Source organism: Microcebus murinus, chromosome 23, assembly GCF_040939455.1.
Source record: "Microcebus murinus isolate Inina chromosome 23, M.murinus_Inina_mat1.0, whole genome shotgun sequence".
Taxonomy (NCBI): domain Eukaryota; kingdom Metazoa; phylum Chordata; class Mammalia; order Primates; family Cheirogaleidae; genus Microcebus; species Microcebus murinus.
The window spans coordinates 18,353,146-18,465,141 of NC_134126.1; the positions used below are offsets into that span (position 1 = coordinate 18,353,146).

At 41.3% G+C, this 111,996-nt stretch overlaps 1 protein-coding gene and 1 non-coding gene across 4 annotated transcripts; one reads left to right on the forward strand and one right to left on the reverse strand.

Moving 5' to 3' along the window:
• Positions 1-9,513: 9,513 nt before the first annotated feature.
• On the reverse strand, positions 9,514-96,306 carry TGFB2 (transforming growth factor beta 2). 3 transcript variants are annotated; one of them, XM_012759871.2, is made up of 8 exons: positions 95,242-96,296; positions 80,646-80,729; positions 43,240-43,403; positions 21,329-21,461; positions 21,095-21,205; positions 19,017-19,197; positions 17,669-17,822; positions 9,514-14,102 (listed from the first exon to the last, which is right to left on the reverse strand). In XM_012759871.2, the coding sequence occupies exons 1-8, from the start codon at positions 95,585-95,587 to the stop codon at positions 13,944-13,946; spliced, it is 1,332 nt and encodes a 443-aa protein (XP_012615325.1). In that variant the 5' UTR covers positions 95,588-96,296; the 3' UTR covers positions 9,514-13,943. The 3 variants fall into 3 exon arrangements, with proteins under 3 accessions (XP_012615325.1, XP_012615326.1, XP_012615327.1); XM_012759873.2 differs by having other exon boundaries at positions 13,955-14,102; positions 19,017-19,082; positions 95,242-96,306; XM_012759872.2 differs by lacking the exon at positions 80,646-80,729 and having other exon boundaries at positions 95,242-96,245.
• Positions 67,764-67,887, forward strand: LOC142864039 (U4atac minor spliceosomal RNA). Its single transcript, XR_012914635.1, has one exon. It is a non-coding gene; the product is annotated as a U4atac minor spliceosomal RNA (small nuclear RNA).
• Positions 96,307-111,996: the final 15,690 nt, after the last annotated feature.

The following is a 111,996-nucleotide window of genomic DNA, read 5'->3' on the forward strand; positions in this document are numbered from 1 at the left end:
ACTAATAAAGTTTTATATTCATTACACGTTGGAATGACAGTATTTTGGTTGTACTCTGTGAAAATATATTGTTAACATTAATTTCATTTCTTTCTTCTTACTTTTTTAAATATGAATTTGTCCTAGTTCATTTTGCATTGCTATAATGGAATGCCATTGACTGGGTAATGTGTAATGAAAAGAAATTTATTTCTTATAATTCTGGAGACTGAGAAATCCAATATCACCATGCCAGCATCTCTGGAGGGCCTTCTCGCTACATCATAATATGATAGAGGACATCGCATGGCAAGAGAGCAAGAGTGTGTCAGCTCAGGTCTCTCTTCCTCTTCTTGAAGTCACTTGTCCCATCATGGGGACATCACCCTGATAAGCTTATTGAATCCTAATTACCTGCCAGAGGCCCCACCTCCCAATATTCAACATATAAGTTTGGAAATCAAGTTGCCAATACCCGAAATTTTGGGGACACATTCAAACCATAGCAGGCCTCTGGAATATTTAAACTATATATGCAACTTGCCTCCCACTTCTAGTGGACAGCAATTGCTCTAGAGATTAAGTGGTCTATCCATGGTGCTCATACATCTGGTAAACAGCAAAACTGGGGACAAAACTAATAATGCCTTACAGTTTTGAGTCCAAAACGTTTCCTACCATGTCACTTGAACAAAATATAATCTAAGTTACAGCACTTTCCTTCTCTAAAAGCTACGATTTATTGAGACTCTTTTCTACCATGTGCCAGGGACTATGCTATTTTACAGACATAATCTGTAATTTTCAAAGGTATATTTTCTTTTCCTTCTTTTTCAGCTGAAGAACAAGAAATTCAGTGTTGTCTTTCTCCATAAGGCCCTTGAACTGCCGCTCATGGCTGTGATTGTGTTACTCACTGGACTATGATCGCAGGGAAAAATACTGCCAGCTAAATTGCGAGGAGAGGAGATACAGGTAAAATACAAGAAAAGAATGCAAATAAGTAAAAATAAAGCAACACTCTCTTGATAAGAACACATTCATTTGGAAATTGTGATTATTCATAAGGAGACGGAGCTTTGTGCTGCCTTCTTTTTCATTCATGTTAATTTTTCCTTTTATTGATGTGTTATCCATGTCTTCTCTATCTCTAGAAAGAATGAGTTGCAGCAAAGAGAGGGATAACAGAATAGAGGTTAAGTAACAGAAAGCAGAGGAGGGGAAAGAGGAGAAAACTCTACCTGGCAACCTAAGCTAAGCAAACGCCTGTAGTAGACTATAAAATTTAGCTCTGAGCTCACTGGCAGCCAAGGTAAAAAATAGATCATCCGTGCATTGTATTCCCATAATTTCATTAAAGGAACTTTCTATTACATCAGGAAAGATTTATATTTTATTAGCAGCTGACTATAGGAGGAATTATTACACAGCCTTTTTTATATGTGGGACCACAAGGAACATAGTAGAGGCTATATTTTAAATTTTTACCTAAAACACAGATGTTTCTCTGGCAATCATTTCTCATCATTTCTCAATGCTGTCCAAGTACATAATAATTTGCTTTTAAGACTGAATAATATTTGTAAAAACACAAACTTAAATTACTCTTTCTACAAAGGATTGTCCTTGATTTAGTAAACTTTAGTTGCTTTATCATAAGTCTATGTGGTTTAGTGTAGTATTTTATTTTGCTGCCATACATAATTCCTACATACACTCTTTCTTGTTAGGAAAAATGTATGAGTTCATTCCCCTTGAGGAGTGAACATGAATAAAAGAAAGAGTGCCAACATAGTATGTTGACTATGGTATCAGAAATGATTTTTTTTAACAAAGCTTGAGATATTTAATAGGAAAGACAAAGATTGCATTGAGCTTATTAAACATCCTCAAGAATAATTTCAAACTCTTTATAAGCTGGTTTGCATACCAAAAACTGACAATCAAAAAACAGCTCTTCTATGTCTTATCTATATCATTTTGATTTTGTATTTATTTTCCAAAATATCTATTATCATATAACACTAGAATCACTGTACTTCGAATATTGGAAAACATTAACATTACATTCTTAAAATATATCTCACATTTAGACTTTATATTAATTCAAATAGTTCAATGAATACATTCCCATCATGATAGCTACATAGATACTAAAGAGATAAAAATAGATCAGTGATCAGAATCAGGGCCCCCAGAACTGTGGAAATTTCCACAACCATCCATGAAAACAGGCTTTCTTTTGGAACTGTTGGTTGATCTTGCCAAAGATCATAGAAACCTTAAAATAGCATTTTCTTTGTGTGTGAGACTTGGGTAAGAGTTAACGGTATTTGTAGTTAGGAAGGGCCATACATTACAACTTCTCCCAAAGTGATTTTGGTTTACTGTGTAATTTGTACACTTATCAATGCATTAACACCCGATGGTCATTAGATGATCTTGGAGGTGAGATTCTTTTCACACCACCTGCATTGCACTTCCACCATGTGAGGGCTGCTCTTGGGTAGACTATGATGTCACTGGAGGTGACTTGAAGTGTTAAACTGCTCTATTCTTCAGAAACAGTCACTGAGCTTTGCAGGTTTAGCCTGAGGTGGGCCATATCCAAGTATTGCCCCACCATGGTCAGCCACATTCAGCCACTCTCCATAGTATCCACCGCCATTTCCCACCGAGACTTTTGGGGGCTTTTGGCAGGAGAAATTGTAACACAGAAGGGCCCAGCAAGACAAGTTGAGGAAGAAACGTTCACTCTAAGGCTCCATGCACAACTCCCAATTGGTTCCCTTTATTGGTAAAGTTTTCCTTTGTGGGTTTTCTTTCTGGTCTATTGAGAACTTGACCATTAGCCCATGGAATGTGTCAGCTCTAATTGCCTGTGTGGATTGGCACAAGTCATGCCTCCAAATTGGAATGTTGTCACATATAACATAGTCCTGCAGAGAGATAAATGTGGCCTGGAAAATGCTTTAGCCAAACATTCTTTAAAAGCAATTGTGTTCTGCCATGGTACGGGGCAGACGACCTTTGTAGAACTGGCTGACTGAATTCCCAGGATGCCAAAGTCTCAACAGGTGTCAGGACACTGCTCCCTCCCCCTGCTTCTAAAAATGTAGATTGCCTCCTCCCTCTAAGGACATCAGACAATGGCCAATGGCCCCCTGGGGCCCTCTGGCACAGTTGTAGCAGGGCAGCTTTCCAAAAGAACTGGGTAATTGGTGAGTTGTGAGAACAGATGAGGGGGTCTAGGAACCTGGGCTAATTGATGAGCAACTTACACAGGTGTTACCTGATGACCAGGTAATAGCTGTCAAACAAGTCTTGTTGGAACCGGTTTGAAGAAAGCATGTAGGCTGTCTCTAAGGGGAGATTCGCCACTGAGAAAGATACCAGCAAGCAAGGATATATTAATAACATGATGAGGGAGAAGAAAAAAGGACACCTGCATTTGTTGAGCACTTATTATGTGCTAGGCACAATGAATTGACTTTTCACACATTTTATCTCAGGACTGCACAGGTCAAGCACTCACATTCTGACACAGAGTCTATTTTCTTTAGAAATAAATCGTAGCAACCTGGTCCCCAGAAACTAATTAAGCAGTAAATACTGGGCCATGCAGACAAATCAGTTCTTTGGGTATGCATTGTACTTCCCTTTGCACCAGGCAGACAAGGGCTGGGGAAGGAAAACAGATGCTTAAAACAAACACTACAACATAGTACGGAGAACATTCATTGCATACGTCATAAGATAATGTCCCTCTTACTTCTGGAACATTCCTCATTAAAGTGCATATGCACACACCAAAACAGTTGTTGAACATAAAAAATTATTATTATTTTTTTGGCTACCTAAGACTAATCAACTCATTTATTTAATCTTTGAAAGAAATTCATAAAATTGAATTACTTTATTTTTGTTTGCTTTCATCATGAGCAATTGAGTTGATTGGGGACTACTACCAAAGACAAACTCTATCAGTTGGGAAGAGACAATCAAGAACTGTCACTAGTGGAGGACTCTCTGCAAGAGAAATTTTCAAGAAAGTTCCCATAGAAAAAATCAGGCCCACAGGAAATGTCTAGTTGAGATGATGGATCACAGACCATCCCACTTGACAAACTTCCATGACAACCTCCTTCAGGCCCCATCATGTGAAGAAACAATTCTCATTTTTGTCCTAGGATCCATCTTTTGGGGGGGGGGAATGACAAACTATGATCCTCTAAACATTTCATGTTTGATACTTGACATTTTCCCAAGAGATCCAACCTTGCCCTCACCATGAAATGGAATGAGGATAAAGACGCTTCTTTTTTGGGAGAATGGGCGCCAGAGGTTCTAGAGAGCTAGACAGATACACAAGCATCTCCTACCAGGGGATGGAGCTGAGATGACTGAAATTCCTGGAGAAATGAGTATGTTTATTGCCACATGACATTATAGATACTCATCTTCTGACTGACAGTCTTTCAAATATTCGCAGTCAACAGGAAAATATCTCTCATTGCAATGGTCCCATTTTTTTTTTTTTGAACATTTGCTCGTAAATTGATATCCCACCTGGTTGGACAGTAATTGACAAATACTGCCATTAGACTGTATTAGATTTACCTAGAATAGATTTTATTTTCTACTATTTTTATAAAATAAAATATCCTATCCCCCCAGATGATCGGATTCACTAGGTCTGGGATGGACCTAACAATCTATAACTGTAGAAGCTGTCCAGGTGACTATTGTGTACCCTGATTTGGGATCAGTGAAGACAGATGAGGGCTTCCACCATACAGGGGTATGAGAGTTTTGCTTTATGACACAACTACAGACTTTTTCAAAGTGCCTTACAAAGAAGACTGGGTAATAGAGTTTGGTCTAATTGGCCCAAGTCTTTCCCTATTACTAGCAGAAATATCTGGCCATTAGCAGATTGGTAAAGCCCATTTTAGGTACAGTCTATTATTCCTTGAAATTCCCCAGGAATAATTAGTCACTCTCCTCAGTGGTCCTGAGTTAAATCATTATGGGTTGAATTGTGGGTCCCCCTCCAAAAAAGATTTGTTGAGGTCCTAATCCCCAGCACATCAAAGTGTGACCTTATTTGAACAAAGAGACTTTATAGAGGTGATTAAATTAAACTGAGGTCATTTGCATGAGCCCTAATCCAATACGACTGGCTCCTTATAAAAAGGGGACGTTTTGACACAGCGATACACATGCATGGAGGAAAGGCAATGTGAACAGACACAGGGAGAAGATGGCCACCTACAAACCAAGTGAAGAGGCCTCAAACAGGTCCTCCCTCACAGCCTTCAGAAGGAACCAACCATAACAACACCTTAATTTTAGACTTTTGCTCTAAATTAATCTAATTTAGATTTCTGGTCTCCAGAACGGAGACAACACAATTGCATTGTTCAAGCCACCCAGTTTGTGGTGCTTTGTTAAGGCAGTCTCAGCAAATTAATGCATAAGCATGAGTCTGTATTTGGTGGCCCCTCCATCTACCTTCCTAACACACCTAACTTTTCTCCCGTGTAGCTGTGCTTCCCTTGTGTAAGCCGTCTTTGTTGGGAGAGTAACTTCTTATTGCAATCCCTGCCACAGCAGCCAAGAGGCCTGGATTCTTCCTCCAAAATCTCACATTCTAGCAAAGGAACTGACACATGACCTAAGCCCAGACAGTTGGATGCTTTCTCCCGGGACTTTCCATCTTGAGTGCAGGCATATGGGAAGCAATGAGAGAAGAAGCCTTAGGAGCCATGCCCACGGCCCCCACAGGGCAGCAATGGCTGGCTCTGCCACGCCTCTTCTGCTACTGTGGTCTGAATGCTTGTGTGCCCACAAAATTCACATGTTGAGAGCCTAAACCTTAAGGTGATGATATTAGGAGGTGGGGCCTTTGGGAAATGATTAGTTCATGGAAGTGGAATGAATGGAATTCATTGTATGAATGAACTTAATGCCCTTATAAATGAGGCCTGAGAAAGACTCCTTGCCCCTTCCACCATGTGAGGACACAGTGAAAGGATGGCCATCCAAGAACCAGAAAGCAGAATCTGACCACTGGCTCTGCTGTTACCTTGACCTTAGACTTCCCAGCCTTCAGAACTGTGAGAAATAAATTTCTATTGTTTCTTGGCCCCCAGTCTATGTCATAGCAGCCTGAATGAACTAATACAACCAGGTATTCCCACAGTAGTTAATTGGGTTGCCTCTTTCCCGCCTTTCATCCTTCCAGTGCCTCCTCCATCCCCACTAATCCCCAAGTCTGGTTTCCCCAAGTCCTAAACATTCTGTGGGCCTCGTGTGAAATGATCAGTAGTCAGTCTTTGTGTGTGTCTGAGACTACAAAACAGCCAACTCATGGTTCAGCCTAATGATCTAGCCAGAGCCATTTTCTCTTGTTTGTTACTAATAACCTTAATACACTTCCAATGCATCTCACATGTACATTATAACCCAATAGTGTAATTTACCTGAGTCTGTCTTGCCAACACCACTGTATTTCCAATACTTCTAAAGTCCTTTGTAATGTTATTTTTATGATTCTTGGGTTGCCCTCATGTGTTTTTCTCTTATTGTGCCAGGGAGCAGGAAGCATCTATTCATGAATTAATTTATGCAACAATCATTAATAATCACTGAACATAATCTATGTGTCAGATTTGGTTTCAGGTTCTAGGTTTACAACGTGAACAAAACAGGACTCTATAGGTGGCCTATATCCAATGCTTTATGGACCGAGAAGGCCCTGAGAAAGTAAGGTGATTTCACTGGGTCCCCTAGTGGGCCAGTGGCAGAGTTGGGGCTGTGGTCCCATCCATGCCTTTTCTCAAACATCTATTCAATTGCCATGTGCTAAATTGTGTAGTAGATGCTGGAAACACAAGATAAATAAGGAGTGACCTCGAATGAGAATCATAGAATTGGGAATGTTCACTGTTGTGGGGATGGGATGTGACCATTCCCAAAACCCAGCATTACAGGACAGAAGCCAACAGGCCACTTTTCCCAGTCACATCATTCACGCCACTAGCACTTTGGCTTTTGAAGACTCCTATTGAAAAACAGTGGCACAGTGAGCTTCCTCAATGGAATATTTTTGCTTGAAGTTATACCTTAAACCCGGTTGACCAGTTGGTTCTGTTTTTCTCTATATACTTGTTTTGTTGCTTTGATGTTATATACGGACATCAAACTCTTGACTAAATGTGCAGTACACATGATATCAGTGCTCAGTGTCCCCACCTCACTTCCTTGGCCACCGCCCTCTGTCCTCTCTGCCCTTGAACTTCCACCCTGCTCTCACTGATCTCGCTCTTCCAGGTCCCTCATGGGGATTAAATAAATCAGAATCGATCCTGGCACCTTTCTGTTGAAATTGGTTCCTGTGCTTCACCCATTGGGAATGTTTACATTTAAAACTATATATAACCTTGGGGGAAGATGCTACAGGAATAATTCCTTTTGTTGGACTCTCACAGCCTGGAACAAGTAGGCAATACACAGGGGATTGCTACACCTTCCTGGGGCTCCTCGTGCTTGTCACACAAGTGTCTCTCTGTCTTCCACCTTTGAAGGGGTCTGGATGCAGACAGTGGCTTCTTGGAACACCAGGATAGGAACAAAGGGAAGATGCACACATGGGTGATGTGAAATTTTATTCTTCACTAAATGAACCACCACCCCTTGATTTAAAGATTTCCTCTGTTTTCTGTAGTCTAATTTTATTTCAAATGAAGAAATTAGTGTTACACCCATGCTTGAGGACCAGCCAAACTGCATGACTTCACATTGCCTTTAGAGCAGGATTGAATTACATAACTTCTTAGCTTGTTTGCTCCCAACTTCCTGAGATTTGGGATTTTTATATATGATTCAGAATGGAGATTTGGGCCTGAGAGGGTTTCCAACGTTAGGGCTGGCCAGACCTTGGTGATGCCAGCTGAGTAACACATCTGTGTTCTTTCAGTGGGGCTGGCATCTATAGGGGAGAAAAATCCCATGTGGGAGAGAAAGCCTGAGAGATTATATTGGGCCTTTTTCTTTACTCTAATTTTTTGCCTTTCTGTTTAATTATATCTGTTCTCTTAGGCCGAATGATTTTCCTAGTTTTGATCACACAGCACAAAATCTCTCTCAGTACATTCTGTTCCTTTTACAAGGTCTCTGCCCTATTACAGGAACACACTCATGTCTTCTCCAAACAGCCATTACTTGCTGAAATAAAGAAACCAACTACAAAATATTTCAGGGAAACAAAGATTCAATCAGGGGAAAACCTTTAAGTAATCCTTTCATTTAAAAAAGGTAACTAAAAAGCATTCCTTGCAGATAAAACAAGGAGGTATTAAAAAAAAATAAAAGAAGAGCATTGTCTTTGCAATTTTTAGGTAAAGTTGTTCATATATGTTGATACAATTCCCTACTATGTATATTAATGATTTCTCCAATCTCATAGGATCTAGTTATTATGTTCCAGAAAATGTATAAAAATAACATTTCCACTATTGTCTCCCACTAGGAATGTTAGTAAAACCAGGGTCTTATTTTTCTTTGTTCAGCACAAAGGATGTGGTTGCAGAGATAAGGAGAGGGCTAGAGAAAAAAAACGGAGATTTAGTAGACAAAAAAGAGATGGGATCTAGCTTTTGCTAGAATCACAAGGTAATAGTCTTTTATGTAAACAAAAGCACATAATGTTCATAGCTAAAGCCCAGAGACAGGTTTGCCATGATGCTCTTGAAGCTCATATACCCCAACTTTTCACTTTTATGGGTCCCCTTTAAGGGTCTGAATCTAATTTTGTATTTGCAACTTTGATTCTTTTTTTTTTAAGCCATGTCCGCCTCCCTGACACACACCTTATATAAGTTTCAGAAGCACAAAGCGTACCTCCATTCTAAGGCCTGATTTTGAAAGGAGCTCTGCTCAGTTGGTTCCCAGATAGAAAAGCAAAGTCATCTCAAACCAGTGACTCAAATGAGCATAGTGAGTGTTTGGCTTTTTCTTTTTTTCTCCCCTAAAAATGGGAGAAAAGATTGTCAGAGGTACATTAATGAAGATTCCTATGGGCTGAAAACCTTTAATACAATAGTCCAACTTTCCTAGAAGTAGGTAGTGCTTTCCCTCTTAGTAGGGTATTGCTCATATGTAACTATCAATTTCATCAAGGGCTTTGCCAATGGGGCTTATGTAATATTTGTATTTTCATTACTACATTGGTCAGTCTGTGCCAAATGTAGGGTTGAACCTTATAGAATTGCCAATAGTCAACAAATTTTGCCCTATAAACATAGCAGTTTTATAGGGTACTAATATTATTCAGTCATGTGTTCATTACAAAAACAAAAGCTGGTAACATAGTTTATGGGAATATCTTAACTGTTGTTTCTAAACAGAGCTGCTTGCAAATTCTACACCAGAGCTGTCTAATAAAAATGTGAGCCCACATTTATAATTTTCAAATTTCTAGTAACCATATTAAATAAATGAAACAAACAGGTAAAATTAATTTTAATGATATACTTTATTTAATCCCATATATCCAAAATAGTATTATTTAGACAATCAATATAAAAATCATTACTGAGACAGTTTACATTTTACATTCTTTTTTTTTTTTTTATGGTACTAAGTCTTCGAAATCTGGTGTGTATTTTACTTATCCGGCATAGCTCAACTCAGAATAGCCATATTTCAGTTGCTCAATAGCCACATGTGGCTAGTAGCTAATGTAATGAACAATGAAGTTCTAGAACTTCCACTTACAAACTCAGTGATCTTGGACAAGTCGTTTACCCATTCTCACTTCTCTATAAAATGGAATTATATAAAAAAACTGGCATCATAGGATTAAATGTGAGATTAAATAGATTCACAGAGAACAGTGTCTGGTGGATGCTTAGCATTCTGCAGTTATGGTTATCATGTTAGGGTTATCATATTATCATGTTAGGGAGTGGGTCATTCAATTAGCCACTGTGTCTCTTTTATGTTGAATTTTAGTTGATGGACTTAAGGCTTAAAATGCATATCTCCCCTGTAGTTTAAACAATTTCTGGTCAGTCCTGTAACCACAAGGTTAACTTGTAGAGTTACAGAATATTCTCAGGAATAACTGATGGCTCGATCAATTTGCAAGATAAAGGTCTGGAGGTTCCACATATTTAGGATCAAGATGGAGAAGTATGGGCCCAGGTTATGGTCTAGAAGTAGAAAGCTCATTACAATAGGATTGCCAAGAAACTAAAAACAGAACAAGCTGGGAAACAGTGAAGTGAAGACTATCATTTACTATCACTGACCACAACCAAACACTAAGCAAAGTACTTTTCACTTAACAACAAGGGCACATAATGAACAGGCAGAACTCTGGAGGGCAGGTATTCTCAACTTTGAATCTCTATGATCCTGTGATACTCTCCTATGCCCACTCATCAGTGAAACGCGATGTGGGCTGGGGTGATAGGCTCGGGACTGGCCACGCTGCACAGGAGCATGAACTGAGTGGTTCAGAGTGAAACATGTCCTCTCCCTGTCAGTTGACGATAAAAGATCAAACACAAATGAGATCTTAGAAAAGGAAACCATTTTTCTATTCTGCCTCAACACTTGCATTGATGGCTTATTTCTATGTGATGTTTAGACAACACAACAGGCACACACTAGTTCTTGCTTTAGATAAAGCAAGACACCCAGATTGAGTCACGACTACTCTTTTTATTAGTTCTATTTATTAAGAGACTGGCAGTACACTTGAGTCTGTTCTTGTAGGTAACAGCCAAGGAAATTGGAGGGAGTAAGGTTCTTTTTTTCCCCCTTCTTTTTGGTGCACTGGTAAGGGTAAAACTGAGAGAGGAGTAGCTGCTCCCAAAACAACCATCCCCAAAGAGCACGTGACTCTTGTTATATCTGGCAGGCTCAGCAACTATCCAAGTTATAGGGCTACAGGGGATACTGTCTAGACCAGTTCTTTTGGCCTTAGGGTTGGCAGAACATAGAACCAGAAAGCCAAAGCATGGTGCAAACAGCTCTCTGCATTTTTTTCTGGTAGACAATCAAGCTGGATGGAAACTCAACCTCAAACAATTACCAAATAGCAATAAACAAGAGAATGAAAAGACTGCACAGGACTTTCTTCAGCCCTTGATAGACATGCCCTGGCTCTTGGGCTATGAAGCATGACCTTTCTGAAGTGACTATCCTTAAGAGAAAAGTGCAAAGGGGGCAATTTGAAAGGTGGTGTGACTTTTCCACCTTGAGAATATTCTGGTTGCCTCACAGGTGTTTTCTAGGCTCAGTGATGGCACTGATAGGAAAAAGACATCAACATATAATTGAAATAATTTATTTACCACTAGAGCACCACAAAAACAGACATACATTGTGTTAAAATACAGCGTAATTGGTCATCAAAATACAAACAACTATTCTTATATTCCATTTTTTTAAAACCATGCCAACCATAAAATTGTACTGCTGCTTAACACATAAAAACTGCTACCCCACACCCATTCTAACCCCAATTACCCCACCACCACCCTCCCCTACCATGGCAATATTTACTTATGGGAAATAAAGACCTTAGAGAACCCCCAAATTTAAAAAAAAAAGATTCAAGAAATCTTAAAATAGAGAATTTAAAATATAATCAGTGCATTCATGAGGAAAGACAAAATAATACAAAACAAAATGTCATCCTATCTGAGAGGAAAATACCTGCAGAAATAAAAGTGATTTAAACAGAATTAATAGAAACGTGGAAGACAAAAAAAAATAATAATAATCAACACGCACTCAAATCTGGGATTGGGTTACATCCAACACAAGGGTTGTTTAGCTGGCTTTTCCAGTTTTCAAACTTGTGAATCCAATCCTTCACTTTAATTAATGGTCAGGAAATTCCAAAAAAGAAGTACACCATATCAAACAACTTCACTTTGGATTCACACCTCACTATGTGGCTGTTTAGGTGAAACTGCAAATATTCCATTGTTTTACTTATTAATTTTTATCTTGAAGCTAAATAAGTGACAAGTGACAAATTGACATATCCTACAAACCCCAATGTGAGGATCCTCCCCTGCAATGGTGTGCAAATTATTTATGAAAGCAAGGTAAACTCTAGCCTCAGACAGAGATAACTCTCACCCAGAAGAAAGAAATAATTTTTTGATCATAGGAGAACTTGGCTTGTGCCTTTTCAAAACCTTCAAAAAACATTTCTAAAAACCTTAACCTCAGTGAAATAAACAAAATGACTTGTGCTGACCTGGACTTTTTCCCCCTTTGAAAAATCAACTAAAATGTGTATTTTTCAATTTTCCCCTGAACACTAAAAACCTGATTAAAGGAATAGATGTTTCCTATGAACTGTCTACTTTTTTTACCAACAATAGAATGATGTGAAAAAACTCATTAAACCAAGGTAGAGAAATTTTTCTTAACTCAGTTACCAAGATTCTGAGTTTTCATCAGATCCTTAAGCTCTTGCTAAAACTAAAACAATTCTATGTATCGATAACATTTCCCATTTTCCTAACGTAGCAGTTTTTTAACGTCTGACTTGATCAATGATGATGAATGAAAGAAGACCACTGAACTCGAATCTATCCTTTTTGTAAAAGAAAAAAAAAAAGAGGACAAGTTGGCCCAGGTAGCTTATGTCATTGTAATGGACAATACACAAAGCACAAGTAGAGAAAATACTATAAAAAATGTATTTGTAGTGCAAGTCAAAATATAGGGGCTTTATTCAAAAGTACTGGCCAGCTAAAGCAAACATACAATTGTGAGTGATCATTAAAAAGAGCCCAAATTTAAGTCCAATCTAAATCATAGTTGACATTATTACAGAATATAAAAAATATGGTAAAAATTTACACATTACACATAAAGTAGTTAATGTTTTCATTTAATAGTTTGCAAAGGAGATCTGCAGATGTGTTTTCAATTATGCTGGCTTCTATACCCATCGATTTTAATAATATAGGTATGGTTACATATACCAAAACAAAGAAAAAAACCTATAGCACAGCCATATAGCAATACTTTAAGGTCCAAAGTTTGATCAGTACATATCAAAACATTTCAACATTTCACTGGTTTACTACACTGACAAAGAACCACTTATAATTAAAAAGGAAAAAAAAAAATCTTACAGACTTATTCTGACTGAAAGTTTCTTTTATTAACAGGCTTTTTTAGTTTTGGGACCTTACAAGAAGCTTCCTTAGGCAGTTGGTACATAACATGTGTTTTCAGGGTCTTTATCTTAATGCAGATTTACTTGGTCATATAATAACTCACTTGGGTTTTCATCCCATTAATATGACCTCTTTTTTTCTGGCTCGTTTGAGTTCAAGTTCCTTAAGCCATCCATGAGTTTCTGGCAAAGTATTTGGTCTCCACTTTGTACACCTGTTTTATTTTCCAAGGGCAATGAAACGTTCATTATATAGTAACACACAATAAATAACTCACTGGTAGCTCAAAGAGTAAGACTGGGAAGGATGCCTATGGCATAGCAATTCAGAAAAATCAAGTGAGGCGTGGGATAGGAACGGTACGTACAGCAACTCCACTTACTGGGATTTTCCTGTTTTTTTTTGTTTGTTTGTTTGTTGTTTGTTTGTTCACATAATTAACACTAACAAATTCTTCCAGTGTTTATTTTTTCCTTAAAAAAAAAAAAAAAGATTTTGCTTCTTGTCTCTCTCTCACTTACAAAGTAGGTGAAATGTAGAATAAGGCCTTCGACTTTTTTTGTTTCAGATGCCAGTTTTAACAAACAGAACACAGACCTCCGAAGTGTTTGAACTTAGTACCGCTTTTTCGAAAATTTTTGAACACCGATGAACCAAGGCTCTCTCATGTTTTCCTGTCACAAACATCATCATTGTTGTCATTGTCATCATCACTGTGATTTTCATCTTGCCAGTTGCCCAAGAATCTTAGCTGCATTTGCAAGACTTCACGATCATATTAGAAAGATGTTCAATCTTGGGGGTTTTGCCAATGTAGTAGAGAATGGTTAGCGGGTCTAAATCTTGGGGCACGCAGCATGGAGCAGCAGATGCTTCTGGATTTATGCTATTATATATACTAAGGATCTGAAAGAACACAGGACAGGGGAGATGGCATAGGAAAAGAGCAAAAAAAAAAATATGCAATTATTTTTTTTTTAAAGAACCATTCCATACTGATATCAGTCACAGTACTAAGTGAGCAATTTAAATCATTTTTGGTTTGTAATTCCCTTTTCTTAACTCTAAATTATGGTCAAATTGGGACATTGGGATGTGTCTTTAGCAATCACCAAATTCAAATTCACCCTTTTTCCACACAGAATGCTTTTTTGTTTTTTTCATACATCTCAAACAAATGATTTTATAAAAATCAGATTGGGGCAGGGGCAATATTTGTAACCCTAACAATATCTGTACCTCCATAATATGATGAAATAAAAGGGAAAAAAAAAATCAGATTGGACAAAATTGCTCATTCAACAGATTTTCCCCATTTTTCCAATTAGTCTTTACTCTGATCACAACTTCCCAGGCCCTTGCAAAACTCGATCCTCTTAGTATTTAGTCTTGTTTATATTCTGCTCTGTAAATGAAGTTGTTTCATGAGTATATATTTTCAATTCCCATCTAGATGAAGAATTCCCTCAAGGTCAGGGATTCTATAGTGTTTGTTTTGTTTTGACCTTATAGCCCTAGTAAGTCTTCGCTGGAAAAAATAAGATTCGTGTGCTATGTGAAGAAATGAATATCTGGATATATAGAAGAATGAAATATTTTATTGAAGCTCTCATCAGAGCTTTCATTTACCCCTAGGTATAGAAAAAGACACCTGTCTGCAGTGTGAAATCTTCCTATATTAAGTGTCATCTCAGGCCAATTTAATGTCACCTAAATTTGTATTAGAAAAAGTCTTGTCTTTTACCATGACTTCATAAACCCAACAATGCTAAGAATGACATAAAAAGCAATTTCTATTCTTAATTATTCACTTTCTTACATTTTGCTTAAAACAACAATAATAATCACCGTCATCAACCCTCCTTTAATCAATCTTCCATGGGATAAATGGGAGTAGCTGAGTTGGAGGAGTGAATAGCAAACCCTAAACCAGAATGAAGAGAAAGTTCTAGAGTTAATCCTGTACCTTTCACCCCATTCTCTACCAGAGGGGTGTGTGACTTTGACTAATGGAAATATGTAGGTTCCCTGCTGATGATACAGGGACATTTCCAAGGATGCCATTAATGTGTTAGTCAAACAGCAAGTGACCTTTTCCTCGAGATTCACTGGGATTTTTTCAGCCGAAGACAGAAGATCTGTTCAGCACAGCAACACTGACTACTTTATTAAGCTACCTCTGGCTTTTTGGGTAACTGTCCAAACCACATATTTGTGACCATGACAGTTATTCTTCCTCTCTCCTTGAAAAACAAGCATGGTCTCAGCCTTCACACACTCCCTCTGTGTATCAGAGGGGAGAATTATGTTTCTTCTTGGCAACAGGGCCTTGCCCACATTACAGCTACTGCTGCCGTGGCCCAGATGAGGCAGCCTGGCCAGAGAGCTCAGACAAAGGGACAGGCATGAGCAAGCTTCCCTCACATGGCCAAGCACATGGTCACCCCAGAGTGCCAAAGTCTACAGGGGAGTCAGGAAAACAGTTGAAGGAAGGGGAGCCATATTTGTCCATTTAAATTCCAGCATACGCAGGCATTTATAAATAAAAGCACTTCATATTCCACTAACACGTGATTTTTCACATGAGCTACAGAGGAACTGTTTTAATACAGATTGTCCAAAATAATTGATAACCCTGAAACTCTTGAATCCAGCTGAATGCATTATGTGATCTTTTTGGCAGCAGATTCATTTTCCTACCCTGCAGTGAGGGCAATTTTTCTAATGCCTCTTTAATAGGGAGATTTACAGAGGCATAAATAGCAGAATAGAAACCCCAATGCGTAGCCACATTTTAGGAATTAAACCCACTAAGACAGAGCAAATGGAGACCTGGTTATAAAACAAGGAGGCCTGCATTCCAAGCATTGTTTTGCCACTAATTTTCTGTTTCATCTTGGGCATCATGTACATGATCTATGCCCCCATTTATTTCAAAAAAATGAAAGATTTGGACAAGATAACTTATGAAGTCCTTTCCATCTCTAAAATCCTGCATTATGAGCCATCCGGATGAAGCATATGAACAAATATCATTATTACATAGAAAAAATCTTCACTAATTGGGGCTGGGAGCTCGTAACACGCAGTCTAGGACCTGCCTTCTGAGCTAGCCCTCTACTCTTATTGAAGGAACTTGATAAAATTGTCAAATTCTTATTTACTTCTGGTTACTGTTCATAACTTAGACATCCTAAATTTCAAGTCATTTTCACGTATACCATCTTTTTGTATTTCATATCAACCCTTGAGTTCGGCGTTATTATTTTAACGATAATTTAAAATACAGATGTTCCTTTTTTACCGATAAGAAATTGAGGTTCAGAGAAGTTGAATTACTTTCTAATTGTCATACGCTAGTAAATCACTTTGCCAAAACATCAACTGAAGTCCCAATGTCCTTTCTAATGCGACAGTAGCTGATGGAGGGGATAACAGACACTTTTATTAGATGGAGACCTGGGTGCCTTCACCCTTCAGTTGTATATGACAGTGTGTGACATATTGATTCAAAAGGTTTTGTTTTGTTTTTTGCTACCTAGTTATGATTATAGCTTTGAAGAATGGAGACAGAAGCTCAGCAAGGTGGCTTATGCCTGTAGTCTTAGCACTCTGGGAGGCCAAGATGGGAGGACCCCTTGAGGCCAGGAGTTTGAAACCAATCTGAGCAAGAGCGAGACCCCATCACTACAAAAAGTAGAAAAATTAGCCAGTCATGTTGGCAAATGCTTATAATCCCAGCTATTCCGAAGGCTAAGGCAGTAGGATCACTTGAGCCCAGGAGTTTAAGGTTGTAGTGAGCTATGAAGACACCACTGCACTCTAGCCCAAGCAACAGAAAGAGACCTTGTTTCAAAAAACAAACAAAAAGAATGGAGACAAAGAGCAGGCTGGGACTGGAGGAGATGAAGAGAGGTTGGTCAATGGGTCCAAAAATACAGTTAGATAGAAGAATTAAGTTCTAGAATTTAATAGCATAGTAGGGTGACTATAGCTAACAATAACTTATTGTGTATGTCAAAGTAGTTAGAACAGAAGCTGTAAAATGCTGTCAACACAAAGAAATGACAAATGTTTGAGGTGATGAATATTCTAATTACCCTGATTTAACTGTTACATGTTGCACGGCTATATCAAAATATCACATGCACCCCATAAATTATTCTGTTTCAAAAATTATTTTTTTTTACAAAAGAACAGGAAATAAAGAAAAAAATTAAACAAAACTTCCCTCAAGCTGCCTATAATCTAATCGGGAAGGCAAGACCTATTGTTGCAAATTGATCACTGTTACCTTCTGATTTCACCAGCAGCCTAAATTATTCTTCCCCATCTAAAAGGATTTCTCCAGCACCCATACATGTGTGATGGTAAAAGGGCAACGGGCTTAACTGCAATTCATTTGGAAATACGATCGGCAGGTGTACATTGGTAACCTGAGAATAAAAGCAGCAAATGAACCCAGCACGTACCTTACTGTGCTGAGTGTCTGAGCTCCATAAATAGGGGCATGCTCCCGCACAGAAGTTAGCATGGTACCCCCTAGGTTCATGTATCCATTTCCAGCCAAGATCTTTCTTGAAATCAATGTATAGTGGACGTAGGCAGCAATTTTCCTGCACATTTCTGTTAAAAATAAATAAAGAGCAGTGGAGATTTTAAAGCTGATTTACCACGCCACCCCACCCCCGCCTCACCCCACACCAGAAAAATGACTCATTCATTTATTCAACAAATATCTAATGAGCAAATATCATGAACCAGATCTTAATGGTTTTACTGTCATCTCAAGTGGCTTTCATGATGGGGTGTTGGGGTGATTTGCTGGGCTTCCTTCCCTTATCAGTCCTCTGCCCTGACTCCCTTGTCTGTGATCTAGAAAGCCAAACCTCTGCCCTGAAATGACTAGATACAAGCAGAGAACGGCTGGGAGGGACCAAAGCCTTTTCCAGTCAACGCTGGGCAGGGCTGCCATCCAGCCCCACTTGCCCTTTCAAAGATAAGATGAATAAAGGACAATGGCAATTTTCAAAGAATCATTTTCCTTTGAGACTAGATCCTTTCTTTCACTGCATGTTCCTTTCTTTGGAATGAGCCAGAGATTAGGATGCGTGGAGTCTTGCTGAGTGCAACCACTGGCTCTGGCCACCAAAACCTGCCACTTTGCTCGTGACCTCTGACACTTTGAGCACTTTATCAGTGAGGACCCTGTGCTGCCCTACGACTCTCAAAATAAAGAAAAAGAGGAACCACAGAAGAACATTCACACTGTCCCTCTATGAACTCCAGTGGCAATGGGAAATAAAGTCTTCCTGCCCTGTTCTCTTGCTTCTCTCCCATTCTGTAGCTAAAGACACGGTAGATGGCATTCTTCTGCTGTCTCATCTCTGCTACTGTGGAAAAGGTACACCCGTGGGCCTCTGTAGTGGGGGAGGAAGCCTTCATATAGCTGCTGGGTCTTCCTTAGTTAAAGAGTTGCCATCAGGCACCTCAAATAAACATATTTGTTCTGGGGAGCAGAGAGCTCATTTTCTTCTCTTGCACCAAAGCACTTTAGAGGGATTTGGGGGGAAAAAAATCAGGGGACTAGTTTTCTCCCTTCACTGTTGGTTCATTGCTAAAGAGCTGATGAACACAGCACAACAATCACTGCTTTAAGCCTCTGGGAAGAATGACATTATGAGACACAAGAGCTATCCTGTACCATACCTGGCCTTAAACAATGAGTTCCATTCATTCAGGTCATTATGTGGTAGAAGAAAAGGAAAAAGGCAGTACAAGAGTTAACAGATGCAATGGCTTTATTTTTACTTCCTTTACCTAAAGCAATAGGCTGCATCCAAAGCACGCTTCTTCCGCCGGTTGTGACTCTGATGTGACTCAAGTCTGTAGGAGGGCAATAACATTAGCAGGAGATGTGGGGTCTTCCCACTGTTTTTTTTCCTAGTGGACTTTATAGTTTTCTGATCACCACTGGTATATGTGGAGGTGCCATCAATACCTTGAAAAAATGCATTTGGGTAATAAACATTTAGCTTTACCTTCATCAAATATCATCAGCCATATTTTCTTTTCTTTTGTATATTTTGTCACAAATAGCAGTGATGACCACCACAGCGGCATCAGCTAGCTCTGGTTGTTCGCCGGGGAAATACACATGGCACAGCGGGACTACCGCAGGGGACAGCCAACGCTTCTAAATGGGGCTCTTGTCAGAAGGCAGTTCGGTGTCAAAGGCAGGGCTGTGGGTTATGAAAGTCACTACAGAAGAAGTCCGTGACCTATAGTCCAAGGGCAACCTAGGTAGTTTATTTTAGTCACTGCTCAGTTTAGGCTGTGCTCAGACCCTCAACAACCGAACACATGGCAATAGATCATGCCTTGTTACCCACTGGTTCACACTCTTCCTAAGACGTCTAAACTCAAAAGACTTTCCTAACGAACATAAACTGAGACTTAGCTAAATGGCAGTGCATTAGGTTCAAGTGAAACAGAAGTCACCCTTACCTAATGCTATTTTGGGAAGCTGGGAAGAAAGGGGTTTTTCATGTATTTTATGGCATCCTTGACACTTTCCTGATTTCATCTGAGATTCAGAAACTTGAGCTCCCCTAAGCATGCTCAAGAGACTGCCAGTTTAAGCATTTAATCTCCACACTCCAGAGAATTCCCGACTAGGTTAGAGACTTAAATAAATCTCTAGGCCTTGGGGAGTATTTTTCCATGAGTGAGGGCCACTGTAGCCTTCTCAAAGTAGATGGAGGTCCCTGGTGATGTTAGCAGGGCAGGGAAATCAGCTCCCTGACCGGGCATTGCAGGCCCATGAGGCACCAGCATATGGGCACAGACTTTCCTCTTGCCTCTTGTCACCCAACGAGTCCGTATCTCACACCTGAAGTGACCTGTAGTACCCTTGGCATCTCCTCATTCTCCATGCCTTTTGGTTAATTCACTTAAAGGTGTGCATGGGGAAAATTAAAACTTTTTAAATGTGTTTATAGAAAAGCATAAAAGTCTGATACGGAAGCCACCATTGGGTACAGGCTAGAAAAGGTGGAATGTTCCCATACAAGGAAGGTTAGTTATGGAAGCCATGGAACAAGGGGATTCCTTTCCTCTGTGAAATATGGTTGTCAGTTCCTGCCATCTGGTTTGGGGAATTTTCAATGGATTTCCTTGAATGCATGCTATCTTCTTCTATAATTCAGTATAGATGGAAAGTTGGTTTGCTAAAATGAACAATAAAGGTCTCAATTGACTATTTAATAGTTTGGAGGGTTAATGAGTCAGTCAGTTAGTATTGACAGAGTCATCACTGGGTACCTTGCAGTATAAACTGGGAATCCATTCCTTTCTTCCAATCCTTTTTCCCTTCATATATATATATATATATATATATATATATTTTTTTTTTTTTTTTCTGAGACACAGTCTCGCATTGTTGCCCAGGCTAGAGTGAGTGCTGTGGTGTCAGCCTAGCTCACAGCCACCTCAAACTCCTGGGCTCAAGCAATCCTACTGCCTCAGCCTCCAGAGTAGCTGGGAATACAGGCATACGCCACCATGCCCAGCTAATTTTTTCTATATATACTAGTTGGCCAATTAATTTCTTTCTATTTATAGTAGAGACGGGGTCTCGCTCTTGCTCAGGATGCTTTCGAACTCCTGACCTCGAGCAATCCACCCGCCTTGGCCTCCCAGAGTGCTAGGATTACAGGCGTGAGCCACCGCACCCGGCCTCCCTTCATATATCTTTACCCTGTCATATCACCGTCCAAACAACTGTCCTCAGGCCTCATCAAACAATCCCATTTTCACAAGCAAACTGGTTTGATCCCCCATGACATTATCAATACAGGCCCTTCCCTTCCCCGTCTCATCCGACCAAGTTCAGTTACCTGCAAATCTTGCTTCTAGTTCTTCGCTTTTATTTGGGATGATGTAATTATTTGATGGTACAAAAGTGCAGCAGGGACAGTGTAAACTTATTTTAAATCCCAGGTTCCTGTCTGGAAAACATTAAGTCAAGGAGGTCATTGGTATGTGTGTCTGTACCTTTAAATCTGCAATCAATTTACAGTCACTTAAGGCTACTGAACATCTACGGAGGAAAAAAGAGAGTGATTTGTAACCTTTATGGTGAAGCCATTCGTGAACAGCATCAGTCACATCAAAGGAGAGCCACTCGCCCTCTGCTCTCGTTTTCACGACTTTGCTGTCGATGTAGCGCTGGGTTGGAGATGTTAAATCTTTGGATTTGAGAATCTAGAGGGGGAAAGAGCAAGAGGATAAAGCTCAGTTGGCACACTCACGGCATGACTAAGCCAAAACCTTTAACAGTATTCCTATTCATTATCTAAATTTAGCTCCACTGTAGTATATCCATGCATTGTTGTCTCAATAGCATGGCCACATGCATAAAAACATAACACCAGGCCATTTGCCATGAAAAATAGAGCTAGTAAATCAGCGGCAGGTTATGATAAAGGTGACAGGAACCATAAAGCCAAGTGTCTGAAAGAAAGCGACAGTAATTATTTTGCTTTGCTGACATAAGCTTTGCAAGATTTGCAGCCATAAATTCTATGCTATCAAGTTAATGGTCTTGTTGTTCTGCTTCTCTCCTTATTTAATTTGGGGAGCTGGGGTACAGGGAGGGACAGGAAGAGAGGTCCAGTTCAGAGGACCCTGCTCACCCTCCAAGGCTCTGAATTATGAATCTCTTTTTGATAAAAAGAGAACGATCCTAACCTTGGTTCCTTAATCCACTGGCTTTAAAATATGTGCCACTCCTCAGCTTTTGAGATAAGCTGGGATTTTTTACTCTCGATGTGACTTGTCGTGATTTATAAAGATGTCCATATCCTGCAGACTAAGAATGAATTTGGGCAGGAGCAGTCTGGCATGGTGTAAAGAAAAGTGTCTCAAAGCAAAGCACCCTACACACTGAGACTTCAGAAAGAAACATTTATTTCAAGTAAGTAAAGAGCAACTGTATTATGTTCTTGTGTTTCTATAAGAAGTGAACATTTTAGGTGGCTTTTTAAAAATTCTATATTGAGACAATAGTGTTTTATGAACCAAACCACAAACCTAAATCTCCAAATCCCTATCCAAACCCAATCCTGCCTTTCCTCTGTATTTGGGGGCTCAAGTCCTGTCATTTTATACTGCCCTTCCTGATATTAAGTCTAACTGTTTTGTGGTCATTTTATACATATGAGTTTGGTCTCTCCAACAAATTCATAAACTTCCCCAGGTCAGAGATCATGTCTTCGATTTGATATCATTTCAAAGCACAGCATTGACTTGAATGCATGTCTAATTAAATGATTATTTGAATATCTAGAAGATTTATTAACTCTCCTTCAAAGCTTGTAAAACAAAAATGCATAATCTTCTCATTGATTTTAACATGTACTTTCCTTCTGTGTGCACATGATTTGTTTCAGGTAATTTGGCAATAAACACTTCTTGAAATATTTGGCATGATAGTAGATTTTTTTTTCTGGATTAAGTACAGAAAAGGAAAGAGATTCATACAACCGGATTCTTGAGGGCCCTCCTGAATTTTAGACAGAGGCTATTTTACAGACCCACTCCTATGATTCAAAGTATGGCACCTTTTAGTTCTTGCGAGAATGTAGAAGTAATCATGATTCTATGATAGGTAAGAAATGCTCTTTGTGAATTAAAGAAAGCAAATAGACATGACTTGGGGGCTGGGCACTCTGGGTTCTGGGCTTGCCACACACTATTTCCTTTAATGTAATGCTTAAAACATTCCTGTAGGGCAGATTAAGGAAATTGAAACTCAGGGAAGTTAAGTAACTTTTCCTAGGCCTCCTAGTGAACAAGGATGGAGAGGGTATTCACAGCCACCCCAAGTCATCTTCCCACTTCAGTGTTGGATTTTTGAAAGCCAAAAAAGTTGTGGGAGTCAGAATTGGATCATGAGTCACCCTTCACCCTTTCCAGATGGAATTAAGAAAATATTCAATGATAGAGGCAAAGATTTTTAAATAAGATGAAAACAAATATCAGTACAAGATGAAACTATGACATGGTAGAATGCATACACAATGAGTGCTGACATAGAGCTATAACTTTAAAGATATAGCTTCACAGCAGTCAGTCCTCTGGGAATCAAACCTTGCCTTGAAGATACTCCTAGTTGGGCAAATAAGACACCACTTATCCAATTCAGAATAAATGGTACCATTAACCTAATATGGGATAACAATGATAAAAAATAATGGTTGAGAAGTTTTCAGGCATTTCCATCTGCCTCATTGGCTAAAAATTAATAACAATGACAGTACTCATTTTTCTGTCCTCCAATTCTTCCCCTAGCTGATGTTCTGTAATGATGCTATATTACGTAATGCTCTGCATATCTGCCATGCTGCCAATCAACACAGTGTCTACCCTATTCATCTTCATATAGCTAACCCCTAGACACACCACCTAGAACAAAACATTGCTTTCATTGTTGAATTAACTATATATGCTATAGATGGCGTATATCAAATGTCTATGGCATCTCTATACACACACATATGTATGTATATTCAGTCTCCCTGAACATACAGAATCTTTAAAAAAAAAAAAAATCATGACTGTATTAACCAAATGGCCAGGAAAAACACAGACTGTCAAATCTATGGAAATTCTTTGCCTTATAGAAAAGGAGTAAATCTAGATTATCTTGCTTTAAAAGGAGACCAAAGGGAAGCAAAGAGACTTTGAGGCTTTTTCTCTTTTATTAATAAATCTTACTTCAGCGGTCCCCAAACTTTTTGGCACCAGGGACCGGTTTCACAGAAGACCATTTTTCCAGGGATGGGGAGGGAGTGGGGTGAGATGGAATTCATGGGGTGCTGCGAGACCCAGTTCCTAACAGGACCAGGCTGAGCCCAGGCAGGGAAGTTGGGGGGACTACAGCACTACAGGACTTAGAGATAAGAGTTTTCTCATCCACAGAGCACTGGTGAGCTCAGACAATGGACAACTTTATTCTCTCACTTGGGTAAAAGGTCCTTTATATCTTTTTACTAGTTTAACACATTGACTGCCACACTAGAAAAAAATTTTTTTTCTTGGAACAACAGTGTTTTATTACAAAAATAGGAAAAAAAAAAACTTCTAAAACAAAACAATCCTTTCTAATTTAATGAAAAATTTGTTATTTTTTATTGTTTTCTGTGAGTGAGTTATATGTAATTTGAAAAATGGTTCACGTGACTCCCAAGGTGAAGAGACGTATGAGTTACATATGCTTCACAAGGCCCCCGGCTCAACGCTAGCGTGAGTTAAATATAACTCACACGGCAGTTAATGTGTTAAGATTGAAGAATAGGGCGCCCATAGCCACCCAAGAAAGATAGTTAGCTACATAATTCTGAAACGGAGAAGTGACTTGGTCTTGTGGTGTTGTTGTCTCAAACTTTATGGTCAAGGAGTTCTTAAACCCACTTGTTACGATTTAACTCCATTCTTCTTATCCAATCCTTACTGGAAACAGGAAACAGCTGCTTTCCATCGTTCAGAGAACATCCTTCATATTCTTGGAGACTATTATTAAGTCCCTCTCAGTGTGCCTCCTTGTTCTCTCTAAGCTAAACAAACTTGGTTCCTTAGGCCATGTTTAGAGGGGCAATCTCCCTAACCTTTAATCACCTGGATCACTAACAAGGATGATGCTATATAAAAGTAGTCCTCCTACCACTTCATGATTTCACTTCAGAACCATCTAGAAAACCTTCTAATCACATCTTAAAGTTTTGACTCTTCACTCGAAATGTAGCTTCTTCCTATGAATAGACACAACTTCCCTGCTCCCTGTTTATCTCCCGTTTCTCACCCACACTAATTTGAGCTGTAAGAGAAGGCCAGTGAAATTGACCTGCTGCTGGTGTTCTTAGTATTTTCTTAAATTGAAGAGTCTGCATAAAAAGTTTGATCAGATTAGTCCACTTCCCATTCTATTTCAGCCTTTGCTGTCTGCCATTCTCCAACCTCTGAACAATATGTGTATTGAATGTTAACAGTTGGGGCTATGCAGCTGTTGTGTTTTTTTCTAGATCCACCAGTCATTTCCTTCTAGATTTCTTTATGAATCTTATTACGGCAAAGATAATTTTGTTGAATAGTAGAAGCTCTCTTAACAGGGCTCCACCTAACTGGCCAGGTTAGCCAGTATTCAAGATTCATTCTGTGTTCTGTAATATGTATGAGCCGATGCCCACAGCACACTGAGGATTCTTGCTGGAAAGTTACTCTCCAAGCACTTCTGATCTTACCAGTTGAGCTGTATGTTTAGAAAACATCAACTGTATACATTTTAAAACCTGTTTATGACACTTGGACTTGCTACTGCAATTATACAAATTATTTAAACAGTTAAGAAACTGATGGAATACAGGACTCAAAGAGGATGTTTCTTCTGCTTCTTCTGTAAGAACCAAGTTGAATGTCTTGCAAAGTCTTCATAAAGATGAGTTGCTACAAGAAGGAAAGATTTGGGGAAAACAGTTTGGAAGTTCCTCAAAAAGGTAAACATAAAATTACCATGTGATCAAGAAATTCTAATCCTAGGTATATACCCCAAAGAACTGAAAGTAGGGACTCCAACAGATACTTGTACATCAACGCTCATAGCAAGATTATTCACAATAGCCAAAAGGTGGCAGAAACCTGTGTCCGCCAACAGATGAATGCATAAACAAAATGTAATATATTCATACTGTGGAATATTTCTCAGCCATAAAAAGAATAAAATTCAGAGGCACATGCTACAACATGGATGAACCTTGAAGCCAGTCACAAAAAGGCAAATCTTGTATGAGTCCACTGACATGAGGTACCTCGAATAGGCAAATTCATAGAGATAGAAAACAGAATAGAGGTGACCTGAGACTGCATGCAGAGAGTAATGGGGAGTTATAGTTAAATGGGTACAGAGTTTCTGTATGGGATTTAAAAAAATGTCCTGAAAATAAATAATAGCGATAGCTGTACAATATTGTGAATGTATTTAATGCCACTGAATTGTATACTTAAAGAATGGTTAAAAGGTAATTTTTATGTTCTGTATATTTTACCACAATAAATTTTTTTTCTAATTTTAGATGTGAGAGAGATAGCTATAAAAAATAATATAAAAATCTAGAAGAATCTTGCACTCAAGTTGCTCAGCCATTGTTCTTAAACTCTCACTACTTCAAAGAAAGTAAAAGTTAGAAATCATAGATGATGTTTAGATGTGGTTTATGTAAAAAAATATGACATGGATTGGCAACTGGCAAAGTCATGTGAAAGAAAAGTTCTTGGCCATTCCTAAAGAACTCAGCCTCTGCATGTGAATTTGTGTGTATGTGTTTGTGTGTGTACAGACACGCATACACATACATTTGTTGTAAGTTAAAAAAATGTAAGCTTTGCATCTTTCTCTCTCTTATGTTTTTACAATCCCCTGCCTTAACTGATTTTTTTTCTTTAAATAACTGATCAACAATTGAATTAAAAAGGAGGGCTTCTAATGTATTGAACATGAGATTTAGCTGTCTCTAGCTTAACAACCACCCACAGTGATGTTTGAATACCACCTTCATTACATTACTGGTGTATATACATTATACATAATATGTCCAAAATACCCACATATCGCCTTTAGCAAGACTCTAAGCTCTCTACTGAATTACAAAACTCCCTACACAAAAGCATCCATTCATTTCTCTGCCATTGGAAAGCAGCCAACCAGGGAGTGGATAAAGGTGAAAGTCAATGATGTTACCCAATAGTTTGAGGGGGAAAAAAACAAGTGGAAGTCTAGATGCAAAATTATAGCCAGAGAAAATCTTATTCTTTAAAGAATAAGGCTGTAAATCAACTCAGGATTTGGCTTAGACACTAAGAGTGACATCTCTTACACTCCTATGAGACACTGCAAAGAGTTATAAGAAAGTATTGAGAATCCAATGTTACTTTCCATATTCAGACATCAACAGACCTACAGGAAAACCAATGGACCGATTCAATCAGAGTTCTTCCAGAGGAAAGGGAATTTAACTATAGGGCTATAGAGAAAAACTGACACCAGGTTAACTAGTGTGGACCCATCTTAATTTTCAAATGCATTCAATGCTTTTACTACTCTAATTGCATTTTATGTTGAAATGTATTTAAATGTGTTAAATGTTTGCAGTGACTCTCAAGGAGTGATTAACAAATGCATCAAACATTCACTCTGCTGGCTCTGAGCATGATTCTCTCAGCTCTGCTTGACCCCATGTCATTAACTTAAGTATTTTGAAACACTAGCATTGGAAAGGCACTTAGAACCATCTGCTTCAACCCAATACAATTCATTCTCTAACATCTCTCTGTCTAAAGACATCTCATGACAGTGACACTAATACTTTATGAGAAAGGTCATCCCACTTTGGTACAATTCATATTGTTGGGATTCATCTTTATCTTGGACTTAAAATTTCCATCAATAATCTTTGTTAGTAGTACCACTGTCTCATATTTGTACAGTCATTGGAGATTTTCAAATATTTAAACATTTTTCCTTCCATGTTCTTTAGTCTTCACAAAATGTCTATGGAGTGAATATCATAGCCTTCATGATCTACATTCTATAGCTAAATGAAAAGAAGCCTGAAGCACTTAGTTGTGTTACCAAAGCCTTCTAGGAAGATCCTGGACTGCTGTCTTGCCTTCCTTATACCACCGGAGAAGGCTTTCCAATATTGTATTTTGCTGTCTTGGAGCAAGATGTAAAATTCTTTCTTCTCCATGTCAGACCCCACTCACAAGAGGTGGCTTCTCTCGAATGCTCCTTTCAGGACAAGGTTCAAGGTGCTTCATCATCCTTGTCAAGCCCTTTTTCAATGTCACTCTTAAAATTAGTTCCCCAACAAACTCCAGATATGGTCTAGCAAAATATGGAGAATGAGTTGAATATGGAGAGGGGAGTAGCTACTGCTTCCCTGTTCTGGTCACTACTTTTAATGCAAACTACTTTGGGCAGCAGCCACATCGTATATTGAGTCATAGTAAATTTTTTGTAAAATAAAACCTTTGTTCTTATACGCAAACTATTGTTAAGTCAGATTTTCCATGCCAAATCCTTTCTGGAATAAGGTGGAATAAAAAGAAAGAAAGAAAGGAAAGTAAGAAGGGAGGGCGGGTTGGTCTTTCTAGCCCAAGTGGTCTCCAGCGTTTGCCTGCATCAGAAACATCTGGAAGGCTCATTAACACAGACTGCTGAGCCCTCTCCCCAGAGTTTCTGATTTAATAGGATGAGGTTGAGGCCCAAGAATTTGCATTTCTAACATGTTCTCGGGTGATGCAGAAGCCCCTAACCAGGGACAATGCTGACAACCATTGCTGTAGTCTATGTTTATATAATTCATTTTTTGAACATAAATGCAAATAATTGCACATGCATATATCTGTTAATTAAGAACTTTATTATTTGATCCAGGTTTTAGCCTTTTGGAATCTCTCTGAGTCTTAAGTTTGCTCTTCCAAGTAGAAGCTATTTTTCCAAGCCATATAGTACCAGTAACAGTGCATCCAATGTCTTCATCAAGCTGGTGATAACAATGTCATATATCACAGGGCCAAACCCAGAACTTGTTGCTGGATTCTTAGTTACTTCCTTCCTGGTTGGCCATTTGTTTAATTAACACTCTGTGGTATGCTGTATATGGCAGAAAAAAAAGTGGAATCTCACTAGTTCAAGTGAGCTACGAGGCCCAGGTTAGGCCAGGAGTCCTGCCCATCTGGGCCAACAAGTACCCATGCCCTTTCTTCAGTGGTCACTTAGGGTTCTTTGAAGAAGCCATAAGGCTGTGCCAAGTAACTCTGAAAATCGTCAATGTAGTGAAAATATCCAGAGGCTTTGGAGACAGATAAACTATCGCTCACTGGATCTATGATTTTCTCATTTGTGAAAGGGGATAATAAAACCCATCTTGTATGCTTGTTGAGAGCCTTAAGTGTCACTGAGTAGAAAAAGCACCAATCACATCACCTGGTATTCAATAAATATGAATTATTAGTATAATTATGTTCCTCACCTGGTCAAAAACTTTTAGAGGCTTCTAATGCCTAGTGAATAAACTCTCGATGCCTTAGTTTGGCATTTAAGACACAACGTCCTACCAGCCTATCATCCTAGACTCCTCTTTCATCCCTGGAAGCCTCATCTAAATTTAGATATTTCTATAAAACATAGACATGCATTCCAAACTCTGTCTTTAGATGAGTAACTCTGTCAGAATGCCTGCCCCTTATCTAATTTTTACCTTAAATAAATAAAACAAACAAACAAAAAAAAACCCTTCCATTCTTCAAATCCAGCTTTTCAACAAAATGCTTCCTTTCATGCTAAAGTCAGACTTCTTTCCCCAGTTCCCATGTGGTAACTGGGTAGGCTGAGCACATGGCCCCTTGCACACAGCAGATGCAAGGGGAACCCTGGAGGCATGGAAATATCCATATCCTCCAATAGGATATTAAGCTTCTAAAACATAGAGGGAAACATACATTTATTTAAATCTCCATAAACTCCAGTATTCTAGTTTGATGACACTCCTCGTTGAAGGGATACACACAGTCATTGATTAATACTGGAGGAATCAGACTCTCTGAGTTGAAATCCTGATAGTATCAATATTTTGTCTCAAGCAGACAGGCACATGGAGCACACTCCTGAGAGCGTTTCTTGGCTTGTCCACTGATTCTCCAACACACCATCCAACAATCACACTCTGGAAGGCTTTCCTGGACCACGGAGGAGCCTTTTCCCCTTCATGCCAAAAAAATAATAATACTAATAACTAGTGGCATTGAAATCCTTAATATGATCAGTTAACTTGTCTAGTCTTTCATGCATTCATTGAATAATTGCTGAGCATCTTGTAAGCAGCTGAGTCCTCATGTATCCATTTGTTTGAACTTGTTTTATAGCTCTCTTCCTCTAGTTTAGTTCAACAAACATGAGCACTGGCTGTGAGCACAGCATTACACTTACATCCCAGGATGGTAAGATGGTCCCTGTTCTTAAAGGAGTTCTTTGCATAGTAAGGGAACACAGACATCAAGAAAAAAAAACGTCAAAAGATGTGTTCATGGGACACAATGAGGTGACAGAGGCAGGACATCTGTTCTAGTCCAGTGAGGTCAGGAAAGGTTTCCTGGAGAAAGGAGAGGGTAAAAAGATAACTACCAACATCTGAAAAACCAGCAAGGACACTGGGCATTAAGAGAACACAGGCCAGGTCATAGGGATGTGCTGGCTTGCCGGAAAGGAGAACAAATAAATGCACCCTCCTTTCTAAACTCTATATACTTGGATTTATGGAGAGTTGATAGGCGTGTTGGTTTCCTAGAACTCCAGCAACAAAGCACCATGAATTGGATGGCTTAAAACAATACAAATTTATTCTCTCACTGATCTGATTTCAGGCTAGAAGTCTGAAATCAAAGTGTTGGCCAGACCACGTTCTCCCTGAAGAGACCCTATTTCCAAATAAGACATCAGTCTGAGGAACTGGGGATTAGAATTTCAACATATCTTTTATAGGTGGGAGGAACAAGATTCAACTTATCACAGTAGGCATTCATTAATTACACTGTGTCGAGCATCTTCTTAATGCTGAATCTAACTATGAGGTCCTTCAGAGCAAAGAATGTTCTTTCTCTTTCTTTTTGTACCCTCCCGCCCCCCTCAAGTCTTCTCCACGGCAGTTTACACAATCCCTACTTGGTAAATCCATATCAACCAACAGACTTCATCAGAAAGACACACTTGATTGATCAAGTGACAAATAAGCCCCTGAATAATAAATCTTTTATAGTGATCGACTAAACTCACTTCTTGGAATTTTATACACACCCACAAACCCACCATAGAGATTATATATATCAAAAAGGACAGAAAATTCACCAGTGTAAACAATTTTATACCGCACTTTCTACTTTACACTTTCTACTTTACACTTTCTACGTACTATATTTCATTCTGGGGTGAAAACAAGGGAGAGAAAGCAAGAAAGAGGATTTCCAAGTCATAGCAAATCGAGCATTCTAGAGAATCCGAACTGGGTAAAATGGCTTTCATGTCACCGAGGCACAAATGGAGTCCTCTGTCCTGTTTAACTGCAGCCTCCTCATGCTGGGTCACTTCAGGGGTGCCTAACACGCCGACACACTGCATGATTATCCTTCAGAAGTGGCTCAACAGACCCAGTACTTATCTTGTTTCTGCCATCGCCATGGCCTGTAATTGCCATGGCTCCTTTGTAATTGCATCTTTCTGAGAGGCTGTGAGTCATGTAGAGCTGGCAAGAGCCTCAAGTGGAATACACATCAGCTTCAGGAGAAAGAAGCGCATGAAAATGCATGCTCTTTGGCGCTCAGATGGCTACATTAGTAGGTCCCTGCATTAACCCTTTCTTTCTTTCTACAGTGCATAGTGGTGTGCATTGATATGTGCCTATGTAACACATACGCATGTGCAATTATGATCAAGTATGGCATACGTAGATCTTTGGTGACCTTTATGGAAATGTCACTGGATATGCCTTCAGCTACACACACACACACACACAGACACACACACATGCACACAAAGTCTCCCTTCTGCCATGAAAACACCTTATAAGTCTCTATTGTTTCCTTCATTTTTTTATCCTCTACAGATGGACCTTTGTGCTGGCTGCACATGTGCATAATAAACAAGTAAATTCATTTCTGCAGGTCGAAGGGATGAAGGAGCCCTTTGTATGAACAGGAAGCCTTTCGGATGCTGCAGCTCAGCAGCATTCATGAGACCATCAGGCATAAATCACACAACAGACAAGAGGATTCAACCGGACTAAAGTCACATCAGTACGGGCCAGGAAAGAGAGGTAGGTGCAGTGTGACATTTAATGGCAGAATTTGAAGGGAAATGAAGTCAAGACCATAATATCTTTTTCTGGGCTGAATTCCTTCAGTCCTTGAGGCTGCACCATGCAGCCTGCTACTATGGATCTTGACAATTGTCCAGTTGTTTCCTTCCATGGAAAAGGGAGGAAAGAGTTTCCACAACAGGCTGTGAACTCTCTGGGGGCTGTAAATTCTGATTTTCATATTTGATCTCCCTTTTCCAATTCCACTCGGACCTGACACACATGTATATTTGGGGAATGCACCTCTAACACTCATTTCCTACCTCCTGGCATCTGTAATGCATAGAGCCTATACTATAATTTAAGTCCCTACTTATATTCGGCTGAGCACTTTAATTTAGGACATATGACTATAGCAATGAGCCTACATCAATAAAGTAATGAGCCTGGTTTTCCTACAAACAAAAAGTTTATGGGTTACCCAAGAATATCAGTTCCATTAATTTATATATAGCTTTATATTTTTTAACCTACATGGTTATTATCTGTTTCACCAGAATGAGCTCCGAATAAATCACAGAAAATGGGTAGACACATACATTTCTTCCTTCATAAATATTTAGATAGGCGTGTTTAAAACCAATGTAGCAGAATTTCCAAATCCAAATAAATGGGTGATGTTTCTGAAAAGAATCCCTCGTGAAGTCACATACTTATTTTAGCAGCGTTCCTTGCACTTGGATCTTCTTTTGACATTTTTCTTCAATTCATTCAGAAGCATTTATTGAGCACCTACTGTGCACCAGGCAGTGTCCCAGGAGTTCACCTCTGGAGGTGGAGAGAAGATGACAAACAGCAACGACGGAGCAGGCCAGGTGTGGCAGATGACCGAGAGTCTCAAGGAGAAAAGTGCTATGGATATTGGGACAAGGACGTGCTGGGACAAAGGACCCTGAGATGTTAGACAGGGTGGCCAGGGAAGGCCTCCCTGAGCAGGTGATATCTGAGGAAAGACCCAAAGGAATGAAGGGAGTCGAGCCTTGTGGATCGCTAGGAACAGCACTGTGGGTGGAGGGAACAGCAGCCATAGGAGGGAGAGTGCAGAATGTTCGAGAAACAGCACAGAGGTCAGCATGCGGGAGCCACACACATGGCGGGCAAGTTTCGGCTGAGGGACGGGCACGAGAGGCACAGGTCAGAGCCAGCATCACAAGGCATGGTAAAGACTTTAGCTTCTCCCAGAATGAGGTAAGAAGCCACTGTAGGGCTTCAAACAGGTGATTCTGAGCTAACCAACATCTTACCAGGAACCACTCTGACTGCTCTGTTGCCAACAGCCTCTAAGGGGACCAGGGTGGGACAGGGAGGCCAGCGAAGAAGCCACCGCCAGGGCCAGAGCCAGAGCTAAGAACTGCTTGGACCAGGACAGGAGCAGCCGAGATGCGGGTGGTTGGCTTTTGGATGGTTCATAAAAACTAGGACGCCAACTGAGGACTTACTTTTCGCTAGCACTTTGGCAGTTTCTAAAAATCAACGCTACCATTTGCAAATCCAGATCTGTCCCCACTGAAGGAATTCTCAAGTACATGTGATAGGCTCTAAACTCAGTTCTAGAACAGGAGTTCCAAAGAGTACTCTCAGCCCTGCTGCTGGCATCGGGAAATAAACACACATCCCCCCTTGAAAGAGTTTTGCCCCAGTGGAGGTTACCGAGGAGTTGGCATACTGAACATTGACAACACGATAAAAGTGGAATCTTATTAAAGATCAATTCAGGGCCAGGTGCAGTGGCTCACATCTATAATCCTAGCACTCTGGGAGGCTAAGGAGGGAGGCTCGCTTGAGGCTAAAACTTCGAGACTAACCTAAGAAAGAACGAGATCCCAGTATCAACAAAAAAAATAGAAAAATTAGCCGGGCATGGTGGCGCATGCCTGTAGTCCCAGCTACTTGAGAGGCTGAGGCAGGAGGATCGCTTGAGCCCAGGAGTTTGAGGTTGCTGTGAGCTAGGCTGATGCCACGGCACTCTAGCCCGGGCAACAGAGCGAGACTCGGTCTCAAAAACAAAAACAAAACAACACAACAACAACAACAAAAATCAATAACCAGGAAGCCTAAGTCAAGACTACTTGTATGGTGATAGAGAGAGAGAGGGAGTAATGAGACAGGGATGAGATAGAGAGACACCCTCATTGGGGTCAGTCACTCTATAATCATTCTCCAAAAAGAGAAGCAGGGCACACTGTAGACCCCAGCCCACCGCTGCTGCCTTAGTGTTTTGAGAAGGTAAACACAGCTGTAAAACGATGACTGCCCCATCGCTCTGCTTTCTGTCCCACTGATAACAGGAAACGGGTCAGACCTCGTGCAACCAGAGAGGACTGACACCATCGTGGAGTGGTTTTACAATCACAAGCCAACTCTAGGAGCAATATGAGCCATGCCCCAGATGACAAGAAAAACCCTGATAATAATCCGCTCCTTCTGAATCTAACATGCCAGACACTTAACAGATGTGATCACCCCCCAGTAACTCATTAGACAAGAGCTGTGACCCCATTTTATGATGAAAAACTGAGGCTCAGAGGGAGGAGTGATTTGTAAGACCAGAAAGCTAATAAGTAAGAAAGGTGGGAGGTGAACCCAGGGCTGGCTGGCTGGGTGCACCTCTTTCTCTCTGATGTGCTCATCAGCAAGCGATTGAGACCGCTGCAAGTGGGGTGGGAGGAAAATATTCTCGAAGGATATTGTGAAGGAAACTCCTGGAACAGCAACCAAGAACCCAGACCCCGGGGCAATAAGAGGAAGGAAGGGAGAGCTTTCATTTCAAAGAGATTTTAGGTGCATCGTCAATTGAAGAGAGCGTTCCTTTGAAAAGTTCAAACTCAATACTTTGGAAACCATAATGATAATGATAATATTAACTGTTAATAAGACAGATAGTGTGCTAGGAATTTGCATGCATTATCTCTGCGTCTTACAAAATCTTTTCCAAGTAGGTGCTTTTATTTGTATTTTATTAATGTAGAAGCAGCCTCAGTGACATGACTTCCTCAGATTCCCCAAAGAGACAAAGCCTTGCCTTGAACTCAACTCCAAAGTCTGTGTTCTTTCTGCTAGTATGGTAACGTGGTCATGGGCACAGCCCCTGGGGCGAGGCTGCCTGGGTTCCAATCCTGGCTCTGCCTCTTCCTCGCTTCATTGTCTGGTCACTGTGTTCCAGTTTTCCCATTTGCAAAAATAAGGATAATAATAGTACCTACTCATAGTGTTGTTAGAAGGATTAAATGAATCAATATATAAAGCACTTCAAATAGTGCCAGGGAACACTGCATGTTGTAGCAATAATTATCAATATTGTTACTGAGTCACATTACAAAAGAAAAGAACAATAGGGTTATTAGTTGCTATTGCATAATCATTAACATTTCTTTGCATGGCGGGGAGGATTGCTATTCACACTATTTTGGGGGGTAGTCCTGTCTGCTCTCATGGTTAACAGACTCTGGGTAATGATACAACCTAATGTAAATGATAACAATACACTTTGCTTGTGAGGCAAGCATGCCATTCGATCGGTTTGAAAAAAAAACCTGAGATATTAATAGCCTTGTGCAAACAAAGTGTTTATTATACCTCATGGCTTTTTTTTTTTTTTTTTAGGTGGGTTACTATGCCGTGTATGTCTCCAACGTGGCGCCGGGGCTAGGATCAGTATTAAGGAGATCGTATGCTGTAAAATTCCGTACAACAGGAGCTCAGTATAACTCTTTTTTTTTTTCAGTAGCACTTTTTGCAAGTCTAATTTAACAGACAGTCAGTTTTTTTGGCTGACCTCTTTTTATTTTACACCCCCTTGGGCAATATGAGAAATGAAAGCTGAACTCTTGTGTGTATGTGTGTGTGTGTGTGTGTATGAGAGTGAGAGAGAGTGTGTGTGCATAAAATGCAACATGCACATGTGTTTAGGGTTAGGAAAAGGGGACAATTTTCATTAACCCCATTAGTGCTGTGTTCCCTGCTATGATAGGAATCCCACCTTTCAGTTTTGCAGCATTAGAATCCTTTAAAAAGTAGGCCTATGCTGTCTACCTTGCACTTTCACTATAAAGCCCCTGGGATGTATGTTTTAAGGCCTTTTGCAGAAAAGCAAAATGCCCATTAAAGGTAGCTGATGATTCACTCTTCCTTACCAAAATCTTTGCTTACTTATTTTGTTCCATAAACATCAATTCACCCTGCCATCCTCAAATCGGAAAAATCATTTAATATTTACTGTACAGCTTGAAGCCAAAAATAAATGGATATAAATGACTTAGGATTTAACCACTAGTTTACACACACACACATATATATTCTTGCAACTGATCCCCTCTAGAAATGAGATTTCACCACATTTAACAAGCTGGTTACTGTTTAAATACAAATTCAACTAGGCATTAAAACCCAAGTATTAAAGAAAGATGTTAGAGAAAGCAAGAGGACAGACTTTATTTTACAGATGCTCTTCCACTTATGATGGGATTCTGTCCTGATACTGTGCATATGACATAACCCCACGGTAAGTCAAGGAGCATATTGAATGCTGTCACTTTTGCATGATTGTAGTGGAAAAATCATTAAGTCAGGACCATCTGTACACTAATCTGTCAAAGTTCTGATAGAGTATTCTATAAAGAGGGGAGTTCCCTTGCCCAGCTAGTGGTGGCTTCCCTGAAGCTGGAAGCCCTAACTCTTTACAAAGAATATGGACAGTGCCAGTGCCTTCTAAGGCCACAGTTAAGAAATCCAAGGTTCCCTTTAAATCCACTGAGCTTATTCTATCTCAGGGCATTGATTTTCCACTGATTAGCAAGGACCCACCAGCGAATCATACTCTACCAAGCCAGCCAGCACCAACATTTGCGGCCTCAAACTTACATAAGCTCCAAAGGAGAAGTCAAGATTTTAGTGTCCTCTTCCATCTGTCTCTATCTCTTTCATTTTTTCAGAGACAGGGTCTCACTCTGTCTCCCTAGGCTGCTCCCAAACTCCTGACCTCAAGTGATCCTCCTGCCTCAGCTTCCCAAAGTGCTGGGATTACAGGTGTGAGCCACCGCGCCTGGCTTGGTGGCTTTTTCTCCTGATAATGTATAAACCTAGTACGTCACTCAGCTTCCTCGGGGAGTTGTTTTTGTATGATTTTATTCAGTAGCCTAAAGCTAATGATTTAATCTTAAAAATAACCTGGCAATTGACTTTCGCAGTAACTCAGTGGAGGGCTCTTCCCACTGGGGGAATCAAAGACATGGAAGGAAGGGAACTAAAATATGTCAAATACCCACTCTCCACCTGGCACTTACATAGACTGTTTCATTTTACCATCACAATAAACACCAAGTGAATCAGGAAATATTAAGAAAACTTAAGTCACAATGGCCATACCCTTGAACCTACACCCTGTAGCCTCATAAAGGTGAATAGGGAATACAGACATAGTCACCAAATCCCAGGATATTAGCACACATATTAAAACACAGTGCAGGTAGTTCTAACATGATACTAACATGATACATGATAGTTGGTATACTATGTATATCAACTAATCAAATTCACCCTATCTCAATCTCCTCTATCCAGATATTCCTGCAACAAATATTACTGGGCTCGAAGGAATCTCTTGATTCAGGCAGATGCCTCAGACCCTTGGAATTATGTGTCTGTCCTCTAAAAGAGACCAATTAAGATGGCAGGTTGTCCCCAAATTCTCACTCCTTTTTTGGCAGGAGTGAGTTCTGAGGCATTTCTCTGGATTTTCCAGATTTTGCTGTAAGACTACCTTGGGTATATCTCTATTAGTGGAAAGAAATTATTTATACATATGGTTCCTCCACCAGACCCTGAGTAACTGCACGGCAGAGGCTGTTTCTCTTCCCCTCTAGATGGTTGGCACCATGCACGGTGCCAACACTAGGAGGTGCTCACCCAGAGTTTGCTGACTGTCACTCTACTTTACATGGTGGGTTAGTGTGGCACATGGCTGCAACTTTTTTGACACATCTCTTATTGAAATACAGGGTCTGCTTTCTTTGCCTTTAAAGCTGGGTTGCCCTATAGTTCCATTTGATCAATAGAGTCACATGGAAGTGATGCTATGTCAGTCTGGGCTTAGGTTTTAAAAGAACTCGAAGCTTCTACCTTGGACCCTTGGACTCCTGAGTCTTCGTGTAAGAAGTCTGGCTACTTTTCTGGGAAGACCCAGTGTAGACATCTGCAACTATCTGGAGAGAGAGAGAGAGGCCCAGTGGAGCCCACCCTTCTAGTCATCCTGCTAAAGCTCTGAGCATATGAGCAAATTCATCACAAGTCCTCCAGACCAGCCCAACTGCCATGTGAATCCCACCAAATGACCCCAGCCAAAGCCACAAGGGAGCAAGAAAACATCCCAGCCAAGCCCTAATCAAATTTCTGACCCACAAAAAAAATCATGAAATGTAATAAAATGGTTATTATTTGAGGCCACAAAATTTTGGTGTCATCTGTCATACAGCAAATATATAACAAAAATAGTAATAGAAACCTTATTATCCTGGAGGTGGTAAGGTTTTAGATAAGAAATAAATATGGAAAAGTATGAGGAAGCTAGAGAGTTCCAAGTCCCCTGAGGTCAGCATATCTAAATGTAAGTATTCTTTAGTGGTGCCTAAGAATTCTTAAAAGCTGTGAAGTATGGGTACCCTTAGATAAGTCATTAACTTCTCCAGGTCTCCCTTGTAAAATGTGGGATTTATCTCACTCCAAGATGGCGGGCGTCCTTACTCCTATAGGAGATGTCCAACTGGAAGATGGTTCCCTTCCTATCTTCTCTCTCTCTACCTCGTAATTCTGGTCATGATTTTAATCATAAATACAGGGCAACTTAAACAAAGAAAGATGTATTCAAATTTCTCAATGGGCTAAGGCCTAGAACAACTATATGGGTTTAAAGGCATTGCTAGAGCACTAGAGTTTTATCTGAGCATATTGCAATAAAGGCTGTCTTTGGCATAAAGCTTTAAAAACATCACAAGGATCATTTCTTTCTGGAAAAAGTTCTTGTCTTTTTTTTTTTTTTCTTCTTCCTCTTTCCCTTCATCTGTCAAGGAGTTTTTCCCTTTCGTGTGTCCTCTATGATTGGTGTACATGTCTGGGTCATACCAGTAAGATACTCTTTAGAGTTTGCTAACATGACAGAGGTTAGAGAAAGCAAGACAGTAACACTTTATTTTACTACATTCATTAAAGTTCTGACAGACTATTCTGTAGGAAGAATAGGGTAGTGAGAATCTTGAGTTCCCAAGCATTTCAGTTTTAGCCAAAAGTGACTTCAACAGAAGCTTAGGTGACAAAACGCGTCTAGGCAGAGACAATCAATAGACCTTCACAGCCCAGGACAAGACAAACCCTGAACTCTCAGGATTTCTATCATAAGTCCACCCAACCTTGTATTCTAACTTTAGAGACAGTACCTGCATACATTTTTATGGAACAGGATGATCCCAAAAAAGCTTGGGTAATGCCTTAAGTTTGTGATTCCCAATCAAGAATGGGAAGATCCAAATCCAAAGAGGAGAATGATCACATCTGAGTCACCAGGAGAGCTTTTTAAAGCCACATCTGTCCAGAGGTAACTCTCCATTTCCTTTCCAAGGAAGATCAGAATATCCTCGAAGGTAACCAGGTTAGTCTTTATAAAAGCTCACCCCGGGATTCCACACTTGGGGGAGTACCTGCACCCACACAGGCATGTACGCACGCACGCATGTATGTGCTTAAAATCAATGTCCTAAGGAATCCTAATGAATCATCCACATGACCATCTAAATACCCTGAGAACCTACTCATAGTCACCCTAATTCCTCTAGGGAGTGGGATATGAAACTCTCTAAAATGTATCGAATGTGTTCAGTTTCCTGAAAATTAGTTAGCCTCACCTTCATAATCCAAGACTGCTACCATAAGCATCAATTTCTATACTGGGACTAGAGAAGGAAGTGTATCACTGAAGACTATTGAGACCTCCAAATGGCAGCTGAAGGCAAATGGAATGCTGGAGAACAAATCAAAAACGGGACTGGAGATAAAGAGGCCAGAAGCAGAAGTCAGAAGCCAGGTAGGGAGCCAAGGAGATAAAGAGTGGGGTCAACTATGAACAGGGGAAGACTTAGGAAAAATGTCCACAACAGGCATGGCTTCCATGACTTGATTTTTCTGGGTTGACATCACTGTGGTGCACTGGCAAAAATCTCCGGCCTAAAGGACCATCTGCTGCCATCAGGATGTGTTCCCCTAGGCTTCCCCTTCTAATTCGGTGCTTCTAACTTTTCGTGGTCCAACTCAGAGGAACAAAGGGCTAAAGGCTGCCTTTCTGATAAGAGTGTGCTTTGCCTTCTTTCAATGTGTTCAGGGATCTCTTTGACTTGCTTCCTGCTCCTTGGCTGCATTTCAGGAAGTGAAATTGTTGCATAGCTGAGCTCCAGATAGATAAGGAGGTGCTATTCTTCCTCATTTTTCTGCTAGAACTTTCCAGATAGTGAACATACCCACACCTCTCCAACCTAAAAGCTTCCATCCTGGGCTGTACCTTTGCCAACTAAGGGACCAATCCATGCGGATCTTATGGCTTGTGACATGGACCAGCCAGTGCTGCAGAAACCTCTAACAGGGACATACACACCAAGAACTCACTAAGATCCTCTGAGTTACCAGCCCCATGGGGCACATCCCTTTCCTGGAGATGAGATTGCCTCTGGGAAGAAGAGAAGTTATCAGCACATCTGCCAGCAGAGGCCAGGCCTCAGAGAACAAGGTCAAGGAGACACACAATAGCAGTGACTTAGCAGCTCAAGTTACAGGCAGCAAGACTTAGGAGACCCTGCCTTTGATTTATTGAAGCTGTGTAACTAAAACAGGGCCTAAGAGAACAACCCATGATGCTATTATCAGCACAGAAAGAAATGCGATTTAATTGGAAAAACAAAAGAAAGAAGGGGGAAAAAAAGGAGATGTAGGAGATGCAATCATGTTTGTTTGTTTGTTTGTTTAAATCACCTTGCAATTTAGTTGGCTACTCTTTTATCTGGCTTCTTTTTATAGGGACCAGTCATTGCTCTCCCTCCAAATCACTCCACCCTCTGGCCTAGTTTTTCTTATTTCTCTTCTCTTCTGGCTGATCCAGAGGGACGGAGAAGGGAAAGCTTGCTGTGAACAGCATGGCACATGGCGAGGAACAGGAGGGACTTGGGAGTCAGAGCTGGATTCCCATCTCAGCCCCGCCACTGCCTAGCTGTGTGACCCTGGCCACGTTACTTAACTTCTCTGGGATCTGGGATCGTTTTCTGTAAAATAGAGAGAGAATATAGCAGTAGAAAGAATACCTCCCAGTGCAGATTTCATAGCATCACTGCAGCACCTCAAGCAATATTTCTGAAGTGCTCAGGACCGTGTGGTCTACATACATAAGCGTGATCTCTCTCTGACACCGCAGAGTGACAGAAGTCATAAAGGATCCCATTGTTGCTACCCTCTCAGTGCTTCCAGAACACGAGTTACAACTTAAAGCTTCCTGTATATGGCCCTTGATGGCTAAATTTGACTGGCTTTTTAAAAAAAAGATTGAAAACGTTCTAAGTAGCAGTTTTGAGAACTCATTTGAATAAGTAAGAATTATTCTGCATGAACATGCATAAACTAGTACATTAAAACTACTCTAAAAATGTTAAATTTATTCTTGAGATCTCAAATACAGCACCGATTTGTATGGTAATTTCTCCATTTTCATAATGAATACAAGGAAAATGCTTATCCCAATTATCAAAATTTCCAAATAATTCAAATCTCAAACTAGAGGTCTCTTCATATCTACGCCAATGTCTATTTTTGTCCTCAAGTAATCCACTTTTTAATCATACATACCTACTGCTTAACATTGGGGTTCCCAGGGGTCTGTCCTCAATCCTCTTTAGTCTCCCTCTACACCCTCTCCCTGGACAGCCACCTTCTCCCAAGTCTCTCTTTACCTCCAGGCACCGAGCACCACGTCCCATGTGCCCCCAACAAGCCGGTTCAAGACTCTGTCTTTCAACGGTTTGCTCTTTCTGCCAAGAATGACCACCCGTCATCTTGTTTTAACAGATACTTCTTGAGGCCTTGCTCAAATGTCAGGTCTCTGGTGAAATCTCACCAACTGTACCCTACACGCTGGCACGCACGGTCCCTATGACACGATGAGGCATTTCAGTTGTGTGTTTACACGGCTACCCCTTGCACTAGACTCAAGGCTTTTGGAGCAGTGCTTTCTTGTGAGTAAGTATGACCTAGGGATCTCGTTCAAATGTAGATTCTGATCCAGTAAGTCTGGGATGGGGCCTGAGATTGTGCACTTCTCACAGCTCTTAGATGATGCCAATGCTCTTGTCTTGTAGACTCCACTTGAATAATAAGCTTTTAAGAACATCTCTGAAATATCAGTTATTTGGCGCTTCATCATCATCATCATCACCTTGTGACACAGCTGCCCACCAACTCTACTAAAAAATGAGCAAGAGGAGATGTCAAGGCTGCCCGAGTCATGGAGGACAGAGGTAGACAGCAGAAGTGTGTGTGTGTGTTGGGGAGGGGGTGGATTGGAGAGACTGGGTAGAATTAAAAAGGAAAAGGAAACAGGATGAGGTTAATGCAAAGAGAGGAAGTAGTAAAAAGTGAGAAAGACAGGGAGAGAGAACACAATAGGAAGGAAGAGAAGAGGAAAGAAAAGGAGGAAAGGACAGCCATAGGGTGAGAACAGGAAGGTGAGCTCAGGATGGAATCAGACCTACAGTATCTGACTTTCCAGATTAGGGACTTGACTTCTGGACTAACCCCCTCCTAAGGCTGGATACTCCAACCATTCATGCCACTCAAGAAATGTGCTCAGAGCATCAATACTTCATTCAAAAGGGTTCTTCCTTCCCGAGTGATTAGGAACAAGCTATTACTGTAACAGTAGTAACACATTGGGAACTAGATCTCGATTGTGAATATATAGATTGGCTGATACCAGCTAAGAAATCGAAGACAGTAGAACCCTTTTATCTATGACCTCAACAGCCCATTAAAACAATCCAGGTGGAAATTACCTGATACAGCTCAATCCGTTGTTCGTGCACTCTGGCTTTCGGGTTCTGCAAACGAAAGACTCTGAACTCTGCTTTCACCAAATTGGAAGCATTCTTCTCCATGGCTGAGACGTCAAATCGGACAATTCTGAAGTAGGGTCTGTAGAAAGTGGGCGGGATGGCATCTGTAACAAGTTAAGGCAATCATTGAAAATGATAAAATCCATTGTGCTCTCAGAAAAGACTGTGAGATAATCCTAAGAAACCATAAGGGAATTATCTACAGAATGACTTAGTTTCCAATGGCCAATTTAATACCATTAACAATTTAACCAGGAAAAAAAAAATAAAATAAAATAGCCATGTGCATTTGGTTATAGGAGTAGCAGAAAACAGAGATTAACAAACCACTTTCAACTCCATTTGAGGGCAGGCAGTTAACCCTGTCCTTTGAAGGTTGACGGAGTGGTGGAAAATTCTAGATGGTTATGAATTGGAACAAGTCATGACAGTTGATGCCTGGAGAGAGCTGTTGGGCTCGCATACACTTTAATCAGATGTGCCAAGAAAATGGTTCCTAATGGCAAGCAGTTTGCCCATGTATTTTTTTTTTTTTCTTGAAAGTCTGGCATCTGAATAATCTTCTTTTATCCAGACTCATGTATTGCATCTTTTTTGGCTTCAATATTTTTGTTTTTTCACACACATATGACCAAATACACTCCCTAGGCAAGTTATGGTGAGGAAATCTGAATAAACAAAACTATATGTGCATACTGGCTATACTACTTTCAGTCTTAAAGTTCTTTATTCAGGATAATGTCTGTTGGTGGGAGGTAATCCTAGCTAAAGGAGAGAAAGAATCAGCACAAATTCCTTCGGTTCTGAACCCTGTAAAATACAGAGTTGCTGACTGTACACAATAATTTAACACATTGGCTGTCACACTAGAAAATTTTTTTTTCCTTGGGGCTCCAGTGTTTAATTATGAAGATAAAATAAAAACTACAGAAACAAAATGATCCTTTCTAATTTAATGAAGAAATCCGTTATTTTTTATTGTTTTTCTGTGCATGAGTTATATGCAACTAAATTGTCAATATTAATTGTAACCATAAGAATTTCACGAACCAACTGCAGGGTTTTTCCCGGGGGGCACCCGTCACGTATCATGCGTGCTATAACATGGCAGCATGAGTTGCCTGTGCAAGACACGGCTCCCAAGGTAAAGACATGTGTGAGTTACATATGTTTCATGAGGCTCCGAGCTCAAATCCAGCTTGAGTTCACTCCAACTCACATGACAGTTAGTGTGTTTAAAGCTCATGGGTTGCTTAGGGTTTTGCTGTTATTGTTTAATAATCTGCCTTTGAATACTCAACTGACGCAACACCAAGACCAAAGCAGGTCCTATTCTACCCGCTGTGCTTTGAAACACAACATTTGCAACTGAGCACCTCTACCGGGCACATCACTGGTTATAGGTATGTTTCTACAATCTTCCAAAACCCCTTGCAAACTTTCTTCCCCCATTCCAGAATGCTCCGCCCACCTCTGGTAGCTGCCTCTCTTGCTACCGTCTCTTCAATTATCTAACTTCATTCCAACATAATCATTCACAGTTGTTGGTGTGTCCTTACAAATGCTTTTATTACTTCTGCATTGTGTTTGTTTATTTTGTTTTCCCCCGTGAAATTTTAAGAACCTTGAGGGCAGAGACTGCATTTGCCAGGCCTTTCTTCTTTCTCACATCTCCAGGATGAGGCTCTGTCCCCATGGAACTCACCAAGTCCCCACTGTTTGCATAGCTGGTCATCAGCGAGCATCTTGAAAGACACAGGCATCTGGTTATTGGCAACACTAACTTCTTATTAAATAAACGAGCCATCTTGCCGATCTTAAAATAGAAATAAATACCTTTCGTGATTTCTTGGGAAATCCATGCCCTGACGCTTATACTGGAAAGAAAAAAAAAAATCCCAGGAACACACCAGTATTTTCTCATCTTAAGAGCCCTGAATTTTTTCCCTCATAGGGACTGTCCCCTCCCATTCCTTTCCCCGTCCCTGCGTACTGGTGACTCTCAGAAAGCAGGCTCATGGAGAAGCTGTGAATTCTAAGCCACGCTTTGCTCCCTGCTGGTTCACGAAACGACTGTGTGAATTGAGGCTTTGTAGCCCATGAACCAGAAGTCTCAGAAACAAACAAACAAACAAACAAACAAAAAAACCCCAAAAATCCAAAGCATCCAGGTTTCAGAGAAAAGGAAGTATTCATGCAGAAGTAGTGCTGACCTGCTACACCCCCGCTGCGAAAAATAGTCGGGGGGGACAGCTTTCAGGCCAGCAAACACTGGTACACGCAGGAAGGTGTTTGGAGCCCTCTAGCACAGCAATTTGAAAATATAGCTGCTGAGAAGAAAAACGGATCTTTTTCTCCTCTGGAATATGCCCACCCCAAGTGATCGGAAAAGGCTGGTACCATCCTGACCAGCTCAGTTGAAAACAGGCCAGATGCCCAGACAGAGAAGCCCGAGCAGGGCTGGGGGCCAGGTGCTCTGGCCTTTTGCACACCCCTTTGGCCAGAACCTTCCAGGAGCTGGTGGCTGCATGCATCTTCACATAAGCCACCACATTAGGCAGCGAAAGCTTCAAACATCCTTTGAAAAAGCACCCTGGAAGCGCGAAGCTCATTTAGTGCGTTTGCAGTCATTACGACGACGAGTAAACATCTTGTTCATTTTCCCTCTTCTTCGGTGGAGCCTCCACGAGCGTCTTTCCACGTCCGCAAACACGCGTCTTTCACACCCACTCGCCTCAATCTTATCCTTCCATCGAGTTTGTAAATAAGTGCTCTTGAGATTTATTTTTATTCTCTTTTGTGTTTATTAAACTTTGAGCAATTTTTTTTTCCCCCTTTCTGGTCCTCTGCCCATCCAAGCTCTTCCTTTTTATGGCTGCCTTGGACCACGAGGTTAATTTTGTTTCTTCTTCTTCTAAGCAAATCATCCAATGATCCTGTCCCAGGCTTTTGAGCTCTGAAGGGGCATTTGCAAATATTTACAGGAGCAGCTTGCTAGTTCGGCACAGTTGTTCTGCTCTGCGGCCTATACACTGGCAAACAGCCCCCTCTGACTCTTATAACCATTTAGGGCTGTTTATATTTCAACCGCCTGATAACACGAACGTGCGTTTGGGGTTCCTGTCTCATGAGCAGAAGCAGCTCATGCACGAGGTGAAAGGACTGGTGAGCAGCTGCCACCAGCCACTCTGCCCTGGTCTCGTGACCACAGCAAAGCCACCAGGCCAGGGGCAACCAGCAGGCGTCCCTGTACTTCTGCTCCGGCACTCAAGAGCATGTAAAAACTGTTGACCGAAGAACCGACTGCTGCTTCCAAGGGTCGGTGCCAGCTGTCCCCTGCTGTCATCCGCTATGGGTCACAAGCCCCCTGCCTGGCTGAGGAACTTGAGCCATTTGCCAAACGTCTCCTCATTTGGAAAAACAAAAATCGCTGTCCATCGCTCTGGCCTAGTCTGTGATCCTGGCCTTCCTTCCTAAATGCCTCTGGACGCACAAGGCAGGGGGACCAAAAGAGGGGACACGGCGGCGGCTCGTTCCCTTAGCTCAGGGAGCGCAGGGTAGGTGTTTAATGGCTTGAGCAGCCCTGATCCACCCACTGAGTCTTGGAGGGACGGAGCTTTTTCCTCTGCTTCCTCCAAGAACTCATTTCCCCCTCTGGAATGGGAATTCTCTCTAAAGTCCTCTGTAATTCCCATCCCAGTTCCTATCCCGTTGCCAGGTGGTCAGGTACTCGCACTTGACCTCTGCCAACTTACCCACACTCGCATCCTGGCCCGCTCCCTCCTCTCGATTTCTGACCTACTTTTTCGGTTCAATCAAATCGATTTTCCTTCAGCCCCGTGGATCTCACACTAGCCAGCTGGTTCGGCTCCTCCCCCGGGCTTTCTCATGGGCCTTCTTTGCAGGGAAAATCTTGCACACAGAAGATTCCAGTATGTCATCGAGTGAGGGGTGTTCCCCTCACCAGAACCCTGGCCACACAGCCCTGCTAAATCAAATTTGGGGGAAGAGAGGGTGGGGGGAAACCGAGGAAATCTAACTAGTCATTAATTTCCATCAACGTAGAGAAAGCCTACACACAGCACTTAGTCCCATACTACTTTATAAACTTGTATCTGTTCTATGGTGATTTGTATCTGTTCCAAATCACTTATTAACTTGTTTCATTTTTTTTTTCTGTCTATGTAAGCACCTTGAGCTCAGAAATCTTTCTTTATAAATTTTTCTCTGCAGCCCAGGCCTGGCTTCATGGCTGTGTGACCAGAGCAGGTGCACAGGGTCCCCATGCTGAGAAAGGCCTCCCACTCGAGTTTAATGCTGCATGATAATTATCCTGGAATCCTTAATAATTTTATCTTTGAATTTGTGTTTTGCAAGTGAAGTCTTACAGGACAACAGAGCATGCACAGAGGGCCGTCCCACCTCCTGTTACCTGTCCACTTCCCCAGGATGCTCCAATGTCCCCAGTCTCACCCAGCCTTCCCTGGCCCCTGCGAGCACTGTTGTCCTCTGCCCCTGGGAGGGCTGGGGTCAGGCACATAACCTGGGCCATTTTTTTTGGGGGGGGGGCTGGTGGCAGCTGTTCCCACCCCAAGCTGGGAGAGCCATAGCACATTCAGTGAGCAACACAGGAGGAGCGTGGCTCTCGTCCATTCTTAACCCAGGTGCCAAGCACACCCCAGTTTGCAATCCTACTGGTTGGAGTGGCAGTCCCACAGGAAGGGAAATACCTGCCTCAATGTGGCATCGCTCTGGGGGCTGGTGGCAGGGGACCCCCAGCAGCAGGTGGGCTACACGCTCCAAGTTGCAGGGCAGGGTCCCAGGTGCCTGAGAGAGTCTGTTCTCACTGGTACGGATAGTACACCCGCGCCCAAGCAAGCACAATATCAAATAGCACATTTATTACAAAAACACCATGACAGTTGGAGAAAGAAAAAGAGCCATGGAACAAAGGAACAAAGCTTTATATTTCAGACTTTTCAACAGTAATTTTTTCTTGCTTTTTGAACAAGAGGCCCCACATTTTCATTTTGAAAAAGAGTTCTGCAAATTCTGTAGCTTGTCCTACCAGAGGCCCATCTAGTTATAAGATCTTTTTTTTTTTTTGAGACAGAGTCTCCTTTTGTTGCCCAGGCTAGAGTGAGTGCCGTGGCGTCAGCCTAGCTCACAGCAACCTCAATCTCCTGGGCTCAAGCAATCCTGCTGCCTCAGCCTCCCGAGTAGCTGGGACTACAGGCATGTGCCACCATCCCTGGCTAATGTTTTCTATATATTAGTTGGCCAATTAATTTCTATTTATAGTAGAGACGAGGTCTTGCTCTTACTCAGGCTGGTTTCGAACTCCTGACCTCGAGCAATCCGCCCGCCTCGGCCTCCCAGAGTGCTAGGATTACAAGCATGAGCCACCCCGCCCAGCCTAGTTATAGGATCTTAATGCACTAAAGGACCTTCAAGGCTCTCAGAATTCTAAACCCAAATCAACCGGTTCCTAGCTGTGTGACAGGAACATTACCTGTCTTTTCTGAGCCTGTGTCTTCATCTATATAATGATGTAAATAGTTTCCTACCTCATATGTATTGGACTGTGCTGTTAGGATCACATAAGGAAGGAGATGGAAAGTTGGAGCCCTGGGTCTAGCGCAAATTTCCACTCAGTTCCCTCCCTGCCTCTCTTCTCATCTTGCAACAAGGCTGCCAAGTGGTCACTGGGTCTTCCACGAATGCCCCCAGAGCACTCTTCCTGCCAGACAGACTTGATGAGAACAGGAGAGAAAGAACAGGAGTAGCTGAGTGTCCTGGGGCAGTTTATAAACGACTCTAAATACTCTAATTCCTCTCCCCTGCAAAGGGAGGAATTATAGTCACCAAAGTTCCCACGGAATCCTCAACACCATCCTTTACTATTTCACCTGTTTTATGATAATCCCTGACCATCAGAAAACGGGACAAGAGAATTTTACCTTCCCCTGAACATCTCTGCATCAAGCAATTACACCTCCCACTACGATGCTCATAGTAGGGTTACTTAAGAAAAAAAAAAAATGTTAGTGAAAAAAACAAAATTGAAGCAAGGACTTGTGACATCACCCACACGTGCTGAGCTTAGACACAGAGTGTAGATTTGGGGCCTGCAAGAAATACCCTAAGGATGTCCAGAGCTCAGCTCGTAGGGAAGGCAATGCTTCAAACATCTATCGCTTATTCTCTGTTCAGTTGGTTACACCACAAAATTGGCAGAAAAAAAGTGGTGGCACGTTGAAATGCTTGGGCTGAGGACATACAGGTATTTGGTGCATTTGCTAAAGCAGTGGTTCTCAAAGTGGGGTTCCAGACCTACAGCATCAGCCTCACCTGAGAAGCTGTGATAAATATTAATACAAATTATCTTAAGGGAGTCTGATGCACCATCTCATCAGTTTGAGAACCAGTGTGAGAAAGATACTGGTTGACTTCTAGCTGGTGAAACTTGTGCTAGTTAACAACAAGCAGATTAGTAGAGTCAAGGTGGTTAAGAAGAGACCTTAATGTATAACAATAGCTTTCTTGTTTTCAGCACTGACCGGAACCCCCAAGAGAAACCTGGCACTTGGGGTTTCCAAGATAAGCGAGAAAGATCAGTAGTTCAAAGTGAAACACGGAAGGTGTGGGTATGAAAGGAATGGTTAGTGGCCTGGCGGTTTTCTTTGTTCCCTTCCTGGGGTAGTCACCACTTACCTGAACTTCCAATCCTAGCTAGTCCCCCTCCTAGGGGATAAATTGCAAAAGGCTTGCAAAGCAGTGCCATTTCCTATGGACTGCGGCTGGCATAAGGATCCCACAAAGCAATGCTTCTCAAAGAGTGGAGGTGCTGGCCTGCACTTTAGCAAACTCCTTGAGTGATGCTTATGGACCCTATTGTTTGAGAACTACTGAAATAAAGGACAGAAGAAAAGAAATCCACAAAGAAGAACAGAAAGATCAGGCCTTACACCTAGAAAGAAAGAGTAAGACAGAGAAAAGAGGAAATTGCAGCAACACAAGAGCTCTGAAGCTCTGAAAATAGAAAAATAGAACTCTGTGATTTGCAGTGCCTGGACTGCACACTCCATCGACCGGGGAACTTGGAGAATACCGATGCCTCAGTCAGACCCCTGAAGAGTCTGGTTCATTGGACTGGGGTGGACTTAGTTCTAAGTGCCTCGGATGATTTTAATGCACAGCCAGGACTGAGAACCTCCCAGTGAAAGAAACTGGTAACACTTAGCCCGGAGAAGAGAAGACTTAAGGATACCAAATCCTTTAAGGGATTTCAAATATTTCAGGGGCTTGCATATAGAAAGTTCTTACTTTCTGTGGAGCCAGAGAGTCATATTTGGGCTCCATATATATAAAGAGCTTTCTAATAATTTTGAAGAGTGAAGGAAAATAAAGAAAGTGATAGTCAAGGTTGTGAGCCTCATGGGAAGAAATCACGTATTCACAAGATTCACCTTGTCCCAAAAGAATCAGGGGCTTCCTGAATCTGGGGGCGGGACGGGCTAGATGGCCTCCCAGCTCGATTCTAGTTCCACCATTACATCATTTTCTCCCCTAAATCCCATTACATTTTCACTCCCCACCTGCATCAGAATCACCTGGGGGGCTTGGCGATGTGTTTGTTACTTCGCTTCATCCTAGACCTAGCAGGTGAATATCAGTGATTCTTTTTCACACTCAAGTTTAAGAATTTCTGCCCTAGACTATGATGGTTTAATCACAATGAATTTGGTCAGGCTCTTGTTGAGGTTACCCGGTGTCATGAACCAGCCAGGGATAAATAAAATATGCCCACCTCACCATCCCCACCCTAAAAAGAATGGCCTGATCTCAACTGCAGACTCCGAATTCTATTTCATGACCTCTTTTCCCCTTTTATAATAGTTTTACATACTTCATCTCTTCCAAGAAGATGTTTTTAATCCCCATTTCACAGATAAAGAAATTAGGAACAAGGAAAGTGAAATAACATTTGGCTAAGGTCAAGGGGAGGTTGGCTTTTAAATCAAAAGCCCGTGGCTTTTCGCTACAATATCCTGCCTTCTCTGCAAAGGAGCCCCCTGAGTCGAAGGCATGAATATCACCCCGGGCAGAAATACCAACACATGCATCAGAGCAAGGTTGCAATAAAAGACACACACACACACACACACACACACACACACACACACACACACACACGATGTGGATCCTCTTGTATTAGAGATCAGCTTGACCTTGCAATAAAGCTTGAAAATCTTTAATGCAAGACCCACTATTTTCATTACTCCTTAACAAAATGGCCCTGATTTGGAGACCCGGGACTCACCCAGTGTGCGAGTTTTCCCATAGAAGGCCCTTTGCGAATATCAGTGTTGCCCAAGGTCTTTCAGACCCCATATATTTGTGCCTAGTGCCCCTGTCCCTGCCAGTGCCATCCCCTGGCCCTTATCCCCAAGCTCCTCAAACAAACAGAACAAACTCCCCACTTCCCTTTCCAGAAATGACTCCCCTTTCCCTGCAGCTCCGCAGCGATCGGTGTGGACTTGTGACATGCTGAATGAGTGTGCCGTGGCCCCTCATTCCTGACACCCCCCGCTTTGAGGGAAGTCGTTTGGGGTTCATTAGACGTCCCCCAGGGTGCGGCAGGCGGCAAGCCACCGAATGGTCGGAGGGTAATAAATAAACCAGCTACCACTGGTGTGTGCGTAGACACGGCCAGCGAGAAACCAAGACAATTGTGTTTTCGGGTTTCCTGAAATTTGTCTTGGCACACGGGCGACGGATTTGATTTCACTACCACATCCCAAACGCTGCTGACATTAGAGTCACAGCAATTTCACTCCAAATGACTGAGACATAAACAGCGCATCCGCGGCGGTTTCTGAGATTCTCTCCGGCCACCCTACCTATTAAATGTAACGCAGCACCCGAGCATCTGCGACATAAAGCGGGCGTCTCTGAGACCAGGCTGGTGTCAGACTTGACAAGCTGCTGGCAACCGTGAGTCTCATTGTGTCAGCGTCAGCTTATGTGACTTGGCCTTCATCTCACTGCTACTTGAGACCTCGCGTACTGTCAGCACGAGTGTCTGGGCCCCCTTCTTACACGGTACAAAAAAAAAAAAGTAAAATAACAGTGGTGCCGGCCCACGGTGTTTGGTTTTATTGAACAGTGTCAGACACGGGGCTTCTAGTTTCTATTCCAAAGTTTCCAGCATCCCCGTAAAACCCCATCTACACGGAGACACCTACTTCGCTTCAGTTCTTCTACATTTCTCATCAAGCTCAGGGCTGTGTAGACAAGTGCTGAAGGGGTGTACTGGGTTTGGGCAGTAAAAGCCCTGGGTAGGCTAACTGCTGTTGGTGAGAGGCCGATGGCTAACTTAGAGAAGTCGCAGAGACAAAGAGCATGGGAAGTGTATGCCCAAACCCACTTTTGTGGGCAGCTGAGCTGTGAATGTGACCACGTCGCTTGTCCTATTCCTCTGTAACCCTGACTCAAGGAATTGGAAAAAGAAGAGCAAACCAATTCCAATCCTAGCAGAAGAAAAGAAATAACTAAGATCAAAGCAGAACTAAATGAAATTGAGAACACGAGAATTACGCAGAAAATCAACAAAGCCAGAAGCTGGTTTTTCAAAAAGATAAACAAAACTGATATCCCTCTTGCTTGATTGACAAGATACCCCTTCCCAGTGACCTCACAGTGGCAGGCTGTCCTCGCGGTTGGAATAGGCCATTGAAGGAGCTCTTCTCTGCCACAATCTCATTTCCAAAAGCACATAAAGATCTCTCTTTTTTTTTTTTCTCTCTCCCATCTAACCCTCTTTCCCTCCCTTGCTCCATTTTCTTTCTCTCCTCTTTGTCCTACTTCCCTTCAATCTGTGCTTTTGTTCTCTAGGATATCCAGGGTCAAAGCAGTCATGCTTTTGCTCTACCGATGGCTTGTAAAGAGGCCAACAAGCCCATGACACTGGTATCCATACACTATTCTAGATTTCAGCAATAGCTCCAAACAAGGTCAACAGAAGGAAGCCAGTCTGTGTTGATCCCTTTAATGTATCAAACTTGGAAATTTTGGAAATCTCCTTAATCTCTTAGTAGATTAGAAACACACTTTATTTTTATCCCCTTTTATAGACTGGGGAACCAAAAAGTAAAATCTGAGCAAGATTACACCAAGCATTCGCAAAAATAGGGCTTAAAAAACACACGGCGCTGGACATTCTTGCTCAGCGTTGGACATTCTTGCTCATCCCTGCAAAGAAAGCGTTCTTATCCCAGAACAAACGCCAACATTCCCTTTTGCAGAAACTAATGCACTTTCCCAGCAGCTCTGCGATGACTGGTGTGGACTTTTGACGTGCTTAATGGGTGTAGTGGCTCCTTATTAGCCTGAAAATCTTTCTCTAATCTTCCCCAAATTATAGCAGTGATGCATATAATGGCCAATGTGTGTCTTGTACGTGAGCTTTTCTTTGTGTTTTCTGTAAGCTTCTTGCTTGTGGCCTAATTTTTTTTGTAAGGCAATCACCTAATTACTTTGAGGCACTGTGCTGATTTGTTGCTCTGCCCTGAAGCTTAAGCTAATAAGTGGCAGGGCACACCCTGCTAGGATTGCAAGCTGTTTACCAACTTAACCAAGTGGCATGGGCTGTTATTAACTAATGTATTAAATTCATGGCTTGGGAGTGAGTAAATATGAAGAGAAATGGATGGTCTGAATTATCCAGCTTGAGAGAAGTAAGCAAATACAGCTGACATTCAGTCTCTCTGCAATGTTTCATTGCAATTAGAAATGATAGCACATGAAGGAATTGCCTGGCACCCATTAAGTACTCTCTGAATGTTATTGGCATCTAACTCCTCTTACTGCAATTTTCTCTACAAGACAAGACAAGACAGTCTCTACCAGAACTCTTTCAGTGACAGAGAACTCAGGACTCAGACAGATGACCCACTCCAGCCTCTGACAGTTCCAACTGTCCAGGAGTTCTTCCCTATCTCGGGCTGAGAGCTGCTTTTTACAAGAGCTACACAACGGGTCCAGTTCTGCCACACCACATGATCGACTCCCTTTCCACTCCACCCTACTTAGAAATTTTGAAGCCGGTTTTCATGTTTTCTCTGCTTCATCTCTTTACTCTATTTCGTTTCATTGTTTGTCATGAAAGCCATTCACCTGTTCTGGCTGTTCTCTACTTTGCTCCAATGTGAAAATTGGAACCTTAAATCTGCAGATAATTCTCAAGGCAGAATAGGGTAGAACTATCACCTTCCTTATTGTGGAACTTACGCTTTTATTAATGCATCCCAATAGCGAATTATTCTCTCTCTCTCTCTCTCTTTTTGACCTCTGCACTCAAGTCATATTTTCTATATGCTTTGAATGCCTAATAAATTGCAAGTGTTTGGTCTTTTCCACACAAACCATTTTACACATATCATCTTATGCTTTACCCTGAAGCTTTTTTGTGTGAGATTTACAACATACCCCTGTTCAATGTGTATTCATTTGATTTGATTCCTCATTCCAAATATGCTAAGAAGGATTTGAAGTCTGATATGGTGAACCTGCACATTCACTTTTTAAATGATACTGTAGGGGACAGACTCACAAAATCAGAAGGACTCTACTATCTATTCTCATCCCTTAAATTCACAGATAAGGAACAACGTTTCCAGAATTTGCTTAAGTGGATATAGACTTGGATCCCCACTAGAACTTTTTTTTTTTTTTTGAGACAGAGTCTCACTCTGCTGCCCGGGCTACAGTGCCATGGCGTCAGCCTAGCTCACAGCAACCTCAAACTCCTAGGCTCAGGCAATCCTCCTGCCTCAGCCTCCCAAGTAGCTGGGAGTACAGGCCTGTGCCACCATGCCTGGCTAATTTTTTCTATGTATTTTTAGATGTCCAGATAATTTCTTTCTAGTAGAGACAGGGTCTCACTCTTGCTCAGGCTGGTTTTGAACTCCTGACCTTGAGCGATTCGCCTGCCTCGGCCTCCTAGAGTGCTAGGATTACAGGCGTGAGCCACCGCACCTGGCCTAGAACTTCTTTTTTCTGAAGTGTTTTTCACTGCACCAGGCACTGCCCAAGGTGCTGGCCAACTCCAGGGGGACACAGCCAAGTCTACGGCAGGGGGCCCTGGAGCTGTGCAGGCACATGCTACCACCACGACGAGGTTCCTGCCCAGTGGCACACCTTCCTTACGGCAGATCCGCAGGCCAGCTGTGCCCTCATGCGAATCATCAAGGAAAAGGGCCAATGGGACAGGGCTGAGGAAGGTTCCAGAAACCACCTCACCCCAGAATGCCCATCCTCTCCTAATCAGCACCCCAAGGGATTGGCTTCAAAACAGGCTTCCCTGAAAAGCTGAATGGAAACTCTGAATGTTTCTTTATGCCAAATGGTAGCCCTCTATCTTGAATATAAAGACAGCAGGGAGTAAGAATTGCTTGGAAGAAATGTTTAGTTACCAGATATTCCGTCTTGGCGTGTCAGTGGATGGCCGTTCAGTGCCTTACGAAGAATATTAGCGTTTCAATTGATGGTGCTTTCTTAGGGTTGGTAGATGTATTCATTAAGGGCGTGCACTCTTCCCTCATCCTGTTTGTACTGGCAACACAGCTATGGGCAATTAAGATATGGGAACATACAGGAATTGTAGGAATCCAGATGAACTGTGGCATGAACGATTCTGGAAGGGAGCCAGGGGTGCTATGCTTGTTTGAAGTAATCGCGTTCATTTGGGTGCTAAGCGGGTTTCTGTTAAGGGTGGGCCACCATTTCTGAGAGAAGGAAAAACAGTCTTTAAATTAAGAATCTCCACTGCAGAACCAGACCATGGCTAAAGCACTTTAAAATGCTTAAGTGTGTGTTATTTTTATTCAGTTGAACTAGCGGAGAGGAAGCCCTACAATTTCACTTCAACGTCATTATTTTCGTGTATCGGGGCTATAAGATGTCCACATTTAAATCTGCTTTCAGGACACTGGCAGAGAAAACTGACTGAAAAATAGCACCAATGGTGTCTAAAGAGTTAATCCAATCAGTCCCAATTGAACAGAAGGCACTATAATTTTGAGAATTCTTTTTAAAAAATTAGTTTTTTTCTCTTTGGGGAAGTTAATATCTGTCATACAGCACTCTCCATTTTCTTTAGGATCTTTCAAGAAGTCTTTGTGTGGCTGGGTGCGGTGGCTCACACCTGTAATCCTAGCATTCTAGGAGGCTAAGGTGGGTGGATCTTTTGAGCTCAGGAGTTCGAGACCAGCCCGAGCAAGAGCGAGACCCCGTCTCTACTAAAAAAATAGAAAGAAATTAGCTGGACAACTAAAAATATATAGAAAAAAATTAGCTGGGCACGGTGGTGCATGCCTGTAGTCCCAGCTACTCTGGAGGCTGAGGCAGGAGGATCGTCTGAGACCAGGAGTTTGAGGTTGCTGCGAGCTAGGCTGACGCCACGGCACTCTAGCCCAGGCAACAGCGTGAGACTCTGTCTCAAAATAAATAAGTAAATAAATAAATAAATAAATAAGTCCTTTGTGACGGGTGTCAAAACTCAGGTGGTTTCTGAAGACTTCCCTATTCTCTCTTCTCCTGGGAAGTTGTATAGACGGAACTTGACAAATGCCTTTACGTAGTCCCAAGACAATGGCTCCCTGATACTTCTTAAAACATTTACTAAGTCCTTAAAAAAGAGTTCTTTGTTTTTTTGGCTATTTTTTATTTTATTTTTTCCAGCATACTTTGGGGGTACAATGTTAAGGTTACATATATTGCCCATGTACCCCCTCCCACCTTGAGTCAGAGCCTCAAGTGTGTCCATCCCCCAGTTAAGAAGAGTTCTTTGAATAAAGCCAGTGCTTCATAAATGTGTGAGGGCAAAAGCCATAGTGGAGAATAAAATCAATAGCAAACAAAGGTATGGAGATGGAACACTTACGCAAAGCTAGCATAGGGTTTATCTACGTAAACCCAGGACTACCTTGAAGTCAGTGGAGTAACTTCTAGAATGTCAGGGTATGTGAGTGATGTCACTGCAGATGCTCATTTCTCGAGTATTACATTGGTTTCATTAGACTATTTTTAAAGGCTAGGAAACGCATCTGAAAGATTCCCTTGTGTCAGAAAAGTGAGAAAATACCCTGTTGTATAATCTCATCTGAATAGATTTAGCTGTTCTGTGTGCAGTGCATGAAAGGTTACCAATAAAGGACATATCTGGGCCGGGCGTGGTGGCTCACGCCTGTAATCCTAGCTCTCTGGGAGGCCGAGGCGGGCAGATTGCTTGAGGTCAGGAGTTCGAAACCAGCCTGAGCAAGAGCGAAACCCTGTTTCTACTATAAATAGAAATAAATTAACTGGCCAACTAATATATATAGAAAAAATTAGCCAGGCATGGTGGCACATGCCTGTATTCCCAGCTACTCGGGAGGCTGAGGCAGGAGGATTGCTTGAGCCCAGGAGTTTGAGGTTGCTGTGAGCTAGGCTGATGCCACAGCACTCACTCTAGCCTGGGCAACAAAGTGAGACTGTCTCAAAAAAAAAAAAAAAAGAACATATCTGCCTCAAATGGTTGATCAGCCCCCATATACACTGCACAGCAAATCACCCATAAGATACTGTCCTGCATACACTTACTAGCCAGAGGAGTCATGACCAGGGAAACTTGATAGCGCCTCTCAATTCTTTTCTGGTGCTCTTAAACACTCGAGAATCCTCTCTAGCCTGAATCGAGTTGTGCTGCTACTTGGCTGTGGCCCTGGATTAGAGATCGCTGAATCTGCCATCCTCCCACTCCTAAGTCCTACCTCGCTCCAGGCCCAGGACGAGGCCTCTTAGTACACAATAGGTGCTCAATAAATACCCCAAAGCAAACGGAAATTATCCCTTCTTCTCAAACAGCTAAGTCACAGGACAATGATGGACGTTAATCATAATCGCTCAGGTCTGCACAGGACACTACGCTTCACGAAGCTCTTCCGCATATGCTCTTTCATCCTCTGCTGATGAGCCTATGAGCCAGGGCGTAGGATGCCCATTTTGTTGTTTGTGAAACCACAGTTCATAGGCCAAATGGATGGATTTAAGTGATTCCCTGGCTTGCTCAGTGCTGACCCAAAGCTCATCTTCTGACAACAGGCTCGGGAATAGGCTCCCCTGTAAGATATAAGCAGCCGGAGCAACAGCACAGCCCTTAGGGCATCCTAAAAGGTGACACGCAGTAGGCTGAGAAGGCTAATGTTGAAACCATTGTTGTAGCCCAACTTGAAGAGCTACAGCAACACCAAAACAAACAAGCTGCCTTTCTGACCGGTTCTGACACTCTGGTCAAGCGGTTTTCTCTTCCTTAGGATCGCGAATAGTTATTTCTAGTGCCAAGAGCAGCAGCATCTTCCTCTGTGGGTGACAGTGCCTGGAAGGGACCAGGATGGAGAAAGTGATCTATCTTCAGGCGCCACCTCTGGGCTCAGCTACTCGGCGGCTACCGTGTGACATACGGTGGTGACCTTCTCTGTAAATGGCACTTTGGGAATGACCTGGACATGAGAATCAGAGAGGGAGCAGCAGTGACAGTGGCGGGTCCCCCACATGTCAGCAGGGATAAAGATGCTGCAGAACAGCCTGTTCTTGGGGGACACGGTGGCACAGGCAGGTGCAGCCGCGACATAGCAGAGACTCAGAAGAGCGATCGATCACCCTCAATGACAAAATCGCTCTTCAGTGTTCAAAGCCATCCGTAATTGCCCAGCAATTTGCTGTACTTTTTAAACCTCCCTCTTGGATGCAGGGGACCAGCTGTGACCTCTCTTCCTTCAAAATGGACTCACACATGTCAGTCTGCCTTGGACAGGCCATCAGTGCGACCCAAACACAAACAGACTTGCAAAAACTCCACGTGATCCCTTTGCTTCCTTTTATTGAAACCAACTGACCGTACATTTTCCTTTTTTACTGTAGGAAGGAAGCCAGGGAGCTCTAAGAGCTGAATGTGGCTTCCCCGTAGCTGTGCTATAATTACACACCCTGTCCCATTCCACGTCCATTCCTCCGTGGGTGCACACACAGGTCCTCTAACTACAGCTTCTGTTCTTGCAGAGGACACAGATGTGTGGTCTCGCTCTCCGTGGGCCCTCAAGGTTGCATTCGTCTCCACGTGGAATAACATCGGGGCCGGGGGGTGGGGGTGGGGTGACACAGACAGAGCCATGAACTTCATGGCGTGTTTAGCACCTTAAAATATCTCATAGAAGGATCCCAGGATCCTAAAAGCATTTTATGAGTCTAATATATTAATATAAAAACAGTCAACACTGAATCAATTGTATTTCCCTAGCCTTCAATCAGACCACCTTTTCTTCCAAGTCTAGCGTGGCTAGAGGGAGTGAGAGGTCAGGTGAGAACGGGACTTGTACAGTGACAGGTTGAGTGTTAGGAGGATGGGGCAGTACGATTGGTTTCTCTGCAGATCCTCTGTGAGGCACCATCAGCTCCCCCAGGTCTCAGTATCCTCAGGCTAAAATAATGACGGGCTTGGACATGACTCGTCCATCCGAGACTAGGAGAGACACTGCCTGCCCTTGAGGTTACTCGGGTTCAAGGTGAGAACGCACAGCCCTGCTGGAGCTTGGCTCGCCCTTTCTGGTAATACAGACGTCATGGCACTAAGTAAGCAAGCCCACGTCCGCCCTTAGCCATCATTTCCTCTCTCTTAACCTCTACCAAGTGAAACAGTCTCGACACATGTCAAATACCCCAAAGAGAAAACTTCATGACTCGTCTGGCTTTGAACCCTGTGACCCCAAATTCCCCTTCCAGCTTCACGGGCACTCTGTTGTCTCCCTCTGTCCCCCTCCCACCCTGCCACACTGGACTCTGTCCCTCGCCCTAAGCCTACCACCACCCACTTCCCATCTCCAAATGTGCCAGGTGCTGACGCGCCCGTGCCGTGTCAGTCCTTTACCTAGAAACCCTTTACATTTGGCAAATTCTATTCATCCCAACGGTCCAGCACAGTGTCACCCCTTTTTAGAATTTTCCAGCTCTTCCAGAGCAGAAGCAATTTCTCCGTTGTTCATGTCCTGACACCCCCTATTGAGTTATGGCGACCTTCTTAGGTGTTTACCCTGACAAGTGTGAGCAGCAAAAGAGCAGGATTCAACTCCTTTTTGTATAATTTAAAATGGGATAATACTAGCACTGGCCTCTAAGAATTGCTATAACTATTAACTAAGGTAATGAATATGAACAAAGCAGCTACTCGAAAAATGTAAGCGTATGTTATTAACAGAATGCCGGGAGCCCAAGAGGAAAGGCTGCACCTACTTTCAGAGTCTGATGCCCGTAAGACTTTCCTAAACAGGAATACAGAAATGCTCACAAATCTCAAGACAACATCAGAAACTTTTTGGATGGAAGCCATCCCTTTCTCTGCCTTCCAGAATCAAACAAACCAGGATGGTCCTCGGGTCTGCCTCTGCTTCTCAGTTTGTAACTATTTGTATCAAGAACGGTGGGCAGGTATGAGCTTGACTCAGTGGCCTTATCTTAGAAAAACACTCTTGGAGCCACTAGATTTGTTGACCCATTGGATTGCCTGATAAACCAGGTATACAAGGAAACTTCCAGTGACTTTACTACGAGCAGTATCCATATTTGAAAACAGTTTACAAAGTGCTTTCTTGTACATAATCTCATTTTTAACCCTAGTGACTTCTGGCTATCTCAAATAAATGCTATCCTCTTGACAGTGTCTGCTAGGTGTGCCAGATGATTTCTAACCCCCACCAGTCCCATTGTATGAATAAAGACACTGAGGTTTCCAGCAGTTAGTCACTTGTGCAACAGCATAAAAGAAAAGGGGCTGGAAATTGCAAGCCAAGTCTATCTGACCCCAAGTCCACACTCTTTCCACCGTGCCATGTCCCCTCCGCTCCTCACAAAGGTTTGTTCCGCAGTACTTCAAGGACCAGGGGGTGGAAAATCCCAGAATGGACCAAGCTCAGTACAATGAAAAGCCTTCTTGCAGAGCTACTCACAAAAGCAGCTAGCATGACATCCCTGGGAGTCACCATGGTCTTATGACAAGATTCACGGAGAAACGACAGAACTAGATGGCCTTTGACATGCAACCACCATGACAACCTGCGACACTGTACTGAGGCTTCTTAGACAAGTCTCGTTCTAATAATTTGCACCTTCAATTTTCCACTAAGAGGAAGGATGGGGAAGGAGCCAGACAGCATTCAGAATTCTGAGACTGAGCTTATGAAAAGCCTAATTTACGTTTTGAAGGAGCCCATTACCACCCCTTCTCATCGGCCCCACCCCAGCCAATGACAAACTTTGAGATTCTCTGGCTCCTGATCCAGCACTGTCTCGTGCAGCTAAGTGAGGAGACTTTCATCTTAGTCTTGCCATGTGATCACGTTAAAACCCTTCAGGAAAAATCTCCCCAGTCTCATCGTTAAAGGAATAAAGGGTTTATGCAAAGGGCTGACACTTCAGAGTAAAAGTTCCCATTTGCCTCTTGTCACATTACTCTGGGAAAGGCCCATAACCTCTTTGTGCTTTGTGAACTGGTGATCACTTCACAGGGCTCCAGTCAGGCTCAGATACGATGATGCCACAGTGCTTTTGTTAATGCAAAATGATAAGTAAGTGCAAGGTAGCACTGGTGTATTAAACCTACTCCTAACTGTTACTGAATATAAATATGCCGTCCACACATTCCCACAGCACATTCGAAGATAACAAGCATCTGCTTACATTACCTTATTTAATTCTATCCCACCCCCAAAACACATTTTGAGGTAGAACTCCCACTTTACAGATAAGGAAACTGAGGCTTGGAGCCAATAACCAGGAAGTACTAGTAAGTAAGGGAAAAAAATAAAATCAAGCCCAGATTCTAACTCCTAACAGGTGTTCTTCCCGCCACCACATCCACCCCAAACATGGGAAAGGCCCATTTGGATTTCAGTGCATATAACCCAAGTCACTCTCAGGACGGCCACTTGAGATCACTGTGACGTCAGCACTGTGAATGACAATTGCACACATCTGCAATGGGGCTGCAACGTGCTCTCGGGCAGCCTCTGATGCACCTGCAGCAGATTTGTTCTCAATCGTCAGATATGTCCTGTCTGTCCTGCTTTGCAGCCGACTCGTCCCAGGCCCACAGTGCGCATGTGTGGAATGTGCGCCGCACTCTCCAACGGGCTGAGGGACAATGAACTAGGCCCCTGTTTAAAAAGTTTGAGGACCCCTGCTTTAGGTTTCATATAAACCATCCATTCTTAGCAGATTTGAGTTTTGCCTTCTGTCCCTTTTTGGCCAGACCCGAAGATGTAAATGAACTGTCCACAGCCCCTGAGCTCAAGGAAAAAATGACACAAACCAAATGCATGTTAAATCCACTGCCTGCAAAGCCAGGCTTTCAATATACGAGAGGCCAATAATATGATAAAAACAGCAGCCAATAATAATTATAATCTGGCTTACCCAGATGATCTTGTTTAAGCCTCATAAGAACTGTACAAGGTAGATGCTATTTCACTTCCATTTTACAGATGAGGAGACTAAGGTTTAGGAGGATCAAACAATTTATTTACCTAAGGTCACAGTTAATAAGTGATAGACCCAGAAGGGAAGTAATTTATAATAGACTATTTTTAATACATTACTTCAAAAGGTCATATATACCCTTATTATATTAAAACATAATCTTCTTTATAACACATAATAGTATAGAGAGTATTTGATGTACTTGCTTTTCTAAGCCTTTCAAATATCCCACATACCTACTAATGCTTATTCCACCATGATATTCCCAAATTATTCTAATTCTATTCCAATATACATAGCTACTTTGATTATCTACCTGAAAAACACTGTAACTACTAATCCCATAATATAATGAGGGACAAGAAAGATAGAGTCATTAAAAAGAAGACACATACCAAATGCGTTAAAAATATTTATGCTATTTAGTTACTTTTTTCTTTTTCTTTTCAATGAATCTAGCTGTTCTGGAAGAGGAGGGGAGAAAATATACTATTTATTATTTTATATTATTTAAATACACTTTTTCTATATCTCATTTTTACAGAACTGTTGCAACCACCATAAGTCCATCATAAATGACAAACCATGACGTGGAAAGGAAGGAAAGGGAGGAAGAACAGCATTCTTGTGTCATTTCACAATTATTTTCGGGATCTAGAATGTGGTACTTTTTTTGTCGGTACGTGTTTATTCTCTACCTTTCTAGATGGGGAAATCCAAAGCCAATGTTTCTTGCTCGAAAATGCCTCTCATGGAAAGTTCTTTGGAAGCCCGCAGTTGATTTTGTTGCAACTTCTAACCCTTTGAAACCTGACTCATGGGCTATATCACCAAATCTTGCAAGTCCTCTGACCCATGGCTGTGTGCAAAGTCTTCACTAAAACACTCCCAAACATCGTGGCTGAAGGGATGAAGGGCTTATGCAAGGACTGCCACTTCTTGGTAAGAATTCCTATTTGCCTGGGAAGCCAACAGGGGCCTGTGTGACACTGAAAGTCACTTGTAAATCCCATGGGATTACGCATTGACAAAGGAGAGGCTTCAGATTCTGTCTAAATGTGAGTCTATTTGTGCTCACAGCCTTCTAACGAAACCTCTGATTACAGCATGAATCCAGTCCTAGGGTTTATCCTATAATATCCAACAGGCAGAAGCCAAAATTTAAGACTCTGTGTCAAAATTTTCTTTCCTCTTGGTTGGAAATTGCCTTTTATCTCTCTTGAAACCTTTCTTCATCACCTAATGTTTACTTAAAAAACCCAATTATTTTCAAAAAGACTCTAAAAACAATTTGTAGCAGGTTGGTGTCCTATAATAACCTCCTCACCCCCACAAACATTTATTTTCAACAATTGAGATGAATGGCCACACAGCACCAGTGCCTGGAAAGGTACGTCCATTCCAGACTAGAGCTCTGAAGGAAACTAGAGGTGGCATTTGAAGATGACCTTAGCATCGTGTAGGGAACAGGACTTGGCGACTTTGATCCTCATTTCCTAATCCTGACTCCTTTACTCAGACACTGGCTAGCTCTTTACAAGCAAGTTACTTCTCCTGTCTTCCACTTTACGATTTCAGGTGATAAAAAATCACCCTGTGGATTCAGTTCCTGTCCCCAAATGTCCAACATGACACAGTGCCACTGTGAAGCCAGCAGAGAAGAATCTGAGTTTCCACAGAGAAAGAACCTGACTACCCACTTTAATGGGGATGTATGACGCCTTGCTGCCCACTCGTCACTTTGTCACTCTCCCATCAGCAAGCACCTTGAGGAACGGGTGGCCCTGCTCAAGGGTGAACATGTGTCTCGTAGCACGGACGCTCAGTGCTGGGGGTGACTGTTCGCCCACTGACATTAACCCAAGAGCTTCACTTCACACCTTTGCTTTTATAATTTTCCACCTTTCAGCCAAAGGTGGAAAATTGAGACTCAACCAAAGCATAGTCACCCGAAGCCAAGGGACCAGTAGCTAAATAAGGGCTCTTACGATGAGGGGGCTTGGGGACAAGAAGGTTCATCTGTTTATATCTCCAGCTTCTTTGGAACACAGCCTTGAGCCCTGTGGGGCGGGGGATGAAGAGAGGGGCCTTTAAAAGGTGTGGGAGAGCTGTTCCCAAAGCTATGGCTTAATTTGCACACAGACACTTCAACAAAACCTTTTTTTTTTCCAGATGAGTTGAGGGGGTTTGACTGGCCACCCCCATCTGGTGCGTGCAGGAAAGAACCAGAGCCAAACCTCACTGTGTATGTTTGCTGACCTGTGGGAATCCCTCTAACATTCACCCATCAGATGAGGTGACGGTGAAAGTAAAACATGGGACGTGGCCCATGTGTTTCTCTGGCAACTGCTAATTTCTTCAATTTGAAAATAATTCATCCCTGCTCCAGACCGAGATTGCCCCACTACGTGCATGTGTACACACACACACACACACACACACACACACACACACACGCTCCTAGTAACATTATCTCATTTACTAGCTCTGTTTATTGACGTACAACATTCAATACTGTCTGGAACTCTCCCTCCTTCCCCCTCTCCTTTAGGAACAAGATGGAGAGTTGAGCTTTTGCACAGTTACGGTTTGGTTTGTGATCTTGTCACTGGCACCTAATGAAGACACCATGTTTTAACACAAAGAGACTTGAGATTTAGGATCCAGCGGACTCAGATGCTACCCCTGGCTCTACCACGTAAAAGGGTGGCCCTTAACAAGTGTCTTAAGCTCTTAGGCCCCAGTTTCCTCATCTGTACAATGTTAACAACACCCGACGCGTAGGGAGCTTGGGAAGATTAGAGAAAGTGAGAAGCAGCAGAAGCCATGGGAAGTGCCTTGGATCATTTGGGCTTTGCTTGAGGCACTATCATTCTTTGCTCTATGACAGTTTTACTAAAGCAATCATCAAGAGAGACCCTGCAACAGAACAGAACTGCGATTAGACCATCCACCAAACTCTCTAAACTGTGCTTCCCCCACCTATAAAGTGGGGATAATAATAGCATCTACCGCACAGAATGGTGAGGATAAAACAGGATGGGGAAAGTAAATCATTCAGCACTGTGCCTGGCCCCTGGTAAGCACCTCAACATGTCAGCCTCCAGTGCTTTTTCCTAGATTCCACTTTGCCAGCCAAAGAGCTGTTCCTGGCAAATCTTTGTTCCCCGTCCCAGCTCCCCACTCATTCAGGGATTCCTCCAAACGCTGAGCTCCTTTCCCAGCAGCCTAGCCTGCCCCCACTCTATTCAGCTCTGCTCTTCATCTCTAGATGAAGCAAAAATCTGGTAAATATTACACTTACAAGGTAACAGGTCTGGAATGCTTGGCATCCCAGGCGGAGTGCAGTTGCTTCTTGGCACCCGGATACATATATCTGCAGCCTGGGGCCAAACTACATTTGGCCGCTTTGTGCAATTCAAATAAAGATATTAAAAATCCTCCAACTCTATAAACATTTGTACTGTTTGCTAATCAAAGGGGTTAGCTTTAAAAAAAAAAAAGCCATCTGAAAATAAGTTAGCACGCTGAATACTCTCCCCAGTTTCAGATCTTAAGGAACACGACCTATGTGTGTACCACGTAAGTGTCTAACTTGGTATGATAGCACAGTGATTTATATGTTTTAGGCCAGGTGGAATCTACTTGTGGAGTGGAATGCCTGGCCCCAAACATACAGACCTAGGTCATTTTCATTCTGGAATTTGTGCCCTGAACCATTAAAACTATCACAGCACTGCTTTGGGGTCACGTGATTGGTAATGGACTTGAACTTCCAGTTAATGGAAGCGGTGATGACAGTGGCAGCTTTGGTGGGTGGGTGTCTCAGCTCTACCACTTAATAGCTTGGGCAAGTTATTTAAGCTCTCTCTGCCTTGGTTTCCTCATGTGTGAAATGGGGAAGATAATTATATTATTGCCAGGATCAAATGATTCAGTATCTCTAAAAACGCTTAGAACAGAACCTGCAGTATATGAAGCATTGCAAGAGTATTGTTATTAATGTTGTTCTTGTTGTCATTGGCCAAATAACAAGTATAGATGAAAGGAACTAAGACATGGGTACTTACCAAAGGATAACTAGCTCCTTAAGTAAAAGAAGTTAAAATGCAATGGGACATTTTTAGACCCATCTTTCTCCATTAACTAAAAGCATGTAAAGAAAAATGGTAAAATGAGATTATATCACAGCCAGTGGACTTAAACTTGATCTTCCCTGATTCAGACGTCAGGACTCACTCACTGAATTCCTCTCGGACATAAGAACGGCAAAAAGATACCATGTTTAACTGGCTTCATCTTACCTTCCAGGTATTTAACCCAGAACTTTTAAATAAAACCTCTCTCTAAATGGCAACCTTGAGAAAAAAAAAACCATGAAAGCTGAGTTTGAGCATTAGCTACAACATCTTCATAAGGCTAAAGAAAAGATACCACAATCTCTTGGTCTGGTTTTACAACTAAGGTACCAACGAGACCAGATTTCCCTGTGGGTGGCAGAAGGTTGTTTTTCCAGGACTGCTGGGATGGCACTTACAATCTGCTGGCAGGCACCCTCTGAGACTTAGCTGGCCTGTTTGCTAATCAAAGGGGTTAGCTTTTTAAAAAAAATAAAAAAGCCATCTGCAAAGAACTTAGCACGCTGAATACTCTACCCAGTCTCAGATCTGCTCAGGAGGGTGACAGCCACAGATCCAAAGGGGAGACAGGCAAAGGCTACCTTCACACCATCTCCACACCTCTTTCTATTAGCTTCCTTTCCTCTCCTTCCTCCTCTGCCTTCCCTCCCACTCCCTCTGCATGCGCTCACAGCTCCTGCTGTGGCCTCAGCTCCCTTTTATGTAAGAAAAAGAGAAAAGAAAACGCTACTAAATAATGAATTAAAACTAAGGAGGAACCATCTTTCCTTGGGGTAGCGCTACTGTCCAATGAACAAGTAGAGAGGGCAGTACTGCTAACGCCTACACAATGCCCGCATCAACTAGAGCTTTGCTTTACTTTGGTGCAATTTTTGGAAAAAAGAAAAACTTCTTTAAAAGAAAAAAAAAGAAAAAAACCTAAGGCAGGATGGCCAATGGGCGGTCTCATCTCAGGATCTTCCATATTTTAAAGAAGATACAAGAGGCCAGAGTTATATTAGTAATAGATAAGAATAGTTTCCGGGCCTCAGATGGCATTCCTTGGAAGCATCTATCCTGCCTGCAGCGTGAAACTGGGCAGAGTTTCTCTCCAGCTACAGCCCCCCAAGGTGCAGACAGGATTGGGCTTCCCCAGGATCCGGGCTGGGGCAAGGCTGAGCAGCAGAGGGACAGGTGACCGGCACAAGAGCAGGACTTCCCCTCTTTGTACTTAACGAAGCACAAGTATTTCCCAGTGTAAAGTACATGGTGGGAGGAGCATTAAGTTGAATGAATCACAGCGCTGATTTGGGGGTGGGGTTGGTGGGGAGGGATGTCCTTGTGGTTAACCACATTTTTACTGGGGGTTTTTATTGATTGCAGTTGTATTGAAAGAGACATGACTCACACATACTATATTCAAAGCCACGTAAAGCACTAGGTTCTAATGGAATTTCAATGTAGGAAAATGTCATGAACTATACTGTGAAATGTGAAAAGTTTTTGCTACCAACATAGATATCATTTGCTTCTCCCCTCTAACAACTGAAGAAGAGGCTGGTTTTTTTGTTTTTTTTTTTGTTGTTTTTTTTTTTGAGATAGAGTTTCACTTTGTGCCCAGGCTAGAGTGAGTGCTGTGGCGTCAGCCTAGCTCATAGCAACCTCAAACTACTGGACGCAAGCGATCCTCCTGCCTCAGCCTCCCGAGTAGCTGGGACTACAGGCATGCCCCACCATGCCCGGCTAATTTTTTCTATATATATTAGTTGGCCAATTAATTTCTTTCTATTTATAGTAGAGACAGGGTCTCGCTTTTGCTCAGGCTGGTTTTGAACTCCTGACCTCGAGCAATCCGCCTGCCTCGGCCTCCCAGAGGCTGATTTTTCTAGTTCCCCTTTTCAGTGTAAGCCTGTGGCTATTCACTGCTCAGGATCCACATTGTTCTGCGCATGTTGAGGATAACATCTCTTAAAAGCTGGTTTCATTAGCCAACCACCTTCCTATGTGTTCTGATTGCACTTAGCTTGTAAATGCCATTCAGTGATTTTTTTTTGTTTGTTTTTCTGCTTTGTGGAGGGTAGTTTACAAAATCTGTCTCCACAAATGGGCTATAAGCTACTTGAGGGCCTGGATAATATAATAAAAACAATAAGAATAACAACAACAAGAGCAATGCTACCGTTGCTGGGAGCATACCATCTGTCAGGAACCCACTTGGATCATCCCATTTAGATAGGGGATAAGAAACTGAGACTTAAAGAGCGAACTTGCCCAGTGCTATGTAACCAGAAAGAGTAACACCTCTACCTAAGCCTAGTCATGTGATCTGAGTTCCTTCCCTCTGGGGAGCTGGTACCCACCCTTCCAGAATGAATCCATCCCTTCTATATCTCCTTTTTTAATCCACCTGTGTAATTCAGGCACCAAGCCCTGGAGGCAATATATGCTCAGTGAATATTAACTGAATTAAATGGAATAAAACAAAATTTTCCAGGTCATTGTCTTCAGGAAGCATCCAGGCAGAGCTTAAAGTGAAATGACAAGGAATCGAGATGATGTACCTACCACCCCTTTGTAGAAATAGTTACTAACACACATAGTCCTTTTAGGCAAGTTCTGAGGGGGTTTCTGGCTCTCCTAATAAGACAAAGAATGCCATACTGTCTTGTTTACTTCTTCTACCATTTTTTTAAAACATTTTATTGTGATAAGACACTTCACATGAGACCTATCCCCTTAACAAATTTTTAAGTGTCTGATATATTATTGTTGACTATAGGCACAACGAACATTGTAGAATAGATCTCTAGAGTTTATTCATCTTACTTAACTGAAACTTAAGCCCATTTATTAGTAACACCCCATTTCCCTCTCCCCGCAGCCCTGGCAACCACCATTCCTCTCTTTGGTTCTCGGAATTTGACTACTATTATAGATATCTCATATTTTTAAAAAACTATCTCCATCTTTTTTTTTTTTTTTTTTTTTTTGAGACAGAGTCTCGCTTTGTTGTCCAGGCTAGAGTGAGTGCCGTGGCATCAGCCTAGCTCACAGCAACCTCAATCTCCTGGGCTCAAGCAATCCTCCTGCCTCAGCCTCCCGAGTAGCTGGGACTACAGGCATGCGCCACCATGCCCGGCTAATTTTTTCTATATATATGTTAGTTGGCCAATTAATTTCTTTCTATTTATAGCAGAGACAGGGTTTCGCTCTTGCTCGGGCTAGTTTCGAACTCCTGACCTCAAGCAATCCACCCGCCTCAGCCTCCCAGAATGCTGGGACTACAGGCAGTATTATTTGCCTCTTACAGAAATTGGTATTACTTTATACTTTTTCTATACTTTGGAAAAAAAAATCACTCCCCATTCTCAATGTATGCCAACATGACATTAACAACATGGGCTGGAATTTCTAGTTTTTCTATGGTTCTCAGAATAGAAAAGCAAAAAATTTAACAGCTTCAAAGATCACCTTAAAATGAATGAATTGAATGAATAACAATTTATTCAGCCCCTACCATGTGAAAAACATTTTTTATGCTTAGATAATTCTCTCTTTAAAGAACCATTACGAAGTAGGGTTGGGTGTTTTTGTTTCTTTTTTTTTTTTTTTAACTAATTCTCATTTTTCAGAAAGAAAAAAATGAGATTCAGAAAAGGTAAAACGACTTGCCCAATATTATACAGTCAGCATTTTACCCAGGTCTGTTTCATGCAAAGCCTGTATTTTCTTTCTACTACATCATAGACTAATTGTCACACTCAAAAGTCATTGTTGGCTCACACGTGAGTCACTTTCTTGGCTTATCAACAGCAGGTTGGGATCAAAAAACCCAAAGGTTGACATCGTCACAAAGTTTAAAGGAAGGGACCACCGTCTGTTACACAAAGCAAAAGGAACAGAAAAAAGGCCCATTATATGAACTCGTCTGTCTAGACAGATGACTAAACAAGGGTCCCTCCAGGGTTAGACTTGAATTTCCTCCATTCAGCCTGTTGGATATTTAGCAATAAAAAAAAAAAAAAAAAAAAAAAACTGTTTAAAGGCTGTAGTACTAATCCAACCCCTCCTACACTACCCAGAGAGTAGTTTAAAAGTATTGCAGGGAAACCTATGTGTGTTAAAGTTTTAAGCAGAAATCAGCATGGAGACAAGAAGAGCCTTAAAAATACTTGTGCTGTCTGGCTACAGACCCAGGAGCACAGGCCTAAATGTCCCTTTATGACTCCAGTGACAGCAGTTTGAACTCACAGAGGGAACAGGGTCTCATCCAGGTGTCCCTGTCGCAGGGGACAAGAGTGCCTCCAAGTTGGGCTTCTCATCTTTCACATGGGCTGGCAATCAGCTTCTCTCCCCTTCCTTACCTGCCCTGGGCATGCTGAACTCTTTCTAACTTATAAAGAATGCTACTTAGCATGAAGACAAAGTCAGCAGCCTTTCACCAAGGCTGAGAGATATAAATGGAGGCCAGTGATGATACGATTTCTTTTACAAGCCTACTAATATTGCTATGCTGAGTATACAAAAAGCTCCTCCAGGTAGGCAATTAGGACTTGGCTAGCAGACCACAGGGCGCCCTGGAGAAACTGGGAGCACACCAATTGCTAAGACGGCTCTCATTTCTCAAGAAGGCCTTAGCAATATGCAGGGCATTATTTCTATTAGGGTCCATATTTGCAAAATGCATTCACTCCCTCATGTAACAAATACTTATTAGATGCCTTAATAGGCAAGATTCCTTCATGAGTATAAAGATTGCCAGGGGCTGCCAGGAACTGGCTATGGAATTTCTAGGGTCCTGCCCATTGATAGATGCTGGTAATATTCTAATCTTTTAATGGGCATTAGAGAATTAACATGGTCATTTAAGTAAGAAGTAAGTACTCAGATTTACCAACCTGCAAACAACAACAACATTCAGAGGACACAATTAAAAGACACAAGGGCTTTATATTGCACACTCTAATTACCCAGCCTGGGCAAGAGAAGAACTGCAAGTGAGCACTCATCCTCCATATAAATTCACATAAGAAGAACTATTTCCATTCTGCAAACGGGAAACACAAAGCACACGCAGGAGCTCAGCTCAGAGGCCACTGCTTAATCCCAGCACCAGCCTTCCAGCCTGTGGGTTCTGCAGCCTGCCTTAAACTTTCACAGGTTTGTAGGAAAAAAAATACTGTACTTAAGAGAAAAAAAAAAACAAAAACACAACCAAACCTCTCTTTTTCATTTATCAGAAAAGAAGAATGATTCCCTAATGCATGGAGATACATATGGTTCTCACTCAGCGGATTCTCCTTTTCTGACATCTCATTCTTTCATCCACATTTTTCTTATTTAAATTTAAATGTATCATCTGCAGGGAGTGATGAACAGGATGAGCTTTGGGGTCAGACAGGCTGAGTTCAAGTCCTGGCTCTGCCACTTATTAGCTGTGTGACAATGGGGAAATCACACCTGTCTGTAAAGCCAGTAACCTTATGGATAAAATGGAGAATAATAATAGCACCTATCTATAGTGCTAATATGGGGATTAGCCCAGGGCCTAATATAACCATTCAGTAACAGTTGCTTAGCATTATTATTAATCATATTACTATGAAAGACAGAAACCACCCTTCCCATCCATTAACAACCTGACCCAAATAGATGCCTTTTCTTTACACAGAAATTCACTCAAAGTATAACACGGATACCTAGACAGAGCCACACAGTTTTATCAAGAACTATGCAAGCACCCAAAACAAAGGTTCTCAACTCTGGCTGCACATTAGAATCCCTTGGGGAACTTTCTAAAGCCAAAGATGCCAGATCCCACTCCAGATCAATTGAGTCAGAATTTCTGGAGGTGGGCCCCAGCCTAAGTAACATAAGTAATAGGTTAAATGCTCCCCAGGCGATTGTGATGAATCGTGAAGTTGAGAACCTCCGTGCTAGAGCTCTCAAACAGAAACCGCAGCCTTGACAGTCAAAGCTCCCAACAAAGGACCTAAGAGGTTTGATATCTGAAGCCCAAGCCCAAGCTTTTGCCATGGGCTTAGCTGCTAAGCTTTGCCTAGTAGGTTAGCTGTTCTTGGCGTTTCACCTGTTCCCTCCCTAACAACGACCCTAGAGTTAACGATCCTTGCAGTCACAGCGGCTGCAGTACCTTCCTCTTCTCCTGAGTGTGGACAACGGACAAGATAAGTTGCAGTCTTGGGAAAACAAGCAACGAGAACCAGGAAAACAGAGAAGCAACCCCTGCTGCGGATGTGAACACATACGAAGTCAGCTCCACTTGAGAACAAAGATACAATCCAACTGAATATTAGAAAAATATGGTCTGACCATTTAGATTTCAGAAGGATCCAAAACCAATTTAGACTCCAGCCGGTGGACAAAGTTCACATTCAGCAAAACAGCTCCAGCAGTTGCATCATGCACACAACAGGGCAATTCAGAAATACAGATGTCCAGCCATGTGCAAAACAATGCTTTCATTTTTTTCTTCTCTTTCCCACCACTGACCCCAAGAGCAGGCTGGAAAACTCAGCATCTGTTGCTACTAAGAATAGGCTGTAGAGATGACTATTTATGAACTTGCAAGCACCAAGCCACCTAGCACACTCGGGGGCGGTCAGAGTGGATCGCTGTCACTGTGTTGAGGGTCACACAGCAGATGTCCTGTGCCAGGCAGGGTTCCTTTCCAGTTTGTTCACAGGATACAACAGGTAGGAACACGACTCTAAACAGACTACCTGCTGGGTCTGTTTAGGAGACCAAGGTTCAGGTTAGGCAGGTCTAGGGAACTACAAGGCACACATTGTTTACATTGGCATGGAACTCACACGAGAGAGATAAGAAACAGGAAAGTCGTGCTCCTTCTAGCAAACCGTTAAGCATCTGCACACTCTCATGGAGACTTAGCCTGAATCCTTACTGCAGACAACATCTACCAGACCCTGCTGGGCATGCAAGGACCACAGTGGCAATCTAGAACTCTAAGGCTAAGGGATGTCACTATAGGTTTTGGAGATACGCCTGAGTTTCAGAGTTTCTGTGACAGACATAAACTTCATCTAACACATTAGGACTTGCTTTAGAAATCTGGTATTCCCAACTCTACCTTTCACACCAGCTAAACCTGTCTCCATTAGAGGAGTACGGCAATGATAAAAATGGGGAGAAATAACATTTATGTCTGTCTTATAGAATCAGCCTACTAAGTATTCAGTAAATATCTATGATAAAGGCCCCCACATTTCCATAGATACAGCAATAGCGTGGACCCAATCATGTCATACCCACAAAATAGAAACTTTTTAACATGGGTGAAATCTTTCTCTCTTTCCCAGCTCTTGATGTGCTATATCGTTTGTTCAAAATGTTGGCTGTCTCTGTCCCCTGGGTACATCCCTACACAGCCTCTCCCTTGTGGCCCCTTCCTGCCCTACTGAGATGGGCATGGCCAGGTGACTTGCTTTGGCCAGTGGCATTTGGGTGAGGGTGACTGCCGTGTCTCCCGGTTCTGCTGGGAAGTCAATATTGCCCAGGGCCCCGCATGAAGAGCTCACAGAGCAGAGCCACAGCCAACCCACGAGGCCTTCTACTATGAATGAGTGACAAACCACTGTGGTATGCCATTGAGATTGAGAGAGTAGCTCTCTATGGCGACCTTGAGTTTATAAAACAATGCCATATTGCACAAAGATCCATTGATACCACCGCACATCATTACATGGATGTTTATATACAACAGCTCCACGATCTCTTCTGAATGCATCAATTTTGACTCATAAATACTTGACAGAGCAATATGGCCCTATTCCCCTGACTCAATATTTCTAAGCAGTTCTCTTATAAGAATACATGAATTTTTTCAAAGGCCACACTAGCATTTCTTGCTGTTTTGTGATTCATCGAGATGGTACTCACACAAGCTCTCGGAAGAAAAACCAACATGAAAGGGGCAAATCTTCTCCTTCCAGAAAACATAATTGCTGGCTGATGACTGCCAAACTACAATCTCAAAGGTTATCTTTTAAGCAGCAAATGTCATCTCTCTCAATGAGGCTTCCTTCACCTGGGCCAAGTTCGGGAACTCTTATCCTGGCCTGTCAGATGCCTTACTTGTAATCAACCACATGGTATTGGCTTTTTGTTTTCATTTGGTTGGTTTGGTCTGCCTGATTTCCTCACTAAGTTGCAGGCTCCTTGAGACAGGATCTCTGCTTCCTACATCTACCACCTAGCACACAGTAGATACAACTGATATTGCTCGTACAGATGGATGAAGGAATAAAATCAACATACCAGTGTAAAGCCTTGCTATATTCAAAACTGAAGAGTGAGAAAGCAAACTCTGGTCCAACTGAAATGCTTTTTGAATGATAAGAGACATAGCTTTAAAAATTCTCTTATGACCTCATTTCAAAGTTTAGGCAAAAGGCCTTCTATTTCATGCACACAGTTGGACAGATCCACAGATCCTTCCGAATCTGACTGTCTATTTCACACAGGCAAGGTAGTTTGTCATTCTGCCAAGGCCAAAGCATGGTCACCTGTGAGTTTAGTGTCATATGTTCCTGGCCACCGAGTTGAAGAGGGCCATGACCAGGCATTACAGCAAGTACAAACCCCAGCAACCACCATTCCACATGCATCAACACAACATGGGAGATCCAAGGGGCTATTTTCACACACAGAAGGGTGCAGAGCTGCCTTCTTTTCAGAAAGGAAGGGGATGAGTTGCCAATAACTCACGACTATTAATTTAAAACAATCAAACAGAAAAACATTTTCTACATATAAAACCCACTGTAGCCCACCTAGCAAACTAATTGCAAAAGAAAAAACTCAGCACAAGCCAAGTCTGCTCGAGATGCTTGTTATGGTGCACTGTCACCTGGAAATACAGTTGCAAAGTGCCATTCCAATGCATCACAAAGACCTCCTCACTGGACTTCCTGCTCCTACCTTAGCCACTCTACATAGGTACCATTCTCAACAGCCACAGTGACCCCTTGGCTAAAACCACCCTTCTCTCCATTTTACTTAGAGGAAAAGCTACAGACCTTACAATGGGCTGCAAAGCCCCACATCATCCATCCCTAATTATCTCTCTAATCTCCTCTCCTAGGACACTTTTGACAATCTTTGAACATGCCAGGAACAGCACTAGCTGATCCCTCTGCCAGAATAGAATAGAATAGAACAGAATGCCTTTCCCCAGATAGCCCCGGATTAGTCTCTGACCTATTTCAAGTCTCTGCTTAAATGCCACCTTCTAAATGAATTCTTCCATGTCCAGTTTACTTAACATTGCAACTCCCATCCCTATCCCCTGTCCAATCTTTGCTTTTCCCTCCTTAAAATGTATCAAATTCTACCACTGTTATTTAATCTTTATTATTGTCTGTCTTACACCACCAGAATGTAAGCTCCCCAAGAGCAAAAAGATTTTTGCTATTTGATTCACTGATGGTATCACCAGCGGCTAGAATATGCCTGATACAAGCAGATAAGCCATAAATACTGGTGCATGAGCTAATATATTATAAGAACGTCCCCTGTTTACCTTTGTCTTCCCAGGATCTCTGCATGCATTTGACTTTCCTTTTAAAATTATATCTATATTTATAGTAGAGATCTTTAATGTAGAGATCTTTTAACTGAAGGATTTGCAGGAAGTAAAATTAACACTATTCAGTTATTCTCACATTTCACTAGCCATGTGAGCTGTTTAGTGATCCATAACATGTAGGAGAACTAGGTAGTTCCCTCAATAGTTCATTGGCCAAAAAAGCTACAGTGTTACAGACTATTCATACTATAGGGTCAGATTCAAAATATTGGGCGGTTCAAAAATAACATCAGAATACCATGAAGCATAGGGTTGCACAAAGAAAACATCGAGCAATTTATCGTTCACTTTACTTTTCAATAGCTTGGTCAGATCCTCCTCACCTGCTCTAATGCCTCTTGAGAAAAACACCATTTAGAAAGAGAAACCTGCAGTTACCCGAAGCTGAGTTTGGCTGAGAGAGTAGAGTTTACATTCCGTTGTTGGCTAGGTCCTTACCCCGTGGAATGTCACAAGATGGGATTCAGGCCATGAAGAGGTCAGTAGTGCTTTGACCAAGTGCTACCTAAGGGGATTACACACTACCTTATATATTCGATGATATGGTTACTTACACATTAAACATCAGCTTCAAAAACCCCCCTCCCACTCCACGGTTGTCCCCGAGCGCAGGAATTCACTCCCATGTGTAACTTCGAAACTAGGCATCTGCCACCCACCACGCATGATGAATTCACTCCCTTGCACACTCGCTGGCCTCCTCTGAGGGGAACAGTGAGCAGGGGCTATGTGTGATACCATCAACGACAATTCTACCCCAATATCTACATGCATTTGGGGAAATGGAAAGCACAGGGCTGTGGGTTCGGGGACCCACACTTGGAGGACCAGCTGATGCAACAGAGGCCTGCCCCACTGGATCTGAACCCCTCCATGCAGTCTGGCTGAGTCAACTGTCCTGCATCATCAGCGCATGCGCTACTTTGCGCAGCTGCAAACTTCAGCGAGGTCAGAAGCACCTGCGGCGCTAGTGTAAACTGCACAGACTCTCAGCTCCACCCGGCCCAGTGGTTCTGACTCAGTTGATCTCAGGGAGGGCCAGGGAATCCGCCGGACGCCTCGGGAGACACAAATGCACACCACACTTGGAGAAACACCGTCTCTAAATCTTCACCGAGCTACTTAAAAGCCTCTTACTCAGTAAATGCTTTTTAAAAATATTAAATTCGGGCCAGGCGAGGTGGCTCACGCCAGTAATCCTAGCACTCTGGGAGGCTGAGGCGAGAGGATCTCTCGAGGTCAGGAGTTCAAGACCAGCCTGAGCAAGAGCGAGACCCCGTGTCTACTAAAAATAGAAAGAAATTAGCTGGACAACTAAAAGTATATATAGAGAAAATTAGCCGGGCATGGTGGCACATGCCTGTAGTCCCAGCTACTAGGGAGGGACTACTGAAGCAGGAGGATCGCTTGAGGAATCGAGGGGGAGGGTTTGAGGTTGCTGTGAGCTAGGCTGACGCCATGGCACTCTAGCCTGGGCAACAGAGTAAGACTCTGTCTCAAAATAAAATAAAATAAAATAAATAAATTCTCCTTCACGACTGTTCATCCATTCCGTCATAGAGAGGCTGTCTCCATTGCTCATCCTCTTGCTTCTTATATCTCATTAGGGAAACGTGTGGGCAGGCTAACCTCATCTTAACCGATATTATTTATTGGGGATAATGAATTTAAAAAGAGAAAAAAAAAAATGATTCTGCAGTCCCATGGGCTGTGAGGAGCATGGCCTATTCCACCCTCCAGGGGTTTGGATTTAACGCTGCCAGGCCGAAGGCTGGCATCGAACCTGTCGTTATCAACACCACCCAGGTTGGAGAGTGAGAAAAAGCCAGAGGCGCCACAGGCCTCCCGCTCCCTCCCGCCGCTCCCAGCATCTCCTTGGAAGGGAGAGGCGGTTCACACAAGGTGACAGGGATGGCCCTGGAGCTGCTTGGCACTGGCTGACTCCACTTAACGAGTGTTCAGAATCACACTCAGCTACGGAGAAATTCACCCTGACCCTGGACGTTTGCCCCCTGGCATACGCTCACTTACATTTTTACTCAATTACTATTTCTAAGAACAGAGACCAAAAAAAAAAAAAAAAAAAAAAAATGCAGAGCCCCACTGCTCAGCAGTCTTGCATGGAAGGTCTGCAGGGGGTCTGCAGGGGTGGGGTGGGAGAGCCTCCCGCTGCGTGGGGCTCGTGCCTTACCTCCCCTTCCACACCCTCGGAGACACCCCTGACTTTCCCAGACCCGCTGAGGAGCAGGGTGGGTTTCCAATGATTTTGCACCAAAGGAAGAGAGGAGCTCCCAGCAAAGAAGTGACCGAAAATAACCCTGGGCCAGAAGGCGTGCCTGCAAAGAAAAACCACCCGAAGAACCAATTTGCCTACGATGGGAGGAAAAGATGAAAAGGAAATTAAAGGAGTAGGTAAGAAAGTTATAAAATTAATGGGAGAGGATTCCAAAGGAAAAGCAAAAAAAAAAAAAAAAAAAAATTGGGGGTCTCTGATTGGTGGCATCCAGGCTACATGTGAATTCAGAATTTTGCTCTGTCCCTAGCTAGCTCTGTGACCAAAGACAAGGTGTTTACCTCTCCAAACCACAGTTTCCTCAAAAATGAAGATCGTCATCTTGGCCCTCCTCACCCACCAACGTGGGGAAAATTAGGATGATTCGTATTAAGTGCCAGGGACATATGGGCTATGTAATAAATGTTTTCCTTCTCTTGGTCCCTTCCCTTTTCCTTTCCAAATAGCCAGTCAGCTAGTGGGAAAATATCAGAGATTTAAATCCTTGGTTTAGATAGTGAAATCAAATTAAAATGTAGAGCTTAAGAACAAAACTATAAGGTCTCACAAAAAAGGAGCTTTAAAAGTATGGATTAGACCTTTGAGTGTTTTTATTCATTTTGCAGCTACCAGCCACTTTGAGGCTTTCTGTACTAAAATAAATGTCTACTCTCAACACAATCAGTCTTTTTTGAGGAAACCCCAGCTTAGCCCACTGTAAACAAGCTATTACTGATTTCTAAGAAGCAATGTCAGGCACAGTAAATTGCAGAATAGGACATCCAGCTTCTCCTAGGATAATAAAAAAAATTTCCTTTGTCTGTGTCCAGGACCTCCACCCACATTTAGAATCAACATAATCCAAACCTTCTCAGAGCCTCAAAAATATGTAGTGAGCCCATGCCAGGATTATAAGTCTGTTTCCTTTCTTCCTGAGCATGGTTCAGGGCAACTTTAGCCACTGAATTCCTTGAGTGTCAGGATCAAGGATATTCTTTGATCCTAGTCTCTCTGCGGACTCACTGCCCAGCATACAGCAGGCATTCATAAATGCTGGCTGAATTGATGAATGTTCCAAATTAGACAGGGATGGAGATCTCTGGCTTTGGTGCCCCTCAGCCCAACATGTGGTGCTGGCTCTGAGGGGCTTGCACTTGGTCTGAGGGTCAGGACTAAGTGAGTTGAGCAAGTGTAAACTCCCAGGTGCAGTTAGCTGAGGCCCCGACTTATGAAGATCCATTTCTCCATGCAATCCGGATGTGTCAATACAAAGGTCACAAACAATGGCATCAGCATAACTCTGCTAAGAGTCTCCCTCTAGATTCTAGAACCTTAAAGGAGAGAAAATCTCCTTTCACTTTAGTTCAGTACAGAATACATTAACTGAGCAACTATTATGTGTCACGAATAAGAACACAGACACAAATAAGACATTAAAAAAAGGAACATTCCCTTGACATTCAGGCCATACTGGTCAACCCTCCAGAGAGTAGCCTCTGTGAGGGTCAGGAAATCAACATTTCAAATCATTCTATTCACATACTGCAATCAAGTGACTGTATTAACGTCAAAGCTCTTCATCAGTTTTTCTCATATAAACTCCACCTAGAAAATCCCAGGCACCTTTGTGCTTGCTCAGCTACAAGGCTGCAGGTTAGAATCCTACTTTGCCTTTGACAAGTTCCCCACAGGAGACAAATACTAAAGATGGACTTGATTACAACTACGGCAAACGAGGAATAAAGCAGACAAGTGTACTCACCAAGGTACCCACAGAGCACCTGGGACTGTCTGGTGCACAAGCTGCCCACTGAGCCAGAGGGTGTTGTAACAACTGGGCAGACAGCTAGGAGTTTTAAAAAGCACAGTCATTAGCTATTTTACTGAAGAGATGCCTGGCACAGAACTATACAAAGATTCAAAGCAGAAGAGGGACTCACTGAATGTTCTTATCATTCCCCCAGGAATCTAAGGTTCCTGCTAAACTGGGGCCAGGGGATTAGACACCAATTACCAATGGAGGATTCTGGATTCCAGTCCCAGATCTTCTGGAATCCCTTAGCCAGCAGTCAGACTTCTGAATTCTGTTTTCCCTTTAGCATGCTCTAGTGTTAAAATAACCATGTGCAATTTATATACTGAAATGGTAAAATAAATACCTTGATTTATATTCAAGATGAATGAGAAAGGCCATGCCCTCCTTTGATAAAAGGCAGCCTACCTATTAAGAATAAAACTTTGTTTTTCGTTTGGCTGGCCTAGATTTCAGTGTTCTTAAAACCACCTGTCATCATTTCCAACCTGCACATGAATGCTCCTTCTCAAACGAGTCAAAAATACAAGTGTATGTTGGTTTGAGGCTACTTAGCTATAGTTTAAAAAGGTGGAGCTCTTTGAAATGGATTAAACATATCTTCTATAATAGTTCTTACATCCAGAAATTTCGAACTTTGCTTTCTTTAAAGTAACGCCAACCCAGTGTGTATGCTACCCACCATATTCTTAGAAAAGAAAATACACAAAAAAATCCTTCACATGGTAGAGAAAATACTGCTGAGTGTTCAAAGGTTTTCGTATCTGTGGTAGGGTCAATAATATAGGATTTTTGCACGAGAGGATGTGAATTAAAACTCCCATTCTGTCATTGATTTCCTGTGACTCCTTGGATAAGCCCCTGAATTTGCCCAAACTTCTGTCTATAAGATGAGGCAGACATAATGCTTCCCCTGAGAATTGTTATAAAATTGAAATGAGCTGATATATTTAAAAGAGACTAACAAATAAAAGGTGAGCAAGGAATGTAATCGTATTAGTCATCTAACTTATGTGATCAAAGAAGCCCTGAATGCCTTCTAGGCCTGGCAAGAATATAGTGCTTTCCCAGGTCCTTACATAAATTTAGAATCCATGCACTTTCTAGTCACATAGATAGAACATGTCTTCTAGAAGTAACACTGCCATTCTTAGGACCTGACTTGAAAACTTCTTTTGACAAAAGACATAAGCCTTATGGACTCCTCTCTCAATTTTTCTTTTTTTTTTTGTGCCAGATTTGTGCCTGTCACTCAATTTTAAAATGGATCACGAAGGCCTTTTCCACACCCTAGAACTTACCATCTCCAATATTCAGCCCAGTGAATAACAAGAGCCCAGTGACACTGACTTCTCACACATGTGTGGATTACACCTTCTGATCAGAATGCTCTTTAATTGAGATATGGGGCTCTGGGTGGCATGGCAGAAGAAGAGACCCAACACGGGGCTTCCATAAGTACATGCTGCTATCATGTTGCCACCATATGGGGCTCCCAGCTGACATCTGCTCACACATGTTCCCACCAATAAGCAACCATGTTGTTTATTTTTAGAGCCTTCCCCACCGTCTTACAGGAAGAAATTCCCTCAAATAACCAGTCAGCAAAGACAGGAAGCTAGCCGGGGTATAAACTGTTTGTCACAAGATTAGCAAGTCAAACAAAGTTTGCTCATGCCTATCTGACCTTTAAAAAGAGATGCTGAAAGTTATCTCACATAAAAATCTCACAGACTACAACCAGAGCAAGGCAGGCTAGGCAGAGCAAATCGCTTGGTGAGAGATAACTTTTGCTTCACACTATGGCCCTGTGCATTTCTTGGGGGGATTTAAGTCCTTTTCCTGGGAAACAGCACCTTCTTCAGGTCAGTGTAGGCCGTGGAGCAGAAGAGGGACAATTCTATGAAACAGAATTCAGATCTCTGAAATTACCCAAGGTCACCCAGGTCATAGGAAGTCCACGTGAGAACAAGGTGAGGAAACTATTGTCATTTGCCATTTCCAGCATGCAGCCCTCAAGTATGCACCTTTGGTTTGCTTTCACTCTGCTCTAAAGTTGCAGTATGAAAATCCTTTCTTTCTTTTTCTTTCTTATCTGTTTTTAAGCAAGGCAAAAGGAGAGGGAGCTCTCGTGCTGATTCAGCAATGCCTTAGAAGTTAAGACCGTGAACGGGATGGAGATATAAGGTTGCTAACCTAACAGGGATGATTCAGGCCACAGAATGCAGTCCTTAGTTTTAAATAATCAATTTTCAGTAATCTACTTGATTGAAAAATGGCACTGTGAGATGGATACACTTTATTTAGAATAATGAGGCTTTGGATATATGTGAAAATGCTTTGTAAAATATAAACCATTATGACAACCTGAGACATGAATAGTCTCAGAAACAAAATATTTTTTAGAAGAACTTGGACACTCACTATTTGATAATGGGAGACTATAGGTCACACAAGTCGTAAGATAGAAATCAGTGCTAGAGTTAAATTTTGCATGGGTAATTTACAAAATAGATGACTATAAAAGTGTTGGGGTTCATTTTTGACACAGCTAAGAAATAAAGCAACAAAACAAAATAAAAATACACAGTGTTTCCAGAGTATGTTTCTGAACTACCCGTGTGAGAATCACCTGGCCTTCGTGTTAAGATGTAGTCTTCTGAAACCCACCTTAAAACTACTGAATAATTATCTAGATGGAGGTGAGGAACAAAGGTTTGGGAATCTACTTTTCTTTTGAATGATAAAATGTGAAAACCACTGGTACAGGCCTTTGTGATTTACAGGTTAGAAAAGCCCTTTCCAAAACCTCCTTTGACCTCAAAACCATCCAACTAGATGGATCAAAGAAAAATTATCCCCTCATAAGGGTTATTTGTTCTGAGTAAGTAGATGTTTTGTATACTGTGAAAGTGTCTATATGACAGAGCTAAAGCCATTCTTATTGCTGTGATATCTTAAGCAGAATTAGATGGCATTAGAAACAAAGTTAACTATAAAAGTGTTTAGTTTCAACCAAACTCTATATCAAATAAACTCCCGTCCCACTCCCACCAACCCTCTGCGTAAACATACAATGCATCTCTATTACAATACAGCAGTTCTATAAGTGGGTACTATCACTCCTCCCAACACTAAACGACAATGAGTTTCTACTTTTCTTAAAAAATTCCCAGCAAATGTTACTGAGAAACGGCAAACTGATCCAAATGTATAGTGATTTGGGGTAAGCTTGGATCAAGACCCTGTTTCTAGCAGCGGAGTGCTTGTGACAGAGAGTTAATGAAATTAGACATGACTCTACACACATAGTTTCATTATTGATGGTGATACTTCCTGACAGTGGAATTCTTCTAAAATATGTCTCTCTCCAAAACAAATTAGCACCAGTCACCTCATTCTATGGAGAAGAAAGGCACACGCTTAGTAGGTGGGACAGCGGCAGCTCAAGAGTTCCTTCATAGGCCGGGCGCGGTGGCTCACGCCTGTAATCCTAGCTCTCTGGGAGGCCGAGGTGGGCGGATTGCTCGAGGTCAGGAGTTCGAAACCAGCCTGAGCAAGAGCGAGACCCTGTCTCTACTATAAATAGAAAGAAATTAATTGGCCAACTAATATATATAGAAAAAATTAGCCGGGCATGGTGGCGAATGCCTGTAGTCCCAGCTACTTGGGAGGCTGAGGCAGGAGGATTGCTTGAGCCCAGGAGTTTGAGGTTGCTGTGAGCTAGGCTGATGCCACGGCACTCACTCTAGCCTGGGCAACAAAGCGAGACTCTGTCTCAAAAAAAAAAACACAAAAAAAAAACAACAAAAAAGAGTTCCTTCATAGACTTGACCAGTGACTTTAGTTAATACACTAGTGAGTGACTAAATTACTATTCAAATCAATTTGATTTTTAAAAAAACACTTCAAGATGTCTCAGATATAAAACAGGGTGAAGAGAGATAACAGCAAGCCAACGTAGTAGAGTTTAACAGACATCTTTGAAGGTGGGACCTGCTATTCCAGAGAGTAAGAGCTATAATTTATCTGGCTCTGCCCTGCTGCTTTCAGATAAGGGTCAGGAGATTTGGAGAACTTCTTCCTCTATCTCCCCCTCCTTACCCTGCACAACCTAAAATGTCAAGGGATCAGCTTGGATGTTTCTAGAAACATTTGCCCAGAAAGCCCTGACCAACCTCCGAGGGGACAGTTCCTTGACCAAATCACCTATCTCCTGCAAAGAAATGTCCTTGGTCTGTGATTATTCTTTTCTTATTGTAAAGTAGAATCAGAATAAGTCACCCACACCTTTTTTTGGACTTTCTGAGCTAAATTACAAGACTTCATTAGGAAGCAAGTAGAAACAACTTCAGTCGTATTGCCATTAAGATGTCAAGGCAAAAGTGAAAATGAGATTAAGCCAACAGATAGGGAAATAATGACTATGTAAAAAAGAAAACCCCCAATGGAGGGAAGAAGCAAAGTTACTGCTATATCTGGTGTAGACAGAACAATTCCTGATAAATTTGGTCTAAGAAGCATTGGAATCACCAACACCGAAATGAATCCAAAACTTAAAAATTAATTTGTATTTCCCAAAAAATTCCCATTGATGTTTTGGCAACAATAAATATTTTAGTGCTCTGAAAGTCCACTGAAAAGTACCCAGTAATCTTGTTCAGATAGAGAGATTTGCAAAGACTAGTGGACTTGTGGTCATTTCAATGTGTCTCTCTAAACCAAACTTTGCATTCTTGTTCCCAAGATGAAGTAACACACAAGGATTCTGACAACAGCCTAAAGTTATGAATGAATAGTTATTTGCGAACTAGCTTGTCAAGACAGATGTGATATTTGTCAGCGCAGTGTGGGCTAGATAGGAAAAGCCAAATGAACAGAGCCAAGGTCTAAGTCACAACATTTTTCTTTTTCTTTCAGGAGACCAAAAAGATGCTACGGTATTTCCTGAAACAAACAGCAACTCCAGAGGAGCAGTCTTCTTCTCAAATCGCTACCCCATGACTTTTCTTTCAGAAACACAGTGTCTCTTCTTCAGGAATGACCTGCTTCATAATTCCCAACATGGAGGTAGCTACCAAGGCCTCATGGGACTGAGATGCCCTCCCTGTGTGCAGAGACGCATGGAACATGCTAGTGGGAGACAGACAACAGCTGCCTGTGGACGGGTAGAAATGCATTCAAACTATTTCCAGAAGTCTTGGGCTTCGCAACATCCAGAAATCATTTTCCATCTGCCTGCAGTTCCTCAAGTCATCGTGGCTACAGAAACATCTAAGGCAAACATTTCTGACTTAACGACAGCCAACAAACCCAAGTATTCATTTGAGAGAATGAAGGGGTGGTCCTGGTCCACAGAGGGTCTGCTTTCTCAGCTCCAGGGGGCTTCCCCTGATTCTAACAGACACTAAATCCAGTGAACCCAGTTTGTCTTGGAAAGCAGTGTTTTCTCACACCAATGGAGTTACTGGGTCTCCCCAGGAAAGCCAGGATGCCAACTCGCTGAGAGAACATCTTACCCTGTTAACCATGACCCAAGGCCTTAGTATGGCTTCTCCTCTCCCTTTTCATTTTTGACCCTCAAACACTTTGCAGTGACTCCTGATCAGTCCCTCCTCTTCACCTCATCCACCTTCTCCACTGGGACTTCTACTCCCTAATGGGGTTCCATCACTAAAGCCTTTTTGTAAATGATCCCCACAATGGCTAAGAGTCTGCTGTGCCTGGCTATGGCGATGAAATGTGCTCTACTGAGTCCCACCACGGCTGCCCAACCTGCCTCAGCCTTGACTCCCAATGTCCTCGCTTCTTTCTCAGTCTATCGCTGGGCTAGGTGACAAGGGACAGGGCACCTGTGAGGAGAGGTGGCACCAGGCCCAGAAGCACATTGCATAGAAGCCCACTCTGCATGTCAGCTTTTTATGAAAAACACCCCCTCATCCTTTATTTGATTTCAGACTTTGCGACCCGGGAATATAAAGAGGCAGGTGCTATCGACTCATGTGCACATTCGGAGAGATCAATGAAAATAATTTAAACATTTTTTTCCCTAAAAATTTACATATCCTTTGAAACAGCTGGTAATATCTTAGTTTTCAAAAAAAAAAAAATCAAAACCGGAAATTGTTTATTTTCAGGACTCTCTGGTTGGGAGGAGCTTATCACATGGACCTCCTGCTTCCTGTTCCCCAGGCAGATAGCCCCAGGTGGAAGCTCCTGATATTCACTAAACAGAAAAGAATTCTGAAGGTGCATGTCATGCCTCCACTTAATTTCCCATGTGTTTCCAGTACAGTCTGTGAACCATGTGCACACACACCACTAGTCTTTCATTCCACACGTATTTATGTGATTTCACTAATTCTACATATTTTTCACATTTTAGTATCTCTAATATCCAGGTCCTCTCTTATAATCCATGGCACATGAGACTTAATTGGTAGTGATATCTCTTTCTTAGTGGCACATAAAATAACAGTGCATTCAAAAGTCAGTGGTGTCTGAGTCTGAGATTCAACGAATAATAGCTGCAGTGCAAAGAAGGCCTACTAATTGCCAAAAACAGCCACATGAAGTGCTTCACACACATCATTCTTTTACAACACCCAACGAAGCAGGTGTTCATTTCTTCATGTTTACAAATAAAGAAATGAAGGCCAGGTTTCAAACCCAGCCACAAAAAGCCAATACTGGCAGAACCAAGCAACTTAAATGTCAATGAGGCAGTTTTAAGAACTTGCATTGAGAGAGCCAAGTTGCTAACCAAAACAGGACCACGTTTTAACAATTGCCACAGGCCTGGAGTAGGACCTCTTGTCTTTGATGCTACTGCTTCCCTTTCAACCTCTGAGATTCCTCTGGTGCAATTCCCTTTTATTTATTCTCTTTCCTTTACTTATTGGGTTTGTTTGGTTCCAAAGTCCATGCTCATTTTACAATACCATCTTGCCTTCCCAGATAAATTAATTCTCTGAAAGACACAAGAAGACTGCCCTATCAATCAAATTCATCCCAACTTTTGTGAAGGAAATGGTTGCAGTTAAAAACCAAAGCTAGGGACTTGAGAAATCACAATTTTTGTATCAACCAAGTGCAGAGAGAAAAACTGAATGTGTTAGAGGCAAGAAGAAAGATCCAAGGCTGTGTGCAAGACTTGAGAGTTATATTTCCTGTTCTACAAAAAGAATTCAGAGTTTGTAAATGTAAATGTTGGTAGCAGAGGTGGGTCACTTTTCTCTTGTGGATGTACTATGTCATTTTTTAAGAGGGCAAGAAAAGTCATGTTCTGAATTTGCTGTGCTTAGTATTAGGGCTCTATTATCTGTGGTGACTGAAAGCTTTATTTCAATAAGATATCACTGATAGAAATAGCTTTATCCATGTCCTCAGATGTCAAAGAGAAACTATTAGTACTGACTTCATAGGGTTGCTTGTGAGGATTCAAGAGTACCTATATGTAAAATATTTAAAACTATGCTTGGCATATAGTAAGTACCCAATAAAGCTTAGTTTTCATCATCATCATTATCATCATCATTTTCATTATTAGAAAAACTGGAAACAGGAAATGTATGGCCGTGACAGGCCCTGTGCTGTCATAGCATGGTGACATGGGCCAGCAGGCACATTTTCCCTGATAATGAAGGTGAAGACATTTCTTCTCTCCACATCTCTACACCTCCTTGAACTCACAGATCTTCCTTCCAGTGGTTCCACCTTACTCTCTAAAGAGAATGCTCATGCATCTGCCAAACATTTATTGAGCAAATACAATGTGCTAGGTCCTGTAAGACTATAAATAAGTTAGATTCTGTTTCTGTTCTGAGGAAGTTTACAAACCAATGAAGAAGACAGCCTGGAATAGAGATAGATGTTACTACCACCAGCAAGAGAGAATAGGCAGGGATGGAGACAAACATCAGTACAGTGAGAGTGCAGATTAAATGAGACTAGGAAAATCAAGAAAGGTTGCTTAAGGAGGTGCTATCTGGCTAAGCCTAGAAAGATTTTTAAAGATGTCAAAAGATAGAACTCCAAGTGGAGGGAAAAGCATAAACAAAAGCCCAGAGGCATGAAAATAAATAGCCTAGCTAGGTAAAGGCAAAGAGGGTGATGTGACCACAGTGTGACCAGAGTGCAGGGACTTTGTGACAGGAGGGGCTGAGCAAGGAGGAGGAGCCAGACTCTGAAAAGTCTGATCCAAAGAAGCCTAAACTCTCAGGACCTTTTCCTAGGAGGACCAGATACAAACATGGCAAATGACTAGTCTTGCCCCAAAGTGGCAAAGGCCGCCAAAGGAACAATCTTGGGTGTGCAAGGGAAATAGATCCACTGAGTGGAACTACAAAGTAAAGAATGAGACGGAGGCCCCAAGACATTCCAGGTTAGTGAAAGTGGTTCATGGGGCATCACTTTTAATTGCATTTTCCTATCTCTAAAATCCAGACTCTGTTATAATCAATGGCACATTGGAGTTACTTGGCAGTGACATTTCTTTCTTAGTGGCACATAAAATAATGGTGCATCTTAAAGTCAAGGGTGTTTGAGACTCAGTGAGTTAACAGCTGCCAACCAAAGAGGCCTACTAAGCACCAGAAGCAGCTGCATTAGGTGTTTCTTCATACATATGATCGTCAACCCTTTACAGGCCTAGGAAGCAAGTGTTATGATCTTCATCTTTATAAGTGACAAACTGAGGCCTGGTTAAGTGAAGGGGCTCCTGTCTCCCACAAACTCAGCAGAGTATTGAATGGGGACATGATGCGTGAGCCTTCAGCCACCATATATGCAGAGAGTGCATCACAGTGCAGGACAAGAAGGTAATTCAGAGATTGCAGGGAAGAGGTCAAGGGCAGTTTTCTTCAGAGCCAAGGCCACCGAGCCAATCCAGGAAGCAAGGTGGTGGTGAAAGTGCACTGCACTTAAACACCCACTTCTGAATATCTCAGGTTAGAAAAGAAACAAAACAAACAACCTCCAAAAGCAGCTTATGGTTTGTAGCATGATGCAAATTTCTTCTAAACAGATGATGGAAGCAAACTTTCTAGTCTAAACTTGGATTCCATCCAAGAATCCCTAACATGTCATTAAATTTAAAATAAAAATACCTGGACAGCATTGAATCCCTAAGTTAAAAACTATCTTTGTTTTAAAGGATATTAAAAAAAAAAACCAAAAAACAAAAAAATGAAAGCACACCATATGCTTTCAAAATGACAATGGAAACATTTGTTTATCTCAGCCAGAGCCACATTTCATCAAGCTGTTCAGAATCTGCAAAGTGAAATACACCCTTGAGCAGAAGAGCTGCTGAAGTAGAGCAAGCACATCTGGCAAATCCAAATCCTCTCTCCAGGATCCTGGCAATACCGGAAATGCTACATGGGGCTGGCTGGAAGGGCGATTTGCAGAGTTCTTCCATGCAATCTCTTGCTTACTGCTCACCTTCCTCCTGAACATACAGCGGGGGATAGAAGTAGCGGTGGGCCTGCACACTTCTCCCTGGGCTAGGCTCCTCCACCCTATTTTCTCGAACCTTCTAAAAAAGCAGCCTGAAGTGTGTTGTCATTTCTGGGCAAAGGCCTAGGAGTCAGTGACCTCCTTGGTTCTAACCCAGATTTGATGTGGGTTTAACACTGAGTCATTAGCTCTTTTTTTTTACATCTGGGTTTCCTCTAGGAAAAATGATCTGTCATTCTTTCATATCTTCATATGAAAGAAGCTGCAATGACTAGGTTACATCAGCATCTTTTCACCAGGGAGATGTCTTCATTCAAAAATGCAGCTCCTTGAGTAGACCACAGGGGTCGCTGTAGAGTCACGGAGGGCTCCCCCTCCTGCTTCCTTCTGAGAAGTCAAGTGGTCCCCACCTGCTCCTCAAGACTCGCAAAGCAGGGCCTCTACTGGGTGGTGAGGAGGGGACTCCCCAGGAGAGGCATGAAGCACGCTGGCCTCAGTTGGCAACAAAGACTACTGAACTGCTTCAGTTATAAACAGTATATTTCTTTGAGAATTTTTTCTAGTCTTTGAAAAGTAAAAAAAAAAAAAAAAATGGAAATCCTAAAGGAAGAGCATGTGGCCTAACTTAAATGTAACCACAATTAGGCACTAGAATTAGAACAAGCAATGATGCAATAAAAAAGGGGGGGAATTAAACTTCGGTCTGTTGTGTATTAATAACTCAAATCCTTCTGGAAGTCAAAGAGTTCAAGTCTGTCTTTGATCAACCTCTCTCCCTCTCTGTCTCTCTCATACACCCACATACAAACATGCAGAGAGAACCTTAAAAAATAAAATTACAGCAAAAATACTTCTATGTTCCAGAAATTGCTAATATTTTCCTCCACTGGGCAACTGGTCAATAGACCAGCAACTGGCATGTCGAAAGACATATTCATGAATTGAATGCTAAGTCACATTTCCCCAAACCATAGTGTCATTGGTATTCATTCTACATTCCACAATTTCACTTGGAAAATTACAGAGGAAATAGAAAGGGAGATTGCTTGGTATTAAATATTTCACATTCATGTGAAACAATTACAAAAGAAATCTCATTGTGATTTTTCAGTCTGTATATTTTAGTTTCATCTATTTCAATATGGCAGAACAAACCAACATGATTATTCACTTTCTTCTGTTGCCTAGCTTGGAGATTCCACTCTTTATTAACACAAACTGCTTATTTTCACTGCAAGGAAACCCCAAGATAATGCCTCACTTCTTTTTTCTCTGTTCTAACAACACACTGCTGCTGACTGGAGCTACTAATGGATGGGTCAACACCATTACTCAGACTAAATAAATGGGAAGTTTTGATGGCTCTAATTTAGGTGATTTAAGATCACAATAATAAAGAATACACCATACAAAATGGTCTAACCCATATTCTGTTTAATTAAGATAACCTTCTCATTATCTTCCTATTCATTGCTCTCATTTTAATATCCTTGGATCATAAAGATATTTTATTTTTATTATTACTTTTGAAATAATATTACTAACAGAATTCAGTAGTCCATACCAGGGCTATTAGGGCTTTTTAACATGGGCATTACTGACATTTTGGTCTGGGTGATGCCTTGATGGGGCAGGGGGAGGTTTGTCCTGTGCATTATAGAATGATTAGAAACACCCCTGGCTTCTGCCCACTAAATGCTAGTAGCACCCTCTACCCCCAGTCATCCAACAATGTGTCCAGACTTTGCCAAATGTTCCAGTGGGAGTGGAGGGAGAAGAAGGGTGTAAAATCAACTGGCTTAGAACCACAACATGTGCTGATGAATTGGTACAATGAAAAAGGGAGAGGAAAGGAAGAAAATGAAACTTTTTGTCTCTTCCTATTTTTCATTGCCGAAGCCACTACAGATTTTGCAAGTCAATTCTTTGGATTCTTTCTGTATTTAATGAAATCACTCTTTCTAAATTTCTAGAACCTCATGCAGTGTCTTTTGAATAGATATGCCTTGAACATCAAGTGGACTGTCAAACTCCTAGAAGTCCACTAATGCCCAGTGGGCAAACTATCGGTAAACCTTAGCATAACTCCACTTTGAGCCTTAAACTAACAGCATGTGAAAAGATCAATATGAATAAATTCAAAACTAATCAGACCCCTTCTTTAAATGTTGACACAGTATTATTTATATCCCATAAATACATTCTTGACTAAAATTCATCCTAGGAGATTGGCACCTGGCCAGTTCTATTCATATTTACTATATTTATATAGTACACTTGGCCAAGGATAATATTTAAGACAAAATATGCCTGAGGGCATATACAATATCTCTTATATTTTTACTTTTAAATCTCCACATTGCTAAAAATATTTAGTCTGAACTTTATAAAATGTCCCATAAAGGGCTATCAGCAATCTGTAATGATATATAGCTCATTGAGTATAATTAGAGCATATTTGTAATACTTGAGCTGAAGTCACTCCCCGAACACTAATAAGTTGGTGGTAAAAAATGAACCAGTGATCTTTCCCATGCCTTCGTCTCTGGGGCTTATGACCCTTGCCGGATTCGCTGCAAGAAATGACAGGCACACTCCCTCAGTGACAGCCCAGTTAAAAGTTAAGCAGAAAAGTCCTAAAGAGGGAAAGTCGGTATATAAGCCAATGCTGTACTTCCAATTTGCTTTTTAAAAATATGGGTTTATTTTTTTTCTTTTCTTCCTTTTTTTTGGAAGGATTCGCTATATTCCAGTATAACTAGAAAGTGCTGGAAAATCAGTTAACCTACTTTCTATAAAATTATCCACAGTCCTTGCACAGTAGTATCGAACCTGCTATTCATATGGCTTTCTGCTCCTAAACTTAAAGCCTGTATTTTCTGTATGAAAACTGGTAGTATATATTTTATCCTGGACTTACCAGAAATTGTAATTTATTTGGCAGCTAGAGGTGAAAGGGAGAAGAGAATGCACACAACGATCCTAGATGCCATATTCTGAAACTCTCCTAATAATCTAGGAATTTTTCTAATTTTTTGACGACTGTGACCCTAGGTTGGATCATCTCAGCTCTTCAGACCAAAGTGTGCTTGAGAGAACAAAAAATTAACGCCCTCTTCGGTTACTTGCTCTCTCCATATCTATACAATAATAAGACCAGATCTCCTCTCTGTGCTATAAAAGTACTGGTGGTTTGTTGGTTCTGCATGTAAACATTGAAGGATGAGTTATTTCAGGTTCTGCATAAGCTACTTGCCTGTCTGCCCAAATACCAGTAGAACTGATGCACGTGCTAGAGAAAGCAAACTGACTCAACTCCCTGCTCCGACTCAATGGTTTTGGACTAATTACAATGAACTTGCTCTCCTAATATCTCCTTGGCTCCACCCCAGATAGAAAGCTTTACTTCCCCAGAGGGATAACCAGGGTGGAGTATATTTATCACCACTGCTGTGGATAGTGCCATAATTACAATAATAAAATCATCCTGCTTGCCAGAATTCCCTGCATCTGTTCTGCTATTGAATAAGAAGAGCAGAACCCTGCAGCAAAATAAAGGTCACCAGAAAGACTGGAGTTAGATGCATGGGCTGACACTCTGAGACCATCAAGGACAAGACATGGCAAGTCACAGGGCTAGGACTTGTCCAACTAAAAATAAATATTAAAAAAGAAAAGCACCACCCTGCAATTAGAATCTCTAGGATAAAATTACCAAGATGGCTGTATTATCTATTTAGGCAAGACACGGAGGCTTTGCAAAGGCAGCCAGCAAGTATATAGGGCATGGAAAGGGGAGGAGAGCAATAAGCAACCAATGAAAAGTTTACAACTTGGGATTTGGAATACACAAATGTACAAGTGATTTTTTTTTCCTTTTCTTTTTCTTCTTCCTGGTATTTAACCCTCTCAGGTATCACTAGTTACTGCTTCTCTCTCTCTCTTTTTTTTTTTTCTAAGAACTCTGAAATAACTCTCTGCTAACTGTCCTCTTCCCTTCCCCCAAAAGAGCTCCACAATAAATCATTTCACTCCCATCGCTACCGTATGCCAGCTGGTTTTGAGGGCACTGTTCTCAGAGAAGCCAGAAGCCAGTTTAAAAAAAAAAAAAAAATCCGGCTGTCTTCTACTCTGAGTTTTAGGAATGCACGGAAGTAACTACAGAAAGCCCATGAAAAGGCAGGAGCACAGTGCTCAAGGTTGAAAAAGATCAACAATAAGCCCCTAAGAAAAATGAAAAACGATCTGCTACACCGGAGGTTTTTAAGAAGACAGGTTTGGGTGAATTCTGAAAAAAAAAAAATAATAATAATAATAACGTAAACCGAAACCTTTTTTTAAACACAGTCAGAAACGAAGTTGTCCTTTCTGTCACTCCAGGTGAAGTCAAAAGGGGACGTGGTTACAAGATTTTGCCATTGGGTAATTACACGCCTAGGGGTGGCAATGCATACATCACGGATTGAGGGGTTCGAGGTAGCTTTCTCAAGGGGTCTCGGTTTTGTTTCTGCAATGCTGACATATTTTAGGGGAGTCGGAGACAATGGGGAAGGCTTGGGGAACCGGCTGATAGGTCAGCGCGGAAAGGGGGCGCCTTCCGGAGAGGCTAGCGTGGAGCCTCTTTTTTTTTGTTTTTTAACCCTTCGTGCACCAGTTCGGCGCGCTCCACATCCATCGGAGCAAAGAAAACAAACCTAACCAAGATTTTTCCCCGGTTTACCTCTGCCCCAGGGAGCGCCCCTCGTTTGACAGAGGAGGGCTGACTCCAGGCTGGTGGCCGAGTCAAGAATTCCAGGGAAGAGAGAAAGAGCCTAACGCCTTAGAAAGCACGGAGGAGGCGTTGGGGGAAGGGAGAGCTGGAGAAAATAAAGCAGAAAGTTAACGTTGCAAAGCCTGACGACCTCACGCGCACAAGTGGAAAAGGAGGTGGACGGGGCGAAGAAGGACGGGAGAACCGGGGGGAAAGAGCGGCGGGCAACCGGGGGGGAGGGAGGGAAGGGCGATCCCCGGGGCCGCTGCGGCTCCGCGAGCTCCCGGGCAGCGCTAAACCTCGGGGGGAGGGCTGGAAGCGAGAATCGGTACTTACTTTCGGAGGGGAAGAAGGGCGGCATGTCGATCTTGTAAACCTCCTTGGCGTAGTACTCCTCGTCGCTGCGCTCGCGCTCGCAGGCGGCCGCCCTGCGGCTCGCCTTCTCCTGGAGCAAGTCCCTGGTGCTGTTGTAGATGGAGATCACCTCCGGGGGCACCTCCTCGGGCTCGGGGTAGTCTTCTGGGGGGCTGGTGAGCTTCAGCTTGCTCAGGATCTGCCCGCGGATCGCCTCGATCCTCTTGCGCATGAACTGGTCCATGTCGAGCGTGCTGCAGGTAGACAGGCTGAGCGCCACCGTGACCAGATGCAGGATCAGAAAAGCGCTCAGGACGCAGTAGTGCATTTTTTAAAAAGGTGGAAAAAAAAAAAAAAGTTTTGCTTTTGTCTTTGTTGTTACCAAAAAAATAAAAAAAAAAATAAACTAACAAGAAGCAGAAAACAAAGAAACGAACAAGTCTCTAAGTACAGCCCAGGGAGAGTTGTTTGTTTGTTTGTTTTTAATGCGAAACTTTTGCAAACAATCGGAGAGTCAATGCCCAATAGAAAAACGTATCTTGCTTGATTCCTTAAAAAAAAAGAAAAGAAAAGGAAAAAAAAGAGAGAAAGAAAAAAGAAAAGGACAAGGAGTTCCCAAAGTGAAAATATTAATACGGGATGGGCAGGGGGAACCCTGACTTTGGGGAGTAAGAAAAATTTTTCTTGGAGCAACCAGATGTGGGGGGAAAAAAAATAGACGAGTGGCTATTAAGCAGAAATAGATTTAGGAGGAGGAAATGGAGTTCAGTGTGTCAGTCTCGGGCGCGGAGTGGCGGATCTGAACTCGGCTCCTCCGGCCAAAAGGGAAGAGATGAAAAGGTCCCGGGGCTGGCAGCGGCGCACTGACGGGAGGGGCGCCGGGGCTCCGCGAGGGGCCGCCAGGCCGAGCCGGGCTGTAATTTATATATTTAGAGCAGGAGCGGGCCGGCCCTGCCTGCCACTGCGGAGCCGGGAGCCGGGGCAGCAGCAGATCGGCAGCGGAGCAGCGCACACGTGTGTGTGTGCGAGTGTGTGTGTGTGTGCGCGCGGGTGTGTGTGCGTGCGCGGGTGTGCGCGCGCTGGGGGCGAGCCCGGCGCGCCGCGGGGAGGCGGGCGCGCTTCGCACGGCGCTCGGCGCTCGGGACTCGGTCGGGGGCCGCGAGGATCCTGCTCCGGGAGCCGCGCGCCGTGGCCTACACCCCGGCGGAGCGCGGACCCGCTGGGTCACTCCACGTTGCCGCCGCCGCCGCTTGCAAAGGCGTCCGCTCGCCGGCTCCCTCCTGGTCCCGCTCCTCCGCTCGCTGCAAACGCCAGCCCGGCCGCCGGTCAGCTCCGCCGCCGTCGCTCTCGCCCCCTGCGGACCACAGCGGCGGCCCCGGGATGCGCTGGCTGCGGAGTTTTATTCCTTAAGGGGGTTGCGTAAGGGCTCCCCTGGACTCCCACCCTTTCCCAGCCTCTCCTGTTTTCTGCCCCACGTGGACTGTCTCGCTTAGGGCAGGTAGGCGCTTGCCACCCAGAAACGGACCCTCTCTTCCTCCTCTTTTCTGCAGCCCCGCAGCCCGAGTTTGTTCCTGAATGACTCCCTAGACCGTTATCCTGGCGCTCCCCATCCCTCTGCCCCTGCCTCTTTCACTTGCTCCCTTGCTCTGCTCGCTCTCTCTCTCGGTCTCTCTCTCTGTCTCTCTCTCTCTGTCTCTGTCTCGTCGGGAGCTTCTGGAGCCCCGATCGGAGCGAACCTTCTGCTGCCAGCAGATAACATCACGATCTTGCCGGGGAGGAGAGATTTATAAGTTCTCTCGGAACCACGTGTTTGCCTTCAACAAAGTGACGTGCTAGGATTACAGTCAGAAGTCCTCTCGTTACTTAGACCACGAGCTCTCCCCAGACCGTTGAGGGGGTGTGGAAATGAGGGCGGCCGTGGGGAAGGGAGGGAGGAGGCGGAATGAGCGCCCTGACAACGGTGATTTACGGTATTTACTTTCTAAGGTCATTTTGGACAGGTCCGTTGAAGGACAAGCTATCAAGTCTCCCGTTTTCACTTAGTGTGGCTCGCAGTCCCCCACACTGAATCCCTTGCTCCGGAATGGGAGTCTCCCCTCCTGTCTTCTGTGTACGCGCGCGCACGCACCTGTGGGAGGCAGCACCCGTCTACTCTGGGCCAGGCCAGTCCTGAAGTCATGCCTTCCACTCTAGGATTCATGTCCTACCTTCTTAATTCTTCTTGGTTTCCATAACAGGTTGCCATTCTGAGCTTATTTAGTTTGTTGTTTACAGTCTAATTCTCTGACTGTGAACTGCTGGGAAACAGATTTTTTTAAAAAAAAAAAAACCTAAAGAATAAGGTATATTTGTTTGTTTTACTGTTTTGAATGAATGAGTGGTCACCTTTATAATTTGCTGCCTCAGCCACTTCTTAAATGGCTTTGTCTTCACCGCCTTCCTAGGCTGGACATTATCAACCAACTTCATTCTTTCCATAGCATTTATCCAGGACGCTGGAATTTTAAGTGTTTGATGTCTACTGTTATATACTACTCATAACTTGACATTTTTCTATTTCAACCAAGTCCAAATTAGATGAATACAAGAATAGTTCTTACCACTGTTCAATTTTCCCTTTTTTTTCCCCCTTTAGTCAAAGTCAACATTTTCATTTCAGCATGACTCTCTAGCCATACTGACCAGACAGATGATTTAAACTGGAAACTCTCTTGAGTTTTCCCCCAAACTCAAGGTCTTTGTATTATTTCCTGGTTCAGATGTTCCATAGTTTTGACTTTTCAGAAAAAAAACTTTCTATGACTTTTAGAACTTACCTTTTAGATGTGTATGGAGGCTGTATCATTAGTAAATAGAGGGCTGAATAAATAGTGATAAAACAGCTAACATATACTATAGTTAGTGATATTGTAGATATGTATATATAGTGATTTAATCTTCACAACCACCCTATAAAGTAGGTATTATTATCCATATTTAGCAGATAAGGAGACTCAGGTACCAAGAAGTACTGTGTTTTGCAATCTGAATCCATTGTCTATGTTCCTACCTATTATGTACTTCTAAAAAACAGTGGTCCCAGAATATGTTCTAAGAAACAGGGCTTCTCGGGTCAAATAAGTCTGGGAGATACTGGGTACTCCATTGCCATCTTACAGATGCATAATTCCCATTATCATGTTAAAGGCTCTGGGAAATCCTGCAGAAAACTTTTCAGCTCTTTTAATCCAGCCTTTTCTGAACTCCCTTGAACATGGAATTGTTTTCCCCTCTTAACACACATTGGAAAAATCTGGAATAAAGCAATTGTTCCAAGTCACTTCTGAATAATTCTGAAAATTATGTGTAACTCAGCATCAGCAGGTTCCTTTCCTTGAGGCCAGTTTTGAATTGAAGCAACTTGAAAGGAGGCAGACAACCAGCTACCATCTCAATAACCAAAGCAAAATCAAATCAAGTGGGCTACTGTCAGACTGGCAGTTTCACCAGGTTAAGTTATCCCTTTGAGTTCTGTTTGAGAACTGGAGTAATCTAGCTATACAGAAAGGACAAAAGGACAGTCCTACACCTGGGGCAATTAGAGAACATAATAGAGCAGAAGCTACAAAGGAGAGCTACTGAATGAAGATGTCGCTTTGAAATATGGCTGGTTACCTGAGTTAGCTATTACCATATTTGACTTAGGTTCAACTTCTCCACAAGCGAGTGAGCATCTTTCAGTGTTCACAGACCACCTTCTTGGTATACACACCGACGCACCTTAGGTTAAAAAGATTCAGATTCAAATGTAGATAGAGCAGCAAAAGTCCATTTACATCCATCCCTTCTAGGAAAACAACTTAAGCTGTAAATTCTTCTGACAATCACCCTCCTTCCCAACATAAACATACACACTTTTGTTCATAATACTTAGTCTCTTGAACACTTGTTGTTTACTTACCAACCCCTTAGACCTGAGACCCCTGACCTATTCATAAGAGGATACTTTATGGGTAAGTATAGTAACATCCAGAGAAGAGGAGCATCTTTCCAGCTCTTAGCTAAGCAGTTCTTTGCAGATGTAATAGGTAAGACTGCAAGAGCTTTTACCCTGGTAACCAAAAATGAGTCCTTTCTTTTATTAAATAATGCTTTTAAGGCCTTCCATCTCTATATTCAAGAAACATTCACTAATTTGAGATATTATGTGCTGGGAACTCTTTACATTCTTCATGGTAAAAGGGTAGTTAAACTATATGCATACACTATCTTCATTACCTCAAGGAGACAGGTGAGCACAGTGGTCAAAAGGGCAGGCTCCAAAATCAAGATCTCTCTTGGGTTCAAATTCCTATCACTTTCTGGCTTTGTAATCCTAACCAAGTTACTCTGTGTTAGTTTCTTCATCTATGAAACAAGGGATAATAACATAGTAACAACCACATAGGATTATTGTGAGGATTTAATTACACAAGGTACAGAAAGCACTTATAACAAAACCTGGCACTTAGTATATGCCGATTAAATGTTGCCTATCATTATCTTATCCTACCACTTGTTCATTTCCGGAAAGGAATCTATAATAAAGCATATCTGGTCTCTACTCTTTCTCAGATAGAATTTAAAAACCAGGGAAGACCCCAGGAAGAATTTGCTTTTGGTTATGCCTCCTAGCAGTTTCTGTAGGTACATGTTTATTATTTTAAACATTATGGTATTATGCCCCCAGTAATTACAGGAGTTAAGGACAAGAAAACACACTTTGGGTAAATAAAACACTAAATGACTACCCAAGTTCAGTTAAGCATTCAAGATTAAGGTCTCTTATTATTTAACACCCTCAAATGAATTCTTTGTTTCCAGATTAGTGAGGCAGAGAGTGCCTGTGTTACAGCCATTAGCCATTCTACACTCATTAATGGGTCTATTCACGTAAGTAATGTGTAATTCCTATAAGAGGCTAAATAAAACAGAACTACTCATCCCCACCCTGGAATTTTACCCCTGTGGATCCTCAGCTTGAGCTTGTGATCTAATAGGTCTTTCTTAGCTCTGATTAAAGAATAACTTCATTTGTAACAATTTTGAAAGCTTCTCCAATTATTTCAAGCATAAAAAACAAGGAGGTGAGGAAAAGAAATATATAGAATTCCTGCAGTTGATTATATTTTTCTCCAAACAATGACACTTAATAAATGCAAAATAACCCTTTAATATGAAAATATACCAAAAGCCTTTTAAGTTCTTACTTATAATTTTATCTTTGATACCACAATTCAAAAACAATGTTTGGCATATGTTTTGTCTCATGTTCTGTACATATTTCTATAGATAAATCTATGTGCTTAGAGTAATGAAACGGAAAGGTTAATGATTTCCTCATGAAAAGTAACCCCATTATTATTTCCATTTTCTATCTACAAATTAATCTAAGAAAAAAGTGATAATGCAAAAAAGAAAGAAGAATGGGCAGAGAGGAAAATGGAAAGAGGAGAATAAGGGCTTAAAGAGATCAGAGGTGGTATAAAAGACAACCGGATAAATTCAAGAGAGAGGTAGGGCCAAGAAAAAGCAGAGCATATCAGTAGGTTGTGAGGCTTTAAAGAGATAAACTCATCACACTCTAATGATACACTGTGGGAAGATTATCTCACCCTTTGGAATTATGATTAGCTGATTGGTTATTGCCTATGGCTTCTGGGCCACTCCTATCTCTACATTTGCAGCTCTGGCTGAGACATCCAACAAGGAGAAAATCTTTCTTTGGGAGGCAGTCTCACAGTGGCCTGGGCTATGTCTGCTCTCCAGGATCTACTGAAATTAGTTGCAGCCTCTGGTTTCTCACCCCCGGTGAAATTCATCTGTTAAGATGGCATTTAGGGACTGATATTACTAAATGCATATATGGCAATAGTTAGCACACAGCATAACAGTATGGATATATGCTTCATAAAATGCTAATGTTAGAAAAAGAAGCCAGCAGCAGAATCTTCCTTAGTTTTAATGACAGTGCATGACACTCACTCTTATAGAATCTCTAGCCCCTCTTCACTTACCCCACCATTGTAGCAGTTCACAGAGACACTTCACAAAGCAAGAAGCCAGAGTGAGGTGCTGGGGAGAAAGGGAGTGTTTCAGCCACATAAAAATAAAAGTAAAAGCTGAGGAAGGAAAAGAGCAGGCAAATGATAGAGAAAATGTATTTATGTTCCTATAATTAAAATGAGTATGACATAACAAAGTAGAAAACTTTTTGTTTTTATTCAATTTCACTTGTGTATGAAAAGTAGAATTATTTTTTAAGATACATGGTCTTTAAATTCATTTGTCATCATCTCAGTGGGCTTCATAGATTGGATAAAAATCCAAATGTGTAAATAAATTTCCACTAGCAAAGTTACCAACCTATATTTCAAACAACTTTGCCTTTCTACTGCCTCAATTAACCTGCAGTTAAAAAAATAAAAACAAAACAAAAACCAAGGGGCAATAGTAAATGCATAAAAAAAGAAAACCTCAATATAGTTTTTTATGATAGAAGGAAAAACTAGTAAATATTTTAAAAAGCGTAAGCATACAACAGTATTTTTAAAAGCACAACTATATAGATGGTTATGATTTATAAAACTAGAAACCAGACCACAAACTCTCACTGATGATTATTTCAAGTCTTAGATAGAAAAGAAAGTTCTAACACTTAAAGAAAGTTCTTATAACTAGAATAACCACATAATTTATCACACAAATCCAAGCATTTTTGAGAGCAAAGAGGATGTCACTCATAAATACATTAATATAAGGGGTAAGCCAAAACTGTCTCAGATAGTTACCCTATTTAAAATGAAGCCACTTTAAAATCTAAATCTGTAAGAATATATCAGTTAGACTTTCATCTATTTCTATTTACAATGGTGATACTATATTTTGCATACTGTCGAGGTTTTTTTTGTTTTGTTTTGTTTTGTTTTGCTTTCCCTATGAAGATTTAAAAAATCTCTATTGGAGCTATATTTTGAAAATGCTTACTTGTACAATTTTAACATTAATATTAATATAAATCTGTACTGCCACAAAAATGAAGCCTCCAAGAGGTGCTAGGTCAAGATTCTTCTGAGCTCCATGAAAGCCAATATCCCACACAAAAAGGAAGAAAAGGATAAATATAATCATAATTGGGGATTAACAAAACAAGCCTTTCACATATTCTGTGTACAGCCAGAGAAATTCATTTTTAAATTTTAGAAAATGAACAATAGATAAAGAATCTGAACGGTAAAATATGAGTTCTGCCCCCCCTTCCCATTTTAGTGCCAGGATAGAAAAAAAGAACTGAGTGTTTCTGTTTGTTATTTGGCGTTTACAGGTCACATAATACTGACTTTTTACATGTTGATCTTTCTGGTTTAATGAACAGTAACTGTATTACAAACCCAGGGACAACTTGAAATGTTAACCTTACAAATGAAAGGGTTGTTTCCTATTAAATTGAACATTTTTGTGATCAGGATTCCTACAGTTTGTGGTTTCCCTTTAGATTATTTCAGTTATATCAATATGTGTCCTTTTAAATGCAAAGGCAGTATCTTGGCAGTTCCTAGCAAGTGGCAAGCTATTTACCATAAACCTAAAGAAATAAATCCAAAAGTGGGTATGCCACTATGACCTAAAGATCAGCCCTGCACAAAAACAATTTTAGCTGCTGGGTTATTACAAGTTTTTGGTATTTGTTTCTTTAAGTCTTTGTCTTATAATTTTAAATTATTTAAGGTCATTAAATGACAGACTGTTACAAGGTCAATCGTGTTATTTGATCGGTTGTAACAATTAAATCTAATCAATGTCACAGTGATGCTGATTGTTCAGAAACTAGCCACTAAAACGGTTCTGGGGGGAAAAAAATTGTATCAGTTGATTCAAAGATAGCCTAAATCATGCCACCTAGAGGAGAGCAGTGGGATGTCTTACAACTTCATATTGTAACATAAATTGATTTGCAATGCATTGATTTGTAAATTTTCCATTGATTTGATGTTAAGGCACATCAAATGAAAATTATACTTTCAAATAAATATTGTAAAACATATATTTTCAGAAAAGATGCCAGAGCAATAATAATGGAACATATTAATTATAAAGTTGTACTTATCTATGATCTCCTAGGCAATGACATTTTAAGCTAGGGTCTAGTCCTCATTTATAAAGCATAATTTGAACATCTAAATTCTCAGTAGCAAACATGTCAGCCATTTACACTTGCATCATCTAATGTCATTAAGTAACAAACAGCAGGAGATAGCCAAAGTATTATATCTTAGTAATAATAAGAATAGCAATGTATAATTTCCAATAGACAAAATTATTGGACACTACACTTCAGCAGTTACAGTAGTTTCATTTCTACTGCAAGCATCTAGATAATTAAAATGTAAAGTTTTAATTATCAGACATGCTCAGGCAAAACCTACAATGAATTCTCCAATAGCACATTGTATAATAAATTGATAGCAGCAGTCAAAATGAGCCCCGGGGTGACACATTCACTCTAACTTACCACTGCCAGGGATAGTTTCGACTTTTTGATACATGGCATCTACTTCTATCTTCCACTGGGCATAGGTTCATGCCAGGCCTACATGAGACTGAAGAATTGAATGCCCTTTTATTTTTCCAGAGCAGAGTTCAATTTCTAGAATCTCATTTTCTATAAAACATTAGTATCATCTAAAATGTGAAGAATCATTGTTGTGTGTAGCAGCTCTGTGACTTGAGGCTGGATTTGACTACACTACCTGTGTGACCTCGGGCAAGTTATTTAAACCTACTGCTTGCTTCCTCATATGTATAATGAGGACAGCAACAGCACCTACGTAACAGGGTTATTAGGAAGACTATGAGTTAAGGGCATTATAAAACCCTTAAATAGTATCTGGCATACCATCAGTGTCGTATGAATGTGTGCTGTTATTACTTGTTCTAACTTCTACTTGAATAACTGATGGGACTATGTAAAATTAAGATGGTTAAAAAATGGCAATGATATTTTTAAAATAAATCAAGAAAACAGGTTTTTATTTAAAAATAAATTTTTATTAATCAACAAGCACAGGAAATAGGTAACACATGAGAGGGGAAAGAGTCAAATTTTTATGTTCAAAAGTCAGTGTAGGGTAATTAGCAAAGAACATGTTTTTGTATATCATTAAATGTTAGGATCATTTTATTCAACATGAAACCTGTGGAAAAGTATATTCTTTTAAAAAAAAGATTAAAAAAAAAGATTTAAAAAAAAGATTTTCACCCTTACGCATTTTTAGCATTTAAAAAATTTACTTATACTATGCGTAAGATTTTTAATCTTATTCACAGCCACCATTTTAAATGGTAGTAAAGTAGCAGTTCCATAGTTTATGAAAAATGTCCACATATCACTGAACCTGTACATTGTTTAAAACTTTCTTGCTATTAAAAACAATGCTATAATACTGTTCGCACAGTATTTTCTGTAATCAGGAGCTTTTCCTGAAGAAGGTCTCCAGAAGTAGAATTAAAAGGCCTCAATAAGTACCTAAAGGCCTCAATAAGTATCTGACAGACTTTAAATTTTTGTGAAAGGAACCCTTTATCTAGAATATTTACAATTACATAGATCACAAATAAATAAATGACAAATCTACCGGCACACATCGGGTCCTCCAAATGCATAATAGAGAACATCTCTTAACATCTACATATCAGACACTGTGCATACATTATTGTAACCCTTATAATATAAACCATTTACCATTATACTGGATTTACATGTTGGCCTCAAAAGTTTATGAAATTTGTACAAGGACACATAGCTGATAGACTCCAAACACTGAACTCAGTTCTGACCCCAAAATTATGCTGTCTTTCATCTAACAATGAATACTGATATTTCTTAAAATGTCCAATATAAATATAATTTAAGTTACTGTTAAGGATATTTGGGGGCTCTAGTAAAGACCAAGGTATGGCAGTTGTGTGTCATGCAATCTAGTTATTCCTACTGTTCCTGCTATTTATAGAGAAGAATATCATCACAGTAAACCTTTTGGACTATGAGCTTTTATATTTATAATACACTTAACAGAACCCAGTGTTATTGTACAAAGACAAATATTATTGTGTAGAAACAGCCCTGATGTTATGCTTGGTAATGCTTAGTATTTCAGAGCAACTGCTGTGTCTGGCTGCCACGCTGATGTTTTTAGAGCTGATGTCAATCCATTGTTTATGTCCTTTCCATTGGAGGGGATATATTTTTACCTAAGATTGAAGTCTGGTTCTGCAAGTGCAAAGAGGCAACTGTCTAGCAGCCTGAGGGTGAATCAACAGCTGCAAGGCCACCCACACATATGGACACAGTTCTCAGCTGTCTCTCCATTCAGAGCCCCAGTTGGTCCTGACCCCATACAAATTTGGTGTTTTTGCTTTGATGTTTATGAACCCATTGCATTAAAAATGCAGGATAATGATTCAGGGGTTAGAGAAACTGTTATTTATACAAATGTGGTTAACACCTCATCATTTTAAACTGGCCATGCTAATAATGCTCATTGTACTCTTCGGGGGTTTTTTGTTTTGGTTTGGTTTTTTTGCCCAAATATGCAAACTACAGTTGCTCTGGCAGTATGCTGAGTGTGTGCTGGAATAGACTGGGACTATCAGACAACCTGTTGGGTCCTGAAACTAAAGGCACTTCCTCAGGAAACCTCCTAAATAAGTAGGTTCCCAGATATAAGTCCAAAATATGAGAATTCACTACTTACATGGTATCTGTTGCTCTGACAGTTCTCAGTATGGCCTTTTGGTACATCATAAACCTATTCTTTTTGAAAACAGCATTAAGACTTAAAGTTTGATATATTAATTCTAAAAGCTTCAATGATAATAATGATTTAAAAAACCCAACTGCTATTTGTTATTAACAGCAGCCTAACATTTAAGGACAATAGTTAACCCAGGATATAACTCCATCATAAACAGCTATGATTTAATAAATAAAATTGTGCTGGTGTTTGGGTATGCCTAAATTGCATCTAAAAGCTCAGGTATATTTATAATCTCAAAATTTGCTGGTTTTTTATTAGACTAAATATATGATCTATAACTTTATTCTCTTCATAGTCAGGATATATCCAGCCACATGTAGCTTTTAAATATTTAAATTTTAAAATAATTAAGATTAGGTAAAATTAAAAATTTAGTATGAAAACTGTCAATCAGCACCAAAAAAAAAAAGAGAAAATTTAGTTCCTCCATATCATAAGCCACATTTGAAATGCTCAGTAGTCACTTGTGCTAGTGCCTACCGTATTGGACAGCACAGACATATTAGTTCTATCATCACAGAAAGTTCTATCAAACAGCACTGAACTAAAATTATAAACTAAAATTATAAAGAATTATGCCTACTCCTCTAATACATATATATATATATATATCCCTGCTTACCTTATTCAGTTGAAAACCAAAGAACATTTAATAGAAAGCTAAATGTGAGTTTCCCCTATTGAGGGGGAGGGGAAAAAGGAAGAAGAAAGGACATGAACAATTCTGGACGAAATATTTTTAACAAAGCAAAATAAAATTAAAAAGGTTTACCACACATCTAGATAAAAAGCCCTAAATCCTAATTCTCTGAAATTATGTTTAGCTGACTAGATGAAAAATCTGTGGTTCTTGAAGCTAGAAAACACTCCTTAGAGAATCTAAGATTATTTAAGAACTGTTAGAATATATCTTACATCTATATAATTCTAATTAGATTCATTTAAATGCAGCATCTTGTTAAAACATCAACTATAATTCTAAATGTCTTATCATCCAACTCAAACACCACTCTACTTCTAATGTGTTCATGGGCCCCCTTGACTAATATATTTAATCAAGTTTCAGAAAAGCTCACCCAGTGAAAAAAATCACCAGGCCTACCTCTGCTGCAAGTCCGTAAGATTCGTCCACCCAGCTGGCCAAAATTCAGACTCCTGTTTTCTTGGGGACGGAATAAGAGAGCTTTTTGTAGGCACGGAGTAGTTCTCTCTCCTGTTTCCAAAATTTGTTCTTACTGCCAATTCACCTCAAATAGTCTTCGCACTCAATAATATCTACAGGGTTTAACAGCCTCTGTATCTACCGCTGACATACAAAGTGGAGACAAATAGCAATCACATTGATCCTAATAGATGAATCTGAGGAAAGAGCAGAATGACTTCTGTTTTCCTCAACTGAAAAAAAAAAAAATTCCCAAATAAAAATGAAGTTAAAATATCAACAAAGTATTGAGAAATTATAATATTCACAGCTTCCTAATTCTAAGACCTCTATTAATGTACAACCTAGATTCCATTATAACAGTTTTTTAAAAGCTTATCTTTAAAGATAAGAATTTTTTAAGTACTGGGAGATTTATTTCAAGTTATTACCATTCAACTAAATTGTAAGACTACTCTCAAATCATACAGTGAGAACTTACTGCAGGAATTTTACTTTAAAAGGGAAGTGAAGAGTCAACCTTTTGGTCTTTATAGGTTTCAAATGATCCCTTATCTTTCCATAAACAAATCACTTAAATAATTCTAGCACACCTCCTGGAATGAGTGCTCAATCAATGCCATGTGAATGTTTCATTTAATTTTCAAATTCTATTAAGATATTTAAGTCTAGAAACAATAGTAGTTAAAAGTTACTTCTCTTCTAAGTAAAAATGCACAATTTGCTATTTTATAACCACACACACGTATGTTTCCTTAAGAAATTACAAATGTTAAAAATACATACAGTTGACCCTTCAACAACACGAATATGAACTGCATGGGGGTCAGTGCCCCTAATCCAAGTTGCTCAAAGGTCAACTGTACATTGAATTTTCAAATGTTTGTTTTAAAAATGAAACTCATGGTGCACAGACATCAATACACTAAGTATAATAATGGTACTCTGTAGTTATTAAAAGACCCTGAAAAAATAAAACTTCCTTCCCATTTCATTTATGACCCTTTCACCACATATGAATAAAACTCTGAAATAAAAATAACAAAAAATCAATACACATAAGGAAGAAGAGAGTTATTTAAAGGATGCAGAAGTCCCAGCTTATTTGATCTTCTTCTATCTTTTCTATAGAAATGGTTATGCCTTTTACAGGCATTTTCTTACAATTTCTTTAACTCTTTGGCAACATGATTTATGTTTTCAATTTGCCCATGTTTCTGTTCATGTCAACCTTATGCCTTCTCTGCTATGGTACGTTTTATTAGGACATCTTTAGGCATCTATAAACTGTAATCCAATGGCTTTATAATGAAGTACTATACTCACATGGCCTAAAGACCAGCAGAGGTAGCAGGACTGGTTTAGCTGGTGGCCACTGAGTATTAAGTATATCCATATGTGCAAAACACATTGATTAAAAAGCCCTCAGAGGTTTCCCAGAATTTATACATCCCTTTCTTCACCTATCTGCTTTAAAAGACACAAAATATTTAAAGACCTTGGACTTGCCCTCAAATAAACTTTCCAAAGCCTCCTACTAGGTCACATTAGGCTCTAAGTATTAAAAGTAAGCCTCTCAAGTGTCTATCCAAAGGGTTTCCAAGGTATATTTTGCAATCAGTGCGGTAATGCTTGGGCAATACAGAATTGTAGGCAACTTGAAAGTAAATTAAGTATTCTAACTCCAAGCAAAAGGCCAAACTACTAAGATGATACTAAGGCATTTTCAAGTCCGAAACAAGTATTATCTTTGACCCTCAAATTTCAGCACTTAACAGGAAACACTTATTGTATTTTATGGAATGAAGTGTTGCCTGATTTTAGAATCACAAATAAAGCCAAGTGGAATTCTTAAACTAAATTTGTTGTAATTTTGTCCTTTTTTGCTATGTTGCCCAGGTTGTCCTCGAACTTCAGGGCTCAAGTTTGACACATGCTACAACGAGGATGAACTTTAAAGATATTATGATAAGTAATATAAGCTAGAGACAAAAGAACAAATATTGTATGATTTCACTTATATGAGCTACCTAAAGTAGTCTAATTCATAGAGACAGAAAGTAAAATGGTGGTTGCCAGGGGTTGGGATTGAGGGTGCAAAGTGGGGAGTTATGTCCACAGTTTCAGAGTATGGGATGATTAAAAAGTTCCGGAGACGGATGGTGGTGATGGCTGCAAAAAAATGGTCATGAACTTAATGCCACTGAATTGTGTAGTTAAAAAATGACTAAAATGCCAAATTTTATGTTATGTGTATTTTACAATAAAAAAACAGATCAGCCCAGCACCTGTAGTCCCAGTTACCAGGAGGCTGAATGGAGATGACTGCTTGAGCTCTGGAGTTCAAGGCTGCTGTGAATAGCCACTGTGCTCCAGCCTGGGCATCATAGTGAGACCTCATCTCTAAAACAACAAAAAAAAATCTTTCTTCTTTTTTTGAGACAGAGTCTCACACTGTTGCCCAAGCTAGAATGCCGTGGCATCAGCCTAGCTCACAGCAACCTCAAAATCCTGGGTTCAAGCAATCCTTCTGCCTCAACCTCCAGGGTAGCTGGGAGTACAGGCATGTGCCACCATGCCTGGCTAATTTTTTCTATATATTTTTTAGTTGTCCAGCTAACTTCTATTTTTAGTAGAGACGGGGTCTTGCTCTTGCTCAGGCTGGTCTTGAACTCCTGAGCTCAAACAATCCAATCTGCTTTGGCCTCCCAGAGTGCTAGGATTACAGGCCACAGCGCCTGGCCAAAAAAAATCTTTTAAAACAGACTTAGCAGGCATTGAGGCAACAACAGAGGAGTATGATAAGAGTCTCAAAGAATACTTATTTATTGATTATTCTGTCTGGATTAAAGATATTTTTTAGTGATAGTAAAAAAAAAACTTAACAACCAATGCTAAACTATGCTAAATACTGAGATACACACTTGGTTTCTCAAATATGCTCATATAGATTTATATTTATACATGATGGCATTTTATTTAAAGATTTTATAGTAAAGATACAGAAATACTAATATATAGGAGACATCTCATCTAAATGATAAAAATTATTCCATATAATTTATGTATATACTTCATGTCTACTAACACAAGTGATACTATTTTTTTCCTTACTATGGCAACTCAATTTTACTTTGGAATAAAATAATTTCTGAATGAAAAGTATGTAAAATATTCTCTTCCTTATTTTCAATTTAAAAATCTTATTCAATTTTTTCTAGATTAAAGAAATATAAAATGAATATCTGTTTCAATACAACTTTTTAGTAAATAAGTTATTTATCCATTTCTATCACCTGAATGTAGTATTCAGAAAAATTTTTGTAAAACTTACGTATATACCCCAGAAACAGATTAATAACAAAAAACAAAGTATAATCTTTAGTTCTCGGAATTTAAAAAAAATGGTTAGGTGCTGCAAGTATTATTTTCTCCAAAATTATCCATTATAAATGTCAAGTTATAAAATATTTTTCTATGTTAAGTTATATTGGAATATTTAGCACTCCTGTATTACTACTGAGGAATATTTTTTCATATTTATTTATATTAAAATGACAAAATGGCAGTTCTGTAATTTAATAAGACACCAAAGTTCAAAAGTTAGGATAAATCCAAAAATACATTTTGAGCTTTGCTGTTTTAACCACTTGATATCTTAGGTGCACACCTTTATTATATAACAACTACCAGGCCATGGACTAATTTAACTTTAGTCATATAATACTTTAACACTCAAATGGGTTTGAAAATATAAACATCTCTGCTCTAGCACATAGTTTTTGGGTGAGGATTATCCTTCAATATGTAACAGATGCAAGTATGTGCTATTGGGTAGTAGGAGGGAGTATTTTTACTATGGAAAAATGGAGAAAGGGATAGATCCTTTTCAAAAAGAAACAGATCACATTTATTAAATAATTCCCTTAAAAAGGTTAGATCTCAGGCCGAAGTTTCACAGAAATTTTGGAATGATATTAAAGTCTTACTTTCTCTCCTTTTAACAACTAGATACTAAAAGTCACCCACTTTAATAACTTTTAAGGCAACAATCATCTCAAATCAGATGCAACACTCTGATGCAGATTACTTGTCTAACTCCCTGTTTTCACTGGGGCAGTCCATAAAAGAGAATTTAAGCCAACTCAAATATTCAGAAAAAAAGAAAAGAGAGAGAGACTAAAATATGTCAAATATGCTTCCTAAGAAATTATGTCTCACTGTATAAGTTAAACAGGAGAATTTCCAACTCAGTAAATCTCTCATGTAAAAATAGCCTAATAATTAAAGTAAATCTAAGTCATTATTTATATTACTTAGTAAATAAAAGGAAATAATATAAAAGTAAAATTCTGGCATTTTTTTATTTGCCAGGTTAACAAAAATTACCACCTCAAATCAAGAATACTATAGTTTTAAATTTTACTACATAGGTTATCTTAATAGCTTCCCCAAACAAACAAAAAAACACCCACTGCTTCCCAAAACTATAGAAATATTAACTTCAAAAAGGTTATTTTGGCAGGCCAAGGCAGGAAGATTATTTGAGCTCAGGAGTTCGATACTAGCCTGAGCAAGAGCGAGATCCCATCTCTACTAAAAAAAATAGAAATTAGCTGGACAACTAAAAATATATAGAAAAAATTAGCCAGGCATGCCTGTAGTCCCAGCTACTTGGGAGGCTGAGGCAGGAGGATTGCTTGAGCCCAGGAATTTGAGGTTGCTGGGAGCTAGGCTGAC

What these genes read in the sequence shown, in the direction of transcription:
- TGFB2 (XM_012759871.2), bottom strand. Translation starts at nt 95,587, where the DNA reads ATGCACTACTGCGTCCTGAGCGCTTTTCTGATCCTGCATCTGGTCACG. An exon ending in ACTAGAAGCAAGATTTGCAG is followed by an intron (nt 19,198 to 21,094) that starts GTAACTGAACTT and finishes CATTTTTTCAAG; the next exon opens with GTATTGATGGCACCTCCACA. An exon ending in GATGCAGCCTATTGCTTTAG is followed by an intron (nt 17,823 to 19,016) that starts GTAAAGGAAGTA and finishes TATTTTTAACAG; the next exon opens with AAATGTGCAGGAAAATTGCT.